The sequence below is a fragment of the Salvelinus alpinus genome, chromosome 33 (genome assembly GCF_045679555.1).
Source record: "Salvelinus alpinus chromosome 33, SLU_Salpinus.1, whole genome shotgun sequence".
Classification (NCBI taxonomy): Eukaryota; Metazoa; Chordata; class Actinopteri; order Salmoniformes; family Salmonidae; genus Salvelinus; species Salvelinus alpinus.
In genome coordinates, this window is record NC_092118.1 from 1,536,984 (window position 1) to 1,681,162 (window position 144,179).

General features: G+C 43.1%; 1 protein-coding gene across 6 annotated transcripts; it reads left to right on the top strand.

Annotated features, from left to right (window-relative positions):
* The first annotated feature begins 30,411 nt into the window (after positions 1 to 30,411).
* On the top strand, positions 30,412 to 80,104 carry LOC139562743 (AN1-type zinc finger protein 3-like). 6 transcript variants are annotated; one of them, XM_071380716.1, is made up of 7 exons: positions 30,422 to 30,857; positions 58,711 to 58,751; positions 60,860 to 61,048; positions 65,483 to 65,551; positions 72,490 to 72,660; positions 77,557 to 77,694; positions 79,544 to 80,104. In XM_071380716.1, the coding sequence occupies exons 1-7, from the start codon at positions 30,796 to 30,798 to the stop codon at positions 79,828 to 79,830; spliced, it is 957 nt and encodes a 318-aa protein (XP_071236817.1). In that variant the 5' UTR covers positions 30,422 to 30,795; the 3' UTR covers positions 79,831 to 80,104. The 6 variants fall into 6 exon arrangements, 5 of the variants coding, with proteins under 5 accessions (XP_071236817.1, XP_071236820.1, XP_071236815.1 ...); XM_071380719.1 differs by having other exon boundaries at positions 30,424 to 30,857; positions 77,557 to 79,684; XM_071380714.1 differs by lacking the exons at positions 30,422 to 30,857; positions 58,711 to 58,751 and adding an exon at positions 58,769 to 59,256.
* The last annotated feature ends 64,075 nt before the right edge of the window (positions 80,105 to 144,179 follow it).

Genomic DNA, 144,179 nt, shown 5'->3' on the forward strand with positions numbered 1-144,179 from the left:
CTCCATATTAATGTCCATGATTTTAGAATGAGATGTTCTACGAGCAGGTGTCCACATACTTTTGGTCATGTAGTGTATTTCATGATATCCAAATGGGATCATAGTTACGTGGAATCTCAATCACTGAAGAGGGTCTAACCGAACTACAGCCTGGGAGGCATATGTGCTTCCGTGTATAATGCATGTTGCTTACCGAACCGAAACAAAAAAGAAAGTGAATAAAGTAACTTTTTGAATGAAGTTACTGAGTATGAAATATCACAAATTTCATCACACAATTCACTGGCGACACTAAATCTGTTTAGAAGACGTTCAGACATTGGAGCATCTCTCCCTGTCAAGCATCTCTCCCTGTCAAGCATATTCCTTGTGATACCATAATGTGCAGTACATGCGCGCATGCAATTTCTATAGCACGTATGGCTTGCCCGTGGATTTTCATTTTGTAGAATAGGTTGACCGCAGTAGCACCTGGGGGGTCTCTGTTGTCACTGTAATGTTTATGATCTTGTTTACAATGCATTTTCTCTAGTTCTCCCAGTTTGCCATCTTGTAGATGTACTTGGTTTTGCAGGTGCTTGTTGCGGTTGAAGTAAAAAGGAGGCAAACTCCTTTTTACAGCCACTTCTAACGTCACGGCTGACGGAGAAGCTGAAGAGTTTGGCATCCAGATCCGGGAGCAGAAGACAAGGTCGAGGATGTCTGCAGCGGAGGCGGATGTGTGTGGGATGTGTGTGGGTTTGTCGTTGTTGATGATGGTGCGGTTTGTACTGTCAAGGATGCCCCTTAGTGCTCTTCGTGAGCTTTTTGTGGTGTTGCAGTTAAAATCGGTGTGTTTGGCATTAAAATCTACCATAATGATAGTGTGAAAGTTGTTTCGTGATATAACAGTGACCAGCTTTTCTGAGGGGGTTATTGTAGGTGGACAGTAGCTACCAGGAGAGAGGTATGTGTGTTTAAAATGACTATTGCTGCTATGTACTCATTGTTGTCTAGATTTTCTCCCGTGTGAGACCAGTGGCACTGGTACACTTATTGTCCCCTCCCCGCTCTCCCCACCCACCCTGCCTCGACCAGACAAAATTAGCCAGTGAGATGTCTTCGCTTCTGGGGCACAGCCTCCGCGGGGCAGGGGCAATAAGTAGACCTGAGTGGCCCTGCCATGACAATTTAAGGAGTGGGGTGTCTTGCTTTTTCTACAGGTCCTCAATGGTGCTGGTAGAGAAAGTCCTCAATGGTGCTGCCCATGCTAATACAGGCGTTTGGCCACTAGAGGCCTCTATCATTCTCTATGGGTAAGACACATCTGGCCATTTTAGGAGCTCAGTGAAGACAGGCAAAGATCAGAAATGAACGAACACAGTGGGTTTGTTTCTGGGTCACTCTGGGATATTCTCCTTTGAATAAGATTAATCTATGTTGGGGAAACCGGCCCAGTTGTTTAAAGTCTAAGATTCATTATTAAAACAGTAAGCCTACAATCACACATTTTCAACCAATTTTTACACCACCTGTACTACCACCAACCTTGCTCTACATTTGATCCATGGCAGCCTAAATCTTAGAAGGCACTGGTCGTACTTGGTCTTGAGGTTTCTCCATACCACCAGGCTGTCTCGCGAAAACAATGATGTGATGATGTGATTGTTAACGTAGCTAGAACGAGCTGTGGCACAAAGCAGCCTAAGAAAGGTTTTCAGTCAGACATTCACACTTGCAAAACAGAGTTGATATTTCTAGCCAACATTTTGAATTGAATAACATTGCTTGATTTGACACTTGATTTGACACTTTGGCTTTGGTTAAAAGCAAGTAGAAATGCATGCTAGTAGTTAATGCTCCTGCTCGAGAGTCTACACATTCTGGGTGATGCGAAACAACGTCATCATCTTACTGGCTTCTTCTCTGGTGAGCTCTCATTGGCTATTGCTGAATTCTCAAAACCTGTTGTTGCACATCTCACACTACAAGAGCATTGCAGATTTTGCACCGATAAAAAATATTGGGGGTCTGGGACTGCTCAAAGACGGGATTGGTAGCCCTCAGATTGCATCTCTGACCCGTTTACATTAAACGAGCATCAGTGACAGCCTCGAGTTGGCAGCGACATGGGGATTTAGTCTCCGATCTCAAAAACTTGTCTGGGACAGCTAAAATGGGGCTAAAATCGTGTTGTGTGACATCCTTTTACAATGGCACAAACAGATTCTCGCCTGGCAGTGGACATGCTTAAAGCCCCTTTCATTTTCTCAAGTCCCCAATAATCTTCAGATCTCCACAAAATCCCCAAAGAATGCAAAACTTTAATACGTCCCCCCCAGTTTTAATCTCCACGAGAGCCTGACTTCATTGAACACTAGCCAGGTATAACTTGATTCAAACTAGACTAGAGAACGATTGTGATGTAGTTCAGTCCTTTCAGATGACTGGGCGAGACCTGAGCAATTCTCCACAAGAGGGTGCACCAGGATAAGCAGTGGTGGCTGATGTGAACGGCTCTCTGTTCCATTTTAAGTGAGTGCTTGGTAGTAGAGCTCACAGCCTGAATGAAGCCTTGTCCAGAATCGCAAAACAACCTCTAACCCTTTTTCCCTAGGTAGTACAGGCCCATCTTGGTCTGAAAGAATGGATAATGGTAGTCTCTCCACCTAGCCCTCTGATTTTTATTTTATTAAACTAGGCAAGTCAGTTAAAAACAAATTCTTACTTACAATGACAGCCTAGGAACAGTGGGTTAACTGTCTTGTGCAGGAACAGAATGGCAGATTTTTACCTTGTCAGCTCAGGGATTTGATCCAGCAACCTTGCAGTTACTGGCCCACCACTCTAACCACTAGGCTATCTGCCACCCCAGACTAGTGGAATTGCTTACTTATATCCAATCCCAGATCTAAACAAAGCCATAGGGGTTATTTCTGGTTTATACATTAGCTGAATATAACCATAGGATGTCATAAGGCCAGTGATACTGGTGCAAACATCTGGCATCTGATAGTTTTTCTGTTTAGGAGTGTTTTATTAAAGAATGTGAAACAATGTTGTTTCTGCTTGCTCCTTTTCATTAAATCATGCATATCTGTTCTTTATTTGGCCTAAAATAAATCTGTTAATATGGGCAGAATATTCTCTTACTGCATTTTCATCAGATATGAAAATAAAAAATGTAATGAGGAAAAAATGTATCTGGTAAATAGCAGACATTTGGTACGTTTCAATTAAAAAAGACTGTCCATGACTATAAAAATGGAAACATTGTGATTTTAGAGACACAAAGTAACAATAGCCTACGTTTAAAGGACTCCCATCATAATCATCATTCACATAATTCCAATTCAATTAAGTCACAATTATCAGCTTTGTTATTGACATCAGTGAGGAGGCTTCCAGAGTGAGGAGAAACACATGGGTAGGCCGACCACCTGAAAATAGAAATAAATAAAAAAAAAATTTTTTTAATGCTTTTTACTCATTTTAACAGTGTAATAAGTCCATATAGTACAACATCACAAAATCATTTATTTTAGTCTCATTATGATTCGTAAAATGTTGGCTATTATTTTTTAAACGGAATAACATATGTTTAATTTACTGTATAAGCTATTATACTAAAGATCTATCCAAAGTTCAACTTTTTAAAACTATTTTGATACTCACCTCATGTCTTTATAATATGAATGAGAATGTAGTCCATTTTGTCCGTCTCTCCCACTTGTTCCCATTTTCAATGAAAAAATATGCATTCACAAGACTATAATGTTGTAAAGCTCTGCACAACCATGGCTGGCGAGACACTCAGGCAAAGCCATGGAATCATTTGAATTACACGGAAATAACGCTTTTAAGCTTTTGAACCTCTTTAAAAAATGCTATAGTTCTACATTTTTACCCTGTATAGTTTGGACTATCCTTTTCATAATTTATAAGACATCAAAACATTCTAGAAAAGCTTTATGTGCTATCACAACAGCTGTTCACTTGACTGTCATTTGGAAAATGAGCTTCTAAATCAGCTGATGATTGTTGAAACAGGCATCAATTTCAACGTCTACTTTCACAGGTAAATGCTTATTATATTGATAGGCAAACAGCACTGCCATTAATACAAGGATCCAAAAGGGTTTTATTTCACACCATTTTGGACCTAAAATGTTACATCTTACATTTCCATGACGCCCAAAAGATGGTTCTAGTTTTATGAGGTCATACTTAAATGTAAAATAATAATAGGCACACAAACTAAAGAAAACTATTTTTGCATTTGATTAACTTAAGATTCTCACCAAGACAGGCAGACAGTTGAGACAGACAAACAGTAGAGTAGGCTGTACATTGCACAATAAGAATATATGCTATTTTAAGAGATTTAACAGAATGAATGCAAATGTACACTGTATGCTACTAATGAACAAAAACTATGCCCAATTGATTACCTTTGAAACTATCCTCTTTGAACTGCCGGACCTGAACAAATGAGTTGGATGGATGGCTTCGATAGTCCAGCAATCGAATGGCAAGTCGTTCATATGCTAATAACCAAAATATTCTTCTTAAAAAGATCTTGCACTGCTACCCTCAGCATTCATTATTCTTAAAGGAGGTCAGAACAAACAATGCAACCTGAATTCATCCTCTCTGTGCTAGGAAAAAATATCCTGACGCATGAAGGCTACACCTACAGACGTGAACAATAGACCAGAAATAAGTCATTCTGGAAGTGCACTGAATATAATGCTTTCGAATGCAGAGGTCGTATAAACCCTCACTGACGGGGTTATCTGGAGAACACAAGCACAACGGACAATTCTGGGATTCGGATCAGAAATGGCCTGAAGGAGAGAAGCCAGGAAGAAACCGACCAAGTTGTGGAACTTGGTTCACATGACCTGCCTGCGTCTATTTGGGGAGAAATGCCCTCTCTGAAGCATCCACATTAATGTAGAAGTGTTTAGAAAAATGTTGTATTCTTATCTACGATAAAAGTGACTCCAAAATGACACAATATATTACTTACCATTAATTTCTATTGGGCACAAAATAATCTGAAACACAACCAAAATAAAGATAAATTGCATCCAGCAATGCTTGATGAAGTCATTGCGTGCTATGAATATGGGACCACATTCTTAACTTTTTACTACTTTAATACACATAAGTGAATCTGTCCCAATACTTTTGGTCCCATAGAATGGTTGGGCTATGTATAAAAACGGCTTTAGTCTCTAAACGGTTCACCCAATATGGATGAAAAAAAACTGAAATTAAAGCTGACTGACTGAACTTTAACATCAAAGTCATTGTATCATTTAAAATCGAAAGTGCTGGAATATAGAGCCAAAACAACAAAAAATTTGTCACTTTCCCAATACTTTTGGACAGGGTTGCAACTTAGATTTTTTAAGTGGTGGGGACATAATATAACATATATTTACAGTAACAGTCAAAAGTTTGGACACACCTACTCATTCAAGGGTTTTTGTTAATTTTTACTCTTTTCTACATTGTAGAATAATAGCGAAGACATCAAAACTATGAAAAAACACATGGAATCATGTAGTAACCAAAAAAGTGTTAAACAAATCAAAATATATTTTATATTTGAGGTTATTCAAAGTAGCCACCCTTTGCGTTGATGACAGCTTTGCACACTGTTGGCATTCTCTCAACCAGCTTCATGAGGAATGCTTTTCCAACAGTCTTGAAGGAGTTCCCACATATGCTGAGCACTTGTTGGCTGCTTTTCCCTCACTCTGCAGTCCAACTCATCGCAAACCATCTCAATTTGGTGATTGTGGAGGCCAGGTCATCTGATGCAGCACTCCATCATTCTCATTCTTGGTAAAATAGGCCTTACACAGCCTGGAGGTGTGTTTTGGCTCATTGTCCTGTAAAAAAAAAAAGATAGTCCCACTAAGCACAAACCAGATGGGATGGCGTATCGCTGCACAATGCTGTAGTAGCCATTATGGTTAAGTGTGCCTTGAATTCTAAATATATCGCTGACAGTGTCACCAGCAAAGCACCCCCACACCATCTCACCTCCTCATCCATGCTTCACGGTGGGAACCACACATGCGGAGATCAACCGTTCACCTACTCTGCGTCTCACAAAGACACGGCGGTCGGAACCAAAAATAAAAAATTTGGACTCATCAGACCAAAGGACAGATTTCCACAGGTTTAATGTTCATTGGTCGTGTTTCTTGGCCCAAGCATTTCTCTTCTTATTATTGGTGTCCTTTAGTAGGGGTTTCTTTGCAGCAATTCGCCCATGAAGGCCTTATTCACGCAGTCTCCTCTGAACAGTTGATGTTGAGATGTGTCTGTTACTTGAACTCTGTGAAGCATTTATTTGAGCTGCAATTTCTGAGGCTGGTAACTCTAATGAATCCTCTGCAGCAGAGGTAACTCTGGGTCTTCCTTTCCTGTGGTGGTCCTCATGAGAGCCAGTTTCATCATAGCGCTTGATGGTTTTTGCGACTGCATTTGAAGAAACTTTCAAAGTTTTTGAAATTTTACGGATTGACTGACCATCATGTCTTAAGGTAATGATGGATTGTCATTTCTCTTTGCTTATTTGAGCTGTTCTTGCCATAATATGGACTTGGTATTTTACCAAATACGGCTATCTTCAGTATACCACCCCTACAATTCCAGGTGACTACCTCATGAAACTGGTTGAGAGAATGCCAGAGTGTGCAAAGCTGTCATCAAGGCAAAGGGTGGCTACTTTGAAGAATCTCAAACATAAAATATATTTTGATTTGTTTAACTATTTTTGGTTACAACATGATTCCATATGTGTTATTTAATAGTTTTGATGTCTTCACTATTATTCTACAATGTATAACATAGTAAAAATATAGAAAAACCCTTGAATGAGTAGGTGTGTCCAAACTTTTGACTGGTACTGTATATACACGCTGACGGGACAGTTTCCCTTCAGAACAGCCGGAATTCTCCGGGGCGTGGATTCTACAAGTCAAAAACGTTCCACACGGGATGTTGGTCCATGCTGACGGGATGGTATCACGCAGTTATTGCATATACGAAGGCGGTACACCACCGTTGATACCAGGCAGGACGGGTCCATGGAGTCATGCGGCTTACGTCAAATCCTGAATCTGCCATCAGCACGACACAACAGGAACTGGGATTCCTCGGAGCAGGCAATGTTTTTCCGCTCCTCAATTGTCCAGTGTTGGTGATCGCGTTCCCACTGGAGCCACTCCTTCTGGTTTTTCAGCTAATAGGAGTGGAACCCGGTGTGGTCGTCTGCTGAAATAAGGGTTGATGACTTGTTCCCTTCCGAGATGCCGTCCTGCACACCACCGCGTCGTTATTTGTCCGTTTGTGGCCTGCCTGTTAGCTCGCACGATCCTTGCCATTCTCCTTCGACCTCTCTCATCGACGAGCGGTTCAACATCCACAGGACTGCCGCTGACAGGATGTTTCTTGTTTGTTCATTTTAAATATTGTCAGTTAATCATTCCACCTAAACTGGCTGGCTAGTTAGCTGACACACAAACATACTGTGTAGATTTATCTTTACATTTTTATAAATCCTGAGGCCTGAAAGCCTAGAAGGTCCTGACGGTTCCCCACTGGTAAACATTAAAGTGTTCAATGACTCTATAGGGCAGACGTCTCTAAGGTGCAGGGTAGAGTACTGGGTGGTATTCGGCTTGTAACAGTGTCTACGGCTAGTGGTGACTGTTTAACAGTGATGGCCTGGAGATAGAAGCTGTTTATCAGTCTCTCGGTCACAGCTTTGATGCACTTGTACTCTCTCCGCCTTCTAGATAATAACGGGTTGAACAGGCCCAGCTTGGTGAGATATGATTGACTTTACCCTTCCACGCAGAGGACAGTCACATGAATCATTATTGCCTTGTTCTCTTCATTATAGTGGGTTGAACTCTATCCAATATGTATTTTAATGTGGTTTGACTTGCATCATCTATATTCACTGACCTTCTGAACCATGACATAGGGACTCTCCTCAACTGTGACCCCTGACCGACTTCCACTACAACATCAAACTCATTCCACATTCTCCCTGTTTTCTCTCTTCCTCCTTCACACCTCTTCTCACCCTATCCTCATCTCTCTCCCGTTTGCCAGGAGGTTTGTCTCTCTCCATATTCTCTTTGATCTCCCTCGCCCGCCCTCCTTCCTTCCCTCCCTCCTTGCTCAGTTTCGGCAAATCAGGGCCCCCACCACAAACTTTGCCGTCAACTACGGTCAAACCCAAGTAGCTGTAGCTAGCGCAAACTATAGGCAGGGGACGTGTCCCTATGCATTACACATTTCTGTATCTCATCTATCTGTTCTGCAGCTTTTCCCCGCAACCATACTGAGGGGGGGGGGTGGAGGCATACAACAAATAAACTCCCCCGCTCGTTAATTGCAGGGTGCACTGCTGCAATCTCCCGTGCTTCCCACTCCATAGTTTCTGGCTGTTTAGCGCTACTTTGATCAGCAGATAGAGTGATGGGAGAGAGGCCCGCCCTGCAAGCTTGCCTGTTGACCCCCCGCTTCCTTGCACAAGAGAGAAAGCGAGAGATGAGTTTGGGGGCATTTTGCTTCACGCGTGTGGCTCTGCAATTCCAAGTCAAACAGCTGTTGTTTCCTCCATCATGCCATGCATCCTTTCAGATATTTACCCTTCGTATATGTCCCCGTAGGAGGCCTTTTGGAAGTCATTGTAAATAAGAATTTGTTCTTAACTGACTTGCCTAGTTAAATAAAGGTAAAATAAATATGAGTGTGCCACTAAACATTACCAAGAGCCTGATCGCTCAAGCCTTGGCAGTATATCCCAGCTGCCTCTCAACAAACCATACTCTGGCCTTGTAATAACAGTCAATAGGCACTTCTGAAGAACAATGAGAGAGTTCCATACCAGCATGGGAGAAAAACTCTCGTTTCGATCAGTGCTCATGCAATACATCACACTCCATTGCGCAACCCATTGCATTCCAGAATCGAGCATGTGTACGTATAGAACCAGTGAAACGAATGGCCTGGCTGCTGTAAGGTTGGGGTATCCCTCTCAGGAGGGATACAGCCCGCAAGAACCCCCTTATCTCACTGGAGGATTGATAACCATTAAAACGCCACTTGCTTACGCTGTCAATAACTGTCGGTCCTGGTTGTCTGGGGAGGGTATTAAAAGATAATAAAGCGTCTCATTTATGGACAAACATGTACCCTTAAGGATTTCCCATGCAATCCATGGCGACGCTGTTTTGGCAGAGCCTACATCTGATATTAGCCGCCATGAATCAACTGTTGTTACTGACACGGGTTTTCAAAGCATAAACAAGCTTAATCAGCTGGTGTTGTACATGAACAATGGTTTGCGTGGGCTGGTATAATCGTATTCACTTAGCCAATCCAGTACAATGTTGTGTTAGGCCAGACATGCTACTGGCAGGATTGTGTCGATGCTATCCGCCATCTCAGATGTGATGTAGTTATCTGATCTGTTCTCAAATCAAAATCTTATTTGTCACATACACATGGTTAACAGATGTTAATGCGAGTGTAATGAAATGCTTGTGCTTCTAGTTCCGGCAGTGCACAAGTAATCAAATAATTCCCCAACAACTACCTAATACGCACAAATCTAAAGGGGTGAATGAGAATATGTACATGTGAGTATATGGATGAGCAATGGCCTTGTGGCATAGGCAAGCTGCAATAGATGGTATAAAATACAGTATAAACATGTGATATGAGTAATGTAAGATATGTAAACATTATCAATCTGGAATTATTTAGAGTGCATTATATAAAGTGACTAGTCCATTTATTAAAGTGTCCAGTGATTGGGTCTCAATGTAGGCAGCAGCCTCTCTGAGTTAGTGATTGCTGTTTAGCCTTGAGATAGAAGCTGTTGAGATAGAAGCTGTTTTTCAGTCTCGGTCCCAGCTTTGATGCTGGTGTGAACAGCGGTGTGAACAGGCAGTGGCTCGGGTGGTTGATGTCCTTGATCTTTTTGGCCTTCCTGTGACATCGGGTGCTGTAGGTGTCATGGAGGGCAGATAGTTTGACCCCGGTGATGTGTTGTGCAGACTGCACCGCCCTCAACCGCAAGGCTCTCCAGACGGTGGTGCAGTCTGCACAACACATCACCGGGGTCAAACTATCTGCCCTCCATGACACCTACAGCACCCGATGTCACAGGAAGGCCAAAAAGATCAAGGACATCAACCACCCGAGCCACTGCCTGTTCACACCGCTGTTCACACCAGCATCAAAACAGGCGGTGCCGTACCAGGCGGTGATACTGCCCGACAGGATGCTCTTGATTGTGCATCTGTAAAGGTTTGTCAGTGTTTTGGGTGACAAGCCAAATTTCTTCAGGCTCCTGAGGTTGAAGAGCGCTGTTACGCCTTCTTGACCACACTGTCTGTGTTGGTGGACCATTTCAATTTGTCTGTGATGTGTACGCTGAGGAACTTAAAACTTTCCACCTTCTCCACTGCTGTCCCTTCAATGTGGATAGGGGTGTGCTCCCTCTGCTGTTTCCTGAAGTACACGATCATCTCCTTTGTTTTGTTGATGCTGAGTAAGAGGTTGTTTTCCTGACACCACACTCCGAGTGCCCTCCCCACCTCCCTGGAGACTGTCTTGTTATTGTTGGTAATCAAGCTACTGTTGTGTCGTCTGCAAACTTGATGATTGAGTTGGCCACGCAGTTGTGGGTGAACAGGGAGTACAGGAGGGGGCTGAGCGCGCACCCTTGTGGGGCCCCAGTGTTGAGGGTCAGCGACGTGGAGATGTTGTTTCCTACCTTCACCACCTGAGGGTGGTGTCAGAAAGTCCAGGACCCAATTGCATAGGGCGGGGTTGAGACCCAGGGCCTCCAGCTTGATGATGAGCTTGGAGGGTACTATGGTGTTGAATGCTGAGCTCTAGTCAATGAACAGCATTCTTACATAGGTATTCCTTTTGTTCAGATGGGATAGGGCAGTGGGCAGTGTGATGGCGATTGCATTGTCTGTGGACCTGAATGGGGGCGATATGCAAACTGAAGTGGGTCTAGGGTGGCCGGTAAGGTGGAGGTGATGTGATCCTTGACTAGTCTCTCAAAGCACTTTATAATGACAGAAGTGAGTGCTACGGGGCGGTAGTCATTTAGTTCAGTTACCTTTGCCTTCTTGGGTACAGAAACAATGGTAGCAATCTTGAAGCATGTGGGGACAACAGACTGGGACAGGGAGAGATTGAATATGTCCATAAACACACCAGCCAGCTGGTCTGCGCATGCTCTTAGGACGCGGCTAGGGATGCCGTCTGGGCCAGCAGCCTTGCGAGGGTTAACATGTTTAAATGTTTTACTCACGTCAGCCACTGAGAAGGAGAGGGGGGTGCAGTCTTTGTTAGCAATCCGCGATGGTGGCACTGTATTGTCCTCAAAGCGGGCAAAGAAGGTGTTTAGTTTGTCTGGAAGCGTGACATCGGTGTCCGTGACGTGGCTGGATTTCTTTTTGTAAACCGTGATTACCTGTAGACCCTGCCACATTTGTCTCGTGTCTGAACCGTTGAATTGCAACTCCACCTTGTCCCTGTGCTGGCATTTTGCTTGTTTGATTGCCTTGCGGAGGGAATAGCTACACTGTTTATATTCAGACATATTCCCAGACCTCTCCATGGTTAAATACAGTGGATCGCGGTTTCAGTTTTGCGCGAATGCTGCCATCGATCCACGGTTTCTGGTTAGGGTAGGTTTTAATAGTCACAGCGAGTACCACATTTCCAATGCACTCCTTTATAAATGCACTCACTGAGTCAGCGTATAGGTCGATGTTGTTCTCTGAGGCTAACCGGAACATATTCCATTCCGCATGAATCAAACAATCTTGAAGTGTGGCTTCTGATTGGTCGGACCAGCGTTGAATGGTTCTCGTCACTTGTACATCCTGTTTGAGTTTCTGCCTATAAGACGGAAGGAGCAAGATGGCGTCGTGGTCGGATTTTCCGAAGGGAAATGCATTCTTTCTATGCTTCCTGTTCTTAAGTTTAGTTTTAGCGTATTTTACTTTTGGTTTTGTACACCAGCTTCAAACAGCTGAAAATATAATATTTTGGGTTATGGAAAATATATTTCACAGTGGTTTAGATGGTACAATGTTTCTCTACAGTATACTTGCTTGTTTTGTCACATAAACTGAATTTAGACGAACTATTAGAATTTTAGCAAACAGGAAATGGCTGAACGATTTCTACGTCTTTAAAGATGCACTCTCAATCATTTGGATAATTTCAGCCAGAAGTTTTGAAAGTGGTGCTCACAAGCCAAAAGTGGTTCCCGTTTTTTAGGTGGACTACGTCATCCATTTCGTGTGATATGCTGCGAATTTTGCAATTTGTGTGATATGTTACGAATACAATTCGTGCAATATGTTACAAAGTTGTTGTGCTTATGATCCCAGAGTGAATCTTTAACCATGCAACCTATTTTTATCATCAGCTGCCACTCTTAACAATTTGTGTTCCAAATCATGATTAAATTTCGCCTAGTGGATAGATGCCAATGCAAGGTTTCATCTGTCAGGTCTACTTTTTTAAAGGGGTTGTGCATTCTTAATATTGATACAAGCCTTCCAAGAACAAGACTTTGGAGTTAAATAAGACATTGGTCCTCATCTGGTGGTTACAGTCCCCTGTCATGTCTCATGTATGGCATCAGTGCAGTTTATTTTGTTTACTATTCCATATGGAATGTTACAATATACACTACATGACCAAAAGTATGTGGACACCTGCATCTCATTCCAAAATCTCATTCCGTCGAACATCTCATTCCAAAATCATGTGCATTAATATGGAGTTCCCAGTTTGCTACAATAACAGCCTCCACTCTTCTGGGAAGGGTTTCCACTAGATGTTGGAAACTTGCAGCGGGGACTTGCTTGCATTCAGCCACAAGAGCATTAGTGAGGTCGGGCACTGATGTTGGGCGATTAGGCCTGGCTTGCGTGTTCGATGGGGTTGAGGTCAGGGCTCTGTGCAGGCCAGTCAAGTTCTTCCACACCGATCTCGACAAACCATTTCTGTATGGAATTCGCTTTGTGCACAGGGGCATTGCCATCCTGGAACAGGAAAGGGCCTTCCTTTGTTATTGTATGCTGTAGCGTTAAGATTTCCCTTCACTGGAATTAAGGGGCCTAGCCCAAACCATTAAAAACAGCCCCAGACCATTATTCCTCCTCCACCAAACTTTACAGTGGGCACTATGCATTGGGGCAGGTAGTGTTCTCCTGGCATTCGCCAAACCCAGATTTGTCTGTCGGACAGCCAGATGGTGAAGAGGGGTTCATCTCCCCAGAGAACACGTTTCCACTCCTCCAGATTCCAATGGTGGCAAGTTTTACACCACTTCAGCCGACGCTTGGCATTGTACATGGTGATCTTACGCTTGTGTGAGTGCTCATCCATGGAAACCCATTTCATGAGCAGTTCTTGTGAACTCAGTAGTGAGAGTTGCAACCGAGGACGCGCTTCAGCACTCGGCAGTTCCGTTCTATGAACTTGTGTGGCTTGTTGCTCCTAGACATATTTATTTCACAATAGCAGCACTTACAGTTGACCGGGGCAGCTCTAGCAGGGCAGAAATGTGACAAACTGACTTCTTGGAAAGGTGGCATCCTATGACAGTGCCACGTTGAAAGTCACTGAGTTTTTCTATGGAGTGCTCAATTTTATACACCTGTCATCAACAGGTGTGGCTGAAATGGCCAAATCCACTAATTTGAAGAGGTGTCCACATACTTTTGTGTATATGTTAGGCATAGGGTCTACAGGCAAAGCAATCTGAATGGAAATAACAGATTGCCTCTCAAGCTCTTCAGTGTGATGATGGATACATGAAAATAAGAATGTAGCCTTGCCCTTGCATGAGATGGCTGGGAAGCATTTCCCCTATAGTCATAAACTTTGTGTCACATGAGTGAGCATTCATTAACCGGTGTAGAATTATTTAATTGAGCCGTCATAGCAGCATCATGTTCTCACTGCCTCCTTTGCACATCAAAGTGTATCTTACAGTATGTGACCGCCTGGGTTAGAACTGGGTCACTTGCATCAGAAGACTGTGTTAACCTGCTGAGCTAAAGCCTAGGCATTACTTCGGGGACCTAACGCTAGTCTTCAGGTCTCAGGAAAGGTTATTCATCACGCTAGCATGGTTCATGGAACCACCTGCATTACACATACTAGTAGTTCCCTGAACTAACCTCACCACCTAATATCTTCCTATTAAATTAATGGAACCACCTGCATTACACATACTAGTAGTTCCCTGAACTAACCTCACCACCTAATATCTTCCTATTAAATTAATCAAAACTCCTCTGAGAGTGTGTTGCCTGTTTTCCATTGTCCTCCTCAGGGCAGAAAACAACAAGAAGTCATACAGCAGATAGGGAGTGACTCTTTTGGCTCTTTCCAAAGTACGACTGAATGTGACTCTTAGTATGATGTATGTACAGGTAACTGACAAATTAAAGGAAAGACTGAGTAAATGAGGGTTCTAGCGGCTCTGTTATGGTGTGGGGTGCTTTTTCCCAGCATGGTTTGGGTCCACTCGGCCACTTTGAGGGCAAGGTAAATGGCAATAAATACACAGCCATTCTGAGTGATCACCTTCAACCTATAGTAAATCATTTCAATTCTGATGGGAGTGGTCTCTTCCAGGATGACAACGCCCCCATCCACAGGGCACGAGTCGTCACTGAATGGTTTGATGAGCATGAAATCGATGTAAACCATATGCCATGGCCATTTCAATCAACCGAATTACGGGATTTATCGTGGAAGAATGGTGTCATTCCCTCCAATAGATTTCCAGACACTATGCCAATTCACATTGAAGCTGTTCTGGTGGCTCGTGGTGGCCCAACGTTCTATTAAGGCACTTTATGTTGGTGTTTCCTTTATTTTGTCAGTTATCTGTACATGTCTTTCAGCCATTTGTGTTCTCATTCTCTGTAGTTGGTCTAGGTGAGCATTCATTGCAAGTGGGCCGCATCCATCTTTTGATCCGGTGTCTAATTAATTCCATAAGTGCTTGTATTTATTGTGCAGAGTGTACATGTGAAGGTGGTGGTGATGGGGGAAATCAGGCTTTGAAGTTTGTGCTGTGCAGTCTCTAGAGACCCTCAGGCCTTGGGCTGGATGATGGCGCTTTTGAAGGGAATAAACCCTCCGCAACATTCCTCTCCCTTCTCCCAACCACTACCACCAACTAACTATCCATCCATCTTCCTACCCACTTCTCCCATCCCCTGCTGCAGCATCTGTAGTTAACTCTGTTGGTTCACACCATTAGTTACAGTATGTGTATTGGTGGTATCTTACAAGTGTGTGCTGTAAAGAAGGGAGTACTGAAAATATTTCTGGGGGTATAATTTTTTATTTCACTGACTGTTCTGTTTCAGCTGGTATTTCATGAGACATTGTTATGAATTCAACACAATCTGCAACTACTACAAAACGTTTTAATAAATCACTAAGAAACCCCAAAGTAATTATGCTAGAGTGATTATCAGTTAAGAACAAAATATTCACCAATTGACAGTGTAAAGTCTGTAATACCAGATTAAAGACTATGAAATAACTGTTAAAACCTGTTGAGGATAGAGGGCGCTATTTACACTTTGGGGGAAAATCGTGTCCAATTTAAACGGCCTCGTACTCTATTCTTGCTCGTACAATATGCATATTATTATTACTATTGGATAGAAAACACTCTCTAGTTTCTAAAACCGTTTGAATTATATCTGTGAGTAAAACAGAACTCATTTTGCAGCAAACTTCCTGACAGGAAGTGGAAAATCTGAAATCGATGCTCTGTTCTAGGGCCTGCCTATAAATGTGCTTGATATTTATTAGTATACATGCACTTCATACGCCTTCCACTAGATGTCAACAGGCAGTGAGAGAAGAAATGGAGTGTATAACATCATCTGAGGTCGAATAAAAGCTCTTGGCATGACGTGACCCCAATTTCCTGTTTTCTGGAACGCGCGAGAAGTGACCTGGTATTGCCTTCTGTAAAGCTGTCGTTATAGATGACTAATATCTCCGGCTTTGATTTTATTTGATACATGTGACAATATCATCGTAAAGTATGTTTTTTCAATATAGTTTTATTAGATTATTGAAAATATTTCGGGACGTTAGGCGTGTTGCTTTGTCTGCGTATGTTCAGGAAGGAGAGCTTCGCGCCACTTTGCTAGCTTTCCGTGCTAATTGACTGGAGAAGAGGACATTCTAAATCCAAACAACGATTGTTCTGGACAAAGGACCCCTTGTACAACATTCTGATGGAAGATCATCAAAAGTAGGACCCATTTTATGATGCTATTTCATATATCTGTTGAACATGTGAACTAGTAGTTTGCGCCCAGATTTTGGGCACGCTCTCGCCATAACGTAAACTGCATGTCGTAATTAAGTTATTTTTAGAATTCTAACACGGCGATTGCATTAAGAACTAGTGTATCTATCATTTCCTATACAACATGTATTTTTTAGTAATGTTTATGAATAGTTATTTGGTCAGAATATGTGAGTGTCAGAAAAATATCCGGACGTTGTGGGAAAAAGATGCTACGTTAGCACAATGTATAACCACTGATTTCAGCTCTAAATATGCACATTTTCGAACAGAACATAAGTGTATGTATAACCTGATGTTATAGGACTGTCATCTGATGAAGCTTATCAAGGTTAGTCAAAAATTATATATCTTTTGCTGGTTTGTTACGATCGCTAACTTTTGCTGCTGGTAAATGGCTTGTGTTTCTGGCTATTGTGGTAAGCTAATATAATGCTATATTGTGTTTTCGCTGTAAAACACTTAAGGAATCGGAAATATTGGCTGGAATCACAAGATGCCTGTCTTTCTTTTTCTTTTTCTTTTCTTTTATCCCATTTTCTCCCCAATTTTCGTGGTATCCAATCGCTAGTAATTACTATCTTGTCTCATCGCTACAACTCCCGTACGGGCTCGGGAGAGACGAAGGTCGAAAGCCATGCGTCCTCCGAAGCACAACCCAACCAAGCCGCACTGCTTCTTTAACACAGCGCGCCTCCAACCCGGAAGCCAGCCGCACCAATGTGTCGGAGGAAACACCGTGTACCTGGCCCCCTTGGTTAGCGCGCACTGCGCCCGGCCCGCCACAGGAGTCGCTGTAGCGCGATGAGACACGGATATCCCTACCGGCCAAACCCTCCCTAACCCGGACGACGCTATGCCAATTGTGCGTCGCCCCACGGACCTCCCGGTCGCGGCCGGCTGCGACAGAGCCTGGGCGCGAACCCAGAGACTCTGGTGGCGCAGCTAGCACTGCGATGCAGTGCCCTAGACCACTGCGCCACCCGGGAGGCCCAAGATGCCTGTCTTTCATTTGCTGTACACCATGTATTTTTCAGAAATGTTTTATGATGAGTATTTAGGTATTTGACGTTGGTGTCTGTAATTACTCTGGCTGCTTCGGTGTTATTTCTGACGGTAGCTGTGATGGTAGCTGCAATGTAAAACTGATTTATAGCTCAAATATGCACATTTTTCGAACAAAACATAGATTTATTGAATAACATGTTATAAGACTGTCATCTGATGAAGTTGTTTCTTGGTTAGTTTGGTTGGTTCTTGGTTAGTAAGGTTGGCTTTGTGCATGCTACCTGTGCTGTGAAAAATGTCTGTCCTTTTTTGTATTTGGTGGTGAGCTAACATAAATATATGTGGTGTTTTCGCTGTAAAACATTTAAAAGATCGGACATGTTGACTGGATTCACAAGATGTGTATCTTTCATTTGCTGTATTGGACTTGTTAATGTGTGAAAGTTAAATATTTCTCAAAAATATTTTTTGAATTTAGCGCTCTGCCTTTTCAGTGGAATGTGGGAGGAGTTCCGCTAGCGGAACGCTGGGGCTAGACAGGTTAACAACATAGCTAACCATACATCTACTTGAAATCTGACAATGGTAAGTATAGAGGCTGTTAAATTGTAGTATTATCATCATGATTCCTTATATTTGCTTTGATATTATTAAAGCAATATTAGCTTAGTGCACATCCCTATACGTTTACCTGAAAAACATGCATTTTGTGGGATACAGTCCTAGTCGGCATGTCCTGTTAAATATGTTCATATTTTGAGTACAACCACATCCCGGAATGTCACGATCGTCGTAAAGATGAGACCAAGGCGCAGCATGAGTAGAGTTCCACATATTTGTAATAAATCGAAACTCACCAAAACAAAACAAACACGAAAGAACGAACGAACGAACGAACGAACGAACGAACCGTGACGCTACTGGTATGCACTCAGGCAACTCAATGTAGACAAGATCCCACAACTGACAATGGGGCAAATGGCTACCTAAATATGATCCCCAATCAGAGACAACGATAAACAGCTGTCTCTGATTGGGAACCATATCAGGCCAACATAAACATACAAAAACCCTAGATGACATATAAAAACCGTAGACATACAAAAACGAGAGTACCCACCCTAGTCACACCCTGACCTAACCAAAATATATAGAAAAACAGAGATATCTAAGGTCAGGGCGTGACACGGAACCTGATTACTCCTACTACTCCTGGACTAAAAAGCATGCTCAATTTATTATTTTTCTGGATCTGATTCTGGATTCTGGATCTGAGAAACCGGACCAAGGTTATTCATAAACTGAAATAAAAGATCCCAGAAATGTTCCATATGCACAAAAAGCGTGTTTACATCCCTGTTAATAAGCATTTATTATTTTCCAAGATAATTCATCCACCTGACAGGTGTGGCATATCAATAAGCTGATTAAACAGAATGATCATTACACAGGTGCACCTTGTGCTGGGAATTTAATGTTAATTTCTCTACCATACCAACATTGTTTTAGATAGTTTGGCAGTACGTCCAACCGGCCTCACAACCGCAGACCATTGTATGGCATTGTGTGGGGCCGAGCAGTTTACTGATTTCAACATTGTGAACAGAGTGCCCCATGGTGGCGGTGGGGTTAAGGTATGGACAGGCATAAGCTACGGACAAAGAACACGAATGCATTTTATTGGTGGCAATTTGAATGCACAGAGCTAGCGTGATGAGATCCCGTGGCATTCATCAGCAGCCATCATCTCATATTTCAGCATGATAATGCACGGCCCCATGTCGCAAGGATCTGTACACAATTCCTGAAAGCTGAACATTTCCCAGTTCTTTCATGGCCTGCATACTCACTAGACATGTCACCCACTGAGCATGTGTTTGGGATGCTCTGGATCGACGTGTACGACAGCGTTTTCCAGTTCCCGACAATGTCCAGCAACTTTGCACAGCCATTGGAGAGGAGTGGGACAACATTCCACAGGCCACAATCAACAGCCTGATCAACTCTATGCAAAGGAGTGTCGCGCTGCATGAGGCAAATGGTGGTCACACCAGATACTGACTGTTATTCTGATCCACGCCTCTACTTTTTTTTTTAAAGGTATCTATGACAAACAGATGCATATCTGTATTCACAGTCATGTGATATCCATAGATTAGGGCCTAATGAATTTATTTCAATTGACTGATTTCCTTATATGAACTGTAACTCAGTCAAATCTTTTAAATTGTTGCATGTTGCGTTCATATTTATGTTCAGTATACATACAGTGGGAAGAAAAAGTATGTGAACCCTTTAGAATTACCTGTATTTCTGCATAAATTTGACATAACATTTGATGTGATCTTCATCTAAGTCACAACAATAGACAATCTCAGTGTGCTTAAACTAATAACACACAAATGATTGTATTTTTATTGTCTATATTGAATAAACATTCAGTGTAGGTTGGAAAAAGTTTGTGAACCTCTAGACTAATGACTTCTCCAAAAGCTAATTGGAGTCAACTAACCTGGAGTAGAATCAATGAGACGAGATTGGAGATGTTGGTTAGAGCTGTCCTGCCCCATAAAAAACACTCACAAAATTTGAGTTTGCGATTCACAAGAAGCATTGCCTGATGTGAACCATGCCTCGAACAAAAGAGATCTCAGAAGACCTAAGATTAAGAATTGTTGACTTGCATAAAGCAGGAAAGGGTTACAAAAGTATACCTAAAAGAAAGTCCACGGTAAGAAAAGTTTCAGCACTGTTACTACTCTACCTAGGAGTGGCCGTCCTGCAAAGATGACTGCAAGAGCACATCGCAGAATGCTCAATGAGGTTAAGAAGAATCCTAGAGTGTCAGCTAAAGACTTACAGAAATCTCTGGAAGATGCTAACATCTCTGTTGATGAGTCTACAATACGTAAGACACTAAACAAGAATGGTGTTCATGGGAGGACACCATGGAAGAAGCCACTGCTGTCCAACCCAAAAGACAGAAGTAAATCAACAACAGAATGGCTTGAACAGGGATTGAACAGAAGAAAATATGCCTTCTGGAGTGGCCCAGTCAGTCCTGACCTCAACCCAATTGAGATGCTGTGGCACGACCTCGAGAGCGGTTCACACCAGACATACCAAGAATATTGCGGAACTAAAAAAGTTTTTTCTAAAGAAGAATGGTCCAAAATTCCTCCTGAACGTTGTGCAGGTCTGATCCGCAACTACAGAAAACATTTGGTTGAGGTTATTGCTGCCAAAGGAGGGTCAACCTGTTATTAAATCCAAGGGTTCACATACTTTTCCCAACTTGCACTGTACTGTTAATGTTTACACTGTATGAGCAATAAAGACATGAAAAATGTTAATTGTTTGTGTGTTATTAGTTTACGCAGACTGTCTTTGTCTATAGTTGACTTAGATGAAGATCATATCAAATTTTATGACCAATTTATGCAGAAATCCAGGTAAATCTAAAGGGTTCACATACTTTTCCTTCCCACTGTACGTACTGTATGTAATTTAGAGTAGTTTGTTAGAAACAGTTGATGTAAGATAGATGTAGGAACGATAAGACAGCACAGCTTAAGTAGTAGTGCAGATGTGAAACTACCATAGGCTGAGAAATTCTATTTAAAAAAAGCATGTTGCATGGTAACATGTTTTCAATTGCAGATGTAAGATCCTAATGTGAGCCAATTTGCTATAGCAGGAAAATAACATTAAATATGAATTATTATGTGGATTTTAATTCATGGACATTTGTTTAGGGGTTGATTTATTTTTTCGGTGGGAGAAATCAAGTTTGAAATTTCAAAGTAGAAATGACTAACTTTAGAAGCCTTTTTAAAACTCAAATACACTACAAGTTTGCATTTCCTGCTTTGCAGCAACATTCTCAGCAACAAAAGAGTGATCAAATGAAGATCCTAAATCTATATCCACGCAAGCATGCACAAATATATGAAGTGAAATGTTGGCCAAGGTAAGTACAATAAACAGAACATAAGTGTGATGTTAACGGCTCTGAGCACAGAGATCCTATTCAATATAGGTTTTCTAACATGTAATTCTATGTCTCTGAGTCGGTCATTGTTATCAAGTGCATCCTCAAGTGGTGGACTGGACCAGTGATGTAGTCAAGTCGCTAAACCTCGTGTCTGAGTCGAGTCCCAAGTCCCTTGTGTTTTCGAGTCAAAGTCCAAGTCCTTTATACTCGAGTCATGAGTCGAGTCACGAGTCCCTTGCTCGTACTAAAAGTAGCTGTCCAACCATTTCTTTAAGCTAAATTTCTTAACACTGTTGAACATTTGTAAGGCTAAATAGGTAATACAGCTGTCTAACATTTGCTGTTGTAGCTAGTATGTTGAATTATGCAAAAGAGAAGAGATTTTCTGACCACAAAGTCAAACTGTTCAAGTCTGAGTCACAACTGCGCGAGTCCGAGTCGAGTCACGAGTCATGAAAATCGTGACTTGAGTCCCAGTCAAGTACTAGGCTACAACACTGGTATGGACTCACACAACTTGCATTTTTAACTTGTACAATGTAGCTTATATACCATTTTTTAAATTAAAATGTTTTAATTCAATGTTTTTGGTGTTGTTTTTTTACACCAAATAAAAACATACACATATGAACAACTTATAGATGCACACAAATAACGACTACAAATCCTCTGCCCAGACCCACAGCCTCACACCCCCATCTCTAGTGCCTGCATTATTGTTTGCCACATGACCTGAAACTGCACCATTTTTGTTTCTCTCCATAGCACACCCACTTTCAATATTTAAATCATAAATAATTGGATTGTTCCATTGTGTTAATGATGTGGGATTGATTGATTTCCACGGTTTTTCAAGATGAGTGATGAGAGAATCGTCCAACCCATAGCGTATCTCACTACAAGACATACAAAACCTTGCAGAGAGCATATCCAACTGACAATCTCTTAGAAAAAAAGAAACTATTGAAATAAAGAATTAAACATAACTGATGTTGGCACAAGATGGAGGGAATGTAGTGTATATTCTAAAGTGAGTGTTAGACCTACACACCATTTCTTTCAAATATGTCAGGTCTTTTCTGACTTTGTTGGACAGACAGAGAGAGGATGACAGTGGGGAAAGATAGTTTGTGTCAAAGGGCAGTAGGCCGGATTTAAATCTATGCTGACACTGTAGACGTGTGTACCGGAGGTTAATGCAATACCACTAGACCAGGCAGGCCACCTACACACCTTTTCTGGTGCACTTTCCAATGGAAAGAGCAGACATGACAGAATGTGCATTGCAGTGGGGCTCCCAAGTGGCACAGCGGTCTAAGGCACTGCATCTCAGTGTTAGAGGCGTTACTACAGACACCCTGGTTTGAATACAGTCTGAATCACAACCGGCTGTGAATGGGAGTCTCAAAGGGCGGTGCACAATTGGCCCAGCGTTGTTCGGGTTTGGCCACTGTAGGCCGTCATTGTAAATTAGAATTTGTTCTAAACTGACTTGCCAAGTGAAATAGGTTAAACATAGGTTAAACACATTAGCATACCCCTTGTGGCATGGGTTCAAACCCTGCCTGCGTTCAGCTTCATATCTGTATTCTTATACCTATCTGTCTCCCCCTCACATTTGTGCCTTTCTATCTCAATAAAGAGAAAATGCCTATTTTGTGTAATCTGTAAGATGTTTATTTTATACTGTTTATTTTATAGGAGGGGTGTGTCACTTCGTGCCAGGCTTTTTTTTCCTATACTCGACTTGAGTGGGTTGAGTCACTGACGTGAGCTTCCTGTCTGGTTTTGCACCCCGTAGGGCTCGTGCGGTGGAGGAGATCTGTAACGCTTGTCGCCTGGAGAAGGAGAGGAGGACCAAGGTGCAGGTAAGTAGCGTGGTATTTTTTAAATAAAATATGAAAACACTTGACAAACAACAAAAACGACAAACGAACAGTCCTGAAAGGTTAAACAAAACACTAAACAGGAAAAACCACCCAGAAAACACAATTGAAAACAGGCTACCTAAATATGGCTCCCAATCAGAGACAACGACTGACACCTGCCTCTGATTGAGAAACATACTAGGCCAAACACATAGAAATATAACAACAGAACAAAACATAGAAAAACAACATAGAATGCCCACCCCAACTCACGCCCTGACCAACTAAAATAAAGGTCAGAACGTGACAGTACCCCCTCAAAGGTGCGGACTCCGGCCGCAAAACCTGAAACTATAGGGGAGGGTCTGGGTCTGGGACCCCACTCCACCATAGTCTTGGCCCACTTATGTGGCGCCTTTGGAGCGGCGACCCTCGCCGCCGACCTCGGACTGGGGACCATTTCAGCGGGCCCCGAATAGACAGGAGACTCCGTCAGCGCCGGAGTGAAGGGCAGCTCTTGACTGACGGGCGGCTCAGGCAGCTCCTGACTGACGGACGGCTCAGGCAGCTCCTGACTGACGGACGGCTCTGGCAGCTCCTGACTGACGGATGGCTCTGGCAGCTCCGGACAGGAGGGAGACTCTGGCTGCTCCGGACAGGAGGGAGACTCTGGCTGCTTCGGACAGGAGGGAGACTCTGGCTGCTTCGGACAGGAGGGAGACTCTGGCTGCTCCGGACAGGAGGGAGACTCTGGCTGCTCAGGACAGACGGGCGGCTCTGGCAGCGCAGGACAGACGGGCGGCTCTGGCAGCTCATGACAGACGGGCGGCTCTCGCTGCCCCGGACAGGAGGGCGACGCTGGCGGCTCCGGACTAGAGGGCGACGCTGGAGGCTCTGGACTAGAGGGCGTCGCTGGAGGCTCCGGACTAGAGGGCGTCGCTGGAGGCTCCGGACTAGAGGGTGATGCTGGAGGCTCCGGACTAGACTCCTTCGTTGGAGGCCTCGTGCCATAACTCCTCACTGGAGGCTTCGTGCCATGGATTCTCACTGGAGGCTTCGTGCCACGGATCATCACTGGAGGCTTTGTGCCATGTTTCATCACAGGAGGCTTCGTGCCATGGATCATCACTGGAGGCTTCTTGCCATGGATCATCACTGGAGGCTTCGTGCCATGGATCATCACTGGAGGCTTCGTACCATGGATCATCACTGGAGGCTTCGTACCATGGATCATCACTGGAGACTTCGTGCCCTGGATCATCACTGGAGGCTTCGTGCCACGGATCATCACTGGAAGCTTCTTGCCATGGATCATCACTGGAGGCTTCGTGCCATGGATTATCACTGGAGGCTTCTTGCCATGGATTATCACTGGAGGCTTCGTGCCATGGATTATCAATGGAGGCTTCTTGCCATGGATTATCAATGGAGGCTTCGTGCCATGGATCATCACTGGAGGCTTCTTGCCATGGATCACCACTGGAGGCTTCGTGCCATGGATTATCACTGGAGGCTTCGTGCCATGGATTATCACTGGAGGCTTCGTGCCATGGATTATCACTGGAGGCTTCGTGCCATGGATCATCACTGGAATGGAGAGACACACAGGAGGCCTGGCTCTGGGAGAAGGCACAGGACTCACCAGGCTGGGGAGACATGCAGGAGGCCTTGTCCTTGGCCGAGGCACCGGATGCACTGGACCGTGGAGGCGCACTGGCGGTCTCGAGCGCAGAGCTAGCACCACTCGACCTGGCTGGATCCCCCCTGTAGCCCGGCAACTGCGGGGAGTTGGAACAGGCCGCACTGGGCTGTGCTGGCGAACTGGAGACACCGTGCGTAGGGCTGGTGCAGTATACCCCGGGCCGAGGAGACGCACTGGAGACCAGATGCGCTGAGCCGGCATCATCCCTCCTGGCTCGATGCCCACTCTAGCCCGGCCGATTCGAGGAGCTGCGATGTAGCGCACCGGGCTATGCGTGCGCACCGGGGACACCTTGCGCTTCTCCGCATAACACGGTGCCTGCCCAGTCACTCTCTCGCCACGGTAAGCACAGGGAGTTGGCTCAGGTCTCCTACCTGAGTCCGCCAATCTACCCGTGTGCCACCCCCCCCCCCCAAAGAAATTCTGGGGCTGCCTCTCGTGCCCGTTACCTCGCGCCAATTCCTCGTAGTGGCGCGGGTCCGCTCTAGCTGCCTCCTGCTCCTCTTTCGGACGGCGATACTCCCCCGGCTGTGCCCAGGGTCCTTTGCCGTCCAGTATTTCCTCCTATGTCCAGGAGTCCGTGTTCCCACGCTGCTTGGTCCTTTGTTGGTGGGTATTTTCTGTCTAGTGTCTGTTCACCTTACAGAACTGTTTCGTTTTTCTTATCGTTGTTATTTTGTGTAGTGTTCAGTTTGAAATTAAAATATGACGAACACTTACCACGCTGCATTTTGGTCCTCCTCTCCTTCCACCAACGAAAGCCGTTACAAGATCTTAGTGGGCTATAATCAACCTTGTCTCAGGGTAGTAAGTTGGTGGTCTGTTGATATCCCTCTAGTGGTGTAGGGGCTGTGCTTTGGCAAAGTGGGTGGGGTTATATCCTGCCTGATTGGCTCTGTCCGGGGGTATCGTCGGACAGGGCCACAGTGTCCCCTGAACCCCCAGTCACAGCCTCCAGTATCTATGCTGCAATAGTCTATGTGTCGGGAGGCTAGGGTCAGTCTGTCCTATCTGGTGTAATTATCCTGTCTTATCTGGTGTCTTGTGTTAACTTAAGTATGCTCCATCTAATTCTCCCATCCCTCTCTCTCTCTTCCCAGAGGACCTGAGCCCTAGGACTATGCCTCAGGACTACCTGGCCTGATAACTCCTGGCTTTCTTCCTATGTTCCTGCCTTTCTAGGGAGTTTTTACAAATGACCGTGCTTGTACATCTGCATTGCTTGCTGTTTGGGGTTTTAGGCTAGGTTTCCGTATAAGCACTTTGTGACATCTGCTAATGTAAAAAAGGCTTTATAAATATATTTGATTGATTATATTGTATCTTGTTCGATGTGGTTATGTCCAACTGAGTTTCCTTCTATTTTACCCAGTTGTTAGTCACATTATTGTGGCAAGAGAATATTATTTTGTCTTCTTTACCTGAATAGCATTCTAGATGTTTGTAACTCTGCTATGATTTGAGTTTTGACAAATTGCCAATGGATGTGCATATGCAATCAAATAAGCAAGATAATATCAGTGTACTACTTATAAGACCTAAAGAAGATAGTAAAATATTAATAACAAACGGTTAAAATATAGAAGAGATAGGCAATGTTGAATGGCTGACTCCATTTTCATCATCGGAGAAAAACTATTTGACTGAGGTGGTGTCAAGAACGTCAAACAATATAAATTCATATTTAACTTTTTGTTATTAATTGCTGTGAAAAGGTTAATTTAGACGACCAAGGTAAAGTTAGTTTTATATTCACACATTTAGACATTCGCCAAAATCCATGAAAAATTGTAAAAATCAATAACTAATTAATTGATTGTCGAAGAAACATAAAAATATATATGATTTATTCTATAAATGTCTGTCATAGTTTTACAACCTTTGTTTTGATTTAAAAAATCCAGTTTTGATTTGATGGAAAAAAATACAATCTTTAAAAATGCAATTTAAAGCTGTATAAAACAATGACTAATTCACCCTTTGTCACAGAATCATCAAACTAGATATGATTTATTCTATAAATGTCTAGCATACTCTTACAATCTTTGTTTTGAATAAAAAAATCCAGTTTTGATTTAATGGAAATACATCAAATCTATAAGATGCAATTAAAAGCGGTTTAAATCAATAACTAATTCACCGTTTGGCACAGAAACCTCAAACTAGGTATGATTATTCTATAAATGTCTAACATACTTTTAAAATCTTTGTTTTGCGTAGAAATTCCAGTTTTGACTTGATAGAAATACATAACATCTATAAAATGCAATTTGAAGCTACACTACATACAGTTGAAGTCAGAAGTTTACATACACTTAGGTTGGAGTCATTAAAACTCGTTTTTCAACCACTCCACAAATTTCTTGTTAACAAACTATAGTTTTGGCAAGTCGGTTAGGATATCTACTTTGTGCATGACATAAGTACATTTTCCAACAATTATTTATAGACAGATTATTTCACTTATAATTCACTGTATCACAATTCCAGTGAGTCAGAAGTTTACATACACTAAGTTGACTGTGCCTTTAGACAGCTTGGAAAATTACAGAAAATGATGTCATGGCTTTAGAAGCTTCCGATAGGCTATTTGACATTATTTGAGTCAATTGGAGGTGCACCTGTGGATGTGTTTCAAGGCTTACCTTCAAACTCAGTGCCTCTTTGCTTGACATCATGGGAAAATCAAAAGAAATCAGCCAAGACATCAGAAAAAAAATTGTAGACCTCCACAAGTCTGGTTCATCCTTGGGAGCAATTTCCAAACGCCTGAAGGTACCATGTTCATCTATACAAACAATAGTACGCAAGTATAAACGCCATGGGACCAGCCATCATACCGCTCAGGAAGGAGATGCGTTCTGTCTCCTAGAGATGAACGTACTTTGGTGCGAAAAGTGCAAATCAATCCCAGAACAACAGCAAAGGACCTTGTGAAGATGCTGGAGGAAACAGGTACCAAGGTATCTATATCCACAGTAAAACTACTCTTATATCGATATGACCTGAAAGGCCGCTCAGCAAGTAAGCTCCAAAACCGCCATTAAAAAGCCAGACTACGGTTTGCAACTGCACATGGGGACCAAGATCGTACTTTTTGGAGAAATGTCCTCTGGTCTGATGAAACAAAAATGGAACTGTTTGGCCATAATGACCATCGTTATGTTTGGAGCAAAAAGGGGGAGGCTTGCAAGCCGAAGAACACCATCCCAAACGTGAAGCACGGGAGGGGCAGCATCATGTTGTAGGGGTGCTTTGCTGCAGGAGGGACTGGTGCACTTCACAAAATAGATGGCATCACGAGGATGGGAAATTATGTGGATATATTGAAGCAAAATCTCAAGACATCAGTCAGGAAGTTAAAGCTTGGTCGCAAATGGGTCTTCCAAATGGACACTGACCCCAAGCATACTTCCAAAGTTGTGGCAAAATAGCTTAAGGACAACAAAGTCAAAGTATTGGAGTGGCCATCACAAAGCCCTGACCTCAATCCTATCGAAAATTTGTGGCAGAACTGAAAAAGCGTGTGCGAGCAAGGAGGCCTACAAATCCGACTCAGTTGCACCAGCTCTGTCAGGAGGAATGTGCCAAAATTCACCCAACTTTTTGTGGGAAGCTCGTGGAAGGTTGCCCCAAGTTAAACAATTTAAAGGCAATGCTACCAAATACTAATTTAGTGTATGTTAACTTCTGACCCACTGGGAATGTGATGAAATAAATAAAAGCTGAAATAAATCATTCTCTCTGCTATTATTCTGACATTTCACATTCTTAAAATAAAGACCTAAGAGAGGAAATTCTTACTAGGATTACATGTCAGGAATTTTGAAAAACTGAGTTGAAATGTATTTGGCCAAGGTGTATGTAAACTTCCGACTTCAACTGTATTTAAATTAATAACGTTTTCACTGATTATGACAGAATCATCAAACTAGGTATGATTTATTCTGTACATGTCTCTTATACTTTTACAACTTTGTTTTGAGAAAAAAATAGAGTTTTGACTTGATAGAAATACATAAAATCTATCAAATGCCATTTAAAGTGGTATAAATCAATAACTAATTCACCATTTGTCACATAAACATAAAACTAGGTATGATTTATTCTATAAATGTCTAGCATACTTTTACAACCTTTGTTTTGAATAAAAAAATCCAGTTTCGATTTGATGGAAATACATAAAATCTCAAATATTGCATTTAGAGATGAAGAAATCAATAACTAATTCAGTGATTGTCTCAGAAAGAAGTGAAAATATGCAGTTACTTGCAATCACTCTAAAGAAATTTTAATTTCAAGTGCAATTTGTTCTATATGAAGTTAGACAATGTTTACATAAAGTTGTACAATGTTTACAATCTTAAATTGTATGCCAAATCAATGTTTGCATTTTTAGTAAAACAGCTCCACATTTTAAAGTAGTTACAAGGCACAACAGTAATTTATTTATATGTCTCTCTCAGCAAAGAGGTGCCTTCCAATCATTTTCTATTTTGGCTTTGTTGAAATCCTTTGTAATTCCCAGACAAGCTGAATGGTACCATCTCTGGCACACAGAGCATTCGATCTGCAGTATTAAAACATAAAACAGGGTTATAAATTGTGAATTACAGTTCTGGAATAGCCAAATTATGTTATATGCTTTTGCAATTAGGAACATTTTGAAATGAAATTGGATTTTTGTTCAATTGCTAAATTGACTTTAAATGACATGCATTTGACCACAACCCTGACCCTAACTGAGGTGTTAATCATCGTTGAGTATTCAGGCAATAAAAATCATATAGTAATAAAGGCATACATTTGCAAAAAACGTATGCGTTGATAAAAAAGGTATCACACATCAATGTTGTAATATCAAACATTACAATAATGGCAGTCTGAAATCCAAATCAGTTTACTCGTCACTTGTGCCAGATTCAATGTGTGTACCTATTACAGTGAATTGCTGTCATAGTATGTATCTAGTATCTCTCATAGTAGAATAATAAAATAGAGTCATGATAATAGAACATTAGTGCAATAATACAAGTATAACCCCGATAAAAAAGTTTTGCGGCCTCTAGACGGACTACATGCCCTCTATCAAATCAAAACTGAAATTTTCCTCAAAACAAAGGTTGTAAAAGTATGCTAGACATTTATAGAATAAATCAGACCTAGTTTGATGTTTCTGTGACAATCACTGAATTAGTTATTGATTTATACCGCTTTAAATGACATTTTATAGATTTTATGTATTTCCATCAAGTCAAAACTGGAATTTCTACTCAAAACAAAGGTTGTAAAAGTATGCTAGACATTTATAGAATACATCATATCTAGTTCGATGATTCTGTGACAAACGGTGAATTAGTTATTGATTTTTACATGTTTAAATGGCTTTTGACGAATGTCTGTTGAATGTCCGAATGTGTGAATATAAAACCAACACTTTACCTCGGTATTTAGACGCGCGTGCATATCACAAAGGTTTCGATATTCACCGGCAATCTTTGCCGCATTGGTTCCGCCTTCACTCCAGCTGATCGGCCTTGATTACCTGGTGTGGTCCGTCGGATTTTCCGCGACCGTTAATTATAAATTATCAATTAAAAACTGTATGGTTGACAGCGGCAGCTAGTTTCAGGAAAGCACTCCATGTTCGTTGACATTTTCATCCGGATATTTTTTATTTTATTTTTTACTGTGGATGTTATTTCTTTAGTTCGTGTCTTGGAATCGCTCTACAGTACCATAACTAGGCCGCAACCCAATCCCCGGTGTCACCTACGTGCATTTAACGTTAACTAGCCATCGACTGGAGACAACCATGGGGGACACAGGCAGTGAACGAAGCAAGCCGCCACCACGCTGTTCGTGTGGATTTTGGGGGTAAGAGTTAACTAGCTAGTTATGAATAATACATATAGCTATGTAGTTAGCTCTAGCTTGGTACAGCTAATGAAATGTACAATAGCCCCCGGTCTTTCATAGCTTGAAGCCTGTCGTGTGTCGCTAGCTAACGTTAGCTAGGTACAGAGGACCAGAAGCAGAATGTGGGGGGTGTTGTTTCAACTAGCTAAAGTTATCAAATTTAGCAGCTAGTTAGATGTTAACTAGTTAGCTGGCTAATTTCATGGAAATTGTCTTTTTTTTTCTCCAATATTGTCTGCCGTACATTAGTAACTACTAACTCCATGTAATGCTATTAAGCTATCTAACCCGACTGGTTAGTTAATGTTAGAATCAGCTTGACAGCTAATGTTAAAGCTAACCGGAGCGATCTAACAAACGTATCAATATCTGCTTTTGGTGCTGCTGCTGTGACGCTGGTTTGACAGCTAAGCCAATGTGTAACTACTTACAAGCCAAATTCAAGCCAAACTATAGCTACTTTTCGAGAGAATGTCAGCGGTATGTTGCAAGCTTGTATAATGTTAAGTTAGCTAGTAGACCTAATTATATATGTATGGGTCATATTTCCCGAGGTCACACCAAATATTCACAATACACCTCGATAGGGGGACTGCTGTATATGCTACCTAGCTAACTGTTAGTGTTCTACTACAGAATTCTCATGAGGGCTATTGTTTTATTAACCTTGAGAGTTCAGTCTTTATCCAAAATGTCGACCAGAGTAGACCTATAGTTAGTATAAGACAATGTTTTTATGAACTCGTATGTATAACTGTTGGTGACCATTGTATCTACCTAATTTTCTAACGCTTTTGAAACAGAAGCCAAACTGGAAAACCTATGGATGCAACTTCCTCCACACCACTAGAAATCCCTGCATTAACATCTTTTTGTTAGCCTATACATCCTGACAAAATGCACCATATTAATGGCCCGCTAAGGTGCCTGGACCTTGTAGGCTAAACTACAGAGAAAGGACCCATAACTGATCCGAAAGGTTGCCTAATCAGGCATGCTAGAAAATTAAGCATTCAAAACGCCAGGCCTTTGAGCGGTTATTGAAATGACAATGGCTATTCACTGCAGTTTACAGCCTAGGCCTTAGGCTATAGTTTTGTACCCACTTGAAAACAATAATAAGATTATTCATTACATTGTGCTGTGGCCTAGATAGGATACATGTGTTGTCCCTAAAAAACGGAATCAATAGGGTAGCTTTTCGAGCTTGATCACTGCTAGACACTCTTTCGAGACAGGTATAAGGCCCTCTCCCATCTTCCTTTTGGTAAAAATGACCACACCTCCATTTTGCTTCTCCCTACTACTACCAGACTCGAGGGAAGTTCCGGTGGTCAGTTCTGTACAGCATTGGTCCGACCAATCAGAATCCATGCTCCAAGAATGTTTTGATCACGTGAACTGGAATATGTTCCGGGTAGCCTCTGTGGATAACATCAATGAATACGCCCACTCAGTCACTGGATTCATCAAACAATGCATAGATGTGATTCTGATAGTCTTTCAAAACTTAACTGAGTCAAAAATTAAGGCTTGATGGCATCCTGTAGGGAAACTGAAGGAGAAAGATGCTGCTTATTAACATGCTAAAGTGACTGGGGAAAATGTTATGGTTAAATAGTTCAAATGCGACCTATGCAGATCGCTCAAGATGGCGAAATACATATATAGGGAGAAAGTGGATTAGCAATTCTGCAGGTCAGACACAAGGCATATTTGGCTGGGGCTCCTAACGATCACAGATTACAAAAAGAAAGCCAGCCACGTCGCTGACACCAATGCAGCCCTATCGGAGGAGCTGAACACCCTTTCTCACGCTTCAAGCACAATGACGACTTTGAGCGGTCGAGGAGAGACCTTGAGGACAACGAGGGCTATGTGCTTATGGTCTCCACGGAGGACATGTGTAAGTCATTCAAATATGTTAACCCTTTGAAGGCTGCGGCCCAGAAGGCATCCTGCCCTGGGACTGAACTTCTCTCTATGCAACTGGGTCCTGGACTTCCTGACGAGCTGCCCCCAGGTGGTGAATTTAGACATTACCACTGATTCTCAACACAGGGGCACCTCAAGGGTGCATCCTCATTCCTCTCCTGTACTTCCATGACTGTGTTGCCTCACACAGTTCCAAGTTTGCTGATGACACGACTGTAGTAGGCCAGATAACCAACAACGATGAGACGGCCTACAGGGAGGAGGTAGGCACTCTGACGACGTACACATCTCTGAGGAGCTGAAATGGTCAAACCACCATTGTGAAGGCACGACAGCTACTCTTCAACCACAGGATGTGAGGGCCCTCGCAGTGTTCTACAGGAGCACCATCGAGAGCATACTGTCGGCTTACATCACGTCCTGGTACGGCAACTACACCGCCTCTGACCGCAATGCGCTACAGAGGGTGGTGCGCTCAGCCAAACGCACCATTGGGTGCACACTGCCTGCCCCCCAGGACACCTACAACACCAGGTGTTGCAGGAAGGCCAAAAATATTATCAGGGACCCCAGTCACTTGAGCCATGGCCTGTTTTCCCCTTTTCCATCAGCTGGACGCAGGCAGTATAGAAGCATCATGGCAAGTTGTCAGACTGGCCAATAGCTTCTACCCCCAGACCATCAGGCTGCTGAATAGCCACCACTAGTCAGATTAACTGCTCCCCCTATGGACATTGTACATGTGACTATTAAACTTTCATCTCAATTTTTTTTTTGCCTTTCTCTTCCAGCTGTTCTCGTGCGCAATAGGCTATACACAAGCCTCTCGGCAATAGGCCATTCCTCTACTCGTGATATCCCAGGAAAAGCTATAGGCTGCAAAAGCTATAGGACATTTTATAGGCTTAATAGCCTATTAGGCCAAATTAACTGTCGGGAAAGTTGAGTGGTGTTTTGTGAACACTTTTGTCCAGTTATGATAAAATTGTTGCACTGATGCATTGCAAATAGTTGCACAGGACAGTCCGAGTGAGATGAGCATGGTGAAAAAGAAGACCCAAAGGAATTGACAACAATTAGAAAAATGGAAATCACTTGCAAACCACTTGAACAATGAGGCACATGCTGTAACAGATGGGCAGGCTAAATTACATTTTATTGAATTGCTACTTTTTAATGTGATTTACTATGTAATTGTTCATTAGGCCTACATGTACATTGAAGTAGACATTTTTTTGCAGTTTTCACTATGGAAAAACCCTTAAATCACTGAATGTTGTTACCGTCTTATTAATAGACTGTGCAGTAGGTTACTTTGTTACGTTCTCAATGGTCTCTCGCTGGGTGTTGCTGAATATCTTGTTCAGATTTTACATTTTATTTAAATGGGGTCACATTGAGATTCCAATTATTTTACTAGAGCCATGTATACATGACAATAAAAACATAATAAAACATACACGTGTATAAAACAATATAATTCAGCACACAAAAACACATTAAATAAAAGCAATCACATTCAACTACATAGAGGTCCTTAAGCAATAATTTTAACTGCCTGAGTGGCACCAGCACATGTAACTGCAGTGAACTCTGCATATTGTTCCACAAATTGGGGGCAAAAATTCTAAATGCAGATTTTCCCAAATCTGTGGAGACTGAAGGGATCTCTAGTGTGTTTGTGAAAAGGAATTAACATTATGCTAGCCTGTTTGTAAATGCTCAGGACCGATATTGACATGAGCTTGCCAACCACGAGGCCTTTGTTCAGCTAAATTTAGCCTAGTCTGGAACATCAGTAATTTTTATTGGTGAAGTGGGTTGTACAGGCTAGGCCGACTCCAAAACATGCTCCGTAAAAAAAAAAGTATTGATACATTCCTTTCTCTTTTGCTCTGTGTGACCGCTATTGACTATTGCAGTGTCAGAACAATAATTATTTTACATTTTAAGCAGTTTGACATCTGTTGTGCGGAACAAGGAACAGCCCTACATTGGCCATCATTTTTGCCTTATGAAGGGAAAGAAACCCTTGTATTTTGAGTTGAGAACCTGTGTCAGCAAGGCTTGCAGACTTTGTTTGTCGCGCAGACTGTGTCATTGATTTCAAAAGCAGATGGCTCAGAATTCCCCAACACAAGCATGTGAAGCGAAGGGATATTGGGTAAATCCATACATGTTTGCACATGGAAAAAGTAGTCAGAGTGACTTTGCAAACTGTTTATTCTGTTTTACACACAATTCACACACAATTACATTTGTATGAAATCAACCAACAAGGAAGACAAAGCTATAGAGATCAAGTTAAAGGCACAGTGCAGTTAAACATGTTTTTCCTTTTAAATTATTTTTTTATGTCCACACGGAGGTCGAAATAACACAAATTGTGAATTTTATAATAATGCCCTTGTGGAAGAGCTGTTTGACGAAACAAACAAAAGAAATGGGAATTTCAGCCCGGCATATCATCACCCAGCGGTCTGATTTGTAATAGTTAATCTTTCATTTGCATATCTCCTCCTGCTGCTGGTCTTGCCCTATCAAACTGGTACTCCTCATATTGACATTCACAGGAGAGGTGTCTAGTTATCCACGGCCAAAAGCAAGAGCTTGTGCAGTAGCTGGCTGCAAAGCAGCAATTGTTTCTTTGCACTTTGTTTGTTATGGCATATGCACACTTCAAGGTAGGAAGCTAGCTACACTTACACTAGCCAGTGGATTTGCAGCTTTCTTCCCCCTCCAAGGTTCTGTCCCATACATCTTGCATCCGACAGGTGGCAGCCAGCAGCTACCTTTTCAAGAAGTAAGTCTAAATAGTTATTCTTCTAGCTAGATATAATTTATTACAAGTTAAGCAGGGCGTTAGAAGGTAAGTGGTTCTTCTACATGGAAGATCATTGGAAATCCCAGGACATAGTGTCTACAATACTTTTTCAATTTCACATAGTTGCTGTCAAAAACTCAACACAGCTGTCACTGAATAATTGAATATTAATTTCCTAGTGAGAACCATTTCTGTACCTACAGCAACTCCAAGATGGTGCAGCAGTAAGATGTTTTTGTCCCATGTAAATATTCAGTCTTTTGTTTAGTTTTGTATACATTTCATTGTTTCTATCTTTTTTTCCCTTTTTGAAGTAAATATACTTTCCTGCAACCCGCCTCACCCAATGTGGTATGGATCTGCTTTTTTTTTTGACCTTATAACTGGATCCTCCATCAGCAGCTAGCCATTAGTAGCTAGCTAGCCTAATTAGCTACTAGCTATTTAGTTATTGTTAGCCACTGCTAGCAGTCTTTACCTTTAGCTCGGACACCAGCCGCTTTAGCCCCAATAGCCCGGATAATACCTGCCAGTCGTCACAGCGTGATATCAGCCCTGATCATATCGGACTGCTTTTTTCCCCACAACATCACTTGATTCCTGCCGCAAGCTCTGGACCATTACACCGGATCTTCGCAGCTAGCTGCTACCGAGTGGCTATTGTGGCTAATGCCCTTGTCCAGAAGCATGCACCAGTTAGCCTCGAGCTAGGCCCATCTCCCGGCTAGCAAACGAAGTACACCAACTACAATACCTCTCTTGCCAAATGGCCTGGAACCTTTGTCGACACGGAGCCCCGCTGATCCATCACGACTGGTCTGCTGACGTAATTCGGCCGGTGTGCTCTCAACCGACCTCTGCGTCGTGAATGTTGGAAATGATCCATCTGCTTGCCCCGGCCTGCTAGCTTCCTGAACGCCATGTCTCCTGCTCGCCTAGCGTAGTAATCAACTACTGAACGGCTCCCTGTTTCATCTATTGCTGTTCATTGGACTCTATGATCACTCAGCTACACAGCTGATGTCTGCTGGACTGTATATTAACACGGTACTTCATTATATTTATCTGTCGGCCCCAGGCTCAACTCAGCTACACACAGGGCCTAACTGACCCCCTCTGCCCATTCATCGCTATTTACCTGTTGTCTTAGCTGTTTACCCGTTGCTCTCCCAATCAACACTAGTGATTGCTTTATCAAATCAAGTTTATTTTATATAGCCCTTCGTACATCAGCTAATATCTCGAAGTGCTGTACAGAAACCCAGCCTAAAACCCCAAACAGCAAGCAATGCAGGTGTAGAAGCACGGTGGCTAGGAAAAACTCCCTAGAAAGGCCAAAACCTAGGAAGAAACCTAGAGAGGAACCAGGCTATGAGGGGTGGCCAGTCCTCTGGCTGTGTCGGGTGGAGATTATAACAGAACATGGCCAAGATGTTCAAATGTTCATAAATGACCAGCATGGTCAAATAATAATCAGGAGTAAATGTCAGTTGGCTTTTCATAGCCGATCATTAAGAGTATCTCTACCGCTCCTGCGGTCTCTAGAGAGTTAAACTCTTTATGCCTCTCATGTCAATATGCTTTGTATACTGTTGTTTAGGGCTTCTCTCATTGTTTTATTTTACTGTGGAGCCCCTTGTCCTGCTCAACATGCCTCAGATAGCCCCCTTGTCCCACCGCACCTAGCTTAACTGGCGCCTCCAGAGACGCAACCTCTCTCATAGTCACTCAATGCCTAGGTTTACCCCCACTGTACTCACACCCTACCATACCCTTGTCTGTACAATATGCCCTGAATCTATCCTACCACGCCCAGAAATCTGCTCCTTTTTTTCTCTGTTCCCAACGCACTAGACGACCAGTTCTTATAGCCTTTAGCTGTACCCTCATTCTACTCCTTCTCTGTTCCTCTGGTGATGTAGAGGTTAACCCAGGCCCTGCAGCCCCCAACATTACTCCCATTCCCCAGGCTCTCTCAATTTGTTGACTTCTGCAACCGTAAATGCCTTAGGTTCATGCATGTTAACATCATAAGCCTCCCCCCCTTGCTTTATTCACTGCTTTAGCACACACCGCAAACCCTGATGTCCTGACCGTGTCTGAATCCTGGTTTAGGAAGGCCACCAAAAATTCTGAAATTTCCATCCACAATTACAACATTTTCCGTCAAGACAGAACTGCTAAATGGAGGGGAATTGCAATCTACTGTGGAGAAAGCCTGTAGAGTTCTGTCATACTATCCAGGTCTATGCCCAAACAGTTTGAGCTTCTACTTTTTAAAGATCCTTCTCTCCAGAAATAATTCCCTCACTGTTGCTGCTTGTTATAGACCCCCCTCAGCTCCCAGCTGTGCCCTGGACACCATTTGTGAATTGATTGTCTCCCCCCCCCCCATTTATCGTCAGATTTCGTTCTGCTAGGTGACCTAAATTGGAATATGCTTAACACCCCGGCCGTCCTACAATCTAAGCTAGATGCCCTCAATCTCACACAAATTATCAAAGAACCTACCAGGTACAACCCCCAAATCTATGAGGGTGTCCATGTTCACGGATATCTTCTTGACCAACTTGTCCTCCAAATACACCTCTGCTGTCTTCAACCAGGAGCTCAGCGATCACTGCCTCATTGCCTGTGTCCGTTATGGGTCCGCGGTCAAACAACCACCCCTCATCACTGTCAAACGCTCCCTAAAACACTTCTGCGAGCAGGCCTTTCTAATTAACCTGGCCCGGGTATTCTGGAAGGATATTGACCTCATCCCGTCAGTAGAGGATGCCTGGTTGTGTTTTCCTCACATCTTAAATAAGCATGCACCTTCAAAAAATGTAGAACTAAAAACAGATATAGCCCTTGGTTCACTCAAGACTTGACTACCCTTGACCAGCACAAAAACACCCTGTTGCGTACTGCACTAGCATCGAATAGTCCCCGCGATATGCAATTTTTCAGGGAAGTTAGGAGCAAATACACACAGTCAGTTAGGAAAGCAAAGGCTAGCATTTTCAAACAGAAATTTGTGTCCTGCAGCATTAATTTCTAAAAGTTTTGGGACACAAGTCCATGGAGAATAAGAGTACATCCTCCCAGCTGCCCACTGCACCGAGACTAGGAAGCACTGTCACCACTGATAAATCCACTATAATCAAATTTTAATAAGCATTTCTCTATGGCTGGCCATGCTTTCCACCTAGCTACCCTGGCCAACAGCTCTATTTGAGAGAGCTTTATTTTTTTGAGCAGTGTATATATTTTTAAACCTGCATATTTAGCTAAAAGAAATCCAGGTTAGCAGGCAATATTAACCAGGTGAAATTGTGTCATTTCTCTTGCGTTCATTGCACGCAGAGTCAGGGTATATGCAACAGTTTGGGCCGCCTGGCTCTTTGCGAACTAATTTGCCAGATGTTTACGTAATTATGACAACATTGAAGGTTGTGCAATGTAACAGGAATATTTAGACTCATGGATGCCACCCGTTAGATAAAATACGGAACGGAATAAACGTTTTGTTTTCGAGGTGATAGTTTCAGGATTAGTCAAAGGTATATGGTTTAGAGAGAAATAGTCGACGCGTTATAATTCCTGTAATAACTTGCGGCTGAACTTGAAAGGGGTTCCTTCGTTATTTTACCGTTCATGTCTTCCATAGAGAATGTCTTGATCTACTTCAAATAAGGTCTGTGTTTCGTGCAGGCTTAAACCGCTTCGACGTTTTGATACCCGTGTAAATCTCACTAGGATAAGGTAACGTTTGTCAACATTTTCATAAATCCACTCTACAAAAAAATGATCTTCTCTTATATTTAGCCAATATTGACCAGTTACCTTGTCCTATGGATATCTACAGTTATAAAATTGACACGGTGGTGTAAGCCTACACGAAACACAGACCTTTATTTTAAGTGAATCTAAAAATATCCTATGGAATAAATGAAGGAACCGCTTTTCAGATTTTGCTAGGGGTCATGGGAATTATGACTCGCACTTTGGTCGTCAATTCTTACCATGCCCATTATTAAAATAGGATTTCCTGCATATAGAAATTAGTTTTTGTTTTCAACATTCATCACAGGTAACTTAAACTCTATTTTTATTCAAACAGTTGAGAGTATTTGTCTCCTAAGCAGACTCTTCAGTATCATTGTCACTTCAGAGCTGTGTGTGTATTTATGTATTATATTAAGTTAAAATAAAAGTGTTCATTGTTCATTCAGTATTGTTGCAATTGTCATTATTACAAAAATGTCTGTGTATGATATGTATATACTGCTCAAAAAAATAAAGGGAACACTTAAACAACACAATGTAACTCCAAGTCAATCACACTTCTGTGAAATCAAACTGTCCACTTAAGAAGCAACACTGATTGACAATAAATTTCACATGCTGTTGTGCAAATGGAATAGACAACAGGTGGAAATTATAAGCAATTAGCAAGACACCCCCAATAAAGGAGTGGTTCTGCAGGTGGTGACCACAGACCACTTCTAAGTTCCTATGCTTCCTGGCTGATGTTTTGGTCACTTTTGAATGCTGGCGGTGCTTTCACTCTAGTGGTAGCATGAGACGGAGTCTACAACCCACACAAGTGGCTCAGGTAGTGCAGCTCATCCAGGATGGCACATCAATGCGAGCTGTGGCAAGAAGGTTTGCTGTGTCTGTCAGCGTAGTGTCCAGAGCATGGAGGCGCTACCAGGAGACAGGCCAGTACATCAGGAGACGTGGAGGAGGTCGTAGGAGGGCAACAACCCAGCAGCAGGACCGCTACCTCCGCCTTTGTGCAAAATGACCTCCAGCAGGCCACAAATGTGCATGTGTCTGCTCAAACGGTCAGAAACAGACTCCATGAGGGTGGTATGAGGGCCCGACGTCCACAGGTGGGGGTTGTGCTTACAGCCCAACACCGTGCGGGACGTTTGGCATTTGCCAGAGAACACCAAGATTGGCAAATTCGCCACTGGCGCCCTGTGCTCTTCACAGATGAAAGCAGGTTCACACTGAGCACATGAGCACATGTGACAGACGTGACAGAGTCTGGAGACGCCGTGGAGAACATTCTGCTGCCTGCAACATCCTCCAGCATGACCGGTTTGGCGGTGGGTCAGTCATGGTGTGGGGTGGCATTTCTTTGTGGGGCCGCACAGCCCTCCATGTGCTCGTCAGAGGTAGCCTGACTGCCATTAGGTACCGAGATGAGATCCTCAGACTCCTTGTGAGACCATATGCTGACACATGCACATTTGTGGCCTGCTGGAGGTCATTTTGCAGGGCTCTGGCAGTGCACCTCCTTGCACAAAGGCGGAGGTAGCGGTCCTGCTGCTGGGTTGTTGCCCTCCTACGGCCTCCTCCACGTCTCCTGATGTACTGGCCTGTCTCCTGGTAGCGCCTCCATGCTCTGGACACTACGCTGACAGACACAGCAAACCTTTTTGCCACAGCTCGCATTGATGTGCCATCCTGGATGAACTGCACTACCTGAGCCACTTGTGTGGGTTGTAGACACCGTCTCATGCTACCACTGGAGTGAGAGCACCGCCAGCATTCAAAAGTGACCAAAACATCAGCCAGGAAGCATAGGAACTGAGAAGTGGTCTGTGGTCACCACCTGCAGAATCACTCCTTTTTTGGGGGTGTCTTGCTAATTGCCTATAATTTCCACCTTTTGTCTATTCCATTTGCACAACAGCATGTGAAATTTATTGTCAATCAGTGTTGCTTCCTAAGTGGACAGTTTGATTTCATAGAAGTGTGATTGACTTGGAGTTACATTGTGTTGTTTAAGTGTTCCCTTTTTTTTTGAGCAGTGTATATATAAATAAATAAATCGGCCGATTTTAATCGGTATCGGCTTTTTTTGTCCTCCAATAATCGGTATCAGCGTTGAAAAATCATAATCGGTCGACCTCTAATGTGGACACCTACAAATACCTAGGTGTTGTAACGTAAGAACCATATCAGGCCAAACACATAGAAATAGACACACTAGACAAACAACATAGAATGATATTTCACTGGTCGTCCCCAAAGCCAACACCACCTTTGGCTGCCTTTCCTTCCTGTTCTCTGCTGCCAATGACTGGAACAAATTGCAACAATCACTGAAGTTGGAGACTTACATCTCCTTCACTTACTTTAATTGTCAGCTGTCCGAGCAGCTTACTGATCGCTACAGCTGGACATAGCCCATCCCAACTACCTACCCCATTCCCCTTTTTTTCTGCTCTTTTGCACACCAGTATTTCTACTTGCACATCCTCATCTGCACATCTATCACTCCAGTGTAAATTGCTAAATTGTAAGTACTTCGCCACTATTGGTCTATTTATTGCCTTTCCTCCTTCATTTGCACACACTGTATACATATTTTTCTATTGTGTTATTGATATTAGGATTGTTTATCCCATGTGTAACTGTTATTTGTGTCGTACTGCTTTGATTTATCTTGGCCAGGTCGCAGTTGTAAATGGAAACTAGTTCTCAACTGGCCAACATGGTTAAATAAACGTGAAAAAAATATTGAAATATATCAGGATTTTGTTATGGTGGACCTTATTTTGATGTTTTGTGTACTGGTTGTCCTGAAAAGTAAAATACTTTGAGGCTAAATATAAGTTCTGGACATGTAGATCTTTCTGAGATCTCGGTACTGATAGGGTTAAGGCTATTCTGGAGGATGGTTGGCCACCCTTAAAATATTATAATTACAACCAAATACTGTTGTATATCTTCGGTTCATAAGAGTCTGGTACGAAAGATCCAAAATTCATACAACCACTGCATCATTTTGTTTTAAAAAGCTATAAGGCTGATGGAACAGATCAGCCTGTTAATGTTGAAGTTTCATATTATAAGCTCAAAAATGTGAAAATGGCTGTAGGCTATTCGAGAATGTCCCAAAATGCATTTACCGGGAAAACACCATTCTCAATAGGGCAGGTTTCATGTGACCGAGATAAATATCCTTTTAGAAGTTAGAAAAATGGGAGATCTAAAGATGCATCAACTAGCATGTGTTACTAATATGACTAGGATTATGTCTTTGGCTGCTGGTCAATAAAGAACGTTGATTTGAATTCCAGTAGAACATGAGAGAAATGCTGGTTTCAATTGTGTATATTAAGTGTTAATAAAATAATTCCCTTAACATTTCTATGGTTGTATTTTGTCTAGGCTTCTTTTAAACAAGATAAGACATGCATCATAAAATGTCCATGTTTTCAACAATTACTTTTATATTTTCAAAATGCTGAACTCCTCCGCTCAGTTTCAAGGTTGGTGCAGTGCGCAACAGCCACTGACCTTCACTCTATGAATGGTCTTGTTACAATTTGGTCTGAACAAACTGTGCCTCCAGTATGTAGACAGAATCAAGCCTTTAGACGTTAATGTTAATTATCCGTCATTGTACTTGTCAAACATGACTGGCGTTTAGCCTATATTTATGTAAATAAGTCTGTTTGGCTACGTTATCCCTCGTGTCATCTTCGGTTTGGACATAAAGCTGTAGCCAATATTCATATCACCTACACTTAATTTTTTTGTTGATGTATATGGAAAAATATTTAAATTATTCCAATGTTGGCCTCTGATTTTGATCGGAGTAATTGTTTGATTTTGTGTTTTTGGACATTTTATTTTTTATAATCGGGGAAATGTATCTATATTCTTGTCCGACATTTATTTATTTATCCAGGACAAGTGTTATTGTCGAGCCTTGTAAAGGTCATGACGATGATCTTGTGGTGCTGCTGCTAGCTTAACTACAAAACCTCGACCGCAACCAGCATAGCGAGCTACCGTTGGCTACTGAGCTGATTATTATATTTCCAGAGCTAGGTACTTGTAGCTAGCTAATGTTACTTCAAAAGTAATGTCAGAATCGTAAAGGAAGAAATGCGTTTCCTCCCACAATGTAAACAATGTTCCCCGCATAGCCAGCTACACGTTTTCCCCCTATGTAGGATGCTAGGTAGATAGCTAATTTCAACGGCAGTTAGCTAGGATACTAATGTGACATTTAGCTATATTTGCGATTCTCACATTGCTTTATTATGTACATGTCAAGTCAAATCCTGCGGTCGACGCTAGTTAGCTACCTTGCTAACTGGATCCCCATGGAAAGTGTAGGCTGGAAGATTTACAGTTTACATTGTGGGAGGCAACCCGACTGCCTCAACGCATTTCCCAAAGTGTTCGACTGATTTTGAAAAGGGGGTAGCGAGAAGAACCAGTCATAGAATGCAGTCTTTTTTTTTCTCTCCTGCAAATGTGGCTCTAACTTTTGAAAGGTTGGAACTAAGCTATTATGACCCCATTCCTGAAAGATTGTCAGGAACACGCGCTGCTCACAAGCTGTGCAGGACTCGTTAGAACAGAGTGGACAGGACTAGGAATAATCAGACTGGGGGGGGAAAAGGCACCATGTCATTGAAAGCAATGATGTTGTTTTCTACACAGAAGATCATACACAATCATTGCATGGTGATCTTATCACTTCCCAATACCTTTTATGAATCATTTCACTTCAAACCATACTTCCTTAAGATTGAAATACAAGCTCACCATGACAGTCGTGAAGTGGGCACGACAGAACCTATTCCCCCTCAGGAGACTGGAAAGATTTGGCATGAATCCACAGATCCTCAAAAGGTTCTACAGCTGCACCATTGAGAGCATCCTGACTGGTTGCATCACTGCCTGGTATGGCAACTGCTCGGCCTCTGACTGCAAGGCTCTACAGAGGGTAGCGCGAACGGCCCAGTACGTCACTGGGGCCAAGCTTCCTGTCATCCAGGACCTCTATACCAGGCGGTGTCAGAGGAAGGCCCTAAAAATTGTCAAAGACCCCAGCCACCCTAGTTATAGACTGTTCTCTCTGCTACCGCACGGCAAGCGGTACCAGAGCGCCAAGTCTAGGCCCAAGAGGCTTCTAAACAGCTTCTAACCCCAAGCCATAAGACTCCTGAACATCTAGTCAAATGGCTACCCAGACTATTTGCATTGCCCCCCCCCCCCCCCCTCTTCACACCACTGCCACTCTCTGTTGTCATCTGTGCACAGTCACTTTAATTAACTCTACCTACATGTACAGACTACCTCAACTAACCGGTGCCTCCACACATTGACTCGGTACCGGCACCCCCCCCTGTATATATTGTTATTACGTGTTACTTTTATCTCTTATCTGTATTTTTGGAAACTGCACTGTTGGTTAGTAGCTCGTAAGTAAGCATTTCACTGTTGTGTTCGGCGCATGTGACTAATAAAATGTTATTTGACTGATAAGTAATGGACTGTCATAGCCCCGAATAAAGTATAGTTTGGCTGTTGATTGTGTTAACACTTAGCAATAACAATTTTTATGTCGCCACATAAATCAAAAGGTAAGGTGTGAGAGAGCAGTGAATATTCAGTTTCAATCTAGTAAAGTATGGATATGAAAGTGTTTGAGATGTATTGCAGCTCATGGTTTGTTTCTGTCCATTTTCTTTCTGCAGACCTCCCAAACCCATCCAGTATGGTTCTCTTGGCATCCTGGAACTTCTGGTGGATGCAAAGGACTACGCAGGCTGCAGCACTACTCTGTTCCTATGGCACAGATAGACCTAGCACCAACTAACAAAGCTCATATAGGCCAGATACCTGTAATTAATAGCATGTCTTCTATTTGTCATACAGTCAATCACAAGTAGACCCTGTCCATTGACAATTCCCACTAAGTGTTAAAGGGCATTGTTTAGCCATTACATGTACTGAAAATATATACACCCAAGATTGTTCTGCTATGGGGAAAAAAGGGATATTATTCAGTGTAGTGGTTGAACCATGCCCTATAAGTTATTTTAGTAGGAATTGTCAATGGGTTGGTGCTATCTGTGATTTGAATGTATGACTTTGTGTAGGGGCAGTTGTCACCAACCTTCCTGGAGATATATATTCTCCGGTAAATTTTCTTCCCAACCATCACAAGAGATTCTGTCAAGCAAGTTCTTGTTGAGAAGCTACGTGACATTTTGTGTGCAATACTAACTCCTCCACCTTTCCTGTCATGGGATGAGATTATAGTTGTGTGTAGTGATGTTGGTGTTTGAGAAAGCAGGTGATGACAATGTAAATAAAAACAACTTTTTGTACTTTAACCAATCGATGACTATTCTGTTGCCGCTCTACACCTGCTAATTCATTTGTTTAGCTACACCCTCTTTACTTTCACCATGATTTGTTTTCCTCACATGATCCGCTTCCAGAGCTTGAGCACATGTGAACTATTAACTTGAAAAGACACTATATATACAAAAGTATATAGTGGACACCCCTTCAAATGAGTGAATTTTGGCTATTTCAGCCATACCTGTTGCTGACAGGGTTATCAATTCGAGGTCGCAGCCATGCAATCGCCATAGAGAAATATTGTCAGTAGAATGGCCTTACTGAAGAACTCGGTGACTTTCAACTTGGCAGTCTTGCTAGAGCTGCCCCAGTCAACTGTAAGTACTGTTATTGTGAAGTTGAAATGTCTAGGAGCAACAATGGCGCAGCAGTGAAGTAGTAGGCTACACAAGCTCACAGAAGGGGACTGCAGAGTGCTGTAGCATGTAAAAATAGTCTCCTCGGTTGCAACACTCACTACTGAGTTCCTAACTGCCCCTGGAAGCAACGTCAGCACAAGAAATGTTCGTCGGGAGCTTCATGAAATGGGTTTCCGTGGCCGAGCAGCCGCACACAGATCACCATGAGCAATGCCAAGCGTTGGCTGGAGTGGTGTAAAGCTAGCTGCCATTGGACTCTGCAGCGGTGGAAACGCATTCTGCAGTGTCCATGAGTTACACTACAGTCAGACGGACAAATCTAGGTTTGGCGGACGCCAGGAGAACACTACTTGCACGAAGTACTTGACTGGCCTGCACAGAGCCCTGACCTCAACTCCATCGAACACATTTTGGATGCCCGACTTCACTAATACTTTTGTGGCTGAATGGAAGCAAGTCCCCGCAGCAATGTTCCAACATCTAGTGTAAAGCCTTCCCAGAAGAGTGTAGGCTGTTGTAGCAGCAAAAGGGGATCAAGTCCTTATTAATGCCCATGATTTTGGAAGGAGATGTTCAACGAGCAGGTGTCCATGTACTTTTGGTCATGTAGTGAACTTGCATGCCATGATTTACACTTTCATTATAACCTATTATTTTTTATTATGTTACCAAAGAAATGTATGAAGAATGACAACCTTTCATTGCAGTCTGGCTTTCTACAACAAACATTTCAATGTGTAATTTAAACAAGTTCTCTCCATTATCACGAAGTCAACTTGGTAAAAAATTATTACCTTTTTTGATACTGAAGATTATACCATATAGTCTGCCCTGTATATAATCATGGCATTCTGTAATGAATAGATGGCAGGCAGGGTATAGGCCAGGATTGTCCACTGTGAAAAAAGGCTTATGTACCTGCATCCTCTGCGTCTTCTGGTGATCTGCATCTACTGCTGACCTTTTGAAAACGCTACACCAATGATATTGCAAATAAAGATGAATTATGTATGCCTTTTTGTTTTGTTGACAAAACAAACTAGCCTACACACCTGTGGAAATTCGCTGACTTCAGTGTCCAGCTCAAACTGACCGGTTGTGTACCATGTGCCTTTGTTTTTTAGTGGTAGTGGGCTCTAGACGATTCTGTAAATGTATTCAAATTGTATTTCAGCGGCCCAAGGAGGCTCAGGAAATAAATAGTAAAAAATATATTTGGGTTTTATTTTATATATGAAACAGTGATTTATTAGACAAGTGATAATAAAAAATAAAGACCGCATGGGTCTTTAAATATATCTGCAGTTCAAATGAGAGTAAAACGCTCACCCCGCAAACAGCCAAGGGATGGGGTGGAGCAATGGAACCACTATCACATTCATAGACCAAGTTTAACCTTGTTTTGAGGTCACTTAATATTTGTTTTATACAAGTACACCGTTTAAAAACAATGTGGTCAGAACAGGCATACTGTAAACTTAAACTGTGTCTCAAATAGCTGCCTGTCCCTTTTTTAATAGCCAGGCAATGGCACACATTTCAGTAGACACCTTTTTTCAAATAAATGCCGGGTCTAAAGGAATTGTTAACGAGGTTGCCATGAATTGTTTATGAGTTTTAATGTTTGATTTGTTACATTAAATAATTCAATAATGACTTGAAAAAATGCCACTTGTCTGTTTTTATCTCCAGTAAGAAACTGCTAACCATTGGCTGCTAGCTAACTGGCAAGTATATTAAGATCAGGTCACTTTATTGGTCAATTGCACACAAGGTCCAACTGAAATTTGACTTCTGCTTTTAGCCCAACCCCTCCAAAAGATTGTTGTCCTTGATGATCTTTTTGGCCTTCCTGTGATATCGGGTGGTATATGTGTCCTGGAGGGCAGGTAGTTTGCACCCGGTTATGCGTTGTGCAGACCTCACTACCCTCTGGAGAGCCTTACGGTTATGGGCGGAGCAGTTGCCGTACCAGGCGGTGATACAGCCCGACAGGGTTTCTTCAGCCTCCTGAGGTTGAAGAGGCGCTGTTGTGTTCTTCACCACGATTTCTGTGTGGATGGACCATTCCAAGTTGTCATTGATGTGCACACCGAGGCACTTGAAGCTTTTCACCCACTCCATTTAGCTTGTCTGGTAGGCTCGCGTGGCTTGGCAGCTTGCGGCTGGGTTTCCCTTTGTAATCAGTCGAGTGGGCTGAACCACACAGCCCACCTACTTTCATCATTGAGTTTTTTGCTCTCATGCTTTGCTTTTGGATTGTGTAGCCTACCCGACACTACCTAAATCTAAGATAGTCCTTTTTGTTTGTTCTACTAGACCTCACGCCTGGTAGAGTTGATCTTGTGTCGTACTTTAGAATTGAGAAACAAATAGGCTACGTCACTGGGCTGGGTGAGTCTATTTGCTGGGATAACAGTTCTCCGCTCGTCACCGTCTAGCGCTCTCCACTCCAGGCATACTAGCTAGGCGTGATGATCAACAGACTCATATCAGACTCTCACCCTAATTATTTTGGGTGCCTCCGTGACCTTGTCCGCGTTTCTAAATGAGGGGGTCCATAACCAACTAAGTGAACCGATATAGGTGCTGTTTTGGAAGGGGCGCGCAGCTAACGACAATCACTGAGTTGACGGCAACGTAGTGATTTGGCAATCACGGGTAATCGTCATAATCATAGGCCAATCAGGAAGGACGGATGGTGTGTGTCCGTGCATGCGTGTGTGGAAGGGGGTTAAGGAATAATGCTTATTAAGACATTAGGGAAACAGGAAGAGAGGACACCCTGAGAGTTTTAAGTAGGCAGCGAGGGCTAATGGCAAACCATGGTGAATGAGAGACAGAGCTCTGATTGGGGTAGACTGGCAGGCCGGGGGTGAGACTTGAGTGACATGGGAGAGAGCAAAGGGTGGTGGTGGTGGAGGGATGCAAAATGGAGGAGGATGAGAGGTGGAGAAGTATAAAGAGGACGAAGTGGTGAGTGACGAGGAAGCTTTATTGAGCGATGGTGACAGACTAGGCATTGTTCGCAGGAGGGCTGACCCCATTTAGTTGACTGATTGTTTGGTCGATAGGCTGTTGGTCCAGCAGTGGCAAATGTATAAAGAAAATGTTATGACACCTGTCTGATTCACACCTGTCTTGAGTGGCCTAATCCATTGCAGAGGCCGCAGGGATGGCACATCAGTATTACATTTACTGTTAAATACCATAATTTCTAATCGACAATGTTTGTTTGTTTACGGTAATTTCTGTAAATGCATTAAATGTATTATTGTTATTATTACAGTTTTGTCATTGTAGGAGTGGACAGGTTGTTTGCAGAGCGCACAACCTAGGCTACACTTGTGAGAAAGTTTGGGTAGATTTAATTCTATTTTCGAGTTGTCAATTTCTGAATTGTCTTTTGTTTGGAGCGCTCCTGTAAATCTTGATTAAGGACACACACCTGATTAGGCCTAGGCTACCTGGCCTGCACGCAAATACAGGCTTATAAATGTGCCCATTTGGGGATCTGATTCTATTTCTGATTGTCTTAACTCACGAGCACTGTGGAGGTTCTCAAAGTGATTTTTTTTTCTTTGCGTCAAAGAGAAAATAAACTAAGTCTAAGTTTTTGCATCCATTGAAAATGACAGTAGTTCCTCAATGTAGCCTATTTGAAAAAATATTTCTAGCTCTCTCCCTTTTGATAACCACTCAGCATGAAAGGTGGAAAAAAATGCTCTGAACAGGTGTAAGTGTCATAAAGGCATACCTGATTACTTCTTATCCTTTGCACAAATAGACTACGGCTGTGTCTGTCTGTCTGGAGCTCACTGGCATGGGAAACTGAGGGCCCAGAACATTTTATACAATGTTGCAAGTTTGTTAGCACCGCTTCAGGCAGGACCAAGTTAATCGTTGATATAGTTTCAAGTTTCTTGCAGACAGGCCATGCGTAGCCTGTGCGGTTTCTAGCATATTTATTTTTATCAGGGTATTTTCTACCTGCGGGCTGCAATTTTTTTTATTTGTTGGCATTATGTATGCTATTTTTACATATTGGCAATAGAAATTACTTCTAGATTTGTATACTTTTTATTAACCATGTGAAATAGATTTTGAGATATGCAGACTTTATTGTAAATGAAACTGTTCCACAAAAATGTGCATATGAAAATCATACTGGCATGCAGATCAGTAGAAATGGTAGGATAACTTGGCATTCCAAATGGAAAAGGTTGCCGATCGGGAACTTCAGGAGCGAAGGCCAGCAGGAGCGGGAAGCAACAGGTTTTTTTCTTCTGGTTAGGCTATATTGATCTTTGGCTTTCTCTTTAGTATTTTGTGTGTCCATTTTTAATTACAGTGCTTAAAGCATTAGACAAGCTCAGTAACCTACGTATAGTTGATTTTATTCAAACGTCTATATAATATGGAAAAAACACAACTTACATTTTTTTTGGTCAGGGACAGCCCTCGTTCTCAGAGAAATTGACCGTGTTCAAATCTGTGATTCAATGTGGATAAATTGTGACTGACTGATCTACAAATAATATTGTCGTTATTTACGATGCAAGGTGATTCTTAGATCTGTCAGTTGCTGCAATGTCGAACAAGCCCATTGTTTGATAGTGGGGTATTGCTGACCAGGAACTGCTGACACCATTTTTATGTAGTTGGTTCTAGGAAAATAGGAAGGAAATGGCTGTTACCATGTGTTTTTTTTCTTCTTCAGTTATCAGTTGCAGAACCTTAAAAGACATGAGTAGGAGCTATAGGCTTTGCCAGATAGCACCAGCTACACTGGCTAGGTTTCCATCCAGTTTGCAACAGATTTCCATGCCAATATTCAAAAATCTGCATATTTTCACACCAGAGATGTTTCTATCTGACTTTTTGCGGATAAATGGCTGTGCGTGATGACGTAATGCACATAACTTTTTACCGTTAAATTCCCATGTACCGAATTAAAATTATCAGTTAAATGGGTTTCCATCGCATTTTCAACTTTACATATGGTTTTGTCACAAAAACTGTTATATAGCAATTGGTCTTGGCACATGTGCTCTAGCCAACGGCTTGTAGATACAGTGTAGGTAGGCTACCTACATGAGATTATTATGAATTAAAGTGATATTATTTGTTTTTGTCAAACTGCAGCCAAGCATCGATCATCATGTCGCCAGAATAAGACCCTCTGTTTATTGAAAAGTAGCATCAAATCAAATTTTATTTGTCACATACACATGGTTAGCAGATATTAATGCGAGTGTAGCGAAATGCTTGTGCTTCTAGTTCCGACAATACAGTAATAACCAACGAGTAATCTAACCTAACAATTCCACAACTACTACCTTATACACACACAAGTGTAAAGGGATAAAGAGTATGTACATAAAGATATATGAATGAGTGATGGTACAGAACGGCATAGGCAAGATGCAGTAGATGGTATAGAGTACAGTATATACATATGAGATGAGCAATGTAGGGTATGTAAACATTATATTAAGTGGCATTGTTTAAAGTGGCATAGTTTAAAGTGGCTAGTGATACATGTATTACATAAAGATGGCAAGATGCAGTAGATGATATAGAGTACAGTATATACATATACATATGAGATGAGTAATGTAGGGTATGTAAACATTATATTAAGTGGCATTGTTTAAAGTGGCTAGTGATACATTTTTACATACATTTCCATCAATTCCCATTATTAAAGTGGCTCATCACCTTACAAATTCACCACCCTGTGAAGTTCATTATAATTTTTTTCATCTGTCACCTAATAACCTGCATACTTTCCCAAGTCGTAGTGGGTGGACCAAACAACATATCATCGCGTGACTCCAAGTTTACTTCGATATGATGGTTATATCAATATTTGTGGCTTTTCCACCGCATAATCAATTTTACAGACCCCAAAAGATACCACCATGTCGAACAAACAAATTGTCTGTCAGCTTTTTATAACCTGGTCCAACATTTCATGTTTCCATCATCCCGGGCATGTCTTATTTCCTGCGTCAGGTAATTAATCTGCATGAAATGGTTGGATGGAAACATGGTTACTGAGGAAGCTTAATGACCCACACACACATCAAACATACACATTCTCTCTCTCTCTCACTAATCTAACACACACAAACACATGCACTAATCTAACACAGATAAACAGGTGTACACACTCTCATTAATCTAACACACACACACTCATTTACTAACCTAACACAAACATGGGATGCCAGTGATGCATTCAACCCACACCTGTAGGTCTATGAACATATTATTTGATGAGAACATCATTAGCAAGCCTCTCAAAGGGCTATGGAGTGCACAGACTGAACTCATGTTTTAAATGCCACAACATCAGGTTGAATGTGTGTGATGCCTTTTACAGCCATTGCCAGTTTCTTAGTTAGAGACACTCTCGTATACTTTTTAGTCAGTAGTTCTGAAAGTAACTCTCACAAGCCAAAAGTGGTCCCCTTTTTTTGTGTAAGAAGTCATCCAATGTGTAGGCCTACCACGTCATCCATTTTGTGTGATAAATTACACATTTTGCAGTGTATGATATACACATTTATCATTGTGTGATATATTTAGACATTTCTATGATATTCGAATTTTGAAATGTGCGTAATATGTTAACAATCCAATTTGTGCAATATGTTATGCATTTGTTGTGCTTAAGATCCCGGAGTGAATATTCAACTAAGCATAAAGGCCCTTGCATGGATTCCCTGAAAAGAGTGTTAGGCTCACCCATGGCAAAGGAAGATCCTTAAGCTAGGTTTAAATGGATTTTCAGGGGTCAAATACCCTTAGCTTAGGCTAGTCAACAAATGTTTTGGACCGGAGTTTGAGCATTTGATTGCGCCTGCCTGGAGTGCAGGGTTTGCTTTTTTTTTAGGACTGAGCTATTGCCTTGACTCTATTGCTAGCTCAATCAAGCACAGCTTAAGTATTTGAACGTATTTGATAGATTGTGCCTATTTTAATCCAGGTATGGTTTGTGGTTAAACACATTTCCTGACCATAGCAACACCTCTGAGCCGGACTTTGAATTTGAGAGAAAAAAAGAGAGAAGAAAAGAAGGCTCTTGCTCCTTTTCCCTGTCTTTCTTGCTTCCACTCTCATTTTAACCCATCACTCAATGCCAATCAAGCCGGTAGCACTCCGGGGGTATAACAAGGCAGGAGACCGGGATTAATTTGACATCTCCCGTTAAATGTCATCTGCAATTAAGGCTTATGAGGGCTGGCATCGGCAAAGAGCGCCAATCAAGATTCCGCCAGCCGGGCGGCCCACGTTAGTTAACCTTCTTCAGGCAAATCAAAGATGGGTGGTGGGAGAATAAAGTGTGTGTGTGTGCATGCCAAAGTAGCCTATTGGTGCAGAGTATGTTCTCCAATGGCAATTCCAACAGCTAGCTTTTCCGCTACTGTTACTCAGGCGGTTCACCCCACTCTGTTTCCCCCAGGTGTAAAAACAATGTACTATAGGGAAAACACACAAAATAAACTGAGGTGCTTAACTTCTTATGGCTAGGGGGCAGCATTTTCACGTTTGGATGAAAAGCGTGCCCAGAGTAAACTGCCTGTTACTCAGTCCCAGTTATTAATATATGCATATTATTAGTAGATTTGGATAGAAAACACTGATGTTTCTAAAACTGTTTGAATGATGTCTGTGGGTATAACAGAACTCCATATGGCAGGTGAAAACCTGAGAAAAATCCAACCAGGAAGTGGGAAATCTGAGGTTTGTAGTTTTTCAACTCTTGGCCTATCAAATACACAGTGTCTATGGGGTCATTTTGCACGTCTAGGCTTCCACATTCTTTAGAACCTTGTTTGATGCTTCTACTGTGAAGTGGGGGCGAATGAGAGGGGATTGAGTAAGGTCTCTCCCAGAAAGCCACGAGCTGACCATGCATGTTCATGTGAGAGTTAGCTTGAGTTCCATTTTATTTCTGAAGACAAAGGAATTCTCCGGTTGGAACATTATTGAAGATTTATGTTAAAAACATCCTAAAGATTGATTCTATGCTTCGTTTGACATGTTTCTACGAACTGTAATATGACTTTTCGTCTGAACTTTTGCCTGGACCTGCCCGCGCGTCGTGAGTTTAGATTGTGTACTGAACGCGCGAACCAAAAGGAGTTATTTGGACATAAATGATGGACTTTATGGAAAAAATCAAACATTTATTATGGAACTGGGATTCCTGGGAGTGCATTCTGATGAAGATCATCAAAGGTAAGTTAATATTTATAATGCTATTTCTGACTTATGTTGACTCCAACATGGCGGATATCTTTTTTGGGTTGTGTTGGTCTCTGAGCGCCGTACTCAGATTATTGCATGGTTTGCTTTTTCTGTGTTGGGATTAACGAGAATTTTATCTTTGAAATGGTGTCTAAGGGCCTCCCGGGTTGTGCAGTGGTCTGCATCGCAATGCTAGCTGTGCCACCTGAGAGACTGGGTTCGAGCCCAGGCTCTGTCGCAGCTGGCTGCGACCGGGAGGTCCATGAGGCGACGCACAATTGGCCTAGCGTCGTCCGGGTTAGAGAGGGTTTGGCCGGTAGGGATATCCTTGTCTCATGGCGAACTAGCAACTCCTGTGGCGGACCGGGCGCAGTGCGCACTGACCAGGTCGCTAGGTGCACGGTGTTTCCTCCGACACATTGGTGCGGCTGGCTTCCGGGTTGGATGCGCGCTGTGTTAAGAAGCAGTGCGGCTTGGTTGTGTTTCGGAGGACGCATGACTCTCGACCTTCGTCTCTCCCGAGCCCGTATGGGAGTTGTAGCGATGAGACAAGATAGTAACTATTAAAAATAATTGGATACTATGAAATTGGGGCAAAAAAAGTGGTCAAATTTATTTAATATAAAAATGAAAAGGTGTCTAGTACTTGTATTTTTGAGAAATTTGATTTATGAGATTTCTGTTGATTGAATTTGGCGCCCTGCAATTTCATTGGCTGTTGGCGAGGCGGAACCCCAGTCCTAGACAGGTTAAATTGATTTGAGTTGTTTTGGAGCCTGGAGTTGCAGACTACTATGCTGAATCTCAAACTGAACACTTGGCCGATGAGCCCTTTATTGAGTGGCCACTTTCTGATCTGTATTGATTGTGATCACTCGAGTCTGCTACCGTTTCAGGCCAAAAGAGAATTGAGACGATGCGCACTTCCATCCTAACTGCCACTTTGTCAATATTCCAATATTCTAAACCCATTCTCAAGCATAGTCTACCACAACCTATCTTCTAGCATAATTCACTATGAAGATTCATGGGTAGCACTTGCTGCCAAGGGCGGAGAGTTGACACAGGATGCCCACTCGGTAGAGAGGCTGCCTGAAGGGCTCAATGGAGCCCTCTATCACTCGACAATTAGCCTTTGAGATTGACTCGTGAACACGCATATCGCATGATCGAGTGGTCAAAGTGTTCGGTTTAAGATTCAGCCCTAGCATGTTTTATTTAAAGCTTCCAAGGGCTCTGAGGAGCTCACCCTTCCAGAATGAAGAAATGTGAGGGAAGGGAAGGGGCTTAAGATTTAAGAGAATGTCAACACACACACAGTTATATCCCGACACCTGTTTTGTTGAGCATAAGTTGAAACAAATGCACACATACGGTCTGAGGCTGTGCTTATCAGAGTGGGCATGTTATGCCAACCTATTCATCCACAGCCTTTTATAAATGTCTGCGCTTTTTATCTAGCTGGATAGTTTGTGGTAGACTAAGGTACAGTATCAGCCTCTACAACTAGGATACATCAATTCCATAAAACAAAACACACAGCCGCTGTCACACCCTCTCAACAATCCCTACCTTTCTAGCCTAACGGTCAATGTTGATTAGTTTCCCTCCGCGTGGCATCTGGTCCAATGTATAGACCTGCCAGTCAAGCAAGGTCTTCCTCACCGCAGCAGGTTTTTCATGAGCCAACACAGAGCTACAATGCCTTGGGTGCCATGTTCAAGAACCTTACCTAGGTAAGGTGCATTTTACTCCAGTCGCAGAGTAAATTGCTCCCCATGGAAGAGAAACATTGAGGCTTGATTGAGCTCAACCGACTACAGGTCAATGGCCAATGTGAGCGGAGAGAATACTTTTCTCTGCATGTAAAAACAATGGGCTGTTGCAGTTGGACAATAAATGGGCTATGGGACCCGATTCAATATAGGTTAAACCCTAGCCCCTCTAGTAATAAGATCTATATGTGATAAACCCTCAACGTTCCAGAATGGGGTAAAAGTTCCAGCAATATTGGTCAGGAAGTAATCCAAACTATTCTACACTGACCAACAATATAAACACACGATGCAACTACTTTTCAGACAGGCAAACTACTGCTTCTTAACACACTGCTTACTCAACCCGGAAGCCAGCCGCACCAATGTGTCGGAGGAAACACCATTCAGCTGACGACCGAAGTCAATTTGCAGGTGCCCGGCCCGTCACAAAGAGTTGCTAGAGCACGTTGAGACAAACAAAGCCCCCCGATCAAACCCTCCCTTAACCCAGAAGGCGCTGAGCCAATTGTGCACCGCCCTATGGCGCGCCCGGTCACGGCTGGCTGTGACACATCCCGGGATCGAACCCCAGGCTTTAGTGGCACCTCAGCTGCTCCACTCGGGAGGCCCATGAGTAAGACCTTTTAAACAGCTTAACATTCGCAAGACTACAGGGCCAGACCGAATAGCAGGACATATACTCAGCTGGCAAGTGTCTTCAACCTATCCCTGACCCCATCTGTAATACCAACTTGTTTCAAGCAGGCTGCCATAGTCCCTGTGCCCAAGAACGCCAAGGTAACCTGCCTAAATTATTATTGCCTCACATCATGAAATGCGTTTTAAGGCTGGTTATGGCTCACATCAACACCATTATCCTAGAAACCCTAGATCCACTCCAATTCACATACCGCCCCAACAGATCCACAGATGATGCAATCTCTATTGCACTCCACACTGCCATCACCCACCTGGACGAAAGGAATACTTATGTAAGAATTCTGTTCATTGACGACAGCTCACGGGCCACCCCCAGGCGGTGAAGGTAGGCAACAACACATCTGCCATGCTGACCAAAAACACAGGGGCCCCTCGGGTGTGTGTGCTTAGTCCCCTCCTGTACTCCCTGTTCACCCACAACTGTGTGGCATGACTGCATGGCTGACGACACGACGATGGTAAGACTGATCACCAAAGACGATGAGGTAGCTTATAGGGAGGTGGTCAGACCTGGCAATGTGGTGCCAAGATAACAGCCTCTCCCTCAATGCCAGCAAGACAAAGGAGCTGATCATGGACTCCAGGAAACCACATCGATGGGGCTGTAATGGAGCTGATCAAGACCATCAAGTGTCCACATCACTAAGAGTTTAACATGGTTCACACAAACCCAAACAATTGTGAAAAGGGTACGACAGCATGTCTTTCTCCTCAGGAGGCTGAAAAGATGTGGCATGGGCCCTCAGATCTTCAAAGTTCTACAGCTGCACCGTTGAGTATGTTTACATGCACAGTAATAATTCGATTTTAAACTCATTATGGCAGTAGGCAGATTATGCAATAGTGATGTAAACTCCTTACTCTGCTTATCTTAATTGGCGTGAGGTCAAATTCGAAGTAGGCAAATGCTGATTAAAACACCTGGTTTTCTGAGCAACCGTTCAAGTTTAGGATATGTAAACACTTTAATCTGCGTTCCAGCGGTGTATTTGATCTATGCATGTGCTAGCACCAGCCGAGCCAGCCTCCCTCTTTAGCTGGCGAAGTGTCGTAGATTAAAGTTATGAAGTTGGCAGAGGTAAGGGACATACAGGTCCACTGTGAAGGATGATGGATTGGATACAATGAAGGAATTGACTTATTTTATTTAGGCTATTTGTCACATGTTGTTTTAGGGTGTCCATTTTTATATACTGAATGTGGCACGATTTATTTGGTCTTATCTAGACATTTTTTTTTGTTGCATCGGTTAGGTGGTTGTGTTACATGTGGAGAAATAAGTTGCTTCGAACTGAAGACTTTACATTTTTAAACTGCAGACAAAGGAAACCGCACTGCCCAATGTTAAAACTGGCCCACAAGCTGTCGCTCTTGTGGACATTTTCATTGTAGGCAATATTGATGCAAAATTACAGCCAGGTTAACCAGCCTGATCGCTGCGTTCACCATTCTGTTTCACTTGACGTATAAGTCCAATACCGGTCCAATCAGCATCCTCTCAGGTGGGTTTAGGACAAAATCCTATGTGGCTAAACACTGTGCTTTGAATTAGGCCATCCTCTGGTTGGTTAAAGGCCATCCAATCCCAGACAAGTTCGTTTTAAAGAATTCTCTTTGTTACAGACATAGTATCAAACTGTTTCCATAAGGAGGACTGCCAGACTGATGAAGTAAAATAAAATATTGAACGAAGCGATCAGGCTTGCCGAAGTACACCTGTCCTGTGAATAATAATGTGATGGGCTGACCTCCTTTTCTAACCTGTAATTGTCTCTTCTCTTTAGGTTCAGCAAAACCATGAACCTTTGCTCCAAATGTTTTACGGGTAGGTGCGTCCACTCAACTCCCCTCACACACCCTTTCCCCTCGAGTTAAGGGAGTTTAAAGCAGACGGCTTTGAGTCATGCAGCAATACCAAAGATTTGTGTGTGTTGGGGAGAGAGTGTGCGTGCGTGGGAGAGACTGTGTGAATTGCAGTGTATGTGTTAGCATAGGTAAGTATGCAAATGTGTAGGTTGTGTGTGTGTGTGAGCATGGGCGTCTGAGTGCATGTAAGAGGGTATAGTGCCTGAGTGCGTGTATGCGTGCCTGTACCCCACGTGTGTGTGTGCCAGTGCCATCATGACTGAACGTATATCTGTTTGTTCACGTCCCTGCTGCTGTGTTGTCACAAGCTGGTGTCCTGCTCTGCTGCTGTGGCCTGCATGGAGTGGCTTTAGAGATGCTGTGTAAACGGGGATTGTGTGAAGATGAGGGAGGAGAAACCCTCTCTCCTCCACCATTACGCTCCACGGGCCTACTGCTGGATAGTGGATCCATACTGTCCTGCTGTGTGTGGCTAAGCTTGAACTCTCGACCACTCAAACACATACACAAAAAGCAGACGCACACACACACACATGGGGAGACACAGAGGCATACATTGCATTCGGAAAGTATTCAGACCCCTTGACTTTTTCCTCATTTTGTTACGTTACAGCCTTATACTTAAATGGATAAAATAATAAATCCTTATCTACGCACAATACTCCATAATGTCAAAGTGGATACAGGTCTTTAGAAATGTTTGCAAACCTGAAATACCTTATTTACATAAGTGTTCAAACACTTTGCTATGAGACTCAAAATTGTGTTCAGGTGGATCCTGTTTCCATTGATCATCCTTGATGTTTCTACAACTTGATTGGAGTCCACCTGTGGTAAATTCAATTGATTGGACATGTTTTGGAAAGGCACGCACCTGTCTATATAAGGTCCCACAGTTGACAGTGCATGTCAGAGCTAAAACCAGGCCATCAGGTCGAAGTAATTGTCCGTGAGTTCTCCGAGACAGGATTGTGTCGAGGCAAATATCTAGGGAATGGTAACAAATAAATTCTGCAGCATTGAAGGTCCCTAAGAACACAGTGGCACCACCATTCCTAAGTGGAAGAAGTTTGGAACCACCAAGACTCTTCCTAGAGCTGGCCGCCCGGTCAGGCCTTGGTCAAGAAACCCGATGGTCACTCTGACAGAGCTCCAGAGTTCCTCTGTGGAGATGGGAGAACCTTCCAGAAGGACAACCATCTCTCAGACCATGACAAACAAGGTTCTCTGGTCTGACAAAACCAAGCTTGAACTCTTTGGCCTGAATGCCAAGTGTTACGTCTAGAGGAAGCATTGTGAAGCATGGTGGTGGCAGCATCATGCAGTGGGGATGTTTTTCGGCGGCAGGGACTGGGAGACTAGTCAGGATCGAGGCAAAGATGAACAGAGCAAAGTACAGAGAGATCCTTGATGAGAACCTGCTCCAGAGCACTCAGGACCTCAGACTGGGGGCGAAGATTCACATTCCAACAGGACAATTAACTAAGCAACAAATGGCTGTGCAGCGACGCTCCCCATCCAACCTGACAGTGCTTGAGAGGATCTGCAGAAAAGAGTGGGAGAAACTCCCCAAATACAAGTGTGCCAAGCTTGTAGCGTCATTCCCAAAACGACTCGAGGCTGTAATCACTGCCAAAGGTGCTTCAACAAAGTACTGAGTAAAGGGTCTGAATACCTATGTAAATGTGATATAATTTTTTTTCAATTTATTAATTTGCAAACATAAAAAAAGAAATGCTTGCTTTGTCATTATGGGTGTATTGTGTGTAGATTGATGGGGGGAAACAATTTAACAAATTTTAGAATAAGGCTGTAACAATTTTTTTGGGGGGGGGGAATTAAAGGGGTCTGAATACTTTCCTGAATGCACTGTATGTATATACACCCACGCTTAAGTAAGCATACACAGTACGCACACATATACTCTCTCACATACACGCGCACACACACTTCAATCTCCCCCTTCACAATGAAATGTCTAGAGGGAAGGAGTTATTTTGGAATCCAGCATCTCTCTCACACATACAAACACACACCCACGCTAGTCACTCTCTTGTATAACCGCAGACATTGAGAAGAAGCAGCCAGGCGAGGACTGTGCCCCAGAGCCTGCCCTCAGCTCAAGCAACAGCCAGTCAGTCATCTTCTATAGCGAATCAAGCAGCAGCAGTAGCCAATCCCTTTCGTCAGCGCCTGTCAGCTCAGAGGACCCGTTGCCCGGAGACACAGAAGCCACGCCTCTACCTGAACAAGATGGTAAGGACAGGAGCCTATGTCCTGCAGTTTGGAATGTTGATTTTTTTTTATACATATGTGATCGACCGCCTCGATTCGGTCTTATGTGAAAATGTTTTTTATTTAGTTTTTACATTGGATAAAAGTAGAGACTCCATGCTAGAAAACGGTATATCATACTCTGCAGTTGAGGAACAATGGGGAAGTAATTCTGATTTGGAAGTTGATTAACTTTTGAGAAAATGACCCTTGAATGTTTTGGTACACCTACTGGAGAGTTCTTTGTATACCCATTCAACATCATTCACACCCTCTTATATGGAACGCCGTTTGGGTCTTTGCGTGTCAAAAAAGATACGCGTTAAATAAGCTTTTAATTTGGCATGTAAAATAACACAGTTTAATTGTAGAATGTTGTGTTGGACCGCAACTTCTGGTATTAGCTAGGTAGCCACTTGTTGTTAGCCTATTGAAATTGAACTTCAGGTCATGAAAAGAAATAGCTAGCCAGCTACTAAACCCTGTTTTCCAAAGCTGACATTATAAGCATCCACAATAAGGATTAGGCACAATTTTGGAATTTGGTGTTTGCTTTCAAAATAAAAGTACCTATTTAAAAGTGATACAAAAGGTTACAATTGGTGGAATCATGCCATATTTATTATTTATTTATTTTGACATATTTTGACTATAATGTCAAACAAGGTTGGAATGTGAAGCAATGAAATGGGGTATCAGTCTACTCGGTGACACCCACAGAACACAACTGTGAAGAGTTTACGCAAATATTAGCGTTGTAGCTCTTATCGCGGGACTGACTGAAATTCCCTCCCCAGTCTGCCTATTGTGTGTATTGACATTCATGTTGCGCTGTACAGCTTTACCTAAGGATTGGGGATCAATGAAATGGGGTATCAGTCTACCTAATATATTTTTTCCCAACGTCCTCAGAGTTATCAGACTCCAAAACATCCACAAGGGTTGTTTTTCCTTTGGAATAGTGTTCAATACACATATGTTGACAATAAATGTGGCTCAATTCACAGTTCTTTCAGAGTCCCACAATAAGAGCTACGACGCTAATGTTCTCTGGGTGTCACTGAGTAGACTGATACCCCATGTCATTGATCCACAATCCATAGGTAAGGCTGTACAGTGAAATAAGTATGCCCCCAATGCAATTCTAAAGTATAATACATCCAGTGTGTTTTCAGCACTTTTGTCAAATTAACAAATGCTTGTCTGGGTAGCTTCACATAGATGGGTCTGACCACCATTGATCAAATAAGAACTGTCTTATAAATTAGGGTTATTTTAGATGACACCTAGCTAGATAGTTAGCTAGCTAACTATAGGTACTGAAACAGATTGTCGTTTTGCTATGTTTTTGGGGAAGAACATCGTTTGCATTCATGAGCTAGCTAGCTTTTTTTTTATGACCAGCACTGTAGGTGTGCGAGACAACTTTACCAGCATCATAGCATACATATCGATGAATCGTTGTGACATATGAAATACGAGTGAAAGTGTAATCAATGTGTAATAACTACGTAGAAAATGTATCAACGCGTAAAATTATTATGTGACGTGCAGTCATATTCAGGTCCTGATTGGTCAACAAGCTTATTTGACACGTCAAATAGTGTTATTTCACACTGATCTTTTTTTACATGCAAAGACCCAAATGGCGCTCCGTACTCTTAAGCCTTAGCCTCACATGTGAATCCTTAAAGATATGGATGGGGCTATGTGGCAAACACACCCTATATCAAATAAAATTGAAGTTTATTTGTCAGATGCACAACGTGTAAATGGTACAGTGAAATGGTTACTTGCATATTAGCAATATCTAAAACAGAATGTCCCGATAAACATATTTTATCATTATTTGATGACACTTGACACACTTGTCTAAGTTGATGGGTAATGTGAAGGAAATGCTGTAACCAACCCCCAGCCAAATCTAGATAAGTGGATGGGTCACTATTGTAAAGACGTGTACACATGTTCATGAAATGGCCATGATCACCCAGACACACTTGGCTAATTTGATGGGTCATGTAATAATCCGGCCGAAGTGGAGTCTTGTTTAGACATGAAGCTAGCTAACTAAACAATGAACCGGCATAATCCCAACTCATACTACTACCAATACAAACATTGTCATTGCTGTAGTATGAATCTGCAGGTAGCTAAACCTAACAAACTAGCTTCAATGTTAGCTAGCTAACCTTAGGCTATAACTAACAATGTAAATTGATTCCTGATTCGTATCATATTACTTCACAGATCATACACTTAACGTTAGCTAGCGAGCCAGCAACCTTTGCTAGTTATCTAACAGTACGCTTTAAATTACAAAATTAGAAACTTATCTGCAAATGTAGCTAGATTCCTACCCGTATACATGGATGAACGCTTTTGTGGCAGATTGGAACCATTTAACTCCATTTTTGTTTGTAGCTGTTTAGCCAGCGTTGTGTCAAGTCACTCTGGTTCACACTGACCGTGGCGCGTGCAGAAATGAGCCCATCACTTTTTCCAACTGATCTGTTGATAGCACCTGCTGAATTAAGGGCATCAATGTGGTTTAGAGAAGTAGCAAAACTTGTCTAGTTCTTGATGGCTAATGTTATATCTTTCAACAATAGTGCGATAGAAAGTACTGTCAAGACGTACTGAACAGCTTACGTTATTGACAAAAGCACGCGACATGGCAGACCAATCCAAACTCATCTCCCGGCATGTCCAGCCCACCCATTATGTCAGCCAATCATGGCTAGTGGGAAGGTTCCTGACTTTTTCTGTGGCTAAACAAACTAGGCTGGTAATTGACCAATTGTATTCATATTTATGGATGGAATACAAGTTTGTTATTAAAGCACATGAAAGTTAATGTTCCAGAAGGCATTTCAGCCCAAAAAACGCATTTTGATCAAAAATAAATGTTTATGTTCAAATGCCGCTCCTGTGAAGTAGTGAAGTGCGACATACACTTAGTTTCCTGAAACGAGTCATATACACAGTACATTTAAAAAACATAACCGGGATTGCACGATAAAGTCAGAGACGTTGTGGTTCCTAGACCACCAGTTAATACAGATTTTACATGTCTTTTTGTGTGTTTCCATGAGATAGACACGCAGTCTGCGTTCTTTAACAAACACACACACTTACTCCTTTAGTCCAGGAGCCTGCTATTGCCAACAACACATCTGCTATTTTCTGCAACAACGGTGGAGCTGCCCAGACCAGGCTATATCTGTCCTGGCATACATAGGAGAGAGAGGTGGGATTAAGGAAGGCAGTTGGAGTACTGGGCAGATCTTCCACTATCTGGAAGATCTGCCCAGGTTATGTATACAAAGAGGTGGTTACAGTCCCCTTTTAAGTTAGCGATCTGTCATGACTGGGACCCATTTTAAATTAACAGATTTTTTTTTTCTGTAGTGATTTAGTGTAAGATACTTGACTTGTCAGTCACATATCGACTCTTGGTTTTTCAACCTCAATTCAACCTCTGTAAGACCAAGACATGTCAGATGCAGATTAGATATCATAGGTAGCTAGGGCCTCCCGAGTGGCGCAGTGGTCTAAGGCACTAGAGATCCTGGTTCGAGTCCAGGCTCTGTCGCAGCCGGCCGCGACCGGGAGACCCATGGGGCAGCGCACAATTGGCCCAGCGTTGTCTGGGTTAGGGGAGGGTTTGGCCGGCAGGTATGTCCTTGTCCCATTGCGCTCTAGCGACTCCTGTAGTGGGCCGGGCTGACACGGTTGCCAGGTGTACAGTGTTTCCTCCGTCACATTGGTGTGGCTGGCTTCCGGGTTAAGCGGTCATTGTGTCAAGAAGCAGTGCTGCTTGGTTGGGTCGTGTTTCAAGGACGCGTGGCTCTCGACCTTCGCCTCTCCCGAGTCAATACGGGAGTTGCAGCGATGAGACAAGACTGTAACTATCAATTGGATACCACAAAATTGGGGAGAAAAAAGTGCTTATAAAAGATATCATAGTAAGCCGAATGTAAAGCTAATTTGGATCCCATTCATTGGATCACATTTATATGTCACGAAAAGGATTAATGCTGCCAAGTTGCTGTTCCAGGAAGTCTAGAAAGGTTTGAGTAAGTCAGAGATTCAGCATTGGCCGCCCTACGCCTATATAATTATCTACAATTCTACAAATTGAACTGTAAAACTGCGTTGTTTCACTTCTAAATAGGTGACTCTATCCAAACTTAAAATGTCTAGATGTAAGGATTGCCATTTTAGGGCCACAAAACAACATTACTCTATTAAAAAATAATATATATACACACACACACACACACACACATAGTCAGAAAATAACTAGATTGCATCATGCCTTGACCCTCCATGTCTGTCAGTCTGCTCTTTGTAGTTGATGGATTGCACCAACCAAAAGTTTTCTTTTCCTTATTTTTACCCTTTCTCTTCCAGAAGTCTCCAGCACAGACACAGCCCAAGGCATACTAGTATCCACCCCCACAAAACGGCCCTGCAACTCAGGTAGCTACGCCTCGACGGACCTAACACTAGGTTTCCGTGTCATGCGCCGTGTTCCCACTACGGGCCTGTCAACTCCACTTAACGGAGCCGGAATGGAGTGAGACTGGTGTCGGAGGGAATTGGAATCAACCACTGTTAATTGATCCAAAATGGCAGAGTTAATTGATCCGATAGGTAGACTGTAAATTGAAAGCAATAAGGAGTGATATGGGGAAAGTAGACTACCTCACATTTGTTAGGTAGTTTTCATTAAGTATATTCCCCATGCTATGAAACTGCACCTGCAATTCAGTGAGCAAGTAAGTGAAGTTACCATAGTTTAGGCTCTCCAGTGTTATGTAATATGTCTGCAATATTTGGCCTTTCTATCTTATTAAGGTTGACATTAAGGAGTGGACACGCATGCACGCACACACACATTTGTCAGCGAGACTTAAACGACTAAGGGACTCCTCTTCCCCTGCTGGAGATCACATGTTTCTACCCTCCATTGAGGGCCCTCGCCGCTAAAAAGAAGACCCATTAAAAAGACAAAGACAGGAGATATAAAGGGAGTTCTGCATTCCAAATTGCACCCTATTCCTTACATGGTGCACCCAGAGAGATTCCATAGGATAACGGGCGAGGAGGAATCGATCATGAATGCCAAAGATTCGCCGGTCAACTTGGCATAGTTCTCAGAAATGTATCGAGCCAAGATCTTTGTTCCACAGCCGAACCAGGGAGGAAAGAAACGTCTCTGGGATGGAGGAGAAAAATCCTGACCTAAAACTGACTACTGGGCAGATGCTTGACTAATTTCCTCAATGGTAGCCATTTTAACTAAAGTACTGTATATGGGTATCATTGTTGTCTGTTATTTTGTTGTAGAATGTGATGGGGGAAATGCTTTAATTATGCAGCATTTCTCAAACATCTCCTTGGGGACCGTCAGCCGTTCCTTGTATTTGATGTATTACAGAGGTAGCACACCTGATTCAACTTATCATCAAGCCCTTGGCTGCATTTCAAACTCATAAAAGACACACTCGTCCACTTACCCTCGTCTTATGCCCTTGGGGGAATCCCCGTCACCATCTTGGAAGTTGGTCCAAACGATTAGCCAAACAAGGGAAGTTCGCAATGTAAGCACCTCAGCCCTTTTTTTGATCGAGTTTGCAAGTGTACAGTTATGTTCACTTCGAGGCCTGAAATGCTCCATAATTCAATTTGCAATGATTGTACATCCGCTAAGAAAAGTCTGCCGAAGCTTAAAACGTCAATATGGGAAAGTCAACATAAGTAAAAACGAATGTAAAAAGGTTCGAAATTGTGCTACTAATGCACATGACGGCACAAACGCGCCTCAAACCAAATTTTATCTGTCTCACTTACCGAATACAACATGAGTAGGTGTTTCACCTTAAAGTGAAATGCTTACTTACAAGCTCTTAACCAACAATGCAGTTTGAAGAAAATCCCTGAAAAAGTAAGAGATAAGAATAACAAATAATTAAAGAGCAGCAGTAAATAACAATAGCAGGGCTATATACAGGGGGTACCGGTACAGAGTCAATGTGCAGGGGGCACCGGTGTCGAGGTAATTATGTACGAGGTTAGAGTTATTAAAGTGGCTATGCATAGGTAACAGAGAGTAGCTGCAGCGTAGGATGGGGCAATGCAAATAGTCTGGGTAGCCATTTGATTAGCTGTTCAGGAGTCTTATGGCTTGAGGGTAGAAGCTGTTTAGAAGCCTCTTGTACCTACACTTAACAGTCCGGTACTGCTTGCCGTGCAGTAGCAGAGAGAACAGTCTATGACTAGGGTGGCTGGAGTCTTTGACAATTTTTAGGGCCTTTCTCTGACGCCGCCTGGTATAGAGGTCCTGGATGGCAGGAAGCTTGGCCCCGGTGATGTACTGGGCCGTACGTACAACCCTCTGTAGTGCCTTGCGATCGGAGGCCAAGCAGTTGCCATACCAGGCAGTAATGCAACACGTCAGGGTGCTCTCGATGGTGCAGCTGTAAAACCTTTAGAGGATCTGAGTATCCATGCCAAATCTTTTCAGTTTCCTGAGGGGGAATAGGTTTTGTCGTGCCCTCTTTACGACTGTCTTGGTGTGCTTGGACCATGTCAGTGTGTTGGTGATGTGGACGCCAAGGAACTTGAACCTCTCAACCTGCTTCACTACAGCACCATCGATGAGAATGGGGGTGTGGTCGGTCCTCCTCTTCCTGTAGTCCACAATCATCTCCTTTTGTCTTGGTCACATTGAGGGAGATGTTGTCCTTGCACCACACAGTCAGATCTCTGACCTACTCCCTATAGGCTGTCTCATCGTTGTCGGTGATCAGGCCTACCACTGTTGTGTCATCAGCAAACTTAATGATGGTGTTGTAGTCTTGCCTGGCCATGAAGTCATGAGTGAACAGGAAGTACAGGAGGGGACTGAGCACGCACCCCTGAGGGGCCCCCTTGTTGAGGATCAGTGTGGCGGATGTGTTGTTACCTACTCTTACCACCTGTGGGCGGCCCGTCAGGAAGCACAGAATCCAGTTGCAGAGGAAGGTGTTTAGTCCCAGGGTCCTTAGCTTATTGAGGAGCTTTGAGGTCACTGTGGTGTTGAACGCTGAGCTGTATTCAATGAATAGCATTCTCACATAGGTGTTCCTTTTGTCCAGTTGGGAAAGGGCAGTGTGGAGTGCAGTAGAGATTGCATCATCTGTGGATCTGTTGGTACGGTATGCAAATTGAAGTGAGCCTAGGGTAATGGTGTTGATGTGAGCCATGACCAGCCTTTCAACGTATTTCATGGCTACAAACGTGAGTGCTACGGGTCGGTAGTCATTTAGGCAGGTTATGTTAGTGTTCTTGGGCACAGGGACTATGGTGGTCTGCTTGAAACGTGTTGGCATTACAGACTCAGACAGGGAGAGGTTAAATGTCAGTGAAGACCCTTGCCAGTTGGTCAGCGCATGCTCGGAGAACACGTCCTGGTAATCCGTCTGGCCCAGCAGCCTTGTGAATGTTGACCTGTTTGAAGGTCTTACTCACATCGGCTGCGGAGAGCATGATCACACAGTCGTCCGGAACAGCTGATGCTCTCATGCATGTTTGTGTTACTTGCCTCAATGCGAGCATAGACATTATTTATCTCGTCTGGTAGGCTAGTGCCACTGGGCAGCTCTCGGCTTTGCTTCCATTTTTTAGTCTGTAATTGTTTACAAGCCCTGCCACATCCGAAGAGCGTCGGGCCGGTGTAGTACGTTTCGATCTTAGTCCTGTATTGCCGCTTTGCCTGTTTGATGGTTTGTCGGAGGGCATAGCGGGATTTCTTATAAACTTCCGGGTTAGAGTCCCGCTCCTTGAAAGTGGTAGCTCTACCCTTTAGCTCAGTGCAAATGTTGCCTGTAATCCATGGCTTCTTGTTGGGGTATGTACAGTTGGAAGTCGGAAGTTTACATACACTTAGGTTGGAGTCATTAAAACTCGTTTTTCAACCACTGCACAAATGTCTTGTTAACAAACTATAGTTTTGGCAAGTCGGTTAGGACATCTACTTTGTGCATGACACAAGTAATTTTTTCAACAATTGTTTACAGACAGATTATTTCAGTAATAATTCACTGTATCACAATTCCAGTGGGTCAGAAGTGTACATACACTAAGTTGACTGTGGCTTTAAACAGCTTGGAAAATTCCAGAAAATGATGTCATGGCTTTAGAAGCTTCTGATAGGCAAATTGACATAATTTGAGTCCATTGGAGTTTTACCTGTGGATGTATTTAAAGGTCTACCTTCAAGCTCAGTACCGCTTTGCTTAACATCATGTGACAATCAAAAGAAATCAGCCAAGACCTCAGAAAATAAATTGTAGACCTCCAAGTCTGGATCATCCTCGGGAGCAATTTCCACACGCCTGAAGGTACCACGTTCATCTGTACAAGCAATAGCACGCAAGTATATGGCGTTTTTTTTTTTTTGAGCAGCGGCTTCTTCCTTGCTGAGCGGCCTTTCAGGTTATGTCGATATAGGACTCGTTTTACTGTGGATATAGATACTTTTGTGCCTGTTTCTTCCAGCATCTTCACAAGGTCCTTTGCTGTTGTTCCCAGAACAGGGCTCCGGGCAGCCGAGCGGAAATGGAGGAAAACTCGCCTCCCTGCGGACCTGGCATCCTTTCACTCCCTCCTCTCTACATTCTCCTCTTCTGTCTCTGCTGCTAAAGCCACTTTCTACCACTCTAAATTCCAAGCATCTGCCTCTAACCCTAGGAAGCTCTTTGCCACCTTCTCCTCCCTCCTGAATCCTCCTCCCCCCCCTCCTCCCTCTCTGCGGATGACTTCGTCAACCATTTTGAAAAGAAGGTCGACGACATCCGATCCTCGTTTGCTAAGTCAAACGACACCGCTGGTTCTGCTCACACTGCCCTACCCTGTGCTTTGACCTCTTTCTCCCCTCTCTCTCCAGATGAAATCTCGCGTCTTGTGACGGCCGGCCGCCCAACAACCTTCCCGCTTGACCCTATCCCCTCCTCTCTTCTCCAGACCATTTCCGGAGACCTTCTCCCCTACCTCACCTCGCTCATCAACTCATCCTTGACCGCTGGCTACGTCCCTTCCGCCTTCAAGAGAGCGAGAGTTGCACCCCTTCTGAAAAAACCTACACTCGATCCCTCTGATGTCAACAACTACAGACCAGTATCCCTTCTTTCTTTTCTCTCCAAAACTCTTGAACGTGCCGTCCTTGGCCAGCTCTCCTGCTATCTCTCTCAGAATGACCTTCTTGATCCAAATCAGTCAGGTTTCAAGACTAGTCATTCAACTGAGACTGCTCTTCTCTGTGTCACGGGGGCGCTCCGCACTGCTAAAGCTAACTCTCTCTCCTCTGCTCTCATCCTTCTAGACCTATCGGCTGCCTTTGATACTGTGAACCATCAGATCCTCCTCTCCACCCTCTCCGAGTTGGGCATCTCCGGCGCGGCCCACGCTTGGATTGCGTCCTACCTGACAGGTCGCTCCTACCAGGTGGCGTGGCGAGAATCTGTCTCCGCACCACGTGCTCTCACCACTGGTGTCCCCCAGGGCTCTGTTCTAGGCCCTCTCCTATTCTCGCTATACACCAAGTCACTTGGCTCTGTCATATCCTCACATGGTCTCTCCTATCATTGCTATGCAGACGACACACAATTAATCTTCTCCTTTCCCCCTTCTGATAACCAGGTGGCGAATCGCATCTCTGCATGTCTGGCAGACATATCAGTGTGGATGACGGATCACCACCTCAAGCTGAACCTCGGCAAGACGGAGCTGCTCTTCCTCCCGTGGAAGGACTGCCCGTTCCATGATCTTGCCATCACGCTTGACAACTCCATTGTGTCCTCCTCCCAGAGCGCTAAGAACCTTGGCGTGATCCTGGACAACACCCTGTCGTTCTCAACCAACATCAAGGCGGTGACCCGTTCCTGTAGGTTCATGCTCTACAACATTCGCAGAGTACGACCCTGCCTCACACAGGAAGCGGCGCAGGTCCTAATCCAGGCACTTGTCATCTCCCGTCTGGATTACTGCAACTCGCTGTTGGCTGGGCTCCCTGCCTGTGCGATTAAACCCCTACAACTCATCCAGAACGCCGCAGCCCGTCTGGTGTTCAACCTTCCCAAGTTCTCTCACGTCACCTCGCTCCTCCGCTCTCTCCACTGGCTTCCAGTTGAAGCTCGCATCCGCTACAAGACCATGGTGCTTGCCTACGGAGCTGTGAGGGGAACGGCACCTCCGTACCTTCAGGCTCTGATCAGGCCCTACACCCAAACAAGGGCACTGCGTTCATCCACCTCTGGCCTGCTCGCCTCCCTACCTCTGAGGAAGTACAGCTCCCGCTCAGCCCAGTCAAAACTGTTCGCTGCTCTGGCACCCCAATGGTGGAACAAACTCCCCCACGACGCCAGGTCAGCGGAATCAATCACCACCTTCCGGAGACACCTGAAACCCCACCTCTTTAAGGAATACCTAGGATAGGATAAAGTAATCCTTCTAACCCCCCCGCCCCTTAAAAGAGTTAGATGCACTATTGTAAAGTGGTTGTTCCACTGGACATCATAAGGTGAATGCACCAACTTGTAAGTCGCTCTGGATAAGAGCGTCTGCTAAATGACTTAAATGTAAATGTAATGTAAATGTTCTGGGATTGATTTGCACTTTTCGCACCAAAGTCAGTTCATCTCTAGGAGACAGAACGCATCTCCTTCCTGAGCGGTATGATGGCTGCGTGGTCCCATGGTGTTTATACTTGCGTACTATTGTTTGTACAGATGAACGTGGTACCTTCAGGCGTTTGGAAATTGCTCCCAAGGATGAACCAGACTTGTGGAGGTCTACAATTTATTTTCTGAGGTCTTGGCTGATTTCTTTTGATTTTTCCCATGATGTCAAGCAAAGAGGCACTGAGTTTGAAGGTAGGCCTTGAAATACATCCACAGATAAACCTCCAATTCACTCAAATGATGTCAATTAGCCTATCAGAAGTTTCTAAAGCCATGACATCATTTTTTGTTTTTTCCCAAGCTGTTTAAAGTCAGTTAACTTAGTGTATGTAAACTTCTGACCCACTGGAATTGTGATATACAGTGAGCAATATTTTATTGCTAATAGTAATTCTATTGATCATTTAGCTATCTTTAAAAATGTGTCAGCTTAGAGCCCACCGAAGGCTTAGACTTATAATTATTTTGTAACCTATCTGCAGCAAAACTTTGTTTTGGCCTCAATAAGCAGTAGTAGCAGTATGCAAATAAGCGAGCCAAATGAACATCTCTTTCATCGATGTGATTAGGTTCCTGACGTTCACCATGAAGATTTGTTCAAAAAGAGCTGTTTGTTCGCGAACGGCCCTTCACTAAATCACACTCTTAATGGATCGGTGTGGTCTTTCTGTGTGTTTTGTTTTTGTGTGCGAGCAGCCTCTGAGTCAGAGAGTGACGCATCCCCAGAGAAGAGCGCACGGGTGGGCCCCGGGTCTAAGGAGTCGTCATCTACCCACGGAGTTCCCAAGCAGAAGAGAAGCCGGCGCTGCCACCGATGCCAAACCAAACTGGAGCTGGTACAGCAAGAGCTGGGCTCCTGCCGCTGTGGTCAGTACACACGCAGTCATAAAAACATAAACAGACATAGGCCTACATGTCTCCCGAGTGGCTCAGCGGTCTAAGGCCTCATCTCAGTGATATTTGCACTGAGATGCAGTGCGTCACTACAGTCCGTGGTTCGAATCCAGGCTGTATAACATCCGGACGTTTTTTGGGAGTCCGATACGGCGTTTCACAATTGGCCCAGTGTCGTCCGGGGTAGGCCGTCATTGTAAATAAGAATTTGTTCTTAACTGACTTGCCTAGTTAAATAAAGGTTACACATACACATGGGACACTTATACACATGCAAGCAAATACAGAGGCTCATACATGCTAACACTCACTCGTGCTCATACAAATGCAGGTATGCTAACATTCCTGTGTTGACACACAGTACAGTGCATTCGGAAAGTATTCAGACCCCTTGACTTTTTCCACATTTTGATAGGTTACAGCCTTATTCTAAAATGGATTAAATAAAGCATGTTTCTCATCAATCTACACACAATACTCCATAATGACAATGCAAAAACACGTTTTTAGAAATGTTTGCAAATGTATTAAAAATAAAAAAATATACCTTATTTACCTAAGTATTCAGAACCTTTGCCATACAACTCAAATTTGAGCTCAGACATTGTTTCCATTGATCATCCTTGAGATGTTTCTACAACTTGATTGGAGTCCACCTGTGGTACATTCAATTGATTGGACATGATTTGGAAAGGCACACCACTATACAGTGGGGCAAAAAAGTATTTAGTCAGCCACCAATTGTGCAAGTTCTCCCACTTAAAAAGATGAGAGAGGCCTGTAATTTTCATCATAGGTACACTACACACACAAAAAAAATCCAGAAAATCACATTGTAGGGTTTTTAATGAATTTATTTGCAAATTATGGTGGAAAATAAGTACACTGCTCAAAAAAATAAAGGGAACACTAAAATAACTCATCCTAGATCTGAATGAATGAAATATTCTTATTAAATACTTTTTTCTTTACATAGTTGAATGTGCTGACAACAAAATCACACAAAAATTATCAATGGAAATCAAATTTATCAACCCATGGAGGTCTGGATTTGGAGTCACACTCAAAATTAAAGTGGAAAACTACACTACAGGCTGATCCAACTTTGATGTAATGTCCTTAAAACAAGTCAAAATGAGGCTCAGTAGTGTGTGTGGCCTCCACGTGCCTGTATGACCTCCCTACAACGCCTGGGCATGCTCCTGATGAGGTGGCGGATGGTCTCCTGAGGGATCTCCTCCCAGACCTGGACTAAAGCATCCGCCAACTCCTGGACAGTCTGTGGTGCAAAGTGGCGTTGGTGGATGGAGCGAGACATGATGTCCCAGATGTGCTCAATTGGATTCAGGTCTGGGGAACGGGCGGGCCAGTCCATAGCATCAATGCCTTCCTCTTGCAGGAACTGCTGACACACTCCAGCCACATGAGGTCTAGCATTGTCTTGCATTAGGAGGAACCCAGGGCCAACCGCACCAGCATATGGTCTCACAAGGGGTCTGAGGATCTCATCTCGGTACCTAATGGCAGTCAGGCTACCTCTGGCGAGCACATGGAGGGCTGTGCGGCCCCACAAAGAAATGCCACCCCACACCATGACTGACCCACCGCCAAACCGGTCATGCTGGAGGATGTTGCAGGCAGCAGAACGTTCTCCACGGCGTCTCCAGACTCTGTCACGTCTGTCACATGTGCTCAGTATGAACCTGCTTTCATCTGTGAAGAGCACAGGGCGCCAGTGGCGAATTTGCCAATCTTGGTGTTCTCTGGCAAATGCCAAACGTCCTGCACGGTGTTGGGCTGTAAGCACAACCCCCACCTGTGGACGTCGGGCCCTCATACCACCCTCATGGAGTCTGTTTCTGACCGTTTGAGCAGACACATGCACATTTGTGGCCTGGTGGAGGTCATTTTGCAGGGCTCTGGCAGTGCTCCTCCTTGCACAAAGGCGGAGGTAGCGGTCCTGCTGCTGGGTTGTTGCCCTCCTACGGCCTCCTCCACGTCTCCTGATGTACTGGCCTGTCTCCTGGTAGCGCCTCCATGCTCTGGACACTACGCTGACAGACACAGCAAACCTTCTTGCCACAGCTCGCATTGATGTGCCATCCTGGATGAGCTGCACTACCTGAGCCACTTTTGTGGGTTGTAGACTCCGTCTCATGCTACCACTAGAGTGAAAGCACCGCCAGCATTCAAAAGTGACCAAAACATCAGCCAGGAAGCATAGGAACTGAGAAGTGGTCTGTGGTCACCACCTGCAGAACCACTCCTTTATTGGGGGTGTCTTGCTAATTGCCTATAATTTCCACCTGTTGTCTTCCATTTGCACAACAGCATGTGAAATTTATTGTCAATCAGTGTTGCTTCCTAAGTGGACAGTTTGATTTCACAGAAGTGTGATTGACTTGGAGTTACATTGTGTTGTTTAAGTGTTCCCTTTATTTTTTTGAGCAGTGTATATACATATATATACATATATACATATATATCTGATAACAATCATATCATATTAGTAAGCCTATCATTTCAGCCACAAAGAGTAGTTGTAGGCTACTTAATGTGTCATTACTGAAGCCAACGCATGTGCTTGCGTAGCACTGCTATTTATTATGACAACGAGTCATTCTAATGATGGCTTAATGACACGTCTCGCTGTTGGTGACTGAATGCTTCGCCGCCAAATTGATGGCACCTTCTGTTTAGAGCTAGCAGCATTTTCACAGCAAAATTAACTATCACTCGAGAAAGCGTTTTCCCTGCCATTTGTCATTTAGAAGTACCTCACTTGATGATCCGTTTATCTATTGGCTGTGCTTTGTTTTTGGCTGTGAACATTTTTGTGTACAATAGCAATAGCTTTGTCCCTTTTATCTTATATTAACCATGCTCTATTGCATGTGTCCATATGTACACAACAGTCACACCACTTCAGGGACACACATCAGTTACTTTAGTCACCAAACCTCTTTCTCCTCATACTCCCAACAAGCACCGCTCTTCCCTATCCCACTCGCCTTTTGCGTCCATCAGCCACTCCCACTTCCACCGTTACCTTCGGCTCCATGCTAGCCCAGCTGTAGCACCACCCCACCCCACCCCACCCCACACACTACCACATCTTTCTTTATTCATTCCTGTGCATGGCTTAATAATTGCCTCCGCCACTCTTCAATTAAAGGGCGCTTCGGTCGCTGTCGCTCTGAGACTTTAATCAGTGTTCGTCGCTGTCAGGAACATTATGCATATTAACGAATACATTAAGACTCCCAACGTAACTAACGAGTCGCTCTCTCTCTCTGTATTATTGAGACTCCTTTCAGCTACCAGGGCTTTGTGGAGGGCCGACACAATGGAGGCTCAGTGGGGAGGATCGCTGGTGGTAGTGTCTTCACTGGCAATGATACTCAGGCAGATTAGTTCCTAAGGGCTGATTTGAGATCAGGGATCTTTGACTGACAATGATACTCAGGCTGGAGTGTAGTGAAGGTGGGTGTTGTACCTCCTAATGACTGACTCGAGGTCAGTCCTAGCTCCTAAGAATTGATTTGTGATTACATGTTGCAGGCGTAGAGTATTGAAGACAGGCATTGTAGCTTCGGTGATTGATGTACTCATTGGTGTTCTCGTGAGCACAGACAGTTCTGTGCTCACGAGAACTCAGTTCTGTGCTCACGAGAACAACAATGAGTACATCAAACACCGAATCTCAAATCAGTCCTTAGAAGCTACAACGCCTGTCTTCAATACTCTACGCCTGCAACATGTAATCACAAATCAATTCTTAGGAGCTAGGACTGACCTCGAGTCATTGAGGTTCCCATTGTGTCGGCCCTCCACAAAGCCCTGGTAGCTGCATTAGCTGCAATTGCATTAGCTGGGGTTGAAGCTTTACAACGTGGAGATGCATTTGCTTGTCTCCGTTCTATTGAATTGGATCTGGATGTATTGACGTATTACAGAAAATGTTGCCGCTATACTGTAGTAGCTAGCTAACTTGGGATCGTGGTCTGTGCCCAATTTAACTTTTGAAAGAATTTGAAAAAGTACACTCTCCTGCGCCCCTTCTCCATCTCCTCTCTATCTATTCACATCTTCATTTACTCTTCTTTGTCCCCCTTTCCTGCCCGTCACCGTCAAAATATGGAGCCTAACAACAAGGGTGCTCCCAAACAGGACAAAATGAGGCCTAAAAAAACTGGGGGAGTGCCAGAAAAGTAAGGGAGTTTAACTATTGGTGCAACGACACATCTGTCAACCAATTGAAAAAGGAGAACAACGTTACTCCTGCCTCATTTTCTCCCCACTCCACCACTCCCCTATGTCGCATTAAGGTTTGGAAATCCAAGCCGAAACAGTTCGGTAGAGTTTGTACATATATTATGATGACGTTTTGTGATGTTTTTGTTACTTTTGTACTTCAGTGAGGGTTTTTTCGCCTGTTCGGGCACACATTTTTTTCTGGAGGCAAGCTGAAGTTTATGCCCCTTCATCGGTGATTGGTCAACAGTATGGATTCTTCAATAAAGTCTTTCAATGAGACGACTCGTTTTCATGCACATGTTTCATTGAGAAATATTTCACCAAACATCTTACTTAGATGTAACATAGATCTATTCGGCAAAACGTCAAAATTAATGACAGATTAATTTGGACTATTTTGAGTATACTGGCTACAGCTTCTCAAAATGGACAAACATTTTTATTGATAATGCTTTTTTCTCGTTTTTCAAGCAAAGGTCTTTTAAGGGAGTATACGATCACACTCGTTCCGTTCGGCAAAGAGCATAGTCAGCACCTCTACAACATTTTTGGGTGTGTGTCAACTCATGCTATATATAAAAAGTACAAAACATCTCACTTTCTCATCAACAGGCTATGTGTCCTGCATGCTCCACCGGCTGCCCGAGCAGCACAACTGCCTCTTCGACCACCTGGGGCGCGGGCGCGAAGAAGCCGTCCTCAAGATGGTCAAGCTGGATCGCAAGGTGGGCCGCTCATGCCAGCGCATCGGTGAGTAGTGCTCCTGAACCCCACCCCCCATCCACAACCCCGATGATGAAAGCAAGGAAGAGGAAAGAGACTGCGTCCTAAATCATTCATCTTTATCCAGAAATGTACAGACCCCGTCATGGATTTCTTAAAAGTATAGGATTGGTGTTAAAGCATTGGCTGCGTTGTTAAATCAATGTGAGAAAGTGTGTAAGTGGAGACTTCGGGGAAAAGGTGGCAAATGGGGACGGAGACAAATGCTCACTTTATACTCACTTTTCTCCCCAGTGCCCCTTTTTGTTGTGACAATGCTCTTACCTCAAATAAGCAGACAAAGCACTTCTAGTTTTCGCGCCCCGACAAGGGACTGCTAAAGTCACCTATCTGTCACTTCCCGGTCTGCCAACCTCATAATAAAGACCAGAGCCCCCTCATTTCATCACTATTATCACAGAGTGGGATGAAGTTAACCCCTAAACACTGATCTAAGGTTTTTAGTTCAGGTCAACCCAGTGATTAAGGGTATGATGCAAGGGAGGTTAAGTTGATCTTAGATCTGTACCTAAGGGGGCACCTACCACCCCAAGAAATCTCTTGAATCTCTCTCCCTCCACTGTTTTGTGATTTTTGAGCGTATCACACCCACCACTACTTCTCAGCCTTAACCCCTCCCATCTCAAATCAAATCAAGTTTATTTTATATAGCCCTTCGTACATCAGCTAATATCTCGAAGTGCTGTACAGAAACCCAGCCTAAAACCCCAAACAGCAAGCAATGCAGGTGTAGAAGCACGGTGGCTAGGAAAAACTCCCTAGAAAGGCCAAAACCTAGGAAGAAACCTAGAGAGGAACCAGGCTATGAGGGGTGGCCAGTCCTCTTCTGGCTGTGCCGGGTGGAGATTATAACAGAACTATGCCAAGATGTTCAAAATATTCATAAGTGACAAGCATGGTCAAATAATAATCATGAATCATTTTCAGTTGGCTTTTCATAGCCGATCATTAAGAGTTGAAAATAGCAGGTCTGGGACAGGTGGCGGTTCGATAGAGGCACTCCAGATCAGGGACATTCCTGTTCAGAAAAAACTATAGCCCTCTGCTGCTTATTGCTACTGTCCCTATCATCATCACCACCACCTCAGGTTGTGGGAGAATCCAATGAGAGGGGGGAGAGGGGGGAGAGGCAGGGCGGGTTGGACTATTGCAACTCCCTTCCCTTTACCCCCTCCCTTTCTGACCTGCCTGCTGCTGTTGACACAGCAGCCATTTTCTGTAACTTGGGAGAGAGAACTTTCTTTCTAGACAACAGGCACCGATCGTCCCCTAGTTAGGGGGGGTTGGATTAAAAATGGAACAGTCTGTCTGTCAGCGATTTAATCCATCTCCCCGAGTGAGTTTTAGTCACTATGGAGACGGAAAACACACCCCTTGAGATTTCCTTTGGCCATGATGTTCATGCTACTACGGGTGCTGGCCAAGGATAAACTTCTAAGATGGACACAAAAGCAAAGACCTGTCACAAGACCTCTATGTGCCTCTATCGAAATCTGGTTCTCCCTGCACACATGCGCACATACATACACAAACACTCTTTTACATACAGTTCAGCCCACGTGCGCAGAGCACAAGGACAGTTAAGCAAAATCAAGTGGTACACATTGGAGTGTGCTGAATTTGTGGAGAACCTTTGACAAAGTTATTCAGTGGGACGCTCATGGTTGTTCAGGTTTCGCTCGATATAACTCATATCTTAGCCGTGGACTTCATTTCCCATCAGCCCCCACTGTTTGAAATGTTTTTGCGACGCCTCTGTCTCTCGATGCCATCCCCGACCCCTCAGTGGGATTCTAACGCCCTCTTTCTTTCACAGATTCTCTTCTTCCTGCCCTTGCCCGTCGCACACCACTGTCTTTCTCCCTCGCTCCTTTCACTCTCCACTCCGTTTCCAGACAGCATGTCTTGCTCTCACCCACCTTACTCTCCATTAATCCTTCCCTCTTTCATTCTCATTTCTCCACAGTATTGATTTTCTCACTTGCTCTCTCTCTCTCGCACACACACACACACACACACACACACACACACACACACACACACACACACACACACACACACACACACCTCTTTCTTTCTTGCCAAAGAGCGAACACTGAGTGAGAGGTTGGGGCCTGGCCATAGGTGGGGCTGTGGGGCTGCAAGCTGAGCGCGGAGGAAAAATTGAATAGAAATTGAATTGTCGTAAAATAATATTGTGTATCTTAAAGAAAAATCCTTATTTAACCCTTTTTGTTTTTTTCAATGTTATTTTACTTACACATTAGCATAGTGCTGCATTTTTTGTTTGACATTGTAAGAAAAAATGGATAAGAGAATTCTGTAGCCTTTTTCTTTTGTTCCCATTTGTTGCTGAAAAATAAAGTAATAAACTGGATGAGAGGAGGTGTAGTGTGGTCAATGTCTCATGTCTGCTGGAGAGATGGATGAAGGGAGGAGCATGAACAAACACTGGGCCGTGTTCAGCAGGGCACAACTTTTCGGTAGAAATATGCAACTCAGAACAAACATGCCTATGTCGTCAGCACTTGCATGAATGTGCGTACATCCTATTTCAACGGCGAGTGTGTATGGTGTCTGTGTGAAGTCTGCACACATTCACACATTTAACAGGTAGTTTGCTACTTAGTGTTTTACGGTTGCTGGCACTGTGCGTGCTGTTGGCTCTGTGCCATGATAGCTGTAGCAGAGTTTTATGGTGATGTAAATAGCTGTTTATTGGCGACAGTATACCCACTTGCAGCTGCTCTGAATTACTAAAATAATTTGTTAAGTGTGTGTGTGTGCATCTGTCTGTATCCGTTTGTGTGTGTGTGCATTTATGTGAGCTTGCGTGTGTGGTGCCCACATGCTTTTGTGTATGGAGATTTTTACAAACAGGCAAGGTGGGTATTTGATGCCAGCGATGCGTCTATCTTGTGGGCCTCATATCCACTAATTAGTGTTTTCGAAAAAAGAAAAACCTATGTATGATCAAAAGGTGGCTTCAAACGAACGCCAACATTGGCCAGCAGCCAATATCACATGGGCAGAATTTGTAGTACTCCACTATCCCCAATTTGGATAAGAGATGCTTAGCCTACCGTTATGCTCAGTTGTCTGCACACAGCCTAGTTACCTTTCTGCCCTATTCCCTATCTCGTTTTAAGGTTGGTATCCGTTCTATTTTAAATTAAGCGATTCAAGAAATCTAAAAATCCAGATCATTCATTTGATCTTATCCATTATCGTCAGAGCTGATTTTCTGCTCATTCTTACATCTTAGCACTGTTATTACCACTGTGTGTGTGTGTGTGAGAGAGAGTAGCCTGTGAGTTTGTGTGTTGGTTATTAGGAAATGGGGTCTGTAGCTGCTAGTGGCTCAATAGTGGTAAAGGGGGATTTGAAGATAAAATGCTGTTAAGGGTAAAGACATCCATTTGCAGCACAACAAACAAGGAGTCCTGTCATTTAGCTTGGTCTTGGCCGGCCTTGCAAATGTAATCCATACACACAATTTAACCTCCAATTTTGTTTAATAGAAGGTCTAATAGAAGGTAATTGAACACAAATGTTTTTGGAATGTGCAATTTAAGGCAGTGAATCTACAAAATTGTAGCGTTTGAGCGAGTTTGTGTGTGTGTGTGTGTGTATGTACACACAGGCGGCCTTAGCTGTGTTTCATAGGTTTTAAATTAAGCTGGGGCCCACACTGACTGTTTAATGTAAAATGTATGTTAGCCACTGATTCAACAGCTTCATTGAAATTAAACACTGATATGAACAAGGTATTTTTAATTGTCAGATAATAATCATAGCAGTTAATTTACGGGGGATAATTTCGGTTAGGGGGGCCCTTCAATGCATTTTAAAACAAGGCCCCAAATCGCTAGGTATGCACGGACGTGTTCCCTTAAGACTCGAGGTGGACACAGTAGTTGGAGTCTGATTCATTTACTAATGCAACAGAAGGGCTGATATCCGGGCAGCGAGTGAAACCCAAGCATATTAGACTTATATTAGATTCCAGAACAATTATCACAAAAGCATGGGTTCAGTTACATCTTAAACACATTATTACCCACTGAGCACATTTCAGAACTAATGTCTGTGATAAACAGTCAATCAGCAAAGTGTATGATTAGTCAGCTATTGTTATATTAATCCTTTATGGCAATTTCGGGGTGGTTTCCTGAACACAGATTCAACCTAATCCTGGACTAAAAAGCATTTTCAATGGAGATTCTCCATTGAATTGACATTTTCTTCCAGTACTAGGCTTAATCTGTGCCAGGAAACTTCCCCTTTAAGTACAGTGGGTGAATACAGTTTGTCTGATCCCTGCGGGAATTGAAACCACGCTCTCAGGACTATTATTAAAATCCGTGTAAACTATAGCCAACCGGTTTAAGTTTCATTAGATGCTTTTTGCTTAGTTCATTCTGTGAGGATGGCGACGATACTAGACGAGCATTGATATCTGAGACGGCATTAAAAGGCCCCTTAGCAGTGCACTAAGTATTGAAAGTGTGTTTGTGTCCCAAATGGCACCCTGTTGCCTACATTTTACACTACTTTTGACCATGATGTAGGGAATAGGGTGCCATTTGGACACAGCCAGCAATTGTTTCATGGATAGGCCAGTTATTCCGGACACAGATTTTTAAAAATTAGTTATTGGTCCAGAATTGGTCATATTAATCCAGGAAACTGGTTCTAGTATGGAAGCCCAATATCCCATTTTTGGCACAGTAGCCTATAAACAGACATTTTCAAACCCACATCAACGTCTATACACCAAATTGTCGACCATACAATTTCACCGATAGGAAATATCTGCTATTCCAGTTAAAGCCCAAAAACTCCATACCAAATTTACTTGAACTATTTTCCTCCCACACAGGTTACATAGAAGCCGCTCTCCCACATGTAGACCCGTTGATATTTAGTCACATTTAAGAGAAAATCGATGGCGACGGCCGAAGAATCCCAGTGCACCTATTAATATCAGTTTTTCTTGTGACCTTTCCATGCCGCTGACAGTACAGTTTCTGGACTGCCCTCAATAAACCACTAAAATGAATGAATCTTTAATGAAGCATTAGCGATGAATACGGGATTGGGTTCCTGCAGAGTCTGGGAAACGGGCAGGCATGGGTGACAGAGGTGGTAAGGTTTCAGCCCGTCGTGACTGGAAAGGGTAGGCCTGTACTGGGCAAAGAATCTACATTGTTTCCATGTTATTTCAACCAACATTTTCAGTGTGATTGCATTGTTTCAACAAAAGACTAATTAGATTTTCGAAAAATAATTGAAGTTCAAATATTTTGACTTGTTTCAACCCAACTGTTGACCAAATCAAATTTTATTGGGCACATACACATGGTTAGCAGATGTTAATGCGAGTGTAGCGAAATGCTTGTGCTTCTAGTTCCGACAGTGCAGTAATATCTAACAAGTAATCTAACAATTTCACAACAACTACCTAATACACAGAAATGTAAAAGGATGGAATAAGAATATGTACATATAAAAAATATGGATGAACGATGGCCGAGCGACATAGGCAAGATGCAATAGATGGTATAAAGTACATAACCCGTCTCATATGTACATACTGTAAGATATGTAAACATTATTACGTGACCAGTGATCCATTTATTAAAGTGGCTAATGATTTGAGTCTGTATGTAGGCAGCAGCTTCTCTGTGTTAGTGATGGCTGTTCAACAGTCTTTGAGAAATAAGCTGTTTCTCAGTCTCTTGGTCCCAGCTTTGATGCACATGTACTGACCTCGCCTGCTGGATGGTAGCGGGATGAACAGACAGTGGTTCGGGTGGTTGTTGTTCTTGATCTTTTTGGTCTTCCTGTGACATCAGGTGCTGTAGGTGTCCTGGATGGCAGGTAGTTTGCCCCCGGTGATGTGTTGTGCAGACCGCACTACCCTCTGGAGAGCCTTGCGGTTGAGGCTGGTGCAGTTGCCTTACCAGGCGGTGATGGAGCCCGACAGGATGCTCTCAATTGTGCATCTGTAGAAGTTTGTGAGGGTTTTAGATGACAAGCCAAAGTTCTTCAGCCTCCTGAGGTTCTTTACCATAGGGTCTGTGTGGGTGGACCATTTCAGTTTGTCTGTGATGTGTAAGCCGAGGACTTTCCACCTTCTCCACTACTGTCCCGTCAATGTGGACAGGGGGGTGGTCCCTCTGCTGTTTCCTGAAGTCCACGATCCCTGTAGGCTGTCTCGTCATTGTTGGTAATCAAGCCCACTACTGTTATGTCGTCAAACAGATGCCAGAGGGGTATACATTTTTTTGGGATCAATGAGTTGGCTTGAAATGGGCATGGTCCAATTGACTCAAAAACGAAAAACACATACGTTTAGCTTTCTTAATGAACCAGGAAATCAATAGTTAGTTCAGTTTTTTTATCAAAGTTTGCTGCCTAACTCATTGATCCTGCTTTTTAGTATACCCCTCAGGATATCGATTAAATCTGACTAGCTTCTACTTGGGCTGTCAACCGTTAAACCTGCGACTGGTGTGTTGTTGGTAAGTAGCCACATTTTGTTTATAGCTAGCTAGTTACATGTCATTATTTGATAGGCTATGCCGCTATGATAACTAGCTAGATGCATAGCCTCTACCTAACGTGTAACGTGAGAGGGAGATTAACATCGCTGTCATTGCAGCTGAAGACATGTTTGATCCTTGCTAGCTAACATAATCAAGCAAACCTGATGACATGTGTGTTGCTTGTTGTAAGCTACTGTAGCTATCAATAAACTTGAACTGGCTAGCTACTGCACTTGTTTATTGTGAATGGCAAAGACACACCCAAGAAACACCCACATCCACCCCACCCCCAAGACAACTCTTGTTGGCCTTCTGTCATGGCTGCTAGCATTTCTAAATGAGCATTGATTAAAAACCAGGCCAAATCAGGAAGTGCAGTTGACCTTTAAAATGGCTGCATTTCCTGGAGCCCGGAAAGGACAGGGAGAGAACTGCTGCTGTCTCAAAGTCCCTGCATCAACCATAGTCTAAGAATTTCCAGTTTGCATTTGACAATCCTATTTCAGTCTGTGCATTTGAAAGGGTTCATTGTGAGTATTCTGAGTACAACTTGTCTTGTGGTTGTGTGGGGGACTTGGAGACAGTCAGAAAAAGTATTTATTGTGTTTTACTGTATATATGTTTAAAGTAGGGTCGGGATGATACCAGAATTGCAATACAGGAAACAAAACACACAGAGGAAGGAACTTCATCAGGAAAACAGCAGTAATGTTAGAAACAAACAATATTATGTTGTCATCCAGAGTCACATTTATTTATTTTCCAAGCTATAGCACACTCTTTTACATACAGCAGGTTTTTAAAGGACCAAGGAGTTTGGTCTGCTTTGTGTTTCATTTTTGCCATGCGATACTAGTAGTCCTGGACCTAGTACAAAGGCCTTATTTATTGCATGAGCACTTTAGTCTTTGAGACTTGATATTCATCCCTACATGTAGAATTGTGTGTGAAGTTTTCTGTGCCTACTTTTAAGATTTACTGTGCCTTTTGTGATACATTGATTATTTGAGAACTGAAAATTGCATGAGAACTGAGAACTAAAAACCCACACAGACAGTGTGGCACCTCTAACCCCACGAGGCTGAAAAAATGTAGCTTGTCACCTAAAACCCTCACATACTTCATCACTTTTAAATGTTTTTATTATTACCTTTATTTAACTAGGCAAGTCTTAAGAACAAATTCTTATTTTCAATGACGGCCTAGGAACAGTGGGTTAACTGCCTTGTTCAGGGGCAGAACAACACATTTTTACCTTGTCAGCTCGGGGATTCGATCTTGCAACCTTTCGGTTACTAGTCCAACACTCTAACCACTAGGCTACCTGCCGCACCTGGTACGGCAACTGCACTAATAATGTTTACATATCTTACATACTCATCTCATATGTTGAAGTCAGAAGTTTACATACACTTAGGTTGGTTTTTCAAACACTACACACATTTCTTGTTAACATAGTTTTGGCATGTCGGTTAGGACATCTACTTTGTGCATGACACAAGTCATTTTTCCAACAATTATTTACAGACAGATTGTTTCACTTATAATTCACCGTGTCACAATTCCAGTGGGTCAGAAGTTTACATACACTAAGTTGACTGTGCCTATAAACAGCTTGGAAAATTCCAGAAAATGATGTCATGGCTATAGAAGTTTCTGATAGGATAATTGACATAATTTGAGTCAATTGGAGGTATACCTGTGGATGTATTTCAAGGCCTACCTTCAAACTCAGTGCATCTTTGCTTGACATCATGGGAAAATCAAAAGAAATCAGCCAAGACCTCAGAAAAAAAATTATAGACCTCCACAACTCTGGTTCATCCTGGGGAGCAATTTCCAAACGCCTGAAGGTACCACGTTCATCTGTACAAACAATAGTACGCAAGTATAAACACCATGGGACCACGCAGCCGTCATACCGCTCAGGAAGGAGATGCGTTCGGTCTCCTAGAGATGAACGTACTTTGGTGCGAAAAGTTCAAATCAATCCCGGAACAACAGCAAAGTAGCTTGTAAAGATAATGGAGGAAAAGGGTAGAAAAGCATCTATATCCACAGTAAAACAAGTCCTACATCGACATAACCTGAAAGGCCCCTCAGCAAGGAAGAAGCCACTGCTCCAAAATCGCCATAAAAATAGCCAGACTACAGTTTGCAACTGCACATGGGCATAAAGATCGTACCAAGCATACTTCCAAAGTTGTGGCAAAATGGCTTAAGGACAACAAAGTCAAGGTATTGGAGTGGCTATCACAAAGCCCTGACCTCAATCCTATAGAAAATTTGTGGGCAGAACTGAAAAAGCGTGTGCGAGCAAGGAGGCCTACAAACCTGACTCGGTTACACCAGATCTGTCAGGAGGAATGGGCCATAATTCACCCAACTTATTTTGGGAAGCTTGTGGAAGGCTACCCGAAACATTTGACCCAAGTTAAGCAATTTAAAGGCAATGCTACCAAATACTAATTGAGTGTCACGTCCTGACCACAGAGAGCCCTTATTTTCTATGGTAGAGTAGGTGAGGGCGTGACTGGGGGTTAGTCTAATTTATTATTTCTATGTGGGGTTCTAGTTTTGTTTTTCTATGTTGGTGATTTTGTATGATTCCCAAATAGAGGCAGCTTGTAATTGTTGTCTCTAATTGGGGATCATATTTAAGTAGCATTTTTTCCACCTGTGTTTTATGGGATATTGTTTTGAGATAGTGTATGTTACACCTCTTAGTTACGGTTCGCTGTTTGTTTCGTTCTTTCTTAGTTTTTTTGTGCGTTTCTAATAAATAATATGTGGAAACCATATCGCGCTGCAGCTTGGTTCGATATTTATTCCAGCGAACGTGACATTGAGTGTATGTAAACTTCTGATCCACTGGGAATGTGATGAAAGAAATAAAAGCTGAAATAAATCATTCTCTCTACTATTATTCTGACATTTCACATTCTTAAAATAAAGTGGTGATCCAACCTGACCTAAAAAGGGAATTTTTACTAGGATTAAATGTCAGGAATTGTGAAAAACTGAGATTAAATGTACTTGGCTAAGGTGTATGTAAACTTCTGACTTCAACTGTATATACTGTATTTTATACCATCTATTGCATCTTGCCTATGCCGCTCGGTCATCGTTCATCCATATATTCTTATTCTTAATCCCTTTCTCCCGATTCGTGTGTATAAGGTAGTTGTTGTGGAATTGTTACATCACTTGTTAGATAATACTGCACTGTCGGAACTAGAGCACAAGTATTTCGCTATACTAGCCTTAAATTCTGTTAACCATGTGTATTTGACTAATAAAATTTGATTTGATTTGACCCAACACCTCCAGGCTGTGTAAGGGCTATTTGGCCAAGAAGGAGAGTGATGGAGTGCTGCATCAGACGACCTGGCCTCAACAATTACCTGACCTCAACCCAATTGAGATGGTTTGGGATGAGTTGGACCGCAGTGTGAAGTAAAAGCAGCCAACAAGTGCTAAGCATATGTGGGAACTCCTTAAAGATTGCTGGAAAAGCATTCCAGTTGAAGCTGGTTGAGAGACTGCCAAGAGTTTGCAACGCTGTCATTAAGGCAAAGGGTGGCTACTCTGAAGAATCACAAATATAAAATGTATTTTGATTTGTTTAACACTTTTTTGGTTACTACATGATTCCATATGTGTTATTTCATAGTTTTGATGTCTTCACTATTTATTCTACATTGTAGAAAATAGTAAAAATAAAGAAAAGCCCTTGAATTAGTAGGTGTGTCCACATTTATGACTGATACTGTGTATGATATCCCTGTGTTGCGTGCATTCCATTTTGGTACCCAGTTCAGGTCTCCATTGACCCTAACCTAGAAAATGTAAAGACAAATGTGATGCTTTAGTGTTGCATTATCTTACCTCTTTGTTAGTCACGACAAGATAAGCCCATATACATGAAATACAGCTCCCATCCATTGACAAGTCTAGGAGAAAGCCTTAATGATACGTATCTATTCTCTCTTTGAAAGAAAAACTTGTCTACTATATATTTGTAAGCTACAGTACATGTCGATTCACAATTCCCTATGGGTATACAAATACAAATTCTGGTAGGAACCAAAATGAAAGAAACTCTGTGTATGTCATCTCCAATACACCCGCCCGCCCTGCTTCTTTTTCCCATGTCTTTCAGCTCCACATTTGTCGACTGCACCACAACCACTGCAGGGGTAATATTTCTCTGAACAACATTTACTTATTAATTTGTAGTTCTTGCAGGCGACGCACTGCTGTAAGGCCTCCTTTATTTTGCTGTCTGGGTGGCTGCCATTATTGATTTTCCTGTCTCTCAGTCTCTTAGCACGAGCCAAAGCAGTTTGTTTGCTTTTCAGCGGTTCTCGCCTCTCCTTCTTTTTCTCTTGATGGCGGAAAGTTAGGTCATCTGGGAGGGTGTCCAGAGCTCTGAGGGTCTTGTTGAATAGAACAGTTTGGAGTGAGAGCAGGTTAGCCAGAGAATGTCATGCAGGCTGAGTAGCCAGTCCCAGCGAGCTTGAGAAGATAGTTAATCCAAATTACTCTTTGAAAAAAATGTGTCTATGGGACAGAAGAGACTGCTTTGGGACACATTGTAATGAATGGAGTTAATGGAACGGAGTCGAACATGTGATTTCCATATGTTTAATACCGTTCAATATATTCCATTCTAGCCATTACAAGGAGCCTGTCCTCTTATAGCTCAGCCCACCAGCCTCTAATAAAGTATACTGTACTGTGCTAATGCCGATACAAAAAAAGCGTAAAAGAGAACAACGTACAATACGGCAAACTTAGAAAACGAGGCATTTTTGGTAAGTAAATGGGGGCAACCATTTAATAATAAAAATATATATATATATATAATATATATTTTTTAGTTGTTGTTTTTTACAGCTTTTCTGCTATATATACATACATTTTGCATTCACATTTTACATATACATTTGACCTACATGGTACTTTTATATAACGCAGTCACATAACCATACATTACCAAACATAAGCTCTTTAATCCCACCCCTCAGCCACTCTCAGCCCATCCCACCCATCACCATAGACCACCCTCGTTTGGTTTCCATGTTTTTCAATTGTGCTGACATGTTTTACTTTTTCTTTTAACTTTTCTAATCGTATAGTATCCACAGATTGTGAGCTAAAGCTGAAAACCTTTCCTACGAGTATTATTAAATTATTTATTGACTGACTATGGCTTTCCAAATCGCCCAACACTGCTATTTGTAGGGTTCATTTTAAGTGCATGTTGTGATTTTTTTGAACCATTCCTGAACCTGTGACCAGAAACAAGCTACCATCTTAATGCATGTCTGCTATTCTACCGAAAATCACGTCTCTTCTACAAAATATGTATCTTTTTACATTTTGTAACGTTTCCAGCCTTCTAAACAGACCCCAAAAGGGACGACTGGGGGTCAAAGGTGCTTCAGTCAGGCGGGAGTCAGGGCAGATATACATACGTTTGTCTTGTTTGCATCTCCCTCCCCGTGTGATTTTACACTCGTAAATTTTGCCACGGATGGGGCTAGTTAATGGAAACCCGGGGTCCCAGCCTACAAATGCATCCATACGCACCAGCCCATTATCCATTATCCTGCTGTGAAAACCTGTGAACATTAATGACCCGCCCGCACCTGATTTCCCCTCCTGTGTGTGTGTGTGTGTGTAGTCACTATCTCGCCTCTCTCCTGTGGGAGCTGCTCCTGGGTAAATGGAAAAACCCACCCAAACTAGGCCCCAATCACACACGCACAAATGCATGCACACACACACACACCCCCGCCTCTCCACTCAATTTCTTGTAACCCCCTCAGGCCAACACACCACAGCCTTCTAACACACCTCTCTCCCTTTATGATCCGCAGAATTGGTCTCACAAGTCCCCCAAGAAGGAGGGGTGGGGGATGGTGTCTGTGTGGAAACCAGTGCTCGTCTGTCAGAAAGCGGTGACAACACAATCTCTCAGCCCACCCCGGATTCCATTACCCGGCACAGTGATAACATTCCTGTAATGACACCCCAGCTCTATGGCATCTACCAAAAGGTGCAGATAGAAAACATAAATTCCTGTTTGCCGGAGCGTCAGCGCCTAATTTCTGTAATCTCACATTACATGCAGCGGGTGCTAACAAATAGCATGGTCAGGGTGGGAGGGAGCACACCCCATCTGGAATGATCCACGGTATCGGGCACCTTGATCCGGTTTGAAAGCACACAATAGTCATGTGACCTTCACCATTCAAGGCATGGCATGGTAGTGAAGGTTTGCCTGACGTATGATAGCTTTTGGTAGAAGATGCCTTTGGCACAGATCTAAGATCCCTTCCCGAATTCTAACCTGGACCATTGGTTGGGGGGTAACCTAATGTAACAGACGTAAAATAAACGCCTAAGTGGAGTTCCCACATCCAGCTTTCAGGGGATGCTGTATTGGTTAAATACTGTATCACTGAAAACCGGAAACATATAGCTATGCCATCTCTTAAAACGATCCCTCAAGTTCGCCAGTCCAAGAAGGTTGTGTGATGATCTGTCACCTGAAGGTCTGTTGTCTGACTTTGCTTCTTTTGTCTATCATTCAAATCTGATATTGCCCTGAGAATTATTTGACAATCTGGTTTTGCTTTGGCAGTTTTCTGTCTTTTACTGTAAATGTGGTAGGACTCCACCTTGTCCGTGGAGCAGCTGCACATGAAACAGCTGTAAGCTTATATCCACAGGAAACGTACGCTCATGCCTTTCCTCTTTGGATTGATAAGTTTGTCGTTAGACAAAAAAAAAACATGTATTTGTCTCAACAAATAATAAATATGTATAAAAGCCGAGCGTCCGGAGGAGCATCAAAGGTGTCAATGCCCCTAAACAGGCACTCCTCATTCTGTTCGGACGAGTCATAGGCAAACAAGTGGAGTGGTTGGTTCAAAAAGACACGCTGGTAAGAGGAATTGAAGACAGCAGCAGCTCTGTCCCTCTATGGTGCTGAGTGTACACCCTTTTTAAACCAACATAACAGTAAAAGGACCATTTCTCACATAGGAAGAATTTCATTTCACAAATACCTGCCAATACCTGCACTCATACCATGGGTCCCCTCTCACAGAAGTGGTGATAAAAGCTTAGGGCAAACCTGGGCAAGAGCGACTTGCTGGTGCCCGTGCAGGTCTGGCTAGTACCCACTTGCACCATGCCTCAAAACAACTAGCTTAGATAATTAGCTATGCAAAACTAGCTGATTTCACCATCAAGATGAGTAGAGAATGCTCGAAATGTAAAAGTGACGCTTCCACAATGTACCTCACTTCAATCCTACCTCAAAACACGCCCCTTTCCAAACAGGAAAGCCACAGATTCCATGGACTGCAGTGGCAACAGTCCTAAATGTCTCCCCCAATCTGATCAGACATAATCACACAGGGACAGATGGACAAGCAGTTAAACAACACAACCAAACACAGGGACAGATGGACAAGCAGTTAAACAACACAACCCATGAGTTCAAAAAATGTCACATGGCAGTACTACGCCTGGCAACTCAACCATTCAACCCTGATTGGTGGAGTGCTGCAGAGATGGTTGCCCTTCTGGAAGGTTCTCCCTTTTCCACAGAGGAACTCTGGAGCTCTGTCAGAAGGGTCTTGGTCACCTCCCTGACTAAGACCCTTCTCCCCCGATTGCTTAGTTTGGCCAGGCGGCCAGCTCTAGGAAGAGTCTTGGTGATTCCAAGCTACTCTAACTTCTGCGATGCATACAAAGCCCTCCCCGTCCTCCATTCGGCAAATCTCAAAGTTTATGAGTATTTCTGTAAATTGATGTGGCTCTGTGCAAATTCACGGGATGTTTTGGAGGCAAAGCCAAATGTAAACTGAGGTTTTTGGATATAAATATGAACTTGATCGAACAAAACTTACATGTAGTGTGTAACATGTTGTGCCGGGAGTATAATCTGATGAAGAATATCAAAGGTTAGTGATTCATTTTATTTATTTATTTTATTTCACCTTTATTTAACCAGGTAGGCAAATTGAGAACACGTTCTCATTTACAATTGCGACCTGGCCAAGATAAAGCAAAGCAGTTCGACACATACAACAACACATAGTTACACATGGAGTAAAACAAACATACAGTCAATAATACAGTGAAAAATAAGTCTATATACAATGTGAGCAAGTGAGGTGAGATAAAGGAGGTGAAGGCAAACAAAATATATAAAATATATATATAAATAAATAAAAATATAAAAAAGGCCATGGTGGCGAAGTAAATACAATATAGCAAGTAAAAAAAACACTGGAATGGTTGGTTTGCAGTGGAAGAAAGTGTAAAGTTGAGAGAAATAATGGGGTGCAAAGGAGCAAAATAAATAAATAAATACAGTAGGTAAAGAGGTAGTTGTTTGGGCTAAATTATAGATGGGCTATGTACAGGTGCAGTAATCTGAGCTGCTCTGACAGCTGGTGCTTAAAGCTAGTGAGGGAGATAAGTGTTTCCAGTTTCAGAGATTTTTGTAGTTCTGGTGCTACAGGTGCTACAGGTAGGTGCTGCTATGGTGACCAGCGAGCTGAGATAAGGGGGGACTTTACCTAGCAGGGTCTTGTAGATGACCTGGAGCCAGTGGGTTTGGCGACGAGTATGAAGCGAGGGCCAGCCAACGAGAGTGTACAGGTCGCAGTGGTGGGTAGTATATGGGGCTTTGGTGACAAAACGGATGGCACTGTGATAGACTGCATCCAATTTATTGAGTAGGGTTTTGGAGGCTATTTTGTAAATGACATCACCGAAGTCGAGGATTGGTAGGATGGTCAGTTTTACAAGGGTATGTTTGGCAGCATGAGTGAAGGATGCTTTGTTGCGGAATAGGAAGCCAATTCTAGATTTAACTTTGGATTGGAGATGTTTGATGTGAGTCTGGAAGGAGAGTTTACAGTCTAACCAGACACCTAGGTATTTGTAGTTGTCCACATATTCTAAGTCAGAGCCGTCCAGAGTAGTGATGTTGGACAGGCGGGCAGGTGCAGGCAGCGATCGGTTGAAGAGCATGCATTTAGTTTTACTTGTATTTAAGAGCAATTGGAGGCCACGGAAGGAGAGCTGTACGGCATTGAAGCTCGCCTGGAGGGTTGTTAACACAGTGTCAAAAGAAGGGCCAGAAGTATACAGAATAGTGTCGTCTGCGTAGAGGTGGATCAGAGAATCACCAGCAGCAAGAGCGACATCATTGATGTATACAGAGAAGAGAGTCGGTCCAAGAATTGAACCCTGTGGCACCCCCATAGAGACTAGCAGAGGCCCGGACAACAGACCCTCCGATTTGACACACTGAACTCGATCAGAGAAGTAGTTGGTGAACCAGGCGAGGCAATCATTAGAGAAACCAAGGCTGTCGAGTCTGCCGATGAGGATGTGGTGATTGACAGAGTCAAAAGCCTTGGCCAGGTCAATGAATACGGCTGCACAGTACTGTTTCCTATCGATGGCGGTTAAGATATCGTTTATGACCTTGAGCGTGGCTGAGGTGCACCCATGACCAGCTCTGAAACCAGATTGCATAGCGGAGAAGGTATGGTGGGATTCGAAATGGTCGGTAATCTGTTTGTTGACTTGGCTTTCGAAGACCTTAGAAAGGCAAGGTAGGATAGATATAGGTCTGTAGCTGTTAGGGTCAAGAGTGTCCCCCCCTTTGAAGAGGGGGATAACCGCAGCTGCTTTCCAATCTTTGGGAATCTCAGACGACACGAAAGAGAGGTTGAAAAGGCTAGTAATAGGGGTGGCAACAATTTCAGCAGATAGTTTTAGAAAGAAAGGGTCCAGATTATCTAGCCCGGCTGATTTGTAAGGGTCCAGATTTTGCAGCTCTTTCAGAACATCAGCTGACTGTATTTGGGAGAAAGAGAAATGGGGAAGGCTTGGGCGAGTAGCAGAGGGGAGGGCAGTGCTGTTGACCGGGGTAGGGGTAGCCAGGTGGAAAGCATGGCCAGCCGTAGAAAAATGCTTATTGAAATTCTCAATTATAGTGGATTTGTCGGTGGTGACAGTGTTTCCTATCTTCAGTGCAGTTGGAAGCTGGGAGGAGGTGTTCTTATTCTCCATGGACTTTACAGTGTCCCAGAACTTTTTTGAATTTGTGTTGCAGGAAGCAAATTTCTGCTTGAAAAAGCTAGCCTTGGCTTTTCTAACTGCCTGTGTATATTGGTTTCTAGCTTCCCTGAAAAGTTGCATATCACGGGGGCAGTTCGATGCTAATGCAGAACGCCATAGGATGTTTTTCTGTTGGTTAAGGGCAGTCAGGTCAGGAGAGAACCAAGGGCTATATCTGTTCCTGGTTCTAAATTTCTTGAATGGGGCATGCTTATTCAAGATGGTGAGGAAGGCATTTAAAAAAAATATCCAGGCATCCTCTACTGACGGGATGAGATCAATATCCTTCCAGGATACCTCGGCCAGGTCGATTAGAAAGGCCTGCTCGCTGAAGTGTTTCAGGGAGCGTTTGACAGTGATGAGTGGAGGTCGTTTGACCGCTGACCCATTACGGATGCAGGCAATGAGGCAGTGATCGCTGAGATCTTGGTTGAAAACAGCAGAGGTGTATTTGGAGGGCAAGTTGGTTAGGATGATATCTATGAGGGTACCAGTGTTTACGGAATTGGGGTGGTACCTGGTAGGTTCATTGATAATTTGTGTGAGATTGAGGGCATCAAGCTTAGATTGTAGGATGGCTGGGGTGTTAAGCATGTTCCAATTTAGGTCGCCTAGCAGCACGAGCTCTGAAGATAGATGGGGGGCAATCAGTTCACATATGGTGTCCAGAGCACAGCTGGGGGCAGAGGGTGGTCTATAGCAGGCGGCAACGGTGAGAGACTTGTTTTTAGAGAGGTGGATTTTTAAAAGTAGAAGTTCAAATTGTTTAGGAACAGACCTGGATAGTAAAACAGAACTCTGCAGGCAATCTTTGCAGTAGATTGCAACACCGCCCCCTTTGGCCGTTCTATCTTGTCTGAAAATCTTGTAGTTGGGGATGAAAATGTCAGAATTTTTGGTGGTCTTTCTAAGCCAGGATCCAGACACGGCTAAAACATCCGGGTTGGCAGAGTGTGCTAAAGCAGTGAACAAAACAAACTTAGGGAGGAGGCTTCTTTTTTTTATTTATTTTTTTTATTTATTTTTATTTCACCTTTATTTAACCAGGTAGGCTAGTTGAGAACAAGTTCTCATTTGCAACTGCGACCTGGCCAAGATAAAGCATAGCAGTGTGAACAGACAACACAGAGTTACACATGGAGTAAACAATAAACAAGTCAATAACATGGTAGAAAAAAAAGAGAATCTATATACAATGTGTGCAAAAGGCATGAGGTAGGCAATAAATCGAATAATTACAATTTAGCAGATTAACACTGGAGTGATAAATCATCAGATGATCATGTGCAAGAAGAGATACTGGTGTCCAAAAGAGCAGAAAAGTAAATAAATAAAAGCAGTATGGGGAGAGGGGGGTAAATTGGGTGGGTAGTTTACAGATGGACTATGTACAGCTGCAGCGATCGGTTAGCTGCCCGGATAGCAGATTTTTAAAGTTGTTGAGGGAGATAAAAGTCTCCAACTTCAGAGATTTTTGCAATTCGTTCCAGTCGCAGGCAGCAGAGAACTGGAAGGAAAGGCGTCCAAATGAGGTTTTGGCTTTAGGGATGATCAGTGAGATACACCTGCTGGAGCGCGTGTTGCGGGTGGGTGTAGCCATCGTGACCAGTGAACTGAGATAAGGCGGCACTTTACCTAGCATAGCCTTGTAGATGACCTGGAGCCAGTGGGTCTGACGACGAACATGTAGCGAGGGCCAGCCGACTAGGGCATACAGGTCGCAGTGGTGGGTCGTATAAGGTGCTTTAGTAACAAAACGAATGGCACTGTGATAAACTGCATCCAGTTTGCTGAGTAGAGTATTGGAAGCTATTTTGTAGATGACATCGCCGAAGTCGAGGATCGGTAGGATAGTCAGTTTTACTAGGGTAAGTTTGGCGGCGTGAGTGAAGGAGGCTTTGTTGCGGAATAGAAAGCCGATTCTTGCTTTGATTTTGGATTGGAGATGTTTGATATGAGTCTGGAAGGAGAGTTTGCAGTCTAGCCAGACACCTAGGTACTTATAGATGTCCACATATTCTAGGTCGGAACCGTCCAGGGTGGTGATGCTAGTCGGGCGTGCGGGTGCAGGCAGCGAACGGTTGAAAAGCATGCATTTGGTTTTACTAGCGTTTAAGAGCAGTTGGAGGCCACGGAAGGAGTGTTGTATGGCATTGAAGCTCGTTTGGAGGTTAGATAGTACAGTGTCCAAGGAAGGGCCGGAAGTATATAGAATGGTGTCGTCTGCGTAGAGGTGGATCAGGGAATCGCCCGCAGCAAGAGCAACATCATTGATGTATACAGAGAAAAGAGTCGGCCCGAGAATTGAACCCTGTGGTACCCCCATAGAGACTGCCAGAGGACCGGACAACATGCCCTCCGATTTGACACACTGAACTCTGTCTGCAAAGTAGTTGGTGAACCAGGCAAGGCAGTCATTAGAAAAACCGAGGCTACTGAGTCTGCCGATAAGAATATGGTGATTGACAGAGTCGAAAGCCTTGGCCAGGTCGATGAAGACGGCTGCACAGTAATGTCTTTTATCGATGGCGGTTATGATATCGTTTAGTACCTTGAGCGTGGCTGAGGTGCACCCATGACCGGCTCGGAAACCGGATTGCACAGCGGAGAAGGTACGGTGGGATTCGAGATGGTCAGTGATCTGTTTGTTGACTTGGCTTTCGAAGACCTTAGATAGGCAGGGCAGGATGGATTTAGGTCTGTAACAGTTTGGGTCCAGGGTGTCTCCCCCTTTGAAGAGGGGGATGACCGCGGCAGCTTTCCAATCCTTGGGGATCTCAGATGATACGAAGGAGAGGTTGAACAGGCTGGTGATAGGGGGTGCGACAATGGCGGCGGACAGTTTCAGAAATAGGGGGTCCAGATTGTCAAGCCCAGCTGATTTGTATGGGTCCAGGTTTTCCAGCTCTTTCAGAACATCTGCTATCTGGATTTGGGTAAAGGAGAAGCTGGGGAGGCTTGGGCGAGTAGCAGCGGAGGGGGCGGGGCTGTTGGCCAAGGTTGGAGTCGCCAGGAGGAAGGCATGGCCAGCCATTGAGAAATGCTTGTTGAAGTCTTCGATTATCACGGATTTATCGGTGGTGACCGTGTTACCTAGCCTCAGTGCAGTGGGCAGCTGGGAGGAGGTGCTCTTGTTCTCCATGGACTTTACAGTATCCCAGAACTTTTTGGAGTTAGAGCTACAGGATGCAAATTTCTGCTTGAAAAAGCTGGCCTTTGCTTTCCTGACTGACTGCGTGTATTGGTTCCTGACTTCCCTGAACAGTTGCATATCGCGGGGGCTCTTCGATGCTATTGCAGTTCGCCACAGGATGTTTTTGTGCTGGTCGAGGGCAGTCAGGTCTGGAGTGAACCAAGGGCTATATCTGTTCTTGGTTCTGCATTTTTTGAACGGAGCATGCTTGTCTAATATGGTGAGGAAGTAACATTTAAAGAATGACCAGGCATCCTCAACTGACGGGATAAGGTCAATATCCTTCCAGGGTACCCGGGCCAGGTCGATTAGAAAGGCCTGCTCGCAGAAGTGTTTTAGGGAGCGTTTGACAGTGATGAGGGGTGGTCGTTTGACCGCGGACCCGTGGCGGATACAGGCAATGAGGCAGTGATCACTGAGATCTTGATTGAAGACAGCAGAGGTGTATTTGGAGGGCAGGTTGGTCAGGATAATGTCTATTAGGGTGCCCATGTTTACGGATTTAGGGTTGTACCTGGTGGGTTCCTTGATGATTTGTGTGAGATTGAGGGCATCAAGCTTGGATTGTACGACTGCCGGGGTGTTAAGCATATCCCAGTTTAGGTCACCCAACAGAACAAACTCTGAAGCTAGATGGGGAGCGATCAATTCACAGATGGTGTCCAGGGCACAGCTGGGAGCTGAGGGGGGTCGGTAGCAGGCGGCAACAGTGAGAGACTTATTTCTGGAGAGATTAATTTTTAAAATTAGAAGTTCGAACTGTTTGGGCATAGACCTGGAAAGTATGACAGAACTTTGCAGGCTATCTCTGCAGTAGATTGCAACTCCTCCCCCTTTGGCAGTTCTATCTTGACGGAAAGTGTTATAGTTGGGTATGGAAATCTCAGAATTTTTGGTGGCCTTCCTAAGCCAGGATTCGGACACGGCAAGGACATCAGGGTTGGCAGAGTGTGCTAAAGCGGTGAGTAAGGCAAACTTAGGGAGGAGGCTTCTGATGTTGACATGCATGAGGCCAAGGCTTTTTCGATCACAGAAGTCAACAAATGAGGGTGACTGGGGACAAGCAGGGCCTGGGTTTACCTCCACATCACCCGAGGAACAGAGGAGTAGTAGGATGAGGGTGCGGCTAAAGGCTATCAAAACTGGTCGCCTAGAGCGTTGGGGACAAAGAATAAAAGGAGCAGATTTATGGGCGTGGTAGAATAGATTCTGGGCATAATGTGCAGACAGGGGTATGGTGGGGCGTGGGTACAGCGGAGGCAAGCCCAGGCACTGGGTGATGATAAGAGAGGTTGTATCTCTGGACATGCTGGTCTCAATGGGTGAGGTCACCGCATGTGTGGGGGGTGGGACAAAGGGGGTATCGGAGGTACGGAGAGTGGAACTACGGGGTCCATTGCAAACCAAAACAATGATAGCTAGCCTGAACAACAGTATGCAAGGCATATTGATATTTGAGGGAGACATACAATAAGGCATAAAGTGATTGCAGGTCTTGATTGGGAGAGCTAGCTAAAACAACAGGTGAGATAACAGCAGCTAGTCAGTTAACACAGCAGCAGCAGGTAAAAATGGCGACGGCTAGGCAGAGAGGGTCGGATTAACTACACACAGATCCTGAGTTAAAGCACAGAGCCGACAGATAAAACACAAATAAACGGAATGGAGTACCGTGAATTAATGGACAGTCAAGCAAGCATCAGCAATGTAGCCAAGTGATCATAGTGTCCAGGGGGCAGCCGTAGATGGAGCAGTGAGGCCTCCACTAAGCTAGCCCGCGGCGTAAGATTGTTCGATAGACCTGTTCAGATAGCAGCCGATATGCTCAAGACAGCTAACGATTAGCGGGCCGCAGTTAGCATATGGGCGTTCAGGTTACGTCGCGATGGAGGGGCCAGTTGAATAACTCCCTCGGGCAGATAACGTCGGTATCCCAGTCGTGAAGGCCCGGTGGGGCTCCGCATCGGCAGTAAAACGGGTCCGGATAGGTGATTGTAGCCCGGGAGTGGCTGATGGAACTCTTCAGCTGGCTAGCTCCGGGATAATTGGTGTTTGCTCCGGAATTGATGTTAGCCAATAGTCACTCGGATAGCAGCTAGTTAGCTGCAAGATCCAGGTGTAAATGTCCAGAGCTTGCGGTAAAAATCCGGGGATATGGAGAGAAAATAGGTCTGGTATGCTCTGGTCTGAGTCGCGTTGTACAAAACTGGCAATAGTTTTCCGAGCTAAAGGATAGCTGATAAGCGCTAGCTGTGGTTAGCTGAACTACTCACGTTAGCTTGTGAGCTGGCTAACTTCTGGCTAGATGAATAACTCCCTCGGGCAGATAACGTCGGTATCCCAGTCGTGAAGGCCGGGTGGGGCTCCGCATCGGCAGTAAAACGGGTCCGGATAGGTGATTGTAGCCCAGGAGTGGCTGATGGAACTCTTCAGCTGGCTAGCTCCGGGATAATTGGTGTTTGCTCCGGAATTGATGTTAGCCAATAGTCACTCGAATAGCAGCTAGTTAGCTGCAAGATCCAGGTGTAAATGTCCAGAGCTTGCGGTAAAAATCCGGGGATATGGAGAGAAAATAGGTCTGGTATGCTCTGGTCTGAGTCGCGTTGTACAAAACTGGCAATAGTTTTCCGAGCTAAAGGATAGCTGATAAGCGCTAGCTGTGATTAGCTGAACTACTCACGTTAGCTTGTGAGCCGGCTAACTTCTGGCTAGCATTTTGTTGTTAGATTTCGGATACGAGGTGAATAATACCTTTGAGGAGAAAAAAAACACATCCGCACCACATTTGGTGAGGTAGGTTGCAGGAGAGTGTTTTGAAGTTGAGTTTATAAGAAGAAAAAAAATATATATAAAAAAGAAATGCGAAGAAAAATATGTAAAAAATATATACACGGGACAGGACGAGGACAAAGGACATCTGACTGCTACGCCATCTTGGATGAGATCTAATGTTCTAATGTTAACATGCATGAAACCAAGGCTATTACGGTTACAGAAGTCATCAAAAGAGCGCCTGGGGAATAGGAGTGGAGCTAGGTACTGCAGGGCCTGGATTCACCTCTACATCACCAGAGGAACAGAGGAGGATTAGGATAAGGGTACGGCTATTCATGTTATCTCTATTTCTGCTTTTTGTGACTCCTCTCTTTGGTTGGAAAATGGCTGTATGCTTTCTGTGACTAGTTGCTGACCTAACATAATCATATGTTGTGCTTTCGCCGAAAAGCCTTTTTTTTTTTTAATCGGACACTGTGGTTGGATTAACAAGAAGTTTATCTTTAAAGTGGTGTCTAATACTTGTATGTTTGAGACATTTGATTTATGAGATTTCTGTTGATTTAATTTGGCTCCCTGCAATTTCATTGGCTGTTAGCGAGGGGTTCCCAGACAGGTTAAGGTCTGAAGTTTACATACACTTAGGTTGGAGTCATTAAATGTGTTTTTTCAACCACTCCGCAAATGTCTTGTTAACAAACTATAGTTTTGGCAAGTCGGTTAGGATATCTACTTTAAGTAATTTTTCCAACAATTGTTTACAGACAGATTATTTCCATAATGACAATCGTTATGTTTTGGAGGAAAAAGGGGGAGGCTTGCAAGCCGAAGAACACCATCCCAACCGTGAAGCAGGGGGGTGGCAGCATCATGTTGTGGGGGTGCTTTGCTGCAGGAGTGACTGGTGCACTTCACAAAATAAATGGCATCATGAGGAAGGAACATTATGTGGATATATTGAAGCAACATCCCAAGGTATCAGTCAGGAAGTTAAAGCTTGGTCGCAAATGGGTCTTCCAAATAAAGAATTACCCCAAGCATACTTCCAAAGTTGTGGCAAAATGGCTTCAGGACAACAAAGTCAAGGTATTGGAGTGGCCATCACAAAGCCCTGACCTCAATCCTTTAGAACATTTGTGTGCAGAACTGAAAAAGCGTGTGAGAGCAAGGAGGCATACAAACCTGACTCAGTTACCCCAGCTCTGTCAGGAGGAATGGGCCAAAATTCTCCCAATTTATTGTGGGAAGCTTGTGGATGGCTACCTGAAACGTTTGACCCAAGTTAAACAATTTAAAGGCAATGCTACCAAATACTAATTGAGTGTATGTAAACTTTTGACCCACTGGGAATGTGATGAAAGAAATAAAAGCTGAAATAAATCATTCTCTTTACTATTATTCTGACATTTCACATTCTTAAAATAAAGTGATGATCCTAACTGACCTAAGACAGGGAATTTTTACTAGGATTAAATGTCAGGAATTGTAAAAAACTGAGTTTAAATGTATTTCGCTGAGGTGTATGTAAACTTCCGACTTCAACTGTATATACTGTATTCTATTCTATGCCATCTACTGCATCTTGCCTATGCCGCACACCCATCGCTCATCCATATACTTACATGTACATATTCTTATTCATCCCTTTACATTTGTGTGTATAAGGTAGTTGTTATGAATTTGTTAGATTTCTTGTTAGATATTACTGCATTGTCGGAACTAGAAACACAAGCATTTCGCTACACTCACATTAACATCTGCTAACCATGTGTATGTGACCAATATAATGTGATTTAATTTGATTACATTTAAATTTAAATTTAGTTTGAGATTGGTGGCACGTAGACGGCTAAACACAACTTCAAGTCGCTGCATAGCCAGTTCCTTGGTGTGTGCAAAGACCAACAAGTCATCAAGGTAACAAAGGAGATTTGAGAAATATAGGTGTCTAAATATAATTAACATCATTCTAATGAAAGTGGCCAGACTATTACACAGACCTTGTGGCATGCGACTGTACTCATAAAGTCCCATTGGTGTGGTAAAGGCTGTGTACTTCTTGTCGTCTTCATGAACTGGGATGTTATAAAATCCTGAGATCAAGTCCATGGTGCTAAAAAATGCACTGCCACCAAAGGCTGCGAAACAATCCGCTTAACGAGGAAGGGAATGGGCGTCCTTCACCGTTCGTGCATTCAGCCACCTGAAGTCAGTGCATAACCTCAGACTCCCATCTTTCTCCCATGCCATGACTAAAGGGGAGGCATACTCACTAACTGACTTGCGTATAAGACCTACTTCTTCCATATCTGTCAATACCTTCCTCAGCTTCAGGTAATGAGCAGGCGGAACTCTTCTGTATGGTAGCCGGAAGGGTCTGTCATCAACCAGGTGGATACGGTGAACATAACCCCTGGCTTCTCCGCAGTCCAGATTATGTTTTGAGAAGTCTTCATATTTTGGCATTCTCAAGCTTCTCCTTCCATTGGTAAGTCACTTGGCATCCATCAATGTTGATGTCTTGTCATCCTAGAACACAGTCTTTGTTTCAGGTTGTGGCAGCCATTGTCATGCTGCTTCTGTTCCATTGAAGTTTTCCCCACCTCAAGCATGTAGACACATCGGCTTCATGTTACGTGTTAGAGTGAGATGTTTATCTGAACAGTTTACTACCTTTAAGGGGACCCAGCCATCTCCCCACATGGGCATATTAACTCTACCCACAAGTATGTTTCTGGGAATAACCATTGACCTGGTAGGCTCAACTATTACAGTGCTGCCTGGAGACAACACCACATTTTTAGGAAGTTTACCCCAAAATAAGTGTTCAGTCTTGGGGAAAAAGAGTGAGCTTCACGGTCCCAATCTTGCCATCAACTTCCTGTCCCTTACAACTTTGTGACACATCATCTGTAGAAACTGCTCACCCTCTGGTGAGTGAGTCTGGCCATCCATGTTGTTGACTACCTTCCAGTATTCATCAGTGCCCTTAATCTCATGCAATAGATGCTTAATGGCATTCAATCCCAGGATAAGATCATTGCGCTGTCCAGGAACAACTAGGGTGTGCAATAAAATATCAGTCCTATAGATTTGCATCTCCAAGTCATAGAAACACTTTGGTGAGGTCTTCTCCCCCCCCCCCCCCCCAAACCCACTAATACTAACTCTTTTGGAGGCTGATAATGCTGAGGAAGGTAACCTGCTACCAAAAGTCTCTGCTCAGCATGTTCACTCTGTACAGGCCATATACCCAGTGTCAAGCATGCCTTTAAGCTGCACTTGTGTCCCCAGACACAGACGTGTAAAACGAATCTGAAAAAGCCTCAACCTCTTGTGAACCTAACATAACCATTTTCTCTCCTTTTGGATCAGAGCACAAACTCTCACGTGTTTTCTCAAGATGGTGCAGACAGTGAAACACTCACATTTCCACCCCCTCACCTGTGGGCATGTCAGTTTAACAGTTGCTGCTGTGTTGGGCGTCTCTCACCGCCGGTATTGGCATAGCGTTCCCCCTGTTTTGGACAATTTGACATCCAATGATCTGGGTAAAGGGCTGAAGGGCTGGGTGGGGAAAGATGGCGCCCTAGCCTGTGTCTGTGAAACCAATACAGGTGGTATGCTGTTCTCTAAGGCATACTTAAGCAGGTGAATGAGTCTCTCGATACTTGCACTCTGCCCGTCTTGGGTTTGATGTGAGAGAAGTGTCACTGCACGCATCCGTGTTGACCCGCCTTCAAACGGAGTTGTCTGGGGATGTTCTGTTACTTGCTTTGATGATACAGTGGTAGATTGACACATGGTGGCCTTTCTGCGGCATTCATGTTCATAGATTCTCTCCTGTACTTAACTCGCAGTCCATTTCTCAGCAGAATTGTATTGGAATACTGCTGCCAGTTTCGGGTCAGGGCAGTATGTTACAAGACTCATGAGGACATCTAAGTTGGAGCTGTCAATCATTTTTTTGGTACTTTTTACCCCCTTTTTCTCCCCAATTTCATGATATCCAATTGGTAGTCCCGTATGGACTCGGGAGAGGCGAAGGTCAAGAGCCATGCGTCCTCCAAATCACGACCCTGCCAAGCCAAACTGATTCTTGAAACACTGCTTGCTTAACCCGGAAGCCAGCCGCACCAATGTGTCGGAGGAAACACTATACAACTGGCGACTGTGTCAGCGTGCATGCGACCGGCCCGCCACAAGAAGTCGCTAGAGCACGATGGGACAAGGACATCCCGGCCGGCCAAACCCTCCCCTAACCCGGACGACGCTGGGCCAATTGTGCGCAGCCTCATGGGTCTCCCAGTCACGGCCGACTGTGACATAGCCCGGGATCGAATCCGGGTCTGTAGTGACACTTCAATGCAGTGCCTTAGACCACTGTGCGACTCGGGAGGCCCCCAGCTGTCAATCTTCTTACCTTGTCTCTGAAAGCCCTCGTCAGAGATATCTGCAGCCTTGTTCAATCGCACCCAATATTCCATAACAGCCTCTCCGGGTACAGGTTTAGTATTGTAGAAATCAGCTAAAGGGACGCATTAGTAGGCCAACTTGCTGAACTTCTGTTTCAGAATGTGAAATACGATCTCTGGTTTCTCTTCAGGAACAACAGAAGAGCATTGTGTACATGCATCTTTACCATGTCTTTTGCTTTGCCAGATAACCGACTAATCATCTCATCCGATTTGTTCCCCAACAGGACATCCCTTCTTCCTCAAGTATATTCTCTTCAACTCCTCTCATTCATGAATGGAGCATTTGTCTGAAAATTCTGCTCTACATGTAGGAGGTTCCTTCACATACAGTGGGGAGAACAAGTATTTGATACACTGCCGATTTTGCAGGTTTTCCTACTTACAAAGCATGTAGAGGTCTGTAATTTTTATCATAGGTACACTTCAACTGTGAGAGACGGAATCTAAAACAAAAATCCAGAAAATCACATTGTATGATTTTTAAGTAATTAATTTGCATTTTATTGCATGACATAAGTATTTGATCACCTACCAACCAGTAAGAATTCCGGCTCTCACAGACCTGTTAGTTTTTCTTTAAGAAGCCCTCCTGTTCTCCACTCATTACCTGTATTAACTGCACCTGTTTGAACTCGTTACCTGTATAAAAGACACCTGTCCACACACTCAATCAAACAGATTCCAACCTCTCCACAATGGCCAAGACCAGAGAGCTGTGTAAGGACATCAGGGATAAAATTGTAGACCTGCACAAGGCTGGGATGGGCTACAGGACAATAGGCAAGCAGCTTGGTGAGAAGGAAACAACTGTTGGCGCAATTATTAGAAAATGGAAGAAGTTCAAGATGACGGTCAATCACCCTCGGTCTGGGGCTCCATGCAAGATTTCACCTCGTGGGGCATCAATGATCATGAGGAAGGTGAGGGATCAGCCCAGAACTACACGGCAGGACCTGGTCAATGACCTGAAGAGAGCTGGGACCACAGTCTCAAAGAAAACCATTAGTAACACACTACGCCGTCATGGATTAAAATCCTGCAGCGCACGCAAGGTCCCCCTGCTCAAGCCAGCGCATGTCCAGGCCCGTCTGAAGTTTGCGGTCTGATGAGACAAAAATAGAGCTTTTTGCTCTAAACTCCACTCGCCGTGTTTGGAGGAATAGAAGGATGAGTACAACCCCAAGAACACCATCCCAACCGTGAAGCATGGAGGTGGAAACATCATTCTTTGGGGATGCTTTTCTGCAAAGGGGACAGGACGACTGCACCGTATTGAAGGGAGGATGGATGGGGCCATGTATCGCGAGATCTTGACCAACAACCTCCTTCCCTCAGTAAGAGCATTGAAGATGGGTCGTGGCTGGGTCTTCCAGCATGACAACGACCCGAAACACACAGCCAGGGCAACTAAGGAGTGGCTCCGTAAGAAGCATCTCAAGGTCCTGGAGTGGCCTAGCCAGTCTCCAGACCTGAACCCAATAGAAAATCATTGGAGGGGGCCGAAAGTCCGTATTGCCCAGCGACAGCCCCGAAACCTGAAGGATCTGGAGAAGATCTGTAGGGAGGAGTGGGCCAAAATCCCTGCTGCAGTGTGTGCAAACCTAGTCAAGAACTACAGGAAACGTATGATCTCTGTAATTGCAAACAAAGGTTTCTGTACCAAATATTAAGTTCTGCTTTTCTGATGTATCAAATACTTATGTCATGCAATAAAATGCAAATTAATTACTTAAAAATCATACAATGTGATTTTCTGGATTTTTGTTTTAGATTCCGTCTCTCATAGTTGAAGTGTACCTATGATAAAAATTACAGACCTCTACATGCTTTGTAAGTAGGAAAACCTGCAAAATCGGCAGTGTATCAAATACTTGTTCTCCCCACTGTATGAGTGCATGATAAACTTCATTTTACTACATATCCTGCTGACTCTGAGTGATGGTTGCTTATCTTCTTTGCACTTACTGGTGGCTCGTGAGTGCTGGACCTCCCACTCTGTATTTCTTCCCTGTCCTTCTGGAAGGTTCTCCCATCTCCACAGAGGAACTCTAGAGCTCTGTCAGAGTGACCATCGGGTTCTTGGTCAGCTCCCTGACCAAGGCCCTTCTCCCCTGATTGCTCAGTTTGGCTGGGCGGCCAGCTCTAGCAAGAGTTTTGGTGGTTCCAAACCTTTTCCATTTAAGAACGAAGTTGTAGAAGCATCAAGGATAATCAATGGAGACTGGATGCACCTGAGCTCAATTTCGAGTCTCATAGCAAAGAGTGTAAATACTTAGGTTTAATAAATTTGCTAAATTTGGTAAAAACATGTTTTCACTTTGTCATTATGGAGTACTTTGTGTATATTGCTGAGGATTTATTGTTATTTAATCCATTTTATAATAAGGCTGTAATGTAAGAAAATGTGGAAAAAGTCAAGGGGTCTGAAAACTTTCAGAAGGCACTGTATGTGTCATTGCCAATGAAAGGAAGTTTAGCGAGCAAGTATTTTAGCCAGGTAGTTGTTTAGTAGTTCGAAAATGTCAGAAAAATTACCTCGGTTGACCATGCTGTAAGTCATGTAACTGTTTCTTACGTGCAATATGTCTTGTGGACTTCACCGGACAGATGTTGCTCTCCGGTTTTGTAATGAAACAAATGTGTGGTTTAATTTATTCTGCCACTGTGTCTTCTTATTTTCTCGGCCATAGGCCTATATACATCATGGTGTTAAGGCATATGAACTAACAGGTTATAGGGCAAACAACCCTATTATCACAACACAGATTGTAATATGGCATTTTTTTCTGGATTGTCGTCCCCAGTGATTTTACCCAAGCACCACTACTGCTGGGCACAGACTTCAATTCAACGTCTATTCCACTTCGATTCAACGTCATATCATTGAAATTACATGGAAACAAGTTAATTCAACCAGTGTGTGCCCAGTGGGAAATTTCATGTAGCCTATTTGGGAGTTCACCACCGAATTTTTATCTGTTCAACAACACAGATACAGGTCAAGCTCACACAGGTTGGAACAAATGCCTACAGACATGTCCATGGAAATGTGGTGAGAAAGCAGATTACTCCATCATGCACTGGACGGACAACCATGTTCTGCAACGTCAGAATCAACTAAAATCAAATCATATTTTAGTAGTCACATGCTCCGAATACAACAGTGAAATGCTTACTTACGAGCCCCTAACCAACAATGTAGTTAAAAAAAAAATAAGAGTAAGAATAATAAATAAAAGTAACAAGTAATTAAAGAGCAGCAGTAAAATAACAATAGTGAGACTATACACAGGGGGGTACCGCTACAGAGTCAATGTGCGGGGGCACCAGTTAGTTGAGGTAATATGAACATGTAGGTAGAGTTATTAAAGTGACTAATCATAGATGATAACAGAGAGTAGCAGCAGCGTAGAAGAGGGGGGGGGGCAATGCAAATAGTCTGGGTAGCCATTTGATTAGATGTTCAGGAGTCTTATGGCTTGGGGGTAGAAGCTGTTTAGAAGCCTCTTGGACCTAGACTTGGCACTCCGGTACCACTTGGCCATGCGGTAGCAGAGAGAACAGTTTGTGACTGGGGTGGCTGGAGTCTTTGACAATCTTTAGGGCCTTCCTCTGACACCGCCTGATATAGAGGTCCTGGATGGCAGGAAGCTTTGCCCCAGTGATGTACTGGGCCGTACGCATTACCCTCTGTAGAGCCTTGCTGTCACAGGCCAAGCAGTTGCCATACTAGGCAGTGATGCTGCCAGTCAGGATGCTCTCGATGGTGCAGCTGTAAAACCTTTTAAGGGTCTGAGGACCCATGCCAAACCTTTTCAGTCTCCTGAGGAGGAATAGGTCTTGTCGTGCCCTCTTCACGACTGTCTTGGTGTGCTTGGACCATGTCAGTGTGTTGGTGATGTGGACACCAAGGAACTTGAAGCTCTCAACCTGCTCCACTGCAACCTCGTCGATGAGAATGGGGGCATGCTCGGTCCTCTTTTCCTGTAGTGTACAATCATCTCCTTTGTCTTGATCACGTTGAGGGAGAGGTTGTTGTCCTGGCACCACACGGCCTGGTCTCTGACCTCCTCCCTATAGGCTGTCTCGTCGTTGTTGGTGATCAGGCCTACCACTGTTGTGTCATCAACAAACTTTTTGATGGTATTGGAGTCGTGCCTGGCCGTGCAGTCATGAGTGAACAGGGAGTACAGGAGGGGAATGAGTACGCACCCCTGAGGGGCCCCTGTGTTGAGGATCAGCGTGGCAGATGTGTTGTTACCTACCCTTACCACCTGGGGGCGGCCCGTCAGGAAGTCCAGGATCCAGTTGCAGAGGGAGGTGTTTAGTCCCAGGGTCCTTAGCTTATTTATGAGCTGTGAGGGCACTATGGTGCTGAATGCTGACCTGTAGTAGGTGAATAGCATTCTCAGACAGGTGTTCCTTTTGTCCAGGTGGGAAAGGGCAGTGTGGAGTGCAATAGAGATTGCATCATCTATGGATCTGTTAGGGCAGTATGCAAATTGGAGTGAGTCTAGGGTTTCTGAGATAATAGTGTTGATGTGAGCCATGGCCAGCCTTTCAAAGCACTTCATGGCTAGAGACGTGAGCGCTACAGGTCAGTAGTCATTTAGGCAGGTTACCTTCGTGTTCTTGGGCACAGGGACTATGGTGGTCTGCTTAAAACGTGTTGGTATTACAGACTCGGACATGGAGAGGTTGAAAATGTAGTTGAAGTCTCTTGCCAATTGGTCAGCGCACGCTTGCAGTACAAGTCCTGGTAATCCACCTTGTGAATGTTGACCTGTTTAAACGCCTTACTCACAGCAGCTGCGGAGAGCGTGATCACACAATCTTCTGGAACAGCTGGTGCTCTCATGCATGTTTCAGTGTTATTTGCCTCGAAGCGAGCATAGAAATAGTTTAGCTCGTCTGGTGGGCTCGTTTCACTGGGCAGCTCTCGGCTGCAAGGGAGTATGTGGACACAGGTGAAGGTCAAGGCAGAGAGGAAAACAATAGAGACTGAGTTATTTATTTAAATAACCATGTTTGTAATGGACCTTATGCATAATCTTTTACTGGGGACAGCAAAACAGGTTTTTACCATCTGGAAGAATATTGATGCACAGAATCCACAGAGCTAAAAACTCATCAGGATTTTGTCATTTGAATGCACAATTTATTTTATTTATTAACATGCGTTTATTCCTTATTTGCTCTTAAAACTTTTTACGGCTAGGTGATCCTCGATAATATTCCGCTGAAAAGGCAGAGAGCGAAATTCAAAAATATTTTTTTGAAATATTTAACTTTCATACATTCACCAGTGCAATACACCAAATTAAAGCTTAATCTACCCATCTTGTCCGACTTCAAAAAGTATTTACAGCGAAAGCACACCATATGATTATGTTAGGTCAGAGCCTAGTCATAAAACACATACAGCCATTTTCCAGCCAAAGAGAGGAGTCACAAAAAGCAGAAATAGAGATAAAATGTATCACTAACCTTTGATGATCTTCATCAGATGGCACTCATAGGACTCCATGTTACACAATACATTTATGTTTTGTTCGATAAAGTTCATATTTATATCCAAAAATCTCAGTTTACATTGGCGCGCTATGGTCAGTAATGTTGCGCCTCGAAAACATCCGGCGAATTTTCAGAGCCACATCAATTTTTTCATCATAAATTTTGAGAAAAGATACAACTGTTATGCACAGAATTAAAGATATACTTCTCCTTAATGCAACCGCTGTGTCAGATTTAAAAAAAACTTTACGGAAAAAGCACACCATGCAATAATCTGAGTACGGCGCTCAGACACAAAAACAAGCCGTACAGATACCCGCCATGTTGTGGAGTAAACAGAAGTCAAAAATAGCATTATAAATATTCACTTACCTTTGATGATCTTCATCAGAATGCACTCCCAGGAATCCCAGTTCCACAATAAATGTTTGTTTTGTTCGATAAAGTCCATCATTAATGTCCAAATACCTCCTTTTTGTTAGCGCGTTCAGTTCACAATCCAAACTCACGAGGCGCGGGTAAGTCCAGGCGAAAGATGAGATGAAAAGTCCAATAAGTTATATAACAGTTTGTAGAAACATGTCAAATGATGTATAGAATCAATCTTTAGGATGTTTTTAACATAAATCTTCAATAATGTTTCAACCGGAGAATTCCTTTGTCTTTAGAAATGCAATGGAACACAGGTCGCTCTCACGGCCATGCACGTGACCAGCTCATGGCACTCTGCCAGACATCTGGTTGAAACAGCTTTCATTCTCTCCTCTTTCACAGTAGAAGCCTCAAACAAGGTTCTAAAGACTGTTGACATCTAGTGGAAGCCTTAGGAAGTTCAATATGACCCCATAGACACTGTATATTAGAAAGGCAATGAGTTGAAAAACTACAAACCTCAGATTTCCCACTTCCTGGTTGGATTTTTCTCAGGTTTTTGCCTGCCATACGAGTTCTGTTATACTCACAGACATCATTCAAACAGTTTTAGAAACTTCAGAGTGTTTTCTATCCAAATCGACTAATAATATGCATATATTAGCTTCTGGGCCTGAGTAGCAGGCAGTTTACTCTGAACACGCTTTTCATCCGAATGTGAAAACGCTGCCCCCGATCCCAAACAGACTTGTGCAGGATGCCAATTATGAATGCTGGACCCATTTTGCCTGTATCATCTTATGTACAAGATGTATCACAGTGGAGTGAGTTGGAGAGGCTAATTTCCACCTGCAACAGTTCTGTGAGAGCTTTCCAAGGTTGTATGGAAAACAGTATTGCACACGAAATATGCACATCCATAGCCACTTGAAGAAATGCGTTTTGGACTACGGTCCAGTATATGGTTTCTGGAGCTTTCCATTTGAGCGAGCAAATGGTTTCATAGATAAACAGAAGACCAACAATCACAGTATTTCAGTTCAGTTCATGAGAGGTTTTAACTGCCCAATAAGTCAAGAGCATGGTCTGACCAACTGACTGATGATATGAGAAACGTATTAGCAGGCAGTCATGAGAGAGATGAAATACATTTAGGTCCTGATGGTACCAAATACTTACACTACCGTTCAAAAGTTTGGGGTTACTTAGAAATGTCCTTGTTTTTGAAAGAAAAGCAAAAAAAATTGTCCATTAAAATAACATCAAATTGATCAGAAATACAGACTTTGTTAATGTTGTAAATGACTATTGTAGCTGGAAACGGCAGATTTTTAATGAAATATCTACATAGGCGTACAGAGGCCCATTATCAGCAACCATCACTCCTGTGTTCCAATGGCATGTTGTGTTAGCTAATCCAAGTTTATAATTTTAAAAGGCTAATTGATCATTAGAAAAAATCAGGTAAGACCCAGATGCAGACAACGTCGAAATAACAATGGTTTAACAATCCAACAAGGGCATGCAATAGACAGGTCAAGGCAGGCAGGGGTCAGTAAACCAGAGGTGGGGCAATGGTATCAGACGGCAGGCAGGCTCAGGGTCAGGGTAGGCAAAGTGGTTAGGCAGGCGGGCTCAGAGTCAGGATAGGCAAGGGTCAAAGCCAGGAGGGTGAGAAAAAGAGACTGCGACAAGCAGGAGCTGAGGCAAAAACACTGGTTGACTTGACAAACAAGACGAACTGGCAACAGACGAACAGAGAACACAGGTATATATACACAGGCGATAATGGGGAAGATGGGCGACACCTGGAGGGGGGTGGAGACAATCACAAAGACAGGTGAATCAGATCAGGGTGTGACAGTACCCCCCCCCTCTAGGTGGCGCCCTACCTGGTCGCATACCTGGTTGACCAGGGTGCCGGCGGTGGAAGTCGGCGATGAGGGCTGTGTCCAGGATGTCTCTAGCGGGGACCCAGCATCTCTCCTCCGGGCCATAACCCTACTGGAAACCACTTCCCCATGGTCGAAACAGAAGACAAAGGGCTGTGAGACACGGGCTTAATCCTAGACACACTGGAAAGTAGGGTAAATACGGAGGGTATGGGGTAACAAAAGACAAACAGCAGTGGGGCTAATGACTCTAGGGATGGGGAACGGGCCAATGAAACGGGGGGAAAGTTTGCGGGAGACGCAGGTCCCGGGTGGAGAGCCATACCCTCTGCCCAAGCCGATAGCGTGGAGCAGGGGTCCGGTGGCGATTTGCTTGTTTTCCTGTACCTGGAAGGGGTCTTCAACAGAGTGGCCCAGGCTCTCTTCCAGGTACGGTGACAGCGGGGGATGAACATCTGGGCAGAGGGATTGTTGACTTCCTCCTCTTGCTCGGGGAAGAGTGGAGGCTGATATCCCAAGGACCACTCGAAGGGCTAGAAACAATGCCTTTTTTTGGGGACTTTTTCTAATCATAGTCGCACACCTCACATACTGTAGTCTAGCCCGTAGGCCTATATGTTTTAATAAGGTTTGTATTACAATTAAGTGGCCAAATCACTTCTTAAAATTAAGCACATTAATCCCCTTTACAAGGGTGTAGAACCTAACTGGTTACATAAGCAGCGCGTGAGTTTCAAATTGGGGAAGATAATTTTCACCATAAAAATGCAATAAAAGAGTTACATGCATAATTGCATTTGCGATCACTTTTGATAATGCTGTTTTCTGCTAATGGAACCTTTTTGCTCATACTGTAGCTACCATGTGCGCATCGCTGCGCTTACAATGTGAAGAAATAGCCTAATAGTTTATCAACATTATAAGCTAAACATTCTGATCTGTTGCGGCAGCCACATGGCGTAAAAATGTATTTTAATGCTAGTGGTTGTATTAATTTGGGATCTAATGCATCCCACAACTGTCCCAGACTATGTTTGGAATATTTATTTCTCGCACAGAATAGAATAGGTCGACCTATTTACTATGGGGGATAGTAGATTGACATAGGCTAGTGCTTTTGCTGTTCGTTAGGCCTACTCATCTTGTTGGCTGACGAAAAGTAAATTCTTTCAATATCTTCAATATGCACCTCGGAATTGGATAAGGATTCGTGCAGTTGTGTCCCCGATGTGTCTGTCTTCACTTGTAACCTGTGAGAAAGACCTATTTACGTGATGGAGCATGTATCACTCAGGGAGAAGGGCATAACGCAAACTGAATGGATTTTAAAAAAGTGCATTAAGGCCACAAAGTGGGATGCCGCCGTGAAATTTGAGGCATTATCAAGTGCTTGTCAAATTGTGAATGAGTGACTGATGTAGTGTGTACAACCTACACAACAAAGCTATGCAGAGCTCATGCCTTTCAAGCGACTTAGTCACATCATGCAGTCGCATTATGCAGCCTTACAATGTATTAAAATTCTAAATGTATAGCCCAACGTTTGTAAAACCACTAAAGTTACATTAACTCTAAATTTAAGCATATAGGAATACTTATTTCTTTGTTAACCGCTCAACACAGAATAGTGCGCACTCCCTCAAATCGTTTGGAGAAAATATCCTTTCTATTTTATTCATCTTTGTTAAATGCCACGGAGTTCTAAGCAAATCTTGTCTGCTAAAGGAACTAATGTAGCCCACAGCCATTTGCCATAGCCAGATCAGGACCTAACATAAGGACAACTCAGAGTATGCTATTCTGTTATTCTGAAATAGACTACATTTTCTTCATATTATGCTTCTTTAGACCTGTCTAAAATAAATAATGGATATATTACATGGATTTATTATAATTTTTTTAAATGTATATGCTCTAAAGCAGGGGTGTCAAAGTCAAATGGACGGAGGGCCAAATAAAAAATTTAGCTACAAGCCGAGGGCCGGACTGTTCGAATGTTCATTGAAAATTTTTTAAATGACGCATATAGTCTAGTGAACCTAATTGAACCTACTGAAAACCTAACAAATATATTCCAATATGATCAGATAAATAAAGCAATATTTTCTTATGGCTCTGTCAGTAATCTTTAATTTTCAACAGACACAAAAGACAAATTTCCTTTATATAAAAATCCCCATAACATGAACATTAAATGAAAGAAACCGGTATTCAAGGCACCATCAGTAGCCTATATTTTCTATTTTAGCAAAAGTGGGCTAAATTTACTTCAAAGAAAAAAACAATAATAGCAATTTTCTATCATCCACTCAACTGAAATATTTTTAAAATATAATTGGATTGAAATACAATAAAATAAAGTGCAAAAATCTATTAATCAAAAACAACACTTTGTTTAAGGAGAAGTAACATGCAGTGAAAACAAATATTAAACTTTAACTTTTAAACTTGAACTGAGTAAAAACTCTAAATATGTGATTGCACAGTAATGTTCACTTGTTTGAGGTTGAGGGTGATACTTGGTGGTGTCCCATCTTTTCCACAAGTTCATCAATGTTCGGGGTAAGGCTCTGAGCTGAGGAAATCCTCAGAATTGAGTGGAGGTGTTCAGCAGTAAGTCGACTTCTGTGTGATGTTTTGTTCAGGTTCATCAAAGAAAACAGTTGTTCACACAGGTATGTGCTGCCAAACATAGACAACGTTTGAGCAGCCTGGATGCGCAGCTGGGGCATTGTGTCGGGGAGGAAACGGGCGAACTCCGCAGCACCCACTGCCGCATATTTTGCCCTCAGTGCATCATTGCATTGGAGGTCAATCAACTCCATTTGGAGGTTTGGTGGTGAGCTTTCCACGTCAACAGCAAATGGGTTACCGAGCAGTTCCAACCTGCTTTTTTGTGCTTCAAAGTCAGCAAATCGGCGTCGAAAGTCAGCGGCAAGCATACCTATTTTATCAGCCAACTGTGCGCTCGGGAACGCACTGGTAGAGAGCTTCTCTTTCATGGTCTGGCAGCTGGGAAAGTGGCTCAAATTTTCTTTCCGCATCTGCGTCTCCCACAGAGTCAGTTTGGTTTTAAATGCCTTCACTGTACTGTACATATCAGAGATGACATGATCCCGACCCTGCAGCTGCAAGTTCATTGCATTCAGATGACTCGTAATGTCACACAGAAAAGCCATTTCACACAGAAACATTTCGTCTCGGAGTTGTGTTGTGTCTTTCCCTTTGCTGTCCAAGAACAGACAAATCTCCTCACGAAGCTCGAAACATCTTTGAAGCACCTTTCCCTGGCTTAGCCATCGCACCTCTGTGTGATAAGGCAAATCACCATGCTCCGTTTCTAACTCCGTCAGAAATGCCTTGAACTGGCGGTGATTCAAACCTTTGGCTCTGATAAAGTTAACTGTGCGCGTGATGATGCTCATTACATGCTCCATTTTCAAGGCTTTACCGCACAACGCTTCCTGGTGTATGATACAATGATAAGCTGTCAGCTCACCTGTCGCGTTTTCCTCTTGCATCTTTTCCCGTATCTTCGCCACCAGTCCGCTCCTGTGTCCACACATCGCAGGTGCTCCGTCGGTTGTCAAACCCACGAGTTTTTCCCAAGGCAGCTCCATCTCATTTACACATCTTGACACCTCTTCATACAAATCATGCCCCGTAGTTGTGCCATGCATAGGACGTAAAGCCAAAAACTCCTCTGTCACGCTTAGGCTGGAGTCCACTCCGCGGATGAAAATTGACAACTGGGCAATGTCAGAAATGTCGGTGCTCTCATCCACAGCCAAGGAATATGCAATGAAATCTTTTCCCTTTTTCACAAGCTGCTCTTTTAGATTGATGGACAACTGGTCTACTCTCTCGGCAATGGTGTTTCTGCTCAGACTCACATTTAAAAAGAGTTGCCTTTTTTCTGGGCAAACTTCGTCACAAACTTTAATCATGCAGTTTTTGATGAAATCCCCCTCCGTAAATGGCCGGGCTGATTTAGCGATCTCTTCTGCCAAAATAAAACTGGCCTTGACAGCAGCCTGGCCTTGTGATTTGGCTTTTTTGAACAGAGCCTGTCGAGATTTGAGGCCTCGTTTTAATTCCTCTGCCTTTTGTAGCCTTTGTTCCATGTCCATATTCTTGTTTTTGTCCGCGTGTTTCGTTTCATAATGTCGTCTCAGATTATACTCTTTCAGTACCGCCACACTTTCTCCACACAGAAGACACACAGGTTTTCCAGCTACCTCCGTGAACATATACTCCGACTCCCACCTTGTTTGAAACCCCCGGTTCTCAGTGTCCACCTTCCGTTTTGCCATTTTTGATGGGTATCTGAAAGTTAATTTTACTGTGATGCTGACGACTGCTGTGCCAATAAATATTGAAATGAAGCAGCCTACTGCTCGGTGCGTCACCGTTGCATTGTGGGAAATGTAGTATTGGTGCGTGTAAAAGATCTGCGGGCTGCCGGCTTGCTGCGGTCTGCGGGCCGGTTCTAATAATAAATCAAGATCATCCCAGGGGCCGTAAAAAACCTTCTCGCGGGCCGGATGTGGCCCGCGGGCCTTGACTCTGACATATGTGCTCTAAAGGTTAGCATCAGTGGCTTGTAGGCTATGTGTGGAAGCCAGGAGATGCTAAATATGTTTATGTTAATTAACGGTCAATTACTGTGAGACCGACAGTTATTTGCTTGACAATCTCCGGCTGACAAAATGTTGTGATGCTACAGCCCTAATCCTGACTGACTGCCCCCCTACCAGCAAATCTTAGAAAGCTCTCTCAAAGGTCTCTGGATGAAACCACTGTCTGTTGTTCTGACCCTATTTCTGGGCAAGTGAAAACACACATTCTAAGTTATTGCAGGGCAACAGTAACATTCTGTTTCTTCCACCCCAACCCTCTCTCCTGTAACTTATTTCAAATGTATTTTAAAAACCTGTTTTTGCTATGTCATTATGGGGTATTGTGTGTAGATTGATGAGGAAAAAATACAATTTAATCAATTTTAGAATAAGGCTGTAGCGTAACAAAATGTGGAAAAAGTCAACAGGTCTGAATACTTTCCGAATGCATTGTATATGTGATTACTGATTAGTAAACAAAGCACAACCATGTAGAGAAGTATGCACAGAACGCAGCATTTACTACTCAGAACTAAATTAGCTTGCCATTGTGACATGGTAATTTGTCATATTGCTGGATAATGAATGGATTGGAAATTTAGAAATTCTGAACAATGTCCCTCCAGCTCTTGCGGCTTAAAACTACCACGAAAGCTCCAGCCTCATCAATGGTGAGATCATCAATGGTGGCAACTCCAATATGTAATTTTCCATAACAGTGGCAAGCTGACCCTTCGGAAGGGATGGCAGAGCCCTCTTTGTTAGTTCTAATTTGGGCTCCATAGTGGCATAAGCTTGAATGGGAAAAGCAACCTGGCACCTCTGTGGTAAGATTTAAGAGGAATATTGTTATGAATCTCAAGTCTTGTGTATATTTAGACACATCATACTCATAGTACACTCATGTTATATGTTCTGTAGTGTTCTCATTTCACTTGCAATCTCTGAAATAGTGGAGGCAGGGACAAGATACTTTGCTTACAGACAGAAAAAAGAGACATGTTTTCAGCACTATACCAGGGTCCACATCATCAACATATTCCTCCTCCTGTATTGTTCGCTATAAACAGTCCCTGTCTGAGCCATGAACAAGATTAGTGGGTGCCTGTTCAACTGCATCTCTGACATAAACGGCTGCAATTTGTGTTGCATCCCACTTCTTGTGATATCAGGACAAATGAGAGGAAAAGGATGACTTGACTTTAAAAGTCTTGGCACATCCCTGAAAACAACACATTATGTCTCTTGCAAATGGCAATTCAAGTGAGAACTTTCAAATTATTTAATACATTACTCCCGAGAACACTTTAACTGCACAGATACATTGCGATTGAAACCTGGACGTGCCTTTGTTTCATGGTGGTTTCTGAACGTGAACATTGAAAGAATTGTAAGAAGAAATCCTTCTACCACAATCACAGTAACCACATGGAAAAGTGCCATTGTTGACATGTCTGTGTGACCTGTAGTGCTTTACATTAGAGGATGAAACCAAAATTCAACTCTTTGGCCTGAATGCCAAGCCGAGAAGCTTTGAAATTCACACAAGCCACAAGTCAACAACATGGTTGTGATGGACAAAGCAAAGGAAACAAAACCATGTGTCGTGGCCATGACTCCGAGGCACTAACTTGCTGGCTACCAAAGCTAGTTAGCTCTCTAGCTATCCAACTAACCTTGACACAAGCACAACTAGCTAGGTAGAAATGCCTAATTGTACCCATGACTGCCCCATGCTCCAGAATTATGACTGGATCGAAAGCAACCTTGACTGAGAAGCATGTGTACAACGACAGCCACAACATGTTATTATTGAGCCATGATTAGTGCAAAAACTAAATATAATCGGAATACATTGTTGATAAGGGAATTATATGCATAATGGTAATGATTAAAATATTCCACCCTGAAACCATATAATTGTATGAAATTTATAAGAATCATAAATCTATAATCTGATGGTGTGTGTAGTTTTAGTCAGAATTAGAACAAGGACCTTTTGCTCCTTTTTAATATGTAAGCAGGGTGCAAGTGGGAAACAAATGATAAGAGGAGCTATCGAAAGACAAGTTGTACTACTGTGTTCCTTACAGGACATTCTGTCTCCACCCGTGGAGGGGAGAAACTGTTAGGCTTGCAGAAGATTATGAAACATGTTGCAGATTAAAGAAGCAATGTATCTGTGTAATGGAAAAACACCGACTGTCTGAGCAAGGCGTAGCTTAAGATTTGAACTTGTTTGTGTGTGTGTTATAAAGACTGTGTTTGTATTATGGACTTCAGAACGTTCTCGTGAATAAACTGTACTAACCTTTTGCATAAGCTGAGTCTTTGCCTAATTATTATTAAACCCATTGTCTTACAAACCTCGGGGATTGGTCAAAGCTATTGATTGTTAGTTATTATCATTGTGATTGAAAATTCTCGTGACAATTGTTCAAACTGCAGGATGGAAGGGAACAATCTAACAACTAATGACAAAGTACTGTTTGAGTTATAAACTAATAATTGAAATGGTATGCGTATCCTTTTGATAAATAATTTGTCAAATGAATGAAACTCATGTTTTATGTCTTAGTTATATTGGTTTGAATAAAATTCTCCTTCCTTCAACTCAAATTCATTGTATGAATTTAATTAAACTCAGAAATAGGGAATTGACTCCAATACTGAGAGTGGAGAGAGTGAAAGGGAGAGAGATGGAGAGCGCTGAGAAAGACGGTGAGGAACACGAATGTCAGATGGAGGGAGATTGAGATGAGAGACATGAGTGAGATTGAGAAAGGGAGAGGTATAGAAAGGTGGGGACAGAGGAGAGCGGGATGCGAGAGATGGAGAGGCTTCGAAAGACAGAGAGGAGTAGATGGATATCAAAGGGAGAAAGTAGAGAGAGATCGAAAGGGCTGAGAGTCCGAAAGAAGGGGGAGATGGAGAGAGTTTAGAGACACACAGAGAGAGAGGAAGAAAGATCGATAAAGAGGTGGAGCACCTGGGAAAGAAGAGAGTGGCAGACATGGATAAGTTCCCCCTTCTCCCTTTCTCTCATCTCCCCTTTGCTCAGGTAATGCAGTAAGCAATAATAGGGACAAATCTGTAGAGAGAGAGAGAGCCCTGCCAGCCAAGCTTTGTTCTCAGAAAGCCTTTTCTTCCCTCTGTGCTATACAGTACATTGACCGCCCTCCTTTATCTTGCCTGCTCAACTCTATGGTAGTGTCCCAAATGGCACCCTATTACCTCCAATTGGGACGCAGGACTCCTCCAACACACAAAGCTAGATCATAGGGCAGGGAAGCAGACTAACACTTATGATAACAGAGGCTGAAGTGAAAAAACTGCTTTTCTAAAGGGGAAACCGCCTGTGGAAAGGAAAAGGTCAGTTTGCTCAGGCAATATTCTACCTGTGGACCGATGCTCTCCACATTCGAGAAGCAAATTAGACATAAATTAAATACTGGGATTGGGACAGACAATAGGTGAGAGGAGAGATTTGAGCTGGCACCAAGCAAGACCCCTTGAAGTATCTCCCCAAAAATATTTGATGAAATATTTCTTGAGCCTTTCTTGAGCCTGCTATTGGCCCACAGAAACACATTGAATAACAGATTCACAACATGGAACAACAGATAGTCCCCCCAAATATCTAAAGGAAGTTTGTTCTGAAGTGTCTGCTCTATATCTGAGAGATACAGTTGAAGTCGGAAGTTTACATACACCTTAGCCAAATACATTTAAACTCAGTTTTTCAAAATTCCTGACATTTAATCCTTGTAAAAATTCCCTGTCTTAGGTCAGTTAGGATCACCACTTTGTTTTAAGAATGTGAAATGTCAGAATAATAGTAGAGATAATGATTTATTTCAGCTTTTATTTCTTTCATCACATTTCCAGTGGATCAGAAGTTTACATACACTCAATTAATATTTGGTAGCATTGCCTTTAAATTGTTTAACTTGGGTCAAACGTTTTGGGTAGCCTTCCACAAGCTTCTCACAATAAGTTGGGAGAATTTTGGCCCATTCCTCCTGACAGAGCTGGGGGAACTGAGTCAGGTTTGTAGGTCTCCTTGCTTGCACACGCTTTTTCAGTTCTGCCCACACATTTTTTACAGGATTGAGGTCAGGGCTTTGTGATGGCCACTCCAATACCTTGACTTTGTTGTCCTTAAGCCATTTTGCCACAACTTTGGAAGTATGCTTGGTACGATCTTTATGCCCATGTGCAGTTGCAAACTGTAGTCTGGCTTTTTTATGGAGGTTTTGGAGCAGTGGCTTCTTCCTTGCTGAGCGGCCTTTCAGGTTATGTCGATATAGGACTCATTTTACTGTGGATATAGATACTTTTGTGCCTGTTTCCTCCAGCATCTTCACAAGGTCCTTTGCTGTTGTTCTGGGATTGATTTGCACTTTTCACACCAAAGTACGTTCATCTCTAGGTGACAGAACACGTCTCCTTCCTGAGCGGTATGACGGCTGCGTGGTCCCATGGTGTTCATACTTGTGTACTATTGTTTGTACAGATGAATGTGGTACCTTCAGGCGTTTGGAAATTGCTCCCAAGGATGAACCAGACTTGTGGAGGTCTACATTTTTTTTCTGAGGTCTTGGCTGATTTTCTCATGATGTCAAGCAAAGAAGCATTGAGTTTGAAGGTAGGCCTTGAAATACATCCACAGGTACACCTCCAATTGACTCAAATGATGTCAATTAGAAGCCTCTAAAGCCATGACATAATTTTCTGGACTTTTCCAAGCTGTTTAAAGGCACAGTCACAGTCAAACCTCTGACCCACTGGAGTTGTGATACAGTGAATTATTAGTGAAATAATCTGTCTGTAAACAATTGTTGGAAAAATGACTTGTGTCATGCACAAAGTAGATGTCCTAACCGACTTGCTAAAACTATAGTTTGTTAACAAGAAATTTGTGGAGTGGTTGAAAAATGATTTTTAATGACTCCAACCTAAGTGTATGTAAACTTCCGACTTCAACTGTATTTATGAATGACCAGGAAACGGATCATATTAGTGTGTAGCCCAAACTGTTTGGACGCTACAGACAGAAGTTGTCAAATCGGCTGTACTAACTTCAGACGGGTCCCAAGATGCTTGTGGGGATCGTAGAGCAAAACGGAGAACACCAATGTGTTCGTGAGACTAATATTTCAATAGAGGTATCATAGTTTGTAGGCCAAACCATTCGGACGCTACAGATGATTTTGTGAGAAGACTGATTTTCGAGGTGTTTCATGATCTGACAAACACCGCTCTAGCTCTGTCACCTTTCACTGCAAATGTGGAAGTGTGACATAGGCAGATGTGGTGGATTGAGATGCATCCAATGCAAAAAAACATATACCCTATCTCTAGCTTAAACGGACTGATTTTTATAGGGAACTTGTATTATGCTAATTCGATTTCCACAGCGTCGTGAACATTGTCCTTAGAGGGTTAATCAAATTATACGAAATGGGGGAAAAGCAATCGCTTTTTAGGTTTCCATGGGCAAGTTGACAACGGGTACCTGAAATTCCTAATTCCAGCCTTCACTCTTTTTTCTTCCCAGGCAATTTCAGTCAATGGCTCTTTGGCCCCCATGCGAAAACAAATGACAGCAACTGCGTGTATTTAGCTATAGCAAATCTCGATGGTTTTGTTGCCTTCCCTCAGGAATCCACCACCTCCACCCGCTAAACTGCTATCAGAAAAGCCCACTTGAGTTACCTGTTTTGTTTTCATTGCGAAATACAGTATAACCCCCACATTAGACACACCGCACTAATGAGAGTTGGAGAGGAATTTTGTTGGCGTCTAAGAATAGAATAGAGGTTTGCATCCCTCCCTCACTCCCTCGCGCCCTCCTAAGTGGAACATGACATATAATATAATTATCGTTGCTCACCTCCTTTGACAACATGAGCAGCTGGGATGTAACTGCAATATCCAGTGAGGTAATATACAGGCCCATATACGCAATGATTAGACCGTAAACACACACAGAGATACATATACAGACATGCAAAATGGCACATATGCACACAGACATACAGACATACAGTGCCTTCGGAAAGTATTCAGACCCCTTGACTTTTTCCACATTTTGTTAGGTTACAGCCTTATTCTAAAATGTATTACCAAATATTTATTATCACTTCATCCAATGTCCATAAAAATGTATTTGTGCGATATGCAAATATGTGCATATTTAATGAGGATTTGCATATAAAAAAAAACAGCAAATGTGTAATACCAAAATGTATTATATTTGTGTCTACATTCAACTGGTAAAAGTTGATTGTGATATGATTAAGAAATTGTTTTAACTATTTTCTCAGTAAGAGTTTAGTCAGCAGGAGTTTGTCATCTGGAGCTGTGTCACCTGGATTTGTGTTATCGGGAGTTGTGTCATCTGGACTTGTCAGTTATAGTTGAGTCAGCAGGATGTTTTTAATTAAAGGATTTTTTATGGTCATATAAAATATGACCATGAACCCAAACCGGCTGCGCGCGTGCGTGCGGCATCATGCATACATTTATTTTGCCCCCCTACACCAAACGCGATAACGACACGCAGGTTAAAATATCAAAACAAACTCTGAACCAATGACATTAATTTGGGGACAGGTCGAAAAGTATTAAACATGTATGGCAATTTAGCTAGTTAGCTTGCACTTGCTAGCTAATTTGTCCTATTTAGCTAGCTTGCTGTTCCTAGCTAATTTCTCCTGGGATATAAACATTGAGTTGTTATTTTACCTGAAACGCACAAGGTCTTCTACTCCGACAATTAATCCACACATAAAACGGTCAACCGTATCGTTTCTAGTCATCTCTCCTCCTTCCAGGCTTTTTCATCTTTGAACTTATATGGTGATTGGCATCTACACTTTTACCACGACAACCGGCAAAACATTTCATCTTTCAATCACCCACGTGGGTATAACCAATGAGGAGATGGCACGTGGGTAACTGCTTCTATAAACCACTGAGGAGATGGGAGAGGCAGGACTTTCAGCGCGATCTGCGTCAGAAATAGAAAGGAGTTCTATTTTAGCCCTTGGCATCGCAGGCGCTCGTTGGCTCGCGCGAGCACTGTGGGTGCAATAATTGAATAACATGGATTTCTACATTTATTTTGCGACGCTCTCGCACGCGACGTGTCCGGTCTGGTCAGCATGTAAGATAGAAGAATAATAATAACATCTATCTTTCTGTCTGTCTGTCAGTCCGTCTGTCTTTCTGTCTTTCACCACGTTCGATAACTGAGCATTGTCGAACATTACAGGTACAGATGTAGATCACACGGCTAGAGCCACCGTGATTCCATATTCTGAATGTCAGAGAGGGGTGTTTGTTCTACATAGCATATTTTTATTTGAACGTTTCAACACATTGCTTCCTGCTGAATACACTCCTGATCTATCCGTCATGCGGGCTGTCATAAGTGTTTGCAATCGGAGTACCACTGGTTCGAGCCCGGTATGGAGACAGGAACAGTGGAGGAAGCAAAGCTTGTAGCAGCTCAACATAAGAGTAGCCTATTAGTAAACACAGCTGTCACCAAAAGGTGGAAGCATAATCATCATGTAATTATTACTCTCCTTATTTTCGAAAGAAATGTGTGTATATGTAACCTGTGTCACTGTGCTGCTACCAGCTTCACTTCCTCCACTGACCTTGTCCTGCTACTTTGCTCGAACTAGTGGTCCTCTGATCGCAAACACGTGACTTCCCACCCGACAAATAGACTAAGGGCGTATTGAGCAGGAATGTGACTTTTTGGAACGCTCAGATAGAAATATGCTATGGACAACAAACACGCCTCTCTGAATAATGTATCACGTCAACTCTATTCGTGGCATTTATATCTGCAGTGTTTGACAATATCTGGCTACCGAACGTGGCCCTGCTGTCCATAAAAAAATGTAAGCTCCATTACATTGTAGTCATTTAGCAGATGCTCTTGTCCAGAGCAACTTAAAGTAGTGAGTGCATACATTTTTGTAATGGCCCACCATGGTAATCAAACCCACAACGCTGGAATTGCAACTGCCATGCTTTACCAACTGAGCCACACAGGACAAGGCATGATATTGCTGTCTTGAACATCTCCAGCACGAATCGTCATCTGATAACAATATGTATCATTATCGATAAATAGATAGATTGATTGATGGATATGTTATTATTATATAGTAGATTTTTTTTAAAATACCATAAAACAACTGTCAATTGTTTGTTCTTTGCGTTTTAATTACTTTCAGTTGATTGATTGCAATTTAGGTTGAAAATGCAACAACAATAAAGATGTTTGGTTTTTTATGAAAACACAACTTAAAATTCATATGAGGATGTTGCAAATTTTCCTGAGACTGACAACATGTTGACTTTTGTCAGTCTCAGGAAAAGTTCTCCATTACTCATGAGAACTTGGTGTCAGTCTCAGGGAAAGTTATCTGATCCTTATATGAATTTGGTGTCAATCTCAGGGAAAAAAAATTCATCCTCAATATAACACGTTGGTATGTTTTAATTGCAATCAGTCAACTGAGAGTAACTAAAATGCAAAGAACAGGCAATTGACAGTTGCTTTATGGTCGTTTAAATAAAAAATATAGCCATTGATTCTAGAATCTACCTTTCAATAATGATGAATATTGTTATCTGATGATGTGTCACGATGACGCTGGTGATGTTCAAGAGAGCAATACCATTCCTTGTAATGAAGCTTACATTTTACACAGCACAACCCTTTGGCTATGCCCTAGCTTGACCAGTTTTATATGCAGCCTAAAAAAATACCCATTAAAGGAATAAGAGCTAATTCTGAATAAAACACTCTCATAAACACCTGAATCGTATTGAAAAAAGTTTTTGGAATGAAATTTCCTCATTCTCAATGAAAACTCTGAATGCCAGCGGTGGGTTATACCTGTCAATAAACTGTATCGTTGGGAGAGCATTAGCATTTAAACATTTATTTCAGATTAATTTGGTCAAGTGGAATTCTTTCAGGGGTAGTGCACGTACTATAATTCTAATAATATTTATTAGACAATAGAATCCTTGTCAAACCCTTTTGTAATTGTACCATTATGCCATTTTAATGTCAGATGAACACAGTGAAGTGTTATAACACGGAGTGATTTGCACCAGTGCCCCATAAGCGAATACAGGATCAGATGAGAAAAACGTCTGTAGCAAAAATGTGCAAGTTCTAAAACCTGGACTTAAAATGAGGGGGAAATGGTTTAGGTTCGAAAAGGAATACTGACTGAAAAGGTTTCTCGTAAGAAGTGAACTTGGTAAGCATGAACTATTACTGTGGTGGCAAGAACTGATGCAAAACTACTGTAACATGTATTTATTTGTTTACAGTGAAATCCAAAACTTTACATCAATTACTGGTAAAACCACATCACTAAATGGATGCTATATCTTAATGTGACTGGTGGATGCTAATAATGAGCTTTCTCTTCTGTCTTTCCTGTCAAGTTTGCCTCGTTGGCAATTAAGGCTTTGCCTTTATATGCTGAGCGCTTGCGTTTATTCACACAGGCGAGACAGAGTGAATCCTTAGTGACCACAGGTCGCATATACAGTGCCTTCAGAAAGTATTCACACCCCTTGACTTTTTCCACATTTTGTTGTGTTACAGCCTGAATTTTAAATGAATTACATTGAGATTTTGTGTCACTGGGACACACACAACACGCCATAATGTCAAAGTGGATTTACGATTTTCAAAACATTTACAAATGAAAAGCGTTTCAAAGAGTCAATAAATATTCAACCCCTTTTGTTATGGCAAGCCTAAAGAAGTGCAGGAGTAAAAATGTGCTTAACAAGTCACATAATCATGGACTCACTCCGTGTGCAATAATAGTGTTTAACATGATTTTGTTAATGACTACCTAATCTCTTTGCCCCACAAATTCAATTATTAGTTAGGTCCCTCAGTTGAGCAGTGAATTGCAAACACATATTCAACCACAAACACCAGGGAGATTTTCCAATGCCTCGCAAAGATGGAGGTGTTGTTACCTACCCTTACCACCTGGGGGAGGCCCGTCAGGAAGTCCAGGATCCAGTTGCATAGGGAGGTGTTTAGTCCCATGATCCTTAGCTTAGTGATGAGCTTTGAGGGCACTATGGTGTTGAACGCTGAGCTGTAGTCAATGAATAGCATTCTCACATAGGTGTTCCTTTTGTACAGGTGGGAAAGGGCAGTGTGGAGTGCAATAGAGTGCATCATCTGTGGATCTGTTGGGGCGGTATGCAAATTGGAGTGGGTCTAGGGTTTCTGGGATAATGGTGTTGTTGTGAGCCATGACCAGCCTTTCAAAGCACTTCATGGCTACAGACGGGTCGGTAGTCATTTAGGGAGGTTACCTTAGTGTTCTTGGGCACACGGACTATGGTCGTCTGCTTGAAACATGTTGGTATTACAGACTCGGACAGGGAGAGGTTGAAGATGTCAGTGAAGACACCTGCCAGTTGGCCAGCGCATGCTCGGAGTATGTGTCCTGGTAAACCGTCTGGCCCTGCGGCCTTGTGAATGTTGACCTGTTTAAAGGTCTTACTCACATCGGCTGCAGAGAGCGTGATCACACAGTTGTCCGGAACATCTGACGCATGTTTCAGTGTTACTTGCCTCGAAGCGAGCATAGAAGTAACTTAGCTCGTCTGGTAGGCTTGTGTCACTGGGCAGCTCTCGGATGTGCTTCCCTTTTGTGGTCTGTAATAGCCTCATAACATCGTTAAAACAATAATTTTAATTTCATGGATGGTCAGTCCCTGCAACCAAAGCTCTGTCTATTAATCTGAGAGTGGTTACATTTCTCCAGCTTTTTACCAAAACAGAGACGGGGTGGCCGCTTTGTTATTGTTTCATCTGTGGATTTGCCCTTTAAACAGCTGCATATTATCAAGATATCAAAGTGTCACCAACAAAAAGTTCAACAATAGGCCTATAGCAAATAGAACTTTTCAGTAATACTCAAAGCATGCCATTCCAGGAACAAAGCATTGATTTTTCAAATCAATGAGCCCAATCAGTCCTCCATGACAATAGAAATCAGAAACAACAGAGTAGGCTGGCTAATAAGTCCTTAGTTTTGGGGTTGTGCTCAGGTAAAACAATTTGGCTAATCTATACTTCCATATTTCCAAGTCCTATTCTTGAAGATCAAGGGTTATAACATTTATTGGAGTGACTGGAATTCTGATAGACTTTGGTTTTTAATGTCAACATAGAACTTAATCGTATTATTATATGCAGTAGAAAGTGTCGTGGAAATTCATACTGAGAGAGACTTTGTCATTTATTCAAACAATCATCTTTATTTAATATAAATTCATTATTGCAATAATGAGGCTGGTCGACCCCACACCCTTGACTGTTGGACTGAGTAACCTAACCTAACCTAACCTAGCAGAGGTCTTTATATAGCTGACGCTAAGAATGCTTTGTCATGGTTGGTTCCACCCTTCCCATGCAGACCAGGGAGCATCATAAGTTACTCTGGGTTCATCCGGTCGTTATCTGCATGGGGTTGTTGTCTTAACCCCACTCTGGCTTAGTTTCCCAGATGCAAGGATGATTTTGAGACAATGAGGGATTGTTCTACTCCTAAACTATCTCTAGTAAAACACATTCTTGTCTATGTAATGCAGTCTTTAACTCATTTGTCAGCTCAAGCCATCTCTGGTAACCATACGCCCAGATTAGCTGCAGGGAACTAGAGTGGAGACCATAAAAATACAGACACTAGTAGGACAGAAATGTCTTACTATTAGTTAAATATTTATTGTTAACCATGAATATCAAATATATCAGGTAAATACGTAATTTTTGTTTCACAAAAGCGATGGGTTAGAAGAAGCCAACCCATAAAGCAAAATTTAACATCCATATTTGGCCAGCTTTGTAAACTTAACATTGATTTATCCTGCAACAGATGTGGTTCAATTGGTAACAAAGTAATCTAAAAAGTAACGGAATGTAATCAGATTACGTTACGGAGTTTGGGTATTCCAAAAGATACGTTACTGATTACAATTTTGGAAAGGTAAATAGTAACTGTAAAGGATTACATTTAGAAAGTAACCTACCCAACCCTGTTTGTGACCCACTGACACGGCTACCGATTAGAGGGGAATAAAACATCTCAAGAGTTAACACACACAGAAACTTTATTTAAACCCCGTCACAGGGAAGCTCAACTGTGTGCTCGTCGTCCTCTCAAGGGTGTTGACCTGACTGCAGTTCAGCGTCGTAACCAACTTTAGTGGGAAAATGCTCACCTTCGATGGCCACTGGCAAGCTGGAGAAGTGTGCTCTTCATGGATGAATCTCAATTTCAACTGTACCGGGCAGATGACAGACAGCGTGTATGGTGTTTTGTGGGCGAGCGGTTTGCTGATGTCAACGTTGTGAACAAAGTGCCCCATGGTGGTGGTGGAGTTATGGTATGGACAACAAACACAATTGCACTTTATTGATGGCAATTTGAATGCACAGAGATAACGTGACAAAATCCTGAGTTGTTTCAGCTTGATAATGCATGGCCCCATGTCGCAAGGATCTGTACACAATTGCTGGAAGCTGAAAATGTCCCGGTTCTTCCATGACCTGCATACTCAGACATGTCACCCATTGAGTGTGTTTGGGATGCTCTGGAGTGATGTGGACAACAGTGTGTTCCATACATGAACTATACATTATTATATTTTGAGCATTTGGTAGACAGCAGTGTTATTGTAATGATGTACGCTGAGAGTCGGGAAGCAAGTTCAGGGAGTACGTTTTTTAATAAACGGAACATTATAAAAAACAAGAAACACTAACAGCACACAGACATGAAACAGAAACAATGACGCCTGGGGAAGGAACCAAAGGGGGTGACATTTATAGGGAAGGTAATCAGGGAAGTGATGGAATCCAGGTGAGTCTGATGACGTGCAGGTGAGTAACGATGGTGACAGGTGTGCGCCATAACGAGCAGCCTGGTGACCTAGCGGCCAGAGAGGGAGCACACGTGACAGTACCCCCTCCCCGGCACGTTCGGCTCCAGCCACAGGGCGCCAACCCAAGGGACGATCCCGGGGATAAGGAGCGGACAGGTCACCCCTGCTGATGCGCGGGAACCTGTCGCTGGCTGGGATGCGGGAACCTGACAGACCGGCTGAGGCGGGGAGCCTGTCGATCCGGCTAAGGTATGAAAGCCCGATGAGCCAGCTGAGGTAGGGGAGCCTGGCGATCCGACTGAGGCATGAGAGCCTGACGAACCGGCGGAGGCAGGGGAGCCTGGCGACAGCCTGAGGCATGAAAGCCTGTAGCGGCTCCCGGACCCGACGTCATTCCACCTGACAAAAAAAATAAAATAAAAAAACACTCCCCGATGAGTCCCTTAAGTGAGGCGTCATTCTCTAACGATGTGCACTGAGAGTCGGGAAGCAAGTTCAGGGAGTGAGTGTTTCAATAAAATAAACTGAACATAATACAAAACAAGAAACACTAACCGCACACAGACATGAAACAGAAACAATGACACCTGGGGAAGGAACCAAAGGGAGTGACATATATAGGGAAGGTAATCAGGGAAGTGATGGAGTCCAGGTGAGTCTGATGATGCGCAGGTGCGCGTAACAATGGTGACAGGTGTGCGCCATAACGAGCAGCTTGGTGACATTGAGGCCGGAGAGGGAGCACACGTGACAGTTATAGGACAATATTTGTCTTTTAAGCCGAACATTAGGGGAATGATAATATAATACTCGGCAAATGTTAAAACTGAATTTGAAACAAAAAAAATTGAAAAATAAATCACGTTTACAAGGTAAAGAAAAAATGTATATTCTGAACTGAAGCAGGAATATGAACTTTTACTTTGAAGAGAGCCCAAAACTACAGGTTAAACTCAAATAAAGCATATTACTTAATGGCAAATAAAATTGTTAAACATTTCGCAGCCCTCACAAAACGAATACACGCCAAAACATTTCTATTTAAAAAAAAAATAACATACGAATGTGTTAAATAGAAACAACAACGCGATTAATGAAAATTGTAATCTTTTCATACCTGAGTTCCAAATATCTCTAATGGTTGCCCCGGTGTGAGTTGTTTTATGAACGTGATGTCAGAATGCACTCACTGTTCCAAAATGTGATTGTTACGCAACAGGACAGTTACCACGCACTACCAGATAACAATCTATAGGCTATGTTTCAACTTGTCAATTTCAACAGTTTGAATTGAGGTGTGTTCCGCCTCCTCATTAATTCACATAGAAGTAGGCCATTTCAGCATTGCGGACAATTTATATTTGAGGCTTTACTGAGCCGGACAAACTTCCCTCTTCTAGGAGAGCCCTTCCCCATTTTTCCGCACATCAAATATGCAGACATTTGTGCAGTCTTGCACGAACTGGTACATTTTCTGCTTGCATTGCCTCCCTTGTTGTTTTCCTTACAAAGAAATAACTTTGGACATGTGTGCGTTCCTATCAAAGTAAGTGCCTTATTTTCTGTATATTGTGTTGTCGCTTCTACTGTAGCATGAAGTATGTACAGTACTATGTACAGTTGAAGTCGGAAGTTTACATACACCTTAGCCAAATACATTTAAACTCAGTTATTCACAATTCCTGACATGTAATCCAAGTAAAAATTCCCTGCCTTAGTTCAGTTAGGATCACCACTTTATTTTAAGAATGTGAAATGTCAGAATAATAGTAGAGAGAATGATTTATTTCAGCTTTTATTTCTTCCATCACATTCCCAGTGGGTCAGAAGTTTACATACACTCAATTAGTATTTGGTAACATTGCCTATAAATTGTTTAACTTGGGTCAACCATTTCGGGTAGCCTTCCACAAGCTTCCCACAATAAGTTGGGTGAATTTTGGCCCATTCCTCCTGACAGTGCTGGTGTAACTGAGTCAGGTTTGTTGGCCTCCTTGCTCTTACACGCTTTTTCAGTTCTAACCACAAATTTTCTATAGGATTGAGATCAGGACTTTGTGATGGCCACTCCAATAATTTGTTGATTTTCACTTTTCGCACCAATGTACGCTCATCTCTAGGAGACAGAACGCATCTCCTTCCTGAGCGGTATGACGGCTGTGTGGTCCCATGGTGTTCATACTTGCGTACTATTTTTTGTACAGATGAACGTGGTACGTTCAGGCATTTGGAAATTGCTCCCAAGGATGAACCAGACTTGTGGAGGTCTCCAATTTTTTTTCTGAGGTCTTGGCTGATTTATTTTGATTTTCCCATGATGTCAAGCAAAGAGGCACTGAGTTTGAAGGTAGGCCTTGAAATACGTCCACAGGTACACCTCCAATTGACTCAAATGATGTCAATTAGCCTATCAGAAGCTTCTAAAGCCATCACATCCTTTTCTGGAATTTTCCAAGCTGTTTAAAGGCACAGCCAACTTAGTGTATTTAAACTTCTGACCCACTGGAATTGTGATACAGTGAATTATAAGAGAAATAATCTGTCTGTAAACAATTGTTGTAAAATCTACTTGTGTCATGCACAAAGTAGATGTCCTAACCGACTTGCCAAAACTATAGTTTGTTAACAAGAAATTTGTGGAGTGGTTGAAAAACGAGTTTTAATGTCTCCAACATAAGTGTATGTAAACGTCCGACTTCAACTGTATGTGGTGCGCATAACGCATTTACAGTTTAATTCACATTTTCAAGTACTGGTCACAAATAATGCATTCCGATTATTGCGTATATTGTAATGGACACCTATGATGTGTGTAAAATATGTTTTTGAAGGTTGTACTGATTATAATGAGTTAATGCTAAGCTATTTGCCAGCTATGTGTGGCACCATGTTTGTTGACATTATACAATGCATTCTGGGTGTCACGTAAATAATTGTCAGATCAAAAATGTTATAATGAGGTGAAGGAATGGTTCACTCATCTTTCGGGTACACTCCCGGAAGTGAATGAAGGGAAGTGAATGATGGTAGACGACACACCCCCCTCCAACATACATACTGCAAACAGACCCAACTCATCTTGTCTCCTCTTCATCCGAAGAGGAGGAGCAGGGATTTGACCAAAACGCAGCGTTGTGAAATGACATGATATTTATTTAAACAAGACGAAAAACGAACTATACTTGATAATAAACAAAATAACAAAACGATGTAGACAGACCTGGACGTAAGAACTTACAATACAACGAAGGACGCACGAACAGGAAAAATGACTACACAAACGAACGAACGAACAAACAAACCGAAACAGTCCCGTGTGGCGCAACATACACAGACACAGGAGACAACCACCCACAACAAACAATGTGAAACCACCTACCTTAATATGGCTCTCAATCAGAGGAAACGTAAAACACCTGCCTCTAATTGAGAACCATATCAGGTCACCCATTAACCAACATAGAAACACATAACATAGACTGCCCACCCAAACTCACGCCCTGACCGACTAACACATACAAAATAAACAGAAAACAGGTCAGGAACATGACATAACCCCCCCCTCAAGGTGCGTACTCCGAACGCACCACCAAAAGTCTAGGGGAGGGTCTGGGTGGGCATCTGACCACGGTGGTGGCTCAGGCTCTGGGCGAGGTCCCCACCCCACCATAGTCAATCCCAGCTTAAGTCTCCCCCTCCGAATGACCACCCTCCTATTACACCCACTTAATTTAAAGGGTAACATCGAGATAAGGGGCAGCACCGGGACAAGGGGCAGCACCGGGACAAGGGGCAGCACCGGGACAAGGGGCAGCACCGGGACAAGGGGCAGCACCGGGACAAGGGGCAGCACCGGGACAAGGGGCAGCACCGGGACAAGGGGCAGCACCGGGACAAGGGGCAGCACCGGGACTAGGGGCAGCACCGGGACTAGGGGCAGCTCCGGACTGAGGGGCGGATCCTGGCTGGCTGGCTCTGGCGGATGCTGGGTCTGGCGGATCCTGGCTGGCTGGCTCTGGCGGATCCTGGCTGGCTGGCACTGGCGGATCCTGGCTGGCTGGCTCTGGCGGATCCTGGCTGGCTGGCTCTGGCGGATCCTGGCTGGCTGGCTCTGGCGGATCCTGGCTGGCTGGCTCTGGCGGATCCTGGCTCGCTGACGGCTCTGGCTGCTCATGGCTCGCTGACGGCTCTGGCTGCTCATGGCTCGCTGACGGCTCTGGCTGCTCATGGCTCGCTGACGGCTCTGGCTGCTCATGGCTCGCTGACGGCTCTGGCTGCTCATGGCTCGCTGACGGCTCTGGCTGCTCAGGCTCGCTGACGGCTCTGGCTGCTCATGGCTCGCTGACGGCTCTGGCTGCTCATGGCTCGCTGACGGCTCTGGCTGCTCATGGCTCGCTGACGGCTCTGGCTGCTCATGGCTCGCTGACGGCTCTGGCTGCTCATGGCTCGCTGACGGCTCTGGCTGCTCATGGCTCGCTGACGGCTCTGACTGCTCATGGCTCGCTGACGGCTCTGGCTGCTCATGGCTCGCTGGCGGCTCTGGCAGATCCTGTCTGGTTGGCGGCTCTGGTAGATCCTGTCTGGTTGGCGGCTCTGGCAGATCCTGTCTGGTTGGCGGCTCTGGCAGATCCTGTCTGGTTGGCGGCTCTGGCAGATCCTGTCTGGTTGGCGGCTCTGGCAGATCCTGACTGACGAATGGCTCTAGCGGCTCCTGACTGACGAACGGCTCAGACGGCTCGGGACAGACGGGCGGCTCTAATGGCTCTGGACAGACGGATGGCTCAGATGGCGCTGGGTAGACGGATGGCTCAGATGGCGCTGGGTAGACGGATGGCTCAGATGGCGCTGGGTAGACAGATGGCTCAGATGGCACTGGGCAGACGGATGGCTCAGATGGCACTGGGCAGACGGATGGCTCAGGTGGCACTGGGCAGACGGATGGCTCAGGTGGCACTGGGCAGACGGGCAGCTCTGGCCGGATGAGGCGCACTGTAGGCCTGGTGCGTGGTGCCGGAACTGGAGGCACTGGGCTGGAGACACGCACCATAGGGAGAGTGCGTGGAGGAGAAACAGGGCTCTGGAAACGCACTGGAAGCCTGGTGCGTGGTGTAGGCACTGGTGGTACTGGGCTGGGGCGGGGAGGTAGCGCTGGAAATACCGGACCGTGCAGGCGTACTGGCTCCCTTGAGCATTGAGCCTGCCCAACCTTACCTGGTTGAATGCTCCCCGTCGCCCGACCAGTGCGGGAAGGTGGAATAACCCGCACCGGGCTATGTACACGTACAGGAGACACCGTGCGCTCTACTGTGTAACACGGTGTCTGCCCGTACTCCCGCTCTCCACGGTTAGCCTGGGAAATGGGCGCAGGTCTCCTACCTGCCCTCGGCCCACTACCTCTTAGCCCCCCACCAAGACATTTTTGGGGTTTCTTCACGGGCTTCCAGCCACGTCTCCTTGCTGCCTCCTCATACCACCGCTCTTGGGCTCTCGCGGCCTCCATCTCCTCACGAGCGCGGCGATATTCCCCAATATGAGCCCAGTGTCCTTTTCCCTCCAATACTTCATCCCATGTCCAGGATTCCTGTTTCGTGGACCACTGTTCGTGGTCCCGCTGCTTGGTCCGGGTTAGGTGGGTGGTTCTGTAACGGCTGTCGTCTTCCTCCTCCTCGGACGAGGAGAGGAGAGAAGGATCAGATGACCAAAACGCAGCGTTGTGAAATGACATGATATTTATTTAAACAAGACGAAAAACGAACTATACTTGATAATAAACAAAATAACAAAACGATGTAGACAGACCTGGACGTAAGAACTTACAATACAACGAAGAACGCATGAACAGGAAAAATGACTACACAAACGAACGAACAAACAAACAAACAAACCGAAACAGTCCCGTGTGGCGCAACATACACAGACACAGGAGACAACCACCCACAACAAACAATGTGAAACCACCTACCTTAATATGGCTCTCAATCAGAGGAAACGTAAAACACCTGCCTCTAATTGAGAACCATATCAGGTCACCCATTAACCAACATAGAAACACATAACATAGACTGCACACCCAAACTCACGCCCTGACCGACTAACACATACAAAATAAACAGAAAACAGGTCAGGAACGTGACAGGTGCGCACAAACTCCCCATCGTCAGATTACTTTTGATTTCTAGAAAGTGTTTTACTCAATCATTTAGATCAATGTTGAGCTCACCTGTGATGTGATGAATTATAAATAGTAATTGCTATTAGCTAATTCATATTGTGGTTTCTGTCAGCCAAACATTGTCTAAATATTACTGCTTGTGTTACGTCAATATTTCTTCAGTTAGCGCTAGGACTAATGTAGCTTACAATTTGCTGTATGCTGTTGCTACTTCTATGAATGTCTGAACATTGCATCCAAAAATAAACTTGTCACCACATTCAGGACATAACTTTCGAAGGACTGTGTTTGTGCAAAATGTTTCTGTGAAAAAACAGTGTGGCTAGTTCAAATGCTGACTGTTGCGTCAATCAAAACTAGACGTTCTAAGTAAGCGTTCTAATCAAACCGGTTTGAGCATACGCTGCAGGAACCACTGTAGAATGATGTGTGAAAAGGTTAAAAGCTTTTATGAAAATCTATAGAAATCTGAATTAAACTACAGTTGGACAGATCCTAGAGCCTTCTTAGACTCAACCACCCTGAAGCAATTATCAGCAGATAAACAATTATCACTAAAAACAGAGATCCTCACAATGAACTATTAGACGCTGTTAAAACATTTGCGGGAAGAAAAGCACCAGGAATGGATGTCTTTTCCATATAATTCTATTTAACATTTTGGGGCAGAGTAGTGCCCCTATTTACACAAATGACAACACACGTCACTCAATTTAGTGTTTCCTACTTCCATGTAACCAGGAAAATCCTGCTGTCCCTTGCTGATTACAGACCCATAATTTTATAAATTGTGACAATAAAATAATAACAGAGATCATAAGCAATAGAATGACAAGTCTTATCAGATGTGATACGTATCAATGAAACAGGGTTTATTAAAAATAGACACTACCAAACAAATACAAGAACATGTTTCAGTTAATACAATATGCTAAAAAACAAGATATAGATTCATCAATAATGGCTGTTGATACCGAAAAGGCTTTTGAAAGCAATTTCATCAGATAATGTGGAGATTTTTAATTTAGGACACTTATATAAATATTATTACATCTATTATTTCAGCTGGAAAGTTGAAGGCTTCCAAAATGGGCACTTCCCTCCTGTTTGCACTGGCAATTGAACCGCTTGCAGAAAGAATTAGACAGGACCCAAATGTAACAGGTATCAGTATTGGTAAACATTAATATAAACTACACTTATTTGCAGATGATCTCCTGATATACCTGACCAATATTGAAAACTCAATTCCCCATTGCTAAAAAATATTTTCACAATGCTCTAACATCTCAGGATTTAAAATGACCATTGAAAAAAACAAAATACTGGCAATAGGAAAAATGAAAATAATAAATTATCTACAGCAGTCCTTTAAGTGGACCACAAAAAATATCAAATACTTAGGATGCTTAGCAAATATATAAAAATAACTTTTTCCCATTACTCAACAATATGAAAGCAGATCTGATTAAATGTGACCCATTTCAGGAAACTAGGCGTATGTCGCTGGTCACTACTTCACAGGAGAGCCGTTTGACCGTAAACTTTCTTTCATATCAAAATGCGTTTTTTGGCAGAAATGCCTTCTTTAACATGTGAACTTTCATGTGCCTTATTAACAAACTTGTATGCCATCTGTAAATACAAATACAATTGTTAAATTATGAGCCTAGTTGGTTTAGCCAAAGAAAAAGTCAGCAACCTTCCCACTAGCTATGATTGGCTGAGATAATGAGTGGACTGGACATGCCGAGAGATGAGTTTGGATTGTTCTGCGGAGTAGCATCTTGTGTCTATAAAATGAGCTGCTCGTTATGCGTAGATAATCCTTTCTACTGCTGTTTTTTCTAAAGATATAACGTTAGCCATGGAGAACTGCAAATATGTTGCTACTGCTCTCAATAACATTGCTGCCCTGAATTTATCAGGCGCTATCGACGAAGGTCAGTTGGAAAAAGTTGTGATGGACTACTTTCTGGAGGACGATCGTGCCATGCTGACTCTCTCTGACTCTGAAATTAAATCAGACGATGAGGAAATCCTTGATTTAGGTAAAAACATTATCATTGAAGAAGACATTGTAGAGTCTTCTGATGACAGTGATGGGGAAGAAACGGTGATCAACAGTGTTGTTGTCACGGAAGAAGTTGACAGAGTTTTGAAATCAGTGGAATGTCTGTGCAAACTAAACGGAAACGACACAGGATATCTTATTTGATGAAATGGGTTGCAGTCTGCCGTGAAGCTTTCATCCATGTATACGGGTAAGAGTCTAGTTCCAGTTTCAGATATTATATGTTTATAATTTTGTCAGGAAATTGTTTTCATTGCAAGTTAAAGCTTGCTGTTGTAAGAAATTGTAATGGATACTGGTAACTTGTTTTAACAACTTCTCAACACAAGCTATACTTGGCACAACATGCACCCATCCCCCACTATACCCCCACACTTTGTACCCTTATAAATAACCACAGACCCACACACACTCCCCTCCCCCATGAATAGGCCCCTGCTAAATAAAACGCACATGCATTCTGCTCAAGGATGAGACTTTAAGACAAAGAACTGTGTGAAGAGCCAATGGAACGTCGACATCAGGCCCGGACAGGACTACCCACGACCCAGATCGACCAATCGGAAGGCCAGGCTACAAGATCAACCTACTTTACTTGTTGCCTATATAACCAGCACAAACTGTTTAGAGCGCCCTCTTTTCCGACGATTCCATACGAGTCAGACAGAAGGGGCCGTGCTGCACGATTTCAAAGATATTTTTACCTGTGAATAAACTGCCTTATTATACAATTATCCACCTCGTCCTATGTCTCAACTTGATCTCCTGTCTCCAGTAAACGTTTTATCAACACTGTTAGCTGGCTAGCTGAAGTTCGATGGCTGGATTGCTAGCTAACATTGAACCTATTTGGTTAACTTTAGCTAGCTATGACAATCTGTTTGTATTGCTAGTACTCTATGGATTGGGATTATAGTTCATTGTTTAGCTAACGTTAACACTACATGTCTAAACAAAATACCCTAAGTTAAAGCTTGCTGTTAGCTAGGTAATGTTAGCTGAGGTTTGATGGCTGGCTTGCTATCTAACATTAACATATGTGTATGAACTGTGTGTGTAATGTTAGTGATGTTTTCTCAGAATGCCATTTCGCATTGCTAGTTATAGCCTAATGTTAGCTAGCTAACTAGCTAACATTGAACCTATTTGGTTAACTTTAGCTAGCTTTGATAATTGGTTTGTATTGCTCGTACACTATGGAATGGGATTATTATCATTGTTTAGCTGGCTAGCTAGCTAGCTACATGTCTAAACAAAAGACCCCAAGTTAAAGCTTGCTGTTAGCTAGCTAACCATAGCTGATGTTAGATGGCTGCTAGCTAGCTAATATTATGTGTATGAACTGTGTGTAACGTTAGTGATGTTTTCTCAGAATGCCATTTCGCATCGTTAGTTATAGCCTAATGTTAGCTAGCTAACTAGCTAACATTGAACCTATTTGGTTAACTTTAGCTAGCTATGACAATCGGTTTGTATTGCTAGTACACTAAGGATTGGGATTATAGTCCTTGTTTAGCTGGCTAGCTAGCAAGCTACATGTCTAAACAAAAGACTCCAAGTTTAAGCTTGCTGTTAGCTAGCTAGTTGACATTAGATGGCTGGCTTGCTAGCTAACATTACGTGTATGAACTGTGCGTAGTGTTGTTATCTCAAAATTCTATTTCGCATCCATTGCATAATAATGCTAAAATATTTGTACCTGGAATTTGTCTTTCAACATCAGTAGAACACGTGTGACTCTCCTCCAACAGTCATACAAGATGAATGGTCTAATGCCTCCCATCAAAAAGAGAGCTTGCCCAAGCAAGCACAGGTTACACCTGAAGCACGAGGACCTGCAGCGAGTGGTGAACTTCATCAACAACTATGCAGAGGATAATGCAATAGGATGCCACCCAGGACACAAACACTTAGGTGGAAAGTGTCGTAGAAAATCACTTCAAATATAACTCTTACAAGAACTTTGTGAACTCAAATAAGATTTTTTAATACAAATTGTATCACAATCTGGAATGTCCGCGGAACACACCCCGCGGCACACACACCGCGGAACACCCCCCCTTCCCAGAGCCTTAGCTCCTATATTTATACACACATAGCACTATGTCCATCCCTTATGCAAATGAAGTCTCCCTTCTCAAGTCATTCGCCACCACTATCCTCTAGTTCAAGCTTCCCGCTTGTTCACGCCCAATAACGCCCACATCTGCTCTCAGCTAGACTACAATGGTGGCCGGACCCTCCATCCTAGTGTGTCAGCATAATGTGTCAATGTACTCTTTGTTTTGTTTGCCTTTATTGGAATCAGCAGATTCAGCCCTATAGGCCTTCTTTTTAGAAGCAGCTGACTATGGATCCCTCTATCTTTAGTGTGTCAGCATAATGTGTCAATGTACTCTTTGTTCAGTTTGCCTTTATTGGAATCAGCAGATTCTGTACTATACGCCTTCTTTTTAGAAGGAGCTGACTATGGGTCCTTTTTATCATTAGTGTGTCAGGTCAGCAGACCATGTGTCTCCCCCTTTCATTAATGTGTCCAATTGTCTTAGGCATATTTCTCTGGTATGTGTCTTATTGGAATTGTCAGACTATATGTCTCTTCTACCATTAGCATCCAGTTGCCTTATGTTACTACTACAATCCCCCCTCTGGGGCTATTTAGCCACATAAATGATACAAATAAGACTTTGGGATAGTAAAAGAAAATACCTATGATAAACAAGAAAATACAAAAAATAAAAACAAAGTGAAGCATATAAACCAACTAAACCAAACATCTCCAATGTGAAATAGGAGTAAAAGATCTAATCAGAAACATAAAAAAACAAAAACTAACTAGACCAAACATCTCCAATTGTCATAAGAGTAATAGATCAAATTTGGTATAAAAAATATAAGGATAAAATATTACATATTTGATGAAGCATGAGATATATCTAATTCTGTTGCTTTTTCAATGTTCTTATCTTGAGGTAGATCATTAGAGTTTATCAGAAAGTTTCAAATATCAGTAAAAACTCTCCTGACTGATGTCTCAGATTGCTTTGTTGGCACGGTGGTCTGCTTGGTAAGGGCAGTCGATGTCATCTAGTGGTAGCTACTGTGGTCGTCACATCAGCCGCCACCCTTGTTGTTGTCACAGGTTCTTCCTGTTCAGGTGCAGGGGTAGGTCTTCACCTTCCACTGGTTCAATCTTGTTCATGATGAGCACCTACTCGTCTTTTTCTTTGATTCATGTCAGGTCACATCCTTTCGGGTCCCAAACGACTTCTCCCTTTGTTTGATGATGTGTCCATCCACAGAGTGCAATCTCCGATAAGGGTTTGATCCTTATGATTAAGATAGACTTCAGTTCTCCTGCTTCTGTTATACATTGAGGTGGAACATAGATTCTAACCTTGTCAGTCTTTTTGGATTGTTCAGCTGATTCCATTCTTCTCTTCCTGCTCCCACCATACATCTTGATTGTGCATTAGTCTGTTGTTTCTATACTAGCATTCACTGTTGCTTCTGTTATGTCAATGTCATTATTCTTTTGTTGTTCTAACATCAATTGTCTGTAAAGGAGGCCATTCAAAAGTTTAAAAGTCAATTATGGGGTAATCCCCATTTTCTTCAGCTTGCGGGACTTTTCCTCCTCTTTCTTCACCTGAAGCTCCCTCCTCAGGCCGGACTTAGCTTCCATCTGGAAGGGTTTCAATTTTAGGAAAGAAACGTTCTTATTCTGTTCCTTGTGAGGCCTCTCCTCCTCTTCTGAGTGCATTAGTCGGTGCACGTGTCATATTTTGGCTTTCACTTGATTTACTGTTTTCTTGGCTCCTCCCTGGCATCTCAATCGTTTCCGCTGCTCCTGCTCCCTCCAGGCTCCCTCCTGGTGAATCAGCATCCTCAGTGTCCTCATCTCTATGTGGTTGTATCCTTCTCTCTGTTGGGACTCAGCTGCAGTGGTTCAGATGGTACCACGTCTGGCTTCTTTTCACTTGGACGGCCGTTCTTGTTGCTTTGGCCACCTCATAGGGTCCTTCTCTCCTCGGTTGATCCCACTTCCTCCGGAACACTCGAACGTGGACTAGATCTCCTGGTATCACTGGGAGAGGTCCTTCTGGTCCCCTTGGATCATCAGACGCAGAACCTCTCGTCCTAGTTCAGGTTTCTGCCTACTTTCTGTAAGGCATTCATACTTAGAGACTTATGGCCTCTGTTCTATGATTGCACCATACATCCTCTTACTTCCATCACTCATCACACAATAAACTGACATTCCAGCTGAAGCTGGCGAACCCCTCTCCTTCTGGTTTCCTAAACATAAGACTTGGAAAACAACAGACAAAACATAACAGCATTGACAATGTTATGTGTTATGCATAAATATATTCATGCAAACTGAAATCTGAGACCATGACAATTCCCACTCTCTCTTTACCTGACTCTATGCCTCCAGGATACTTTTCTGCTGGACTCCACAAAAATAAAAGCCCTAAAAAGCTTCCTCATGCTTCCACCCAGTCTTCCCCTTTCGGCCACAGGTTCTGAGAGGTGTTCCCAAATCATGTCAATTTTTACTTAGTTTCCCATCTGCTCCATTTTAACTGATAATCATGTGCATAACCTACAATTAACATTATCTCTTCTTGAATTAATTCAACACTGTTTATGCTTTCATATCAATCCCTTTAACATGTTTGTTTAGAGTATAATATCCTATAATCTATTCTTTTTCACATGATGTATTAAAAAATGAAACAAGTAACCTCCAAACTCAACCCAGTATGTCTATAGTGGAATCTAATCTCTCTCTCTCTCTCTCTCTGATTCCACATCCTCTGTCATGGTGTTGTCAAGCTCATCCATTATTCAACTGGACCTTACTTCTCGTGAGACTTATGCACCCACCAAAGAGAGACATGAAGAATTTTACCACTGCAGTGTTGTAAGAAGTATACCACCAGCCTGGTGTATCTTGATGTACACTCAATCTCCAGAATGCAGCCCAAGCCCTTCCATTTCTGGCTGTTTTTTCCTGAGGACATACACACTAACACATGGGTTAATCCCTGACAACAGACTTCCTTCTTATAGCAAGATCACTAAATCTTAATTTTTAATAACAGCCCTATGTAACCATTCTGCCTCAAATACCTGGCCTCCTGCCACAGAAATATTCATAATGATAGTCAAATGATTGTCCCTACAGCAACTGCTGTAAAATAACATATAATCATTCAAGCGTTTTCCAGTTGGATTAATATCCAATCCTAACAAAACTATGTCATAAGTTTCTTAAACTTTTGCTCTAATGTTCAAAATGCCACCACTTATTCTTTTTACCATATCTTTAGATATGTGAATTGTTCTATTTACTTTTAGAATTGTCCCGATATTTTACACAGCCAGCTGTCTTTCCTTTTCTGTGAATTATCTCTATTTTTATACATATTTTCTAGAAATAACACCCCTTCACTATCATTACCTTCTTTTATGAGTCCCCTAACCCATAACTGCCATTGTTTGATACATACTTAAAACATCCTTAAGTCAATTTATATATCATTTATATCAGTCCCTCCTCAGGAACATATACACAACCTTATGTTCCTCAAAACAAAAATAAATTGACCAAACGAGAAAAAGAGAAAAAAAATAAAAATAAAATTATAATAATTATTGCACATGTGCAATAAGATCACTATT

Excerpts from the sequence above, each read along its gene's own strand:
- LOC139562743 (XM_071380714.1), top strand. The coding sequence starts at position 59,148 with ATGCTGTGTAAACGGGGATTGTGTGAAGATGAGGGAGGAGAAACCCTC. Across the intron at positions 59,257-60,859 it reads TGGATCCATACTGTCCTGCT|ACATTGAGAAGAAGCAGCCA; the intron begins GTGTGTGGCTAA and ends GTATAACCGCAG. Across the intron at positions 77,695-79,543 it reads CCGCTCATGCCAGCGCATCG|ATTCTCTTCTTCCTGCCCTT; the intron begins GTGAGTAGTGCT and ends TTTCTTTCACAG.